Source organism: Anopheles marshallii, chromosome 2 (genome assembly GCF_943734725.1).
Source record: "Anopheles marshallii chromosome 2, idAnoMarsDA_429_01, whole genome shotgun sequence".
In the NCBI taxonomy this organism is placed as follows: domain Eukaryota; kingdom Metazoa; phylum Arthropoda; class Insecta; order Diptera; family Culicidae; genus Anopheles; species Anopheles marshallii.
Genome location: NC_071326.1, coordinates 57,396,559 through 57,531,834, shown reverse-complemented (window position 1 = coordinate 57,531,834; position 135,276 = coordinate 57,396,559). Strand labels below are relative to the sequence as shown.

General features: G+C 39.3%; 9 protein-coding genes and 1 pseudogene across 9 annotated transcripts in view; 6 read left to right on the top strand and 4 right to left on the bottom strand.

Annotated features, from left to right (window-relative positions):
• LOC128708490 (uncharacterized) overlaps positions 1 to 2,569 on the bottom strand; it is a 7,220-nt gene extending 4,651 nt beyond the window's left edge. Inside the window, exons 1-5 of the mRNA XM_053803469.1 lie at positions 2,359 to 2,569; positions 1,845 to 1,972; positions 1,638 to 1,775; positions 1,389 to 1,570; positions 1 to 33 (exon numbers count right to left, since the gene is read on the bottom strand). The exon at positions 1 to 33 is cut by the window's left edge and continues 294 nt beyond it. Coding sequence (XP_053659444.1) covers positions 1 to 33; positions 1,389 to 1,570; positions 1,638 to 1,775; positions 1,845 to 1,972; positions 2,359 to 2,569 — 692 coding nt within the window. The remainder of the gene's footprint in view (positions 34 to 1,388; positions 1,571 to 1,637; positions 1,776 to 1,844; positions 1,973 to 2,358) is intronic.
• Positions 2,570 to 3,684: 1,115 nt separating this feature from the next.
• On the top strand, positions 3,685 to 7,144 carry LOC128719284 (lon protease homolog, mitochondrial). The gene is made up of 8 exons (XM_053812909.1): positions 3,685 to 4,065; positions 4,142 to 4,406; positions 4,499 to 4,820; positions 4,897 to 5,026; positions 5,093 to 5,397; positions 5,474 to 5,896; positions 5,981 to 6,168; positions 6,255 to 7,144. Exons 1-8 carry the CDS (start codon positions 3,685 to 3,687, stop codon positions 7,142 to 7,144), a joined length of 2,904 nt encoding a protein of 967 aa, XP_053668884.1.
• Positions 7,145 to 7,305: 161 nt separating this feature from the next.
• Positions 7,306 to 8,261, bottom strand: LOC128706711 (39S ribosomal protein L2, mitochondrial). The gene is made up of 2 exons (XM_053801653.1): positions 7,787 to 8,261; positions 7,306 to 7,724 (listed from the first exon to the last, which is right to left on the bottom strand). Exons 1-2 carry the CDS (start codon positions 8,259 to 8,261, stop codon positions 7,306 to 7,308), a joined length of 894 nt encoding a protein of 297 aa, XP_053657628.1.
• Positions 8,262 to 8,650: 389 nt separating this feature from the next.
• On the top strand, positions 8,651 to 9,476 carry LOC128718218 (gamma-glutamylcyclotransferase-like). The gene is made up of 4 exons (XM_053811884.1): positions 8,651 to 8,655; positions 8,722 to 8,756; positions 8,837 to 8,976; positions 9,036 to 9,476. The coding sequence occupies exons 1-4, from the start codon at positions 8,651 to 8,653 to the stop codon at positions 9,474 to 9,476; spliced, it is 621 nt and encodes a 206-aa protein (XP_053667859.1).
• Positions 9,477 to 13,643: 4,167 nt separating this feature from the next.
• On the top strand, positions 13,644 to 84,803 carry LOC128718217 (uncharacterized; annotated as a pseudogene).
• An 11,040-nt stretch (positions 84,804 to 95,843) lies between these two features.
• LOC128709597 (rab11 family-interacting protein 4B-like) lies at positions 95,844 to 100,248 on the top strand. Its single transcript, XM_053804603.1, has 6 exons — positions 95,844 to 96,560; positions 96,921 to 97,055; positions 98,097 to 98,383; positions 98,471 to 98,765; positions 99,096 to 99,134; positions 100,129 to 100,248. The coding sequence occupies exons 1-6, from the start codon at positions 95,844 to 95,846 to the stop codon at positions 100,246 to 100,248; spliced, it is 1,593 nt and encodes a 530-aa protein (XP_053660578.1).
• A 2,128-nt stretch (positions 100,249 to 102,376) lies between these two features.
• Positions 102,377 to 103,635, top strand: LOC128718216 (chymotrypsin-2-like). The gene is made up of 4 exons (XM_053811883.1): positions 102,377 to 102,515; positions 102,573 to 103,018; positions 103,100 to 103,264; positions 103,339 to 103,635. Exons 1-4 carry the CDS (start codon positions 102,377 to 102,379, stop codon positions 103,633 to 103,635), a joined length of 1,047 nt encoding a protein of 348 aa, XP_053667858.1.
• Positions 103,636 to 103,731: 96 nt separating this feature from the next.
• LOC128708002 (fas-binding factor 1-like) lies at positions 103,732 to 106,903 on the bottom strand. Its single transcript, XM_053802958.1, has 2 exons — positions 104,804 to 106,903; positions 103,732 to 104,742 (listed from the first exon to the last, which is right to left on the bottom strand). Exons 1-2 carry the CDS (start codon positions 106,901 to 106,903, stop codon positions 103,732 to 103,734), a joined length of 3,111 nt encoding a protein of 1,036 aa, XP_053658933.1.
• A 536-nt stretch (positions 106,904 to 107,439) lies between these two features.
• On the top strand, positions 107,440 to 108,211 carry LOC128708166 (cytochrome c oxidase assembly protein COX11, mitochondrial). Its single transcript, XM_053803127.1, has 2 exons — positions 107,440 to 107,826; positions 107,891 to 108,211. The coding sequence occupies exons 1-2, from the start codon at positions 107,440 to 107,442 to the stop codon at positions 108,209 to 108,211; spliced, it is 708 nt and encodes a 235-aa protein (XP_053659102.1).
• Positions 108,212 to 122,802: 14,591 nt separating this feature from the next.
• Positions 122,803 to 124,857, bottom strand: LOC128719382 (frizzled-2). Its single transcript, XM_053813007.1, has one exon. It carries the CDS (start codon positions 124,855 to 124,857, stop codon positions 122,803 to 122,805), a length of 2,055 nt encoding a protein of 684 aa, XP_053668982.1.
• Positions 124,858 to 135,276: the final 10,419 nt, after the last annotated feature.

Sequence of the window (135,276 nt, the reverse complement as noted above, 5' to 3'; positions counted from 1 at the left end):
AGCTTGGGAACATTACTGTAAGATTTCGCGCTCCTAAAAATTTGAAACCCAATGTTAAATTCGCCGCCACTGATGTTTGTAATCATATTAATTAAAGTAAAACATAGTTTTTGAATTTTAGTTGCCAAGGATTATTACAGAGCTGTTACAGAAGTCTCAATTTAAAAACCGCGAAATCCGCGCCAAAACGTAAGCAACTTTAGAATTAGCGAATAAAGGTATTGACAATGAAAATTGTTGCTCATTGTTTAAGAGTTATTTGATCAAAAAAGAGATAAAAAATTGAGCTTAAAAAGAGATAAAAAATTGAGCTAAAAAATTTAAAATAAGTGCATACTTAGAAGTTAGAGGAAGCTTGATAGTGTCGACCCGGTTAATGTTAAAGTATCTTGGGTTTTTTTAGAGTTTAAATTCGTTTCATCCTAGTTCTTTTACGTATTTATGAACCACACTACCAACAAATTCCACATGTGCCAGAGCTAGAAGTTGGTCTGATTTGTTGGTATGATACTGTCAACCGTATTGAAAAAATTCAGTGCAAGACTTTTGTGTGAGTGACAGAGACAGAATGTCATGTTCATGTTGGCGATGAAAATAGTTTGGCAAATGAAGAGTCTGCTGCCCGAGATTCGTTCAGGAAACGACAGGTAGCTTCCCGATAGAACTTTCGCTGCACGCTCTCGAGCCTGTCTATGGCGGTGAAGGTGTAAAGAGTCCCGACGATGTAGAGCGAACCCAACAACAAAACAAGGATTCAGGCATTGGGGATTACGGACCTCGGAAACTTATCTAGTGATAAAACCTGTGTCTTATTTGATTTTTTAACAAAAAAATCATGAAACCAGGAAAAAATTACGATTTTAAACGACACTTTTTTTATTTCCGCAAAATCCGTGCTAATGAAAAGAAAAAAGGCGTGAAATCCGCACGAAACGCAAAATCCGCGCCAGCTGTAACAGCCCTGTTTTTTTATAATATATGTACATTGAAAAAGAATTTTTTTTTTGTAGCAGGACATATCAAAAATTGTATATGCTATAGATGGCGTATTTGACGGAAAACTCCTTTCTAGCGACTCCACAATAAGCCAACGAAATCTCTAGCAGAACTAATATATAATATTTGAAAATATAATTAGACATTTCTTCTCGATTGGGATTTATGAACGCAATGTTCGAAAGAAAAGCGAATTTGAAAAAAAAATTAACATATTCTGAATTTTCTATTAACATATTGGCCAACTAAGGCTAACTAACTTCGGAAACTAACTACGATAACTCTAATACAAATTAATGAAAATTAATTTTGTTGAAAACATTGCCACAGCATAGTTCTGTACATCACATTCAACAAAGAGTTCGATAATTTGTTAAATTCGAAAATCTTACCTTATCGTTTCTTCTTCTGGTGTTCCTCCAACAGGTTCTTTTGCAAACGTAAAATTATCCATCGTGAGATCGTCGTGCAAGGATGACACAATATCATTACGGGTCCGTAACTTCTTGCCATTGGGTGTAATGTAATACACTTCGCCCTTATCCTTGCTGCCTTCCATGTTGGCTCGATACACCTAAAAGTTATTCATCATTAACGTTTTATTTAGCATCGAATGAACCATTCATTCATTGCACGCTTACCAGTTCTCGCTTCCAGCCATATTTAAAAGGTACCTTATAGATATCATCTTGCGTGTTTATTGGTACATTTACTTTTCTTTTCACCAAACTTTTGTTACTTTCACCAAGAGCTGTTCCGCTCACCTCGTCCATATCTTCCTGAAAGGTTCCAAACACATAAAAAAAATAATATCCGGTATGTTCAAATACTTTTCTGTGCATTGTTACCTGTTTTATACTGTTTTGCAAATCGGCTTCATCCTCGGCAAGTTTACTGTTTTTTGCCAGCTTTTTCTCCGCAGCTGTCAAAATCGCCTCATACATACTCTCCAGAGGTCGCGGAGAATTTATTGTACCTGTTAACGATAGTGTGATAAATATATGCGTTAGAAAAGAGTGTTTTCATATACACTAAAAAAGGTTTTCCTTTTTATCGATTCAATGCAGTTAACAGAATGCATAGAATTTATGAACTGATTTGCCAATTCCAAGCATTGCAAGCATTTCTCAGCAAACTAAGCTTTCATAGGCCTTAAAGTGGTAGCAGTAATAAAACCTTAAAACCCCATTGCAAATACATGTTCTGCGAGTATCGTCAAGCAGTAGCATAAAATCTTTTTCCAATACATTCCAAGATTGAATGATATGAATATGGAAAAGCATGACTACTGTTTGCCAGCAAATTCTTATATCTTCGTGGGATACTTTGGGAAAAAGTGAAAAAATTACAACAATCAATTACCGTTTTCACTGTTTGCGGCGTCCTCCTCGAAACCAGCAAAATCGTCCTCATCACTTTCACACATTAGCTCACTGTATCTGCGTTTAACGCTAACATTCGGTCGCACATCCATGCTACCACCGTCTTCCTCTTCCTCTTCATCCGGCTCCCGTTGGTGATGTTGATGTTGCAACATTCCACCGGCGAGGGTCTCACGTTGTTGATTAGCCATATTTCCTTCTCTCCACAAACTGCTTCGTACGTCTAACAATCCCTACCTACCCTTTAAATGTTTAAAGCGTCCGAATGTTTCACCTCCGAAATCTGGCCAATATTGTGATAATCACACAACTTAGTGAAATATGCTCACGAAACTGACTAGTTTAATAGAGCACGATTGAGTCTATGGTGCTAAAACACATTACTGCGAATGTAACTCTCAGATTGGTTGCTTATACCCCTTAAAGTCACACGAATGCAAACATAAACGAAACATTTGCGATTAACAGCGAAAACACTTTTATAATCGTTTCATAGCCGTGTTGAAGCTTGTTGCACTGATACACAAACAATGATTGGCGCTAAAAATTCGAGAAGTGACGCGTGGGCTTGCCCAAATCTCAAACACTTTTGGCTCGGGTGGTTTGTTTCCCTTTCAAGCCCAAACGCAACACCCGCTGATGCAAAAAAGTGAGGTTAACTTTTTCGATTCTGATAACTTTTTCGCAAAATCAGTAGCACCAAACAAACGTTTGCATCCCGAAATTCCTTTCACACAATTGATTTCAACATGATAAACAGTCACCCCCTGCGTGGGTAAAGAATCAGAATATAATTCTACCAGGAAAAAGATAGAATCTTTCGATTTAAAGTCCCAAATTGTATCGCGTATCTTTTGGTTGCACACGAGATGTTTGCAAAGTTCAACTGTCAATCTCGCTTACGACGCGATTTTTGACAGCAAAATGTTGTGAAGCACAGTGGGCGTTTGGTTCCGAAATTTGACATGGTTATGACAGCTTACGCCTCTGATTTTGGGTAGAACATATGCTTTGTATTGTAAAAGTATTGTAAAAATATTTGAACACATAAAATAAGAATAGATTTCTAGTCTTATCAAAGGATTGTGAAAACATGTTCACCGGCATTTGTTTTGGACGCCGCCGATGAAAGTTGTCAAACGTACGTTGGTTTTTCATCAAAGCGATCTGTCACGTTTTTCCAGTACATTCCCGTTGCCGCGGTATTTACAAGAATTGGCTCTGATATTTCTGATGTAATACCGATTGATTGTGGTTGCAAAACAACGCCTTTGGTTTTCTGGAACGCAACATTTATTCAGTAACTATGATGCAGTTACTTCGATCCCCATTTCAGACCTCTATCAAACAATTGGCGCGAATAGTACGGCCGGCAACTGGTGCAGTCGGTAATATCGAACATAGAACATTTTGTGCAACCATGTTTACTTCTCGTGCCGCTCTGATACGGTTCAGTACCAGTGGAAGAAGTACTGTTTCCGCACCTCAGAGCTGGATTGTAGCTTCCAGAAAATACTGCAGCAAAAATGATTCTAGTTCCGAAGATCCCGCGGAACCTCCCGCAGAATCGGCGAATTATACAAATCAGCTTCCCGCAACTGTCGCGATACCTGAAGTTTGGCCACATCTGCCCGTTATAGCGACGAAACGAAATCCTGTTTTTCCACGGTTCATGAAAATTCTCGAGGTACGATGAAAGGGAAAAGCACGAGCAAATGTGTGTACAGCAGCCATGATAATTAAATATTTGCAATTTATCGTAGGTGACAAATCCAATGTTGATTGATCTCGTACGTAGGAAAGTGAAGTTGAACCAACCGTACGTTGGTATTTTTCTGAAAAGGGACGATGATAACCCGAATGAAGTAATGGAAACTAAGAAGGAAGTGTATGACATTGGAACATTCGCTCAAATCCAGGAAATGCAAGACCTTGGGGACCGTTTGCGGCTGGTGGTAACAGCACATCGAAGGATAAAAATTATTGGTCAACTGTACGAGGATCTTGATGCACCTGCCATTAGTAAGGGTAAGTATCGTAATGCGTTTTACACGAGGAGACTGAAGTCGTTGATCGTGATCGGCTGTTTTTCATCCTCTCACGTTGGCAATACGTATCAGAAATGACAATAAAATATCCGTACTTTAACACGCAAATCGCCGTCTCGGTAGACGAACCGGATGCGGAAAAGCGTCGGCGAAAGCACAAACTACGAAATAAACAAATGCGCAATGCCAACAACGACCACACGACTGATGGAACTTTACTAGAGGAAGCTCCAAAGCGTCGATTGCTTAAAGAAGGTGAACAGCAACCGCTGCTTATGGTGGAGGTGGAGAATGTGAAACACGAGAACTTCAAAAATACGGAAGAAGTTAAGGCACTTACTCAGGAAGTGATAAAAACTATTCGAGATATCATTACCATGAATCCGTTGTATCGGTAAGGAAAAGTAAAAATTAAATGTAGATTTGGTACGATTCAGGAGTAATAACGCAGCAACATTTTCATCATATAGCGAAAGTCTACAGCAAATGCTACACCAAAACCAACGAGTCGTTGACAACCCAGTATATCTGTGTGATTTGGGCGCTTCTTTATCAGCTGCCGAGCCAGCTGAATTACAAGAGATATTAGAAGAGCTGGACGTAAGCTTCAATTTACCTGTGAACCATCTTGGCAATCGCGCTCACTATGCAATTTCTGATTTGTAGATACCTAAGCGATTAATGCTTTCCTTGTCGCTGTTGAAGAAAGAACTTGAACTTTCGAAGCTGCAGGCAAAGATTGGGCGGGAAGTGGAGGAGAAGGTGAAACAACAACACCGTAAGTACATACTGCAAGAACAGTTGAAAGTCATTAAGAAAGAGCTGGGAATCGAAAAAGATGATAAGGACGCTATTGGAGAAAAATATCGAGAGCGCATCAAAGATAAAGTGGTTCCGAAAGCTGTTGCGGATGTAATCGAGGAGGAACTTACCAAATTGAACTTCTTGGAAAGCCATAGTTCCGAGTTTAAGTACGTTTTAACCTTTACGAAGATTTTGCAATTATCAAACAACATAATGTTTAACTTGCATTCATCTTTTAATTAGTGTGACACGAAACTATTTGGATTGGCTAACCACACTTCCATGGGGTTTGACGAGCGAAGAAAACTTGGACATTGATCAAGCCTGTAAAATATTAGACGAAGATCATTATGGAATGGATGACATCAAAAAGCGCATTTTGGAGTTTATAGCTGTTAGTCAACTGAAAGGTACGACACAGGGCAAAATCTTATGTTTCCACGGACCACCTGGCGTGGGCAAAACGAGCATAGCACGCTCGATCGCGAAAGCGCTTAACAGAGAATACTTCCGGTTCAGTGTGGGCGGAATGACGGATGTGGCGGAAATCAAGGGTCATCGGCGAACGTACGTTGGTGCAATGCCAGGCAAGTTGATACAGTGTTTGAAAAAGACGAAGACTGAAAATCCACTTGTTTTAATCGACGAAGTTGATAAGATTGGAAGGTAATGTAAAAGTTGGAAGGAGATTTGTAAATGACACTAGTTCAAATTAACATTATTGGTTTTAATTTTTTGTTATTCTTACAGAGGCTATCAAGGCGATCCAAGTTCTGCGCTATTGGAGTTGCTGGATCCTGAGCAGAATGTAAATTTTCTTGATCATTATCTTGATGTGTCCGTGGATCTGTCAAAAGTTTTATTCATCTGCACAGCCAATGTGATCGATACAATTCCCGAACCGTTACGCGATCGTATGGAAATGATCGACATGTCGGGTAAGTTGAGTTGGATGCCATTTAATATTTGATGATAGGAAAGATTAGGAATAAAGGAGTATAATTGTTTTGTATTACCTTCATAGGCTACGTGGCGGAAGAGAAAGTGGCAATTGCCAAACAGTACCTCATTCCTCAAGCCAAACGCGACAGCGGAGTTGAAGATAAACACATAGCGATAACAGACGATGCATTGAATGTATTAATCAAAAGCTACTGTCGCGAGTCAGGTGTACGTAATTTACAGAAGCAAATCGAAAAAATTGTACGGAAAGTGGCATTTAAGGTCGTGCGGAAAGAGGCTGAATTCATGGAGGTTTCAGGTTCGAATCTCAGCGATTTGCTAGGCAAACCGATTTTCACCCATGACCGAATGTACGAAACAACTCCACCCGGTGTGGTGATGGGTCTTGCGTGGACAGCAATGGGCGGTTCAGCATTATATATTGAAACAGCAAAGCGTAAATTAATGGAAGCGTTGGATGATGGGAATATAAAACAGTCTCCGGGTGATGGATCGTTGGAACTTACCGGTCATCTGGGTGATGTGATGAAGGAATCCGCTCGGATATCGCTTACTGTGGCACGGAACTTTATAAAACAATCGGATCCTTCTAATAACTTCTTGGAATCCAGCCACATACACCTTCACGTCCCTGAAGGTGCAACACCGAAGGATGGACCTAGCGCGGGAGTGACGATCGTTAGTGCATTGCTTTCACTGGCCAAGGGTCAACCAATTCGGCAGAATGTAGCAATGACCGGGGAAGTTTCCCTGATGGGAAAAGTGTTACCTGTCGGAGGAATCAAAGAGAAAACGATAGCAGCTAAGCGTAGCGGTGTTAGCTGCATCATTTTGCCGGAAGAAAACAAGAAAGACTTCACTGACTTGCCCAGCTTCATTACGGAAGGATTAGAAGTACATTATGCTAGAACCTACGCAGATGTTTACCGTATTGTGTTCCCTGAGGTTTAGAGTTAGCGCTTCATTGTTAAAGTGTTACGGACAAGTGGTAGTTTATTGAATGCGAATAAGATAAATCATTAAACCAATGATAAACCAAAACACGTTGTTTTACGCTACGGGTTTTTTTGATTGATAATGTTTGCACATATGTACTATAGTAACAATGTTGTTCACAGTGTTATAGTTAACTTAAGGGGTTCCGCGGGCTTTGCCGCTGGAGGAGAAATAACTCGCATCGGAGGTAAACGACGTACTTTTCGACCGTGTCGGCCGTCTTTGCGTTGCCACAGACCCGAACGCGGTCGGTTGCCCAATTCTCGATTTTTCTGGGCGGATCCAATCGGTGTTTTGCTGTGCGCGATATTGGAAACGCGTCCTACCGTAGCCATGCATGTTTGCTGAAAGGCAAACTCTTGTTTCGAAGGAAGCTGTACAACGACCAGCTCACCGAATTTACGTAGAATCGTTCCATACGAACCGGCTGCATGAATCAGATGACAATATTGTCCCGGATACTTCTCGAGGCAATGGACTTGGGTGCCTACTTGTAGAGCACCTAATGGATAGGCATCTCCTTCATTGGCGCGAACTGCAGACGAAACCATGATTAGTAATTGTTGAAACTAACGTAAACTTGTTAGTTTTGCTTACCAGGTATTCGAGGGATGAAGCGTGAGGTTTTTAATAAATCTCCGGCCTTCATATTCTCTGTCGCGAGAATATATTTCATCTCATTTCCAACTGCTACTAGTGCCACCTTTGCGGTACGACAACCATCGTCAAACACATTGATGACTTTTTCAATCTGAGGTGGTCCTTCGCTGGGTCCATCTCGGACCCACTTTATCCAGTGATATTTGTGCTTGATACCACCACCGATACCTTTAGCTACTAGGCGTCCTGTTGCTGGATCTCTACCGGCTAGGTTCGTGACGCGCAGTGGTTCAATCGTGTACTCCTCGGGATAGTGAACGATACGCCGGTACGATTTTCCTCCGCCCGGTTTCGGTTTGTTCAATAATGTTTCCAAACTTTCCAGCGATATGGGACGAACAGTTGTGTAACGGATGTCTTTGGTCATAGACGAGAGCGATAATCGGTTAAATAATCTAGCCAATGTGACCATTATTATGAGTTTGGTCTGCCGCTGCTGAATAAATATTTTATTTACGCAACTATCGCTTTGACAGCGGCCTCACACATGCCGTTTGACAGCGCAATGAGAATCAAAACAAATTTATGGCAAAAGGGTGTACATAATTTCAAACTGTCTTGAAAGTATTTCAATCTGGTTAAAATGGGAAAATTAGGGGAATAGAACAACATTAAATTGTAGTTTGACCGTAGCATGGATTTTCCATTAGCTCGAATCAGCACTATCACAATTGAACATCACTTTAAACGATTAAAATTAGCAAATATTCTACTTGCAAAGTGTAAAACCCAGTAGCCAAGCTCAACTCAAGTGACCACCCATTATTTTGAAGATTTCGCGAGTATCAACAAATCGCAAAAATGAAGTAGGCAATATTTAGCTCGCATGTTTGGTTACTCATAAATAACGAGAAAAGTGTTTGTTATTCCAGGTCCAGCAAGTATATTTACACGGCAACAATTGCTGGTAAGCGAGTAGAAATTTGTTTTTTCACCTCCCTTTTAAAAATATCAAATCTACCCGGTAATGTGATTGTTCTGCTCTAGGGTTCTTATCTCTTTGTTTGGTTAACATGACCATGGCCACCGGAACGTTCTATTACTTTGCTTATGGTAGTAATTTACTTGCGAAAAGAATTCACATTCAGAACCCAAGTGCAGTACGAAAAGGTTTCGGATATCTGAAGGTGATGTTGGTGATTTTGCCGCATTTTCAAATTTAATCATTGTTATTGTTTTATTTTAGGATTATAGCTTGGACTTTTTCCATTACGCTGCTAGATGGCGAGGAGCTCCGGCAACAATAGTTGAAGAGGAAGGAAAAAAGGTGTGGGGGGCCATATGGGAAATAGATAATAGCAATTTAGCTGATTTAGATCGCCAGGAGGGTGTTCATAACAGCGTGTACAAAGCTTTAGCGCTTCCCGTTGAGTTGCCTAGCGGTACAACAATTAACTGTCGCGTTTATCAGTTAGTTCGAAACCCATGTTGCTTAGCACCAGATGCGGAAGATAGACCCTACGAAAGGCAGCCTTCAAAAACATACATGAATATTATCATTAACGGAGCGAAGGAAACGGGGCTTCCAGATGATTACGTTATGTTGTTAAAGAAAATTAAACATAATGGAAATACTGGCGACCCGCAGCTTTCTTTAGAATTAGAAAAACCCATAGAAGATATGTGAGTAATAAATATGGTTATTTTAAAGCTTTATTTTAAACAGTGTTAAGTTTGATTTTCAGTTTCTTATCTGCTTTTTTACTTTATCCTTTGTATTTCCAATCTATTTAGATTCAGTACGTTATTAATATGCATTTATATAATAAGAACTGATTGAAGGTTGCAATGGATTATTAAATGTAGTTGCTGGGAGGGGCCTCGAAGACCCCCTCCCTTCCCCCGGTTACTAATTTAAGGAATTTGGTCATGCAACCCCGCCCCCCCCCTTCACTCCTGTAAACTTTTTTTAATTAAGGGCCCCAACTATCATTCCGCTCAGGGTCTCCAAGCAGATAAATCCGCCACTGCATAAATCCCATAATCGAAGCCTCAGAAAATGAAATTTGTCGAAGACCTGTCATACGTCGGTCACTGGAAAAGCACTTTGCAGGAGCTTCAGAAGTTCAAGTTATCCTAGAGATTCGTTACTTTGTCAAAGTGTTTTTATTCTTCTAGTAATAAAGTTGAAAAGTAAAAAATCCGGAGGTCCATCGTAATAACAAACGACAAAAGCTAGATGGAGACCTGAGACCTTCTGATGCTTGGGCTCAAATCAGGACAAATGGTGTACAATATTTCGTAACTTTGATGGGGATTGCCTCAACAGTAATATTAAATTGCGGGAACCTCGATGAGGCCAATATTATGTACAGGAAAAAGGCAGTGCTAAGGAAAGAAGCTATCCTGTCAGTGTCTAAATCTTGCTTGGAAATAGTGATCCCTTGTATGGGGATTATGATCCCTAGCGATCCGGGATCACCATTGTATGGAAATAGTGATCCCTTGTATGGGGATTGTGATCCCTTTCGATCATCGTTATATGGGAAAAGTGATCCCTTGTATGGGGATTGTGATCCCTATCAATCTGGGATCATCGATGTTTTTAAGCATTATCATGAGAGTGAAATTTATTTCATTGTATTAGTAATTGTAGTTTTGTTTGTTCTGATCGCGCGCGATGTTAGTTGTACGAGTTCCCCAATGAGACTGTCCCAACTCGCTTGCGCTTCTCGCTTTAGGCTGCTTCGCGGCGATCGATCGCCAGATCTCGCATCGATCCTACACAGCCCAATTCGCGCTAATTGTTTACCTCGTGTCTGTCGTGTACCTTTCTTTTTTTTTCGCGGAAACATACTCCCCCCGGGTGAATTCTTGCTATAGAATTCGCAACCTATTTTTTTTTAACAAGATGGGGTTTCTATCGGTAATACACAGATTTTTGAAATGACTCGCTTGTATTGCCCGTCTTTAGTTTTGACTGTTACGACTCTAATATTTTGATATGGTCCTATAAATATTTCGATTATTCTACCATAGGACCATTTCTGAGGGGGCAAACCTTCTTCTTTAATTAATACCAGAGTACCAATGGCGATATTATTTTTCTTACTCGCCCACTTAGTTCTCGGTTGCAGACCGGATAGGTAATCGGTGGACCATCTTTTCCATAACCTTCTAACATATTCCTGTACTTCTTGCCATTGATTGAGCTTATTCAATGGTACGTTTTCGAAAGATGGTTCAGCCAATGCTGATAAAGGACGATGTATTAGGAAATGTCCGGGTGTTATAACTTCCAAATCGGCTGGATCACTGGATTGCTGGGTTAACGGACGCGAATTCATGCAGGCCTCCACTTGCGTTAACATGGTTACCAGTTGATCTATCGTCAAGATAGCATTTCCGATGGTTGGCTTCAAATGAGTTTTCAGTGACTTTACAGCCGCTTCCCACAAACCACCAAAATTTGGAGAGCGAGGAGGGATGAACTTGAACTCAATCCCTTCAGAGGCACTGTTTGTGATGATTTCGTTTTTCCATTTTTGGTTGTAGAATTGCTTTTCTAGAGATGCTATTTCTTTTGATACTCCGATGAAGTTTTTTGCATTGTCGCACTGAATAGTTGTCGGCTTTCCTCTTCGGGCGAAGAACCTTCTCAGCGCCTCTATGAAGGCTTCGGTTGTTAAGTCTCCTACCATTTCAAGATGCACTGCTTTCACCGCCATACAGATTAAGACTGCTACATACCCTTTGATTGGTTGAGCCTTCCGTTGTGGGTGTTTGTACATGATAGGTCCACAAAAATCGACACCACTGTGTACGAACGGCAAGCAGGGTGGTACGCGCTCGATAGGTAGGTCTCCCATGATTTGTTCTTGGATGGTAGGTAGACAGCGAAAACAGCGAATACAGGAATGTACCGTTTTCCGCGCTAAATTACGAACCTTGATCGGCCAAAATCTTTCACGGATACTGGAAACAAGTAATTGTGGCCCAGCATGTAGCATTTTGGAATGGTAGTGCCTCGCCACTAAGTCACTGAATGGATGATTCGCTGGTAGGATCAGCGGATGTCTTCGGTCTAGAGGTATCTTGGCTTGTCGTAATCGTCCACCAACTCTGATAATACCGTTAATCAAGATTGGGGATAAGGAGTTCAGTTTGGATCCCGATGATACTTCTCCGTTTTTTATCAGCTGCTTATATTTCCTGCTGAATCTTTTTGCCATCTTTTTGCTCCAGCCATGTTTGTTGATACCGACGCGATAGCGTGACATGTTGGCCTTGCTTCGAGGACTTCCGTTGAAAATGCTTCTTCTAGGTTAGCAGGTTGCTGCGGCCACTGTACTGATGGTTGCTTTCACCAGTCCGGTCCTCGCCACCAGATTTCAGATGAGATTAGCTGGTCAGCACTTAACCCTCGAGAAATTAGATCAGCTGGATTTTCACAACCAGGAACATGGTTCCAGCTGGCGGATTTCGTTACGTGCTGAATTTCGGAAACCCGATTTGCGACGAAGGTTTTTCACTTCGAAGGAGGACTTGCTAACCAATGAAGCACAATGGTTGAATCTGACCAGAAGAACGTTGACTGCAGATGAATAATGCTCAATGATTCTCTAGTTTTTTGATACAGATGTGTTAACAGAAGAGCTGCTGATAACTCTGTGGCGAGACTATTACGCAATCTCGCATGCAAGCTAGGGTGAGAAACAAACGCCGCAGCATAAAGCGCATAAGTTCGGATATCCCTATTCGGTTATCCTAAATGTTAACCAATGTTAACCTGAACGCTTTAGGCGCAATAAAACGCTCTCTACCATTGTAACCGCGAATCCAACCGGACGTGTTAAGTATTCTTCTACAAATCCGAACATAGGTAAATTCTTATCCTATAACTGGTGACCCCGAACGCGAAAACTCGATAAGTTTAAGTTTCGACTGCAAAAATTACAATCGTGTAATTTTTCGTCGCGTAGTTTTACATCCGTGTAAAATCGTGTAATTCACCGTTGCGTAATTCATTTCTGCACAAATCGCAAACCTCTCGCGTCGCGTGTACCACGTGTTTTATTAACCCACTTAGTGAACGCGAGTGTTAAACCTTCGACACGATGACGGATCCCGAACCAGGAAAGATGATTAAGCTGGAAAACGCGGGAACCAAAAACCAAAACGCAGAAACAAAATCAGTGGCAAAAATCCGTTTCCCCGATTTCGATCCCGAGGAGGTGGAAACGTGGTTCGTGTGCTTAGAAGCGGCATTCTGTGTGAATAGTGTGATTTCGGACAAGCACAAATTTAGCGCGGTGATAGTAGCACTCAACACCCGCGCAAAATTTTTCCAACACGCAATATCCATATGTAACAAGTCGACCTTGGCTAATCGATATGCTACCATAAAAAAATCGGTCATTGACTTTTATCTGCCGTCGGAAAACCAACGCCTCACAAGCTTACTCTCCGGCGTCGCGCTAGGCGATCGGAAGCCGAGTGTGCTTCTTTCCGAGATGCGCAGAATGGGAGGAGAAGGCTGCTCCGATAGTGTCCTGTGCAACATTTGGCTACGCGCTTTACCGACCACCGTCCGTCCTATCATCGCCGCTATGCCATCAGCATCGCTTGACGACCAGGCCAACGTGGCCGATAAGATACTAGAAGCACCCACCAATGCCATTTGTACCGTAAACGAAACCGATGCACCTGCAACCGCCTGCAGTTTAGAGGCTCGTATCGATGCACTCTCTCGTCGCCTAGACGAAGTTCTATCAGCTCGATCAGCTGATCGATACCCGTATTCGAACGCACACAGAGATCCCCGATCCAGACAGCGCCTTCCGCCTAGACAACCATGGGGCCAACGACCTTTTAGTGCCACGCGGTCACGAACACCATCACGAGCCCCACGCCGCTGGATCTGTTGGTTCCACTATCACCCTGGAAACAAGGCAGAGAAGTGTGAGAAGGAACATTCTGACGATCCACATACTAAATGTATTTTTTTCGGCAAGCATCTCCCGGTTTACTCCCGAAAAAATAGTGCGTTTCTCTCTCCGCGCGCGTGAAACTCTCATCGGCTCTGCCGAACCCGTTAGCACCAGCTACAACGCATCCTCTCGGCAACCCGCAAGCAGCACCAACTCTTCTTCTCACGTCAACATAACGTTAAACACATCCAACACCAGCATCAAGCTGAACCCCAGTAAGGCTGAAATCATCGAGCGAATTTATGTGAACGACAGCAGAACCAACAACAGATTCCTGATCGACTCCGGCGCTGAGATATCGGTCATACCACCGTCTTACAAGGACAGAATGAACCCGACGCCAGCTAGAAAACTCTTCGCAGCGACTGGAAGCACAATCGGTACGTACGGCACTAAGAACCTCACTTTAGATATCGGTCTTAACCAAACATTTATGTGGCCTTTCACCATAGCAGACGTAGAATCTCACATTATCGGAGCTGATTTTTTAAAGCACTTTGATCTGCTAGTAGACGTGTTAAGTATTTTTCTTCAAATCCGAACATAGGTAAATTCTTATCCTATAACTCCAACTTAGGCAAGCTTAGTTGTTTCTGGTGCTTGGAGTTGCCTATAGGTGCTACTCTGGATTTTGCTACAAGTAATTGTACGCTCGCATCGTGCTCGGTAACGGCTCTCAGATAAATACAAGCCCCGTAGGCTCGTTCTGATGCATCGCAAAATACATGTAGTTCGATGTGTTTAGGTTGAGTTATCGGTATAACCCATCTAGATATTGTTATCTGTTTTAGTGTTGATAGACTGTTTTGAAACTCTATCCATTGTTGTGTAAGCGATTCGGTCAATACTTCGTCTCACTCAGTTTTCAATTTCCACAAATCTTGTAGAAATAGTTTCGCTATCAGGACAACCGGACCGACAAATCCTAATGGGTCGAACAGTTTGGAAGCGTCGGATACTGCAATTCTTTTTGTGATTACTGGATCTTGGTGCCATTTAGGAACATCAAAATGGAAACTGTCTGTGATTATATTCCATTTCAAACCTAAGGTTTTAATAGATTGGGATGTTGCATCAAGATTGAAGACTGTTCGATCATTTCGTAGCTGCGAGGGAATCTGTTCCAATATCTCTGAAGAATTAGAAGACCACTTTCTTAAGTTGAAGCCCGCCGTTTGTAGTAAGTTGATCAGTTCTTTGCAGATTTGTTGGCCCTTTTTAATGCAGTTTGTCCCCGACAGCATGTCGTCCATATAAAAATCACTGGCAAGAATTTTCGCTGCATCAGGATGAAATACCTTTCCTTCGTCGGCTAGTTGTTTCAAACAGCGAGTTGCTAAATACGGCGCTGACGATGTTCCGTACGTCACTGTTCTCAATTGAAAGATACGTATCTTTTCGTTCGGTTTGACTTGCCAGAGAATTTTCTGTAGTGGTTGATCTTTCTCGTCAATCAGAATCTGGCGAAACATCTTCTCGATATCCGCGGTGAAGACATATCGATCAGTTCGGAACCGTAGTATTATGCTCATAAGGTCGTCTTGTATTACTGGACCTATCATCAGTACGTTGTCCAATGATACTCCAGAATCTGATGGGCAGGAAGCATCGAATACAACTCTCAGTTTTGTGGTGGAGCTTTCTGGTCGCAATACTCCATGATGGGGTAGATAATAAGCTTTTTCGTGTGGCTTATCATTGGTTGTAACTTCTTTCATATGTTCTAAATGCAGGTATTCATTTAGAAATGCTCTGTATGCAAGGTTCAATTCGTAGTTGTTATCCAGTCGTCGTTTCTACCGATTTTTTATGGAAGTATCCAAAAGTGGACAACGTTATGGATGCGTTTAAGTCGCTGATTGATTCATCAGCAAAACTCAACGACGTTGATAAATTGACGTATCTGTTATCATGTCTTTCTAACGAACCTAAACGAGTGATAGAGGTAATCGACGTTACAGCAGCTAATTACAAAGTAGCCTGGGAGCTATTATGTAATCGTTATGAGAATAAATATCGCATAGTGAAGTCCTACATCGATGCTATCTTTGCTATTCGCCCCATAAGAAAGGAGTGTCCCAAGGGCTTAGCAAATCTGATCGACGAATTTGAGCGTAATCTCAAAATGCTGCAGAAGCTTGGAGAAAAAACGGAAAATTGGAGTACAGTGATGGTTTTTCGGTTGACGTCGCGGTTAGATCCTGTTACTCTACGAAACTGGGAAAACCATAAGAGATCAACAGAAGTGCCCAAATATGAGGATTTAATCCAGTTTTTGCGTAGCCATTGCCACATGTTAGAATCAATATCGACTGTGAATCCACGAGTAAGCGAAGCATCATCATCAGGTTCACAACACAATGCGAAAACAAATAAGATCCCATCCTCTGTTTCAATTGTTTAACGGCAAATCACTCTTATCGTAACTGTTCATCTGGAAACTGTCGTGTATGTGGAAGAAAACACCATACGATGCTTCACGAGGCCAACCCAAGTGCGGCAATAGGAAGTGAAAGTTTCATTCACTCCATCCAGACATCAGACCGCAGAATCTGCAAAACCTACCAGTAATGCTGTGCTAACGACAGACAGTACTAGTACCGGTCCTACTGTGCTACTACAAACAGCATTAGTGAAGATTGTGTTGCCAAACGGACAGGAACATACGGCTCGTGCGTTGTTAGATTCCGGAGCGCAAATAAATATTGTCACCGAATCATTAGTGCAACGATTGAAACTACCGCTTACGAAACAACAGTATGGTATCGGCGGGATCGGAAAATCTACTATAGTTTCTGATCACTCAGCGAATCTGGCCATCCGTTCCAGAAATAGTGATTTTAACGAGAAGTTCCAGTTCTGTGTGCTTAAACAGCTAACCCGAAATATGCCGGCATACAACATTGATTCTTCTGGTTGGCAGTGGATTAAAAAGTTTGAATTAGCTGATCCTGGTTCAACGAATCATCATCAATTGACTTACTCATCGGGGCTGCACATTATGCAGATATTTTACTGGATGGTTTTATAAAACCAGGTCCTGGTAAAATATTATTACAGAAGAAAGTATGTGGATGGACTCTCTGCGGCAAGTTACTACAGGGCTCAGCAGCCAAGCAGCAAGGTGTGAAAAATAGCGACTACTCGATCGTAACATATCTGTCGAGTATTGAACGAGTGGAAAAACAACTTACAAGATTTTGGAATCTTGAAACCTGCCAGACAAAAAGTGTTTTGTCTGTGGAAGAATCTGAATGCGAGAAGCATTTCTCAGAAACTGCAAAAAGAGATTCAACAGGGCGCTTCGTTCTACGGTTACCTGTGAAAACCGACAAGTTATCTCAACTTGGAAGCTCGTATTTAACTGCACAAAAACGATTATTCCAAATGAAACGACGACTGGATAACAACTACGAATTGAACCTTGCATACAGAGCATTTCTAAATGAATACCTGCATTTAGAACATATGAAGGAAGTTACAACCAATGTAACGTCGATTACCTCTATCACTCGTTTAGGTTAGTTAGAAAGACATGATAACAGATACGTCAATTTATCAACGTCGTTGAGTTTTGCTGATGAATCAATCAGCGACTTAAACGCATCCCTAAACGTTGTCCACTTTTGGATACTTCCATCAAAAATCGGTAGCTTTATTTCTGAAAGCTTTACTCGCGACGTCCGCAACGTCCGCACTAGTCCCGCATTTTGTAAGACCGTTGTCTGTTGTTGCTCCATCCGCAATAAGCACTGCGATTAGTGTTCGAACTACAATCCATCACAAACCGTTAGCAATAGATATTGTGATACCCACTCAAACTTCACTCTCTCCCCATATCGTTAGCTATAGATATTGGGATCAGCACCACTACCACAGTACCGTCAGCACTAGATACTGTGATCCGGTTCGAAGGACCAAATGTTTTTAAGCATTATCATGAGAGTGAAATTTATTTCATTGTATTAGTAATTGTAGTTTTGTTTGTTCTGATCGCGCGCGATGTTAGTTGTACGAGTTCAGCAATGAGACTGTACCAACTCGCTTGCGCTTCTCTCTTTAGGCTCTTCGTGGCGATCTATCGCCAGGTCTCGCATCGATCCTACACAGCCCAATTCGCGCTAATTGTTTACCTCGTGTCTGTCGTGTACCTTCCTTTTTTTTTTCGCGGAAACAATCGTTGCATGGAAATAGCTCTCCCCCCGCCAAAGAGACCATTTTGGCGACAAACATGGTTTATGATGATCAAAAGGGTTTGCGAAAAAACCTTCGTAGAAAAATGTAAACACCCAGGAAATCTTGGGCATCCAAAAAACGTTTAATAATACAAGTCGATTGGCCATACCTAAAGAATGGTAAAGGATAGAGAAACTGGAATGGCTTAATAACGTTATCAGGAATTCTTATAATAAGATGTCGGAAGTAATGACCGACCAAGAAGAATGATGTGCATGTGAACAGTGGCGGATGTAATGGTGGATGTAGTAGGCGATCGCCTAGGTGCCTCGCCGTGAGGAGGGCTCCAAAGAAATATATAGATAGAGCATATGAATATATAGATAGAGCATATAAGTTGCGATATTAAAAGACCCCAACGTCGACACTCATGCTCTGCATTCTAGGGGGTGCTCTTACATTCGACTATGACCCCTCCCGCTCGCTCAACTCATTTAAAGTAAATCAGCTTTGGGGTCCAATCCAGCGGCACTTTCCATCTCGCCTCTTTAGAGGGCCCCAAAGCCTCCTCCCACCGGTCAACGATATCTTAAATTAGCTCGTGAACACCTCCCATCCTCCCCAACCCGGTCAACCATTTTAACATAAGGGTCCCCAACTAATATTCCGCTTGGGCCTTCAATAATGTGAATAACTGTGTTGTACGAAAACGCAGAATATCACAGGAGTTGACCATAATTTCAGGTACGGCCGGGAAGGTATTTTCATTTCATTCCCCGTATTATATTTGGCAACTGCCGTCCGGGGGAGAAGAGGCTCCTCTGTGGCAACTTTTGGGCATCTTCTTACTTACAATGAGGGTAATCGGTGTACCGTAGTTATACACCTTACCTTTTTATCAGATTTGACGTGCTATTCATCAATTTTCCAAGAATATTTCCAGAGATTTCCTGTACATTGGTTTGCGTTTTCAAACACTTATTTGCGGATTTCAGCAGTCCCGTTGTACAATGTCAGTTTTTTATACGATAGGATTTTTACCAAATCTTAATACAAACAAATAAAGATCAATGAAAACCAAAGAAATGGTACACCTCGACCTCTGCAGTTGTTGATCATAACATGGCGATCCTGCCTGCTCGAATTGTTACTAAGAACCGTGTTTAATAAAGTGTAACGTCTGTGGGTACAGTGAATAAAATCACCCAAATACAAACCAATTACGGAACGGATAAGCTGAAATAATCGTATTGAGCATCAAAGCCGCGTTGCACGATACGTAGCGATATCAAACATCACCATGCTAGAACCATACCATACGCCATCCAAATCGAGCATCACAATGTTCATTGGGTAACGCCAGAAAAATAGTACACACCAGAATTCATTGCGGTGCTCGTTAATCGAAATCAGCACCTGTGCACTGATCCTGAAACAACCGCACTAGCGCTATGGAACCGCCATGGCACCAAACGACGTGAGGTCAGGGCATTGAACTCCGCCATTGCATCGATCGGCAGAACACGTAGCATCACCACACCATGATCCACAAACGTATATCACGAAAATCAGCAACACTAATATTATTAGTCGAGAGCACCATTGTGCCGAACAGCAAAACCCAGCATCCAAGAACATCACTGAGCTGAGCTACAGATACCAGCATTCGCGAACATCATTGCGTCGAGCGATAAACCCTGCATCCCAGAGCATCATCACGCCGAGCAACTGAACGCTTAACATCTAGTGATGATCATGATCTAGTGATCATGAAGCACCGCCGCGTTAAAGGAGAGCGCTATCCACACCAGCACAACAAGAGACGCCATTACGCTGCTTAAACCGCGTAGACTCGGTTGCAGACACCTAACTGTAGAGTTCTATTATGGTTACAATTTCAATGCCTTATGACGTGGGCCTCTTTATTGCACTTCGCGTCAACGATTAGCACTCAACTGCCCATCCATCTGAGCTAGTTCGCTAACTTCCCCCCGAGAGAGAGTAGAGAGTAACGTAGAGTCGGGTTGTAATTCTTATCGTTTAGATTGCATAGATCAATACTCTACACTAACCTCTACGGAACTTAAGGTACGTGAAAACCCCATTAGTAAGACTCTGTCAACATATAAAGTAAAATGATCTTTAGCAATTGAATTCTATTTGAGTGGTATCTGAATAACTATTATATTTTTCTACTTCCTTTACCTTTTACCTTGTACTGGCTCATACTCTTATATTGTTGGGACCACCCTGTGCTGGGATAAAACTCAAGACGGCAAGCACTCCCTTTTGACATTCGGCGTCAAAGGCAGAGTCGCTAAACTCTCTCTGCTCCCGACCGGCGTGAAGAACGGACGTATTCAATGTCCTGTAATTGTTCGTTAATTTTTAATGTGTAATTATTGTTAACGTATTGTTAATTTTAGCAAATAAAAAAACCACCTTATATTAACAACACAAAAGTGGCGACTGATTAAAGGAAGCACTTCTCAACAACGTTTTACGCCAGAAACAGTGACCGAGTTTTACCAGCTTTACGTGCTACATTGTGCTAAATGGAGAACGGGCTGTCAAAAGACACGGTGGAGTGGAACGATTACTTCGAACACAGTAGAATAATTACTTCGATATGTGATCTTCTTCATTTCCAAAGCGCAATTGATTACAATTTGTTTGAGTCCCGTTTATATACCTTATTGAATACCAGTCACCGGTGTCAAACTTCAGAAGTGTCAAACCTAATGTTCTAAACGTTGCATATGCTTAACACGGGCAACCATCGCTGGGCGGCCATAGTGAACAACAACAGAACGGCGTCCCCAATGCAGAAAGTAACTGGATTCAGGAGATTTTTCGGCAGCAGCAGATATCCTTACACCAGCAGCAAGAAGCATTTTTGCACCAGCAAGAGCAGTTTATGGTCAAAGTGCTTGCGACTTTGAACGTGCGGCAGCAAACAGGATCGGAGCAAATCATTGATGCGTTGGCGAATCACGTAAAGGAGTTTCGTTATAATCCGGATGATCGTGTGCTATTTGCCGGATGCTTTACTCGCTACGGCAGTTTGTTCGTAGAGAACGCGAAGCAACTGGACGAAGCCGCTCGTGTGCGACTGTTGTTGCGGAAGCTTGGGATCGTGGAACACGAGAGATACGTTTCACACATACTGCCATCGAAACCGAGTGATTTTGGTTTTGCGTCGACTGTTTACAAGCTGAAAAAAGCTGTTTGGTTCACCGAGCTCTGAGATGGAAAGGCGTTATAAATGCCTCAACCTAGTGAAAACGAAGCTGGAGGATTTCGTAGCATACTCGTGTCGTGTAAATAAGGCTGTAGTTGAATCGGAGCTTGGCGGTATATCAGAAGAGGAGCTGAAATGTACTTGGGCGGACTGAAGGAGGAATGTTATGCTGATGTGCGTACTCGACTGTTAAGCCGATTGGAGGACAAACGAGTGACTAACCTTAGTCAAATGACTGACGAATGTAAGAGATTGGTCAGTATTAAACACGATACGGCAATGATAAGCGATCAGGACAAAACAGTAAGTGTTGTACGTGGTGAACAGAGTCGTAAAGCATATTCCAGAGCACATAAGAACACCGGGCAAGAAAAGAAAACCGATTCACCGCTTAAGTGTTGGCTGTGTGGCGAAGGGCATCATGCCAGGAAATATCCGCACAATAGCCATAGATGCCGTCAATGTCGTCAGTACGGGCATCTGGACGGATTTTGTAGTTTCGCGCTTAGATGGTCCAACGGTCGGAGGCAGAAGAGCATCAGAACTGTTTGGGTGAACAGGATATCTGATTTTAAACGCGGACAAGTGAAGGTTATGTTAAACGGGATGCATACTCAGATGATGATTGATTCGGGTGCCGACATAACCATAATATCCGAAAAGCATTGGCTGCAGATGGGAAAACCTGCATTGACACAACCTGTGGTAAAAGCCAAAACAGCATCCGGAGATCCTATTGGGCACAGAGGATTGGGAGACACATATTGGGCGAGTTCCAGTGTATGCTAAGCATAGGGCAGCAGTGTAAGCCGAGCCTGGTTCGCGTAGTGAAAGGCGATTTAATGCTGTTAGGTGCGATTGTAATGGACGTTTTTGGTTTGTGGGATGTGCCGGTATCATCAATTTGCAGACGAATAGAAATCGGCGATGTGAGCAGTGCGGATCTTTGCCATTCTCATCCCAAGTTATTTGCTGATAGACTCGGGCGATGTGTGTAAACGCAGGTGCAACTCTAGCTGAAGGATAAAGCTATTCCTGTGTTCCGGCCCAAGCGACCAGTTGCATACGCAATGTTACAGACTGTAAATGATGAGCTTCAACGTTTAGAGGAAAGAGGAATAATCGCACATGTGGAGCATTCGGAGTGGGCAGCTCCCATCGTGATCGTACGAAAAGCGAACGGAAGTATAAGGATCAGTGGTGACTATTCCACAGGCCTTAACAATGCGCTGATGGCTCATCAATATCCGTTACCTCTTCCAGAAGATATATTTGCTAGCTTGAGCAACTGTACGGTATTCAGCCAGCTTTACCTCTCTGATGCATTTCTTCAAGTAGAGGTGGATGAAAAGTGTCGCGAACTATTAACTGTGAATAACCATCGCGGGTTATTCAAATATAACCGATTACCACCAGGTGTAAAAGCTGCGCCGGGAGCGTTCCAGCAATTGATGGACACAATGGTGGCTGGTTTGGTTGGAGTAGCGGTCTACCTAGACGATATTGTTGAAGGAGAAAAGGATATGGCAGATCATGACAAGATCACGACAAGAAGATCTTCATGCAGTGTTAGAGAAAATTCATGAGTACGGGTTCACTCTGCGAGCAGAGAAATGCAGTTTACGCAAGCCCCAGATTAAATATTTGGGTCATTTGCTTGACGGTAAAGGATTGCGTCCAGACTCGGAGAAGATCAATGCCATTATCAAGCTGCAACCACCAACTGCCGTCTCGGGAGTGCGGTTATTTCTCGGGGCGCTAAATTATTATGGGGAATTTGTTCAGAATATGCGGATGTTACGGCAGCCTCTGGATGAGCTGCTGAAGGAAGAAAGAGTGTTTAAATGGACTCCGTAGTGCCAGCATGCTTTTGAGCAATTTAAGAAGATTTTGTCCGATTTTTAAGATTTTTTGATTTAAGAAGAAGAGATCCGCGGCTCGACATCATAGTTTCAGCGGAAGCTTAATCGATAGGCATCGGTGCTACCATAACATAAGATGCCAGATGGGAAGCTGAAAGTAGTCCAACATGCATCTCGAGCGCTCACTGCAACGGAGCAGCGTTACAGTCAACCTGATCGAGAAGGGCTAGCGATTGTTTTTGCCGTTACAAAGTTCCATCGAATGTTATTTGGGCGACATTTCCTGCTACAAACAGACCATCAGCCATTACTACGCATCTTTGGATCTAAGAAAGGAATACCAACATATACAGCTAATCGGTTACAACGTTTCGCTCTAACGGTGTTGCTCTATGATTTCAAAATCGAGTATGTCCAAACCGATAAGTTTGGAAATGATCATGATCATGTTGTGCTTTCTCGTTTAATGGATCGTCATGAGAAGCCAGAACAGGACTTTGTGATTGCAAGCATCGAACTGGACAACGATGTAGGAACTTTAATGAAAAATGCAGCGAGGATATTGCCGCTTGCATTTGAGGACGTAGTGCGCGAGTCGCGTAAAGATCCTGTACTTCGAGTTGTGATTAATTACGTCCAGAATGGATGGCCAAGGAAATTAGACGGTCGTGAGTTTAAATTCTTCCACGCGAGACGTGAATCTCTTTCAACAATCGAGGATTGCATTATCTTCGGAGACCGGTTAATTATTCCAGCGTCTCAGCGACAACATGTGCTAGAAATGATGCACCAAGGTCATCCTGGTATTGAGCGGATGAAAGGAATTGCTCGTAGCTATGTGTATTGGCCAAACATAGATTCTGATATAGAGGAAATGGTTAAGTGCTGTAAATCGTGCGTTTCTGCGGTTAAGTCTCCAGCACACAGTTTACCATCACCTTGGCAGAAAACTGCAAACTGCACCATGGCAACGGATACATATTGATTTTGCTGGGCCAATTGAAGACGTTTATTTTCTCCTTGTGATTGATTCACATTCCAAATGGCCAGAAATTGTATCCACTTCACAGATATCTGCTTCTGCGACTGTCGGTATTCTGAGAGGATTGTGTGCAAGATATGGAATGCCTAATACAATAGTAAGCGACAACGGAAGGCAGTTTACGAGCGCAGTAGTTGCTGACTTCTGCAATAGTAATGGAATAGAGCATATGAAGACTGCCCCTTATTATCCCCAATCGAATGGCCAAGCGGAACGATTTGTGGATTCTTTTAAAAGAGCACTAAAGAAGATTAAGGTGGGGGAGGTGTTATTGCATGAGGCATTGGATACATTCCTTTTATCATATAGAAGTACAAGCAATTAGAAGGAATGCGGACACCAGCAGAAGTCATGTTCGGTCGCAGAACCCGCACTTGCTTAGAGTTGCTGCGCCCACCTGTATGTCACAAAATCGATGATGGACCGTCCCGAACCAGAGTATTCAACAATGGTGAATCCGTTTACGCGAAGAAGTATCACTACAATAATTGGAGTTGGGTCCCTGCTGTTATTCAGAAGCGGATTGGGAAGGTTATGTATCAAATGGAGAATACAGCTGGTCTTATATCGCGATCACACATTAACCAGCTGAGTCCACGGCTGATCGCTAAGGATGATCATGTTACACATGATGTTCAGCCGGATCCTGTACAGTCTTCGATGGCTTTAGACATCTTGTTGGATGAATGTCAATCTGATGCTACTGTAATTCCTCCTATGGAATCTCCACCACCTGTGATCCCGATGACATCACAGTCGCCTTCATCATCAGCATCATCCCCTTTGTCCTGTTCATCGTCATCGCCATCATCATCTTCATCGTCAGCGTCATCGTCATCATCATCGTCATCGTCATTGTCATCCCCGTCTTCTTCATCCTACTTATCATTGTGCACGTCATCATCGCCATCTTCGAAAATGTGTAGTGGGACACGTGCATCGGTAACGTCCCCAGGCTTTGAGACAGCGGATAGTGGATCATCATCGCCGGTACAACCTCTACGCAGATCTTCACGTGTTCGAAGACCTCCGCAGTAGATGGAGTGGACAAACCTACTAGTACCCTTGCAATTAAAATTAATACGAACACAGCTGCTAGTAATCCTTCAAATAAAACCACTACAAACGAAACCGTTATAAGAGCAACCTGCAGCGAACTTTTAACAATGACAGCCAAGTTGGATATAAATATTGCACTAAAACTGGTTAAACCATTTGATGGTTCGAATACACTGTTAAATGTATACAGTCTTTTCCCGAGTTACGCGACACGCGAGTTACGCGAATTTGAGATACGCAAATCCCAAAAAATTGACAATTCGTGTAATTTTGTATGTGGAATTGAAGTTTGTATTTGTCAAATTTCAATTTTTTTCCAAAAATACGTTACATTTTGATATTAAAAACATTAATTTTGGCAAAAATTTACGCTAATTGTCGAAATAAACGTAGAAATATTAACTACTAATGTGCATCGTAACGTGAAAAGAAGAAATCGATCACTGAATACTAACTATAAACGATATTCTGAAGGGAATCTGAGTTACGCGAATTTCACTGGCACGCATTATTCGCGTAACTCGGGAAACTGTACATTGAAAATATAGAATTTCTTTTGGACTAGACTGAAAATGTGTCAGAAGCGGACATCATTAAAGTTATGAAAACAACATGAAAATATAAAACGTTGAAAACAAAAATGAAAATAAAACGTTATGAAAATGAACTACCGAATAATCCAAACAGATAAGAAAATTTTGAGTTGCGGTAGAAGAATATTTTACTTTACCGTTTGCTATAAAAAATAACTGAAAATGTCATAGCCGACACCTGATCAAGATTACCATTATCTGATCTGAAAGCCATGAATGAGCAGGAAGAAATACTAATTGCTATAAGATCCAAAACTGCTAGCAAGGATGCTTACCAAAACGATAGTAATTCAGCAGTATCATCATCATCTTCGCTATACAAATCGTAGTTGGTAGTAACGTTACGCAGTAACGTTTTCATGGTAACGATATTTCGCACACTCTTGAATCATTTTCTATGTGGTGCATTTACTATTTCACATTTTTGTAGCAAAACTTCCCCTTTCAATGCTTTCTATGATCCCACTTTCCCTTTCAATGTCTACTATGATCCCAGCACTACCAATGCAGTTTTCGATAAGTACTGTTGTTTTCTCATTGGAAGTTATTTTTTATGTATCCAAACTTTGTACCACAGCCGATCTCAACGTTTCTCAACAGTTTTCAACCGGTATTTTAAAGAGATTTTCGAAATGAATTTCCTTTCACTCGGTGATATAGTGGAAGCGATGCAAAATTCAGTAACAACTACGAATAATATATTCTGATATATTTGATTGAGTTATTTAGCACAGATTTTCACGAGTTACCACAGGTCGTTTTCATCTGAGTTTATATTGAATTATAAACAATATAAAAAATGTATCATTATCGAGGTACCGGGTGTCTGGAGACGTAGAATTTTGTAGAGCCAAGAGCCAAACCAATGGTCAATATGCCATCAAATGCAAACAACATATGTAATATCACCATAAACTTCAGGAAACGTCTTTAGAATGGAAGGTTCAGTTAAATCATAGGTAAATGGGGTATCCCACCATTTTTGACAGTTTCCCAAGGTTTTTTGATTGCGTCCCAGCTAGTTTTGAATCCGTCACGAAATTTTTTAACTATATCCCATCAATTTATGAATGCGAATGAGAACGATTTTTTGTCCCGTATATGTGGAAGGACCATAAAAGAGCCGCTACAATGATGAGCTTTATGAGCTCATTTTTGAATTCTACATCCTTTAAAACACCTAGTGTTTGAATCTGTAAGGAGTCCTTGTCGGGTAGCGACTTACAGACACTCATACACGTTCCCCGGTGTATTTATATATCTTTGCTAGTATTTTTGGTTCCTCCTTCCTCCCTCTTGCGGTTTGGTTAGTTCGGCGTGTCCATCAACCACTCTCGTACCCCTTTTCTCCTTCCTTCTTCCCAGGATGGTCCCGATTGGCCCAGTAGCCCAGTAGCCAAGCCCGATTGGCTTCCACCATCATCTTATTCATTGTACTTCACCGGATGTTTCAGGATTGCAATTGGAGAATTATTAGCGTCGATGTTTGGATTTTTTACGGGACGAGACGATTTTTAGCAATGCTAATTATTATTTTTTAGCCGGTAGTCTGTGTTGCAGCAATCCATTACAAGCTGAGCAAAACCTCAAGAGATATAGGCCTACTAATTCTGGTTTTTTTTAACTGTATTTACCCGTAACCTGGACATTTGTTCCTGGATTGGTTCCAACAGGGGGTATAATGTGACGCAAGATTGTTACAGGTTAAGTATAATTTGAAGTACTCATGTTAAAATAATACGTTGCATATGGGCATCACAGTCCAGGTGGGAATTGAAAGCAAAAAGGACGTGTCGTATATTTTTATGATATATGTCATTCGAGATAATCGATCGGTTCAAGACTGATCAACTGCAATGGCCAAATTCTTAAAATATGACGCTAGACGTAACAGACCAGACGAATGGCTATATTAGACTAAGAAATGAACGAAGACCCCAAGGCTCAAGGTGTGTTAAAACAAATCACTACAACAACAGCTATATGTGATTTGAATAGTGTTTCGCCAAACAGTTTTTTATATATGAGAGCCAAGGCCGGGCCGACATTTTTAAAACTTATTAAACTAATTAAAGTTAGATTAACACCGTTCCCTATTGCAAAAACCCTCTTTTCCAATATCAAGGAGTTTGCGTAAACATTGTAGTTCTGTTGCGTAGCCCTGCAACCGGGCCGATTAGCTAGTCTAAAGTAAATGTATAGTTATGACCAGACGGAATCACGCAGTGTGGTCCTGCGTTACACCTGTGTTACATACCGATACTATCACTACTATCACCGACAGCTTTACATCTGCATCCAATCGGCAGATCGGTTAGATGTCAAATCGGCATCAGCATCCAAACGACACACACGCGTTTCGTTTCCAATAAACTGCTGTGGTTCCATACTCATAACTGGCGCAACCGTTCGAGCCTTTCCTAAGTGTGTTTAAGTATTCCATGTGATAAGTGCAGTGACCTGTGATTTATTCTTTATATCATTATATATTTTTATATTTTTGTGGTATCATCCAGTGTTTACTATCTCTCGACCCGTGGACGATTTGCGGTGATATACAGGTAAACTAAAACAACTTAGAGGATTTCAATCCGGAGAATAGGCATCGTACCTACTCCCACTGTGGTAAGCATTGTTGTAAGGCCCTTTCCGAAAGCGAAAGCATTATCTTTTGTGGTAAAATGGAACCGGCCGATCTCCAAACGATTATGGCAAATTTTTCTGCGATGGAGCAGCATGAACGCGCTCCAGTTGCAAAATGGCGAATTATTTAGACCGCTAGAGCAACAAAAGATGTTTTCCCCCGGACCTTCGGGTGATCATCAAAACGATCTTTACAAAGTTCCTGACCCTTTGAAATGTATTCCATCGTTCTGTGGAAGTAAAACTCATTTGGCATGGATTGTCACTGTTAAAAAAACACTAAGCATGTATCAGCCTATTGTCTCTGCCGCAGTTTACGCTATGTATGAACAGGTAGTAATAAATACAGTGAAAGGTAAAGCTAGAGATAGCTTTTTCGTAAACGGTAATCCTACATCGTTGGATGAGGTTATCGCAGTATTAGCTTCGTTGGCCAGCGTACCTTGAAAGACCGCTAGATGTTGATGCACGGTAACAGAATGAACGAAAATGAATTGGGCGATCGCTACGTACAACGATTCCATCCATTCTGAAACGAAACTCACGCCAAATGAATTGTTTCGCGGCCTTAGATGTGATCAACCGATACCATCAAATCTCGACGAGCGCATACAACTGAATAAGAAAATGTATTCAGGGGTCCATCACAAAATGAAAGAAGAAAAAGAAAAGAGGATTATCAAGTTGAATGAAGCTCGAGATGAACCTAGATAAGAAAACGGAATTCAAAATTTATAATGAATATCATAGTCTTAAGAATTGAGTTATAAAGTTTTAAGAAAAAATAAAAAAAATATATAAACCACGAGCTGAATTGCATAGATAACCACTCAGAAGACATCAAACCCCGACATGCTGGACTAGCTGCATACGTTGCAATCCCAAAGTGCCGAGGACGACGCGTTTGATGTCCCTCCGAGAAGTTATCTATCTTATGTTCTATCTTATGTACGGACGGCAGGCAAATATTCCGCGGTTTTTACCGCTACTGGAAATACATCTATTTTATTTAAAAGTTGGCCTCGAATATATTCATCATTCATCATCATTAGCATTAGTAGCACCATAGCATTAGTAAGACCCTAGGCTTTGTAGGATCATTGTGTATGATGTGGTACGAAAGGAGCCGCAAGATATTTGAACAGACGGAGACCAGATCAGGAACGTTTGTAGCCCATTAGATTGTAGATCAACATTATGTGACTAGTAACTTAACAAGTGCAAACCGAATACCGTAGAGCGTCAATTACCCGGGACCTGATTAACCGGTCGGCGGATTATCCGTGAGATAAAAATTGACATCTAGTAGAATAGTTTGATTTTTAACCGTTTAGTTATAAACCGTTTAACCGTTTTTAACCATTTAATGGGAAACAAAGGACCCGATAAAACTAGTTCGTAATCAAGAGGTCCGAAGAAAGATAACAGCAGTTATAAATTGTGTATAATTCAAAAAGAAAAAAGGGCATCAAGTCAACTCGGCTCAACTCTCGAACTCGCCTATATGTAATAGCTTGACTGATTGGGCATTCACTTCATTGTACACGCAATACCATATCCAATTTTAACGTTTAAGTTAAGTTTTGTGTTTCACTATCAATTTTCTCATTTATACTTATCGTTTGCGCGATTCCGTAAGTAGTGATCGCAATATCTTATTCTTCTCGGCGTAACGACATACTATGTGCAGATAGGGCTATTGCGATTTATCTCAATGAGATTTTTCTCAATGGTAGCCAGTCTTCAACTGACAGGACCGGTCAAAAATCTCATCCGGACCAATCCTCCGTACCTGCGTCCGGTTAAATGAAACCAAAGAAAACCAGATTTGGCAGGCACTTCCTACCGTCTTGAGCTGTTTTGCCGATAAAGAAGAAGATTTGATGAAAAGTCTTTGTTTATTTTAACGGTTTTTCGTTGTTATCGCAACATCGCAACGTTTATAGTACATGAACTTTTAATTATTATTATTATTTTTTTTTTTCGATACAACGGCCTGGCCGTATCGACTTATTTTACCACGTAGCCGGATAGTCAGTCCTTGCTACGGGGGATTGGCCCGGATGGAATTTTGGTCCAGTCCGTTCGTGTGAAGACCGGCGCCGCTACCATCATGCCACCGGGCCGCCCCTTTAATTATTATTATTATTTATTATTATTGTTCAATGGACGTATGTCTAATTGAACATTGATTACAAACATTTTACATTTTATGTTTACATTAACAATATTAAATAAATATTATCCTATCCGATTCGTCCACGTAAGTAACCCGTTAGTTCATCATCGAATACACATTGAGAAAAATTTCACTGAGATAATTGAGAAAAATTTCACTGAGATAAATCGCACCAGGTCTAATTGCACGATCATACCTCTCATTTTTTGCTTACTAGACTTATTTTACCAAGTAGCCGGATAGTCAATCCTAGCTACGAGAGAAAGATCCCAATGGAATTTTGCCTCGGTCTTGTCATGTCACCAACACATCAACGGACCGCCATATCTGTAGCTTTAGAATGAGAATATTTCGTTTTAGATGAAGTAAAAAACCCACTATTGCCATAATTGGTTCAGTGCTTCCCACAGGACGCCACCTATTGTATGCTGACGATGCAAAGCTGTTTCTTCCTATCCACAACCATGCAGACCAGTTGCTTCTCCAGGAGGCATTGAGTATGTCCCAGTCTTGGTGCTTCACGATCGGCCTTAAGCTCTGCGTCGATAAGTGTGCGGTCATAACGTTTGCCAGAACACGCAACCCATTACTCTTCCAGTACACCATTAGCGAATCCGTTCTTGAGCGCAAAAATTGTGTCAGAGACCTAGGAGTGCTCCTTGACGATAAGTTGAGCTTCAATGACCAGCTTGAACATACAGCTGCTAAGGGTAACCAGCTAATTGACCTGCTCAAAAAACTTGCGCGCGATTTCAACGATCCGGTCTCTGCTAAGATGATATACTGTACGCTTGTTCGATCTGTAGTAGAATATGCATCTGTGGTGTGGTGGCCTACAGCCGCGAGTCCCATGGCGCGTCTAGAGTCTATTCAGCGTAAATTCACGCGGTTTGCACTTCGTCCCTGGAACGTCCAAGTGGATTATGATGGACGCTGCGCATTACTTGGCCTGGAGTCGCTAAAACAGCGGAACTGTAATGCGCAGAGATTATTTGTTGCTGGGCTGCTTGACTATCGAATTGACTCGCCGACGCTGCTCTCCAGACTAAATCTATACGTCCCGGCTAGAAGGCTCCGTGCTAGGATGTTACTTGACGTAGAGGAAAGTAATAGCCGTTTCGGCTCCTCTGTTCCGTTTTTAATTATGTGCCTTGAATTTAATGCTGTTTGTGATCGTTACGAACCTGGCATGTCGCGTTATACGTTTTTAAACTGTATTCGTGCTGTGCGGTTAACTTTCTGTTAATTTGTTTTCTGTTGGCTATATTGTAAAACTAATCCTAAAAATGCTTCAAAAGGGGTCACATGAGACCCATTGAACTTAAAAAATAAATAACAAATAACAAATAGCCATAATTGGGTCGTTGGTGTATTTAACGGTCGGTTATTACGGTTGTGATATATGTAACGGTTCTCTATAACGTCTATACTGTATAACCTTCTTTCTACATGTTGGTCAACTTATTTTTTGTTCATTACATATAACCCCATAGCTCCATTTCAGTTAGTTAATTAAGTCAAGCAGTTCTATTCTAATCGTTAAATGTATTATTGTACAATTCAGTTCTTAATTATTTAATACCTAATTCCTTTATTGCTTTTTGGAAATTAAATTCTACAAATGTTCCAGAAAGGAGCAAAAGTCAGTATAAATCATAACTGAATAGCGAAAATAGATTTTGTGCCTTAGAAATTATCTACTGTACTTTTCATAGACGAAGAATCCGCACAACAAAAAAAAAGTTTCACATATGTAGTTTATTGCTAAGGAATAGTATTGATTTACTATTTTGGGGAAATACTAATCTTCAATTTAACAATGGAGCTAAAGGTTATTGTTTAATGAAAATTAAAATTGTGCTTGTAGTCGATACGGCCTGGTCGTTCTAACGAAAAAAAACTTTAAATTCTTCGTTATGTAAACAACATATCTGCGATTAAAATGAACTATACGAACAGACGTACGCATTCAATTCTAAATTAAATTTTAAACTTTGATATTAAATTTTGAAGAATACCTTGAGCTATGCGATATATGGCGAGATAACCTTGGATAACCTGCAATTATTCAGGTATTAGTGAAAACCCTGTAAGTAAGTGTCTGGTGCACAATATCTCATATGAAGTAAATGGCAGTTAGCTAAATGTTAACCATATTTTGAGGCAATATCTGAAGTTAGAAATAATGTTAAACGAACTAGCATTCAAAAATAATCTCCGAAAAAAGGAGTTCAGGAAGATATTATACCGGATATTGTTAGACCCATCGTATTGAACAGGTTAGAGAAACAATTTGGAAGAACAAAACAAGTGTATCAACATTTGTTCAAAGAAGTGATGAAGGTGTAGGATGATAATTGGGAGAAGATTCGTAGGCTAACCGCGTAACTTTTAATTTAATAATTAGGTTGCAAGAAGTGCATGATTCAAATATTAGTGCTAGCACGTCAGATATATTTGTACTACGGTACCTGATATAAATTAGTCTAATTCGTAAAATCAAGCGGATTACACGCTATCGTTAGTTAGTAGTTACCGAGACACTCAATTTTTCAGACGTGCTGGAAGACATAATTATCAACTTCAAAGCAGCGAAAGAAAGTGCTCGTTAACAGGCCATTGGAAAAAATATATTTTATATTATTATACGCTTAACTCAGCTAGTGTACCAATGAAGCGTTTTTGAAGTTCATTACGTTCATGCTTTCCCCACGTTGCTTGGCAGGAGAAAGTTATTAAATAGGGGAATCTGGAATGTTACGGGGAAATAAGGGGAAACTGAATGAACATCCGACCCAGGGCTGATTCCGAATGAATATATTTCCAGTCGGAATCCGAAGAATTTGTTAGCACGAACTGGAGACATGAAAGAGTAGAACGGTAAAATTTGTGGATACTACGCTAAATCTTCTGATGTGATGCGTTAAATGCTGCTTGACCTAGAAACAGAACGATTGTGTACAGTTTTTATTGATCACGCGGTATGCCACGCGGATTATTTTAGCTTAACTTTCGATTGGTTTTCGACAGTGTATTCGTTAATGCCCCAAAGGGATATCTAGTTGACACAACTTTATGTCACAACTTTGGCTGCTATCAATACGGCGGTATTCGACTTGCATTTGAACTGTGTACCAATATTTAAAGCAATAGCCGACAAAGCAACGACTGTGCTCGCCCATTCGTTGGACTAACTTTTATGGCAGTGACACTATCAGAGCTCAGGCAGAGCTGAAAATTATCGCACTGTTGAATGTGAATCAAGTCATGCTGGTTCGGTGCATCAGTTTAACGTTCGCCTTCAGTATGAAAGCAGAACTTCCGTTAATGAATGGTATGAGCAGGCCGAATAAATGGGTGGGTATGAGTGGGTCGACGCACCAAGTTAAAACAAACCCAATGACAAAGAGAAGCGTACTCGAATATTAAGTAATTACCAAGTTTAATAGAGATGTTGGCGGTTGTAAAACTAGTGCACGATAGAGTAGGAAAAACTATTTAAGTGAGAAAAAAATAACGTAACTTCCGTCATGGCCATGGTCAAAGCTAGTACTAATGCTGACTTCAGGTTGGAGAAGTACAATTTACTGATGTTAAAATATTATATTATTTCATTATTCTTATGTGAGATTTTTTTGTGAGACAAATTACGATAGTCGCTTTATAATTCAGACTGTCATATATTCTGCATTGCAATTTGTGATTTAATTCGGACACACTGTAATTTGTAATATTTTACGCCATTTTGTTGGGTATATTCAGATACGCCTGCTTAAGTAGTAAACTGAAAACAAACATATGTTGTAGAACCCGTATCGCATATAAAAGAGAGCTAGTTAAAAATAAAATCCTTCAACAAAATCCAGCCACTCAGCGAAGGAAGTCCACTAAGCACAACGTTTAAAGTGCCAGTGGTTACGGCCTTTGCGGCACGCATAATGCCCTACACAAATCCCACACGCGAAGAAATAAACCCAAACGAAGCTACGTGCGAAATATGACCCAACTCCAAGGACCTGTCACCCTTTGCTTTTGCCACCCAGGCGCGCCCTTTTGCTCTGCCATCTTTTGCGAGGTGAAGGATTTGATTCGCATTGCTAGATCGCACTACTGCGGTGCATTTCATCCACCTGAGTACAACCCTCGCAAGGGTAACCAGGAGCATAGCATTTCCATTGCCTACTTGAACCAACCTGGAGAGCGACACGAATCGGGAGCGAAACGATGAATCGTTTGTTTTGCCGCGGTAAAACATCATTATCCCACATCAGACCGGGGCTTAAAATAAACATAAAATATGCAAATCCCGCTTCCTGCAGCCCAGCTTCAAAGATTGCCACCCGTACAGACCGGTATGGAATCTCCACGAAGAGTACACGTTACTTTTCGTCCAACATACACACAAATCTCGGTTGTCAAGATATTTCTTGAAGGTGGAACAACGTACGAATAAAAAACCGGTGTACGAGAAAGTAGGCGATCGTATTGCTGTGCTGTTCATCAGTGAGATGGTTTGTATTTGAGCTTTTCATTACATGGTGGTTACGCGCGCTTTCTCCACAAAGTGTGGGTACGAGCGAATTACCAGCGATAGCAAAGTTTAATCTGAGGTTCTGGAGAACTTTTCAAATTGTTGTTGTGACCGCGGCTCTAACCAGCGGCAACACAAGCACAACTTTTAGCCCTGCTCAAATCCTTCGTGATGTCGGATCCTTTCAAAATACCAGGAATGGCGTCTGGTGAATGTGCGGTTTACACAAATAATACAAACCCACAAAACACACGCTCGCACGTGCGTATGAAGGTACATTTTAATACCGTGCCAAACGTGAAGTGGTGTAGTGTGGAGGATCGCTGTAAGGATTTAACCGGTGGTCAATCTTGGCACTTCACAGGTGTTCAGCGCTTGTACTGCTGAAGGGAATACTCCATGGCTAGAGCCTGGATTATCAGCATCCATAATTTCCCTTTGACACCACTTGAAACTTGAGCTGCGAACTACTTGCTGCTGGCAAATTTGCTGGTCAGTTGTAAATAAGCAAATACAATACGAGCATTGTCGTGCTTATCACGTGTCGAGCTGTTTCCATTGTTGTTTTATATTTTACTGTAAAAATTTGTTCGGGCATGGTAGCAGTTAGTATGAGTTTGAATTTAATTGTTTTCTGATAGATTATGCTGGGTGATTAGGTTATCTTCGTTTAAGAATATGTATAGTTTTCCGTATAAAGATTTCTTTATGCATAATTTTCGAAAAAGACTGTGATTTACTGATTTTTTTCTCAGGAAAAAAATCTATATAGTGTTTACTTTTTCATTCAAATTAATAACACAAACAATTAAACTTTTGTACTGATAGAACAATAATTATGATGATTAATGATGATGAAGATTGAATTATGTACTTTAAGCATTCTATTCGATTTTCTAGAAGCAGACAGTTTGATTGCATGTTAATGATAGTAATTTGTTTTATACATATATAACTACCAAGCCGTATTGGTTGAGACAATAATTGTTATAAAAACATAATTAATCCTTTATATTCCTTCGAGCATACTCCACAACCAAGAAGCCACAACCGCAGAAAGTCGGGTTATACAAACCACTTTAGTGGTTGACACAGAAAGAATTGTTGTTATGAAATGCTTACGCCACGTAAAACAATAGCGTGGTAATAAAAATCTAATACTTTAACGCCAATAAAACAGACTTTGAAGATTAGTGAAGACGCTGACAGCGTCTACGATAATTGAATTTTCCAAGACCATTTTCTTGTGGGAAATATAAAAACCACCTGATAACACGGCTTGATGGTGAGCAAACTGGGACAAAAGGAAAGCTACGTCGACAGCAGCAAAAGGAAGCTCGCAAACAGTCGTCTTACCCACTAAAGACCGAACATTGACAGACATTACTTTTCGGTAATGGAGCAAGCGATAACCGTAATGCGACAGTAGCTCATCAGAAACACGGGTGTGCCCTGATCCGTCGTTTTGGGACGTTTTTTGAGTTGAAAATGTTGACCTACTGCAAGGAAAGGGAACGATGATGGAGGCGGGAGTGTTACGTGTTGGTAAAAATTTGTTCTTCACATTTAGGTCATATCTCTCATTCAACACATGATTCCAATATAGCAACAGCATTGACCGTGTCTCGTTGAGGAATGATTTGCCACGTTGTCACATTTTCCTCCTTCTGTCTGGCTGCGATCCATTGTTCACAATAGACGAAACTTTTCCATTGTGCTGAATAGATGAAAGTGTTCATAATTGAGTTTTCAGTTTAGAAATTAGGTTTTGATAACGGCTTTGTTTGGGAGCGTACGATGCATATTACTGTTCAAAGACTCATGCGATGAAATATATTTATCTAGCTGAAACTACACAACACATATGTTAAACTTACACAAACATAATATGTGATTAGAACAGTATTGCTAACAATACTGTTCACAACAAACAATCACATTTTTAAGTCGCAACTCATTTAAATTTATTAATATAACACAAATTTGAACAGATTAGTAAATGATTGAGTGCCGTTTGAAAAATGCATTATGTACCGTTTGATATTCTTTGTTTCCTAATGAAACTAATTTCTATTAGTTATTTTCACATATTTTTTTTAGTGATTAAACATAAAACAGTGTATGCATTCTTTGCAAATGTGTACGAAATGCGAAATTTAAAAAGTTTATATATAACTAAAATAAATAACCTTCATTTGCTGTTGTTGATATGTCACATTCACATGTCTAAATTCACATATGTCATATGTCATGAATATGAAATATTTTATTTAAAAAACAATTGACCTATGCATCTTTACTGTTGTTGAAGTATTTCTTTGATTCCATACGAAAGGTTTGTTACAGTTTCGTAACACTGCATTCAAGCCATTATAAAATCGACAGTATCTGGATGGCAGATGAGCTGTTTGCAAATCAGCCGTAAGATGAATATTTATGATTGATACAGCCTACCAGAAACGACTCATACAACAACTTATATTGAGAAATTGTTTTCAATTTAAAACAATGTATAGAGTGGCAAGATATTCCTTTTAGCTTCAACTTCTAGTTTATGCGCAAAAACAAAAGTTATTATGATCATTTTGTTTGGAAAAAAAATATGAAAAAAGATAGAAAATGATACGTGTTAAGCGATATTATCTTGAAAGCATCCAACAATGTATCAAAGCACATATAATTTTGATGTATGCATCAAAGCACATTTGATTCATATCAAATAATTGTCCATAAAGGCATGCAAACGTCGTATAAATTCTATTTTGTCTGTCTATTAGTTTGAGTTTTTGAACAACTTTACATCTAACACACTTGACTAGCATGAACGTGTGTATGTTGGGTTTCCAGGGTTGGTTAGGCAATTCCACTGTGAAGACAATACATTTTTTCAAGAAACAGTATAACTGTAGCAAAGTCACGTGTGTCATTTTTTTGTGCCATCTATTCATCTTCATTGTGCCTGATGTCTAGCAGGGAAAAAGCATTGGTTTGTTTTCTACGTATGAACCACCTGGAGAACTTCATTTGACCTAAATGAAGCCTTCGAGCGTGTTTGCAACGACCACAAGCATCCATGAAGATAGTTGAAGCTCTTTACACTGCTTTTCTGCAGCCGGTTCAGCGTGGCCAGCATTAATACCGACTAGTGTTGTTTTTCTCGCAGGTGTATTTTTTGCTTTTTGCTGGTTAGGTTGCGAACGGATGGAAACCGGAAAATTATGTGTACGGTTTTGTAACACGACCACTACATTTCGTTGTTATCCATAGGTGAGCTTTGACAATGAAAATGGCTGGCGAGGCAGGATGGTGTAAAATTTCTGGCTGTTTGTTGAATTGAAACATGCTTTGCAATACGATGCGCATTACCATGTTAGTTGGGAATGGATGGGAAGGCAGAAACATTTCTGATCTAGACGTAGCATGAAAACAACTTAAACTTTCTTGTTATAAAAGGGTGAAACCTGAACATATTCGAGTCAAAAAACTATTAGTATTATCTTAGTAACAGCTGTAAAGCCTTAACAAGTTTGATTATACATATATATCAATGTTTAATTACATGTGTTTGCCTTTGTAAATGTAATGAAAGAGTAAAAAAAAAACATTTACATTTTGATTATATATTACAAAAATGTTTATTTACATTTGTTTGTTGTTATAAATGTAATAAAAATTAAAAAAAAAAAACATTTGTTTACATACTGAACATCATTTTATCCATACAAAAGCCTTTACTTTAGATTACTTAGTCTTAGACAATGCTCGCAATACTAAAGGCAAAAGGTTTTAGTCGCGTATTACACCGTACTGTACTATAGAAAAAGTTTAACAAAACAGACAGTTTACAGAACTGTAGAAACAGTTTAAAAGTTGAATTTTCAGGAAGACGACTATCAAGGAATGTTTATGTACTCAGGTTTTACCACTTTTTATACATACGGGGTTTCGATACATATAATGGATATAATGCATATAATGGACAGCTGTGTTGCAAACCTGCCCTGTATGTATGCAAGATTCCATGATATGATTGCAAACTTCCTCATCGCGATTGCAATGTTCCACTATCTGTTAGAAGCATTTTCCCAAGTGATTGAAAAGCTCCATTATATGAATCGAAACCCTGTAAACAATTGTTTGGAGTAATACCAGTGTTACATAATACAATATAACAATCCAAGTTGTATTACTTCAATGAAGTGTTACTAGAAGAATTAATTATCATAAAAGGATCATTTTCTAGTTAGTTTTTATGAGCCATCATGCGCCTCCATTGTAATTTTGAAAATACATAATGAGGATAGAGCACTTGAACGAAGTGGTTGAACAATTAACAGTGTTTACATGCGTAAAAGAATCAATTCAATCAATTAACTAAAAAAAATTGAACTAGAAAACTAAATACATGAAACGAGTGCCTACAATTCACATATTTCAAGTTGTAGACTGCTGTTGCTGTAAACATTATGCTTCTTTAATTTGCCAACCATTGGTTTGGTTCAATAAACCGTGGAAGGAAGAAAGGCAAAAGAAACAGTCTTTAAAAACACTCGTTCCCGCAATGCGTGTACTTGAAAAGGCATAAGTTCTTTCTACCTCAGGTTCAGAAATATCTGCCAACACAGACATACTCTGATTTGTCTTGATAATTGAGCTCACGAGAAACAAAAAGTATAAATTTACACGAATCGTTCTGCACACGTGTGCGCACTGTTAGACGGTTTGAACTGTGAAGAAGAAAAACAAGCTAACCGAACCAACAGAAGCAAGTGGCAAAAATGAGACAGTAATGCTATCAAGATTTGAAAAGTTTCTCAAAAAGCACGGTGAACAATTAGCATGTAGGAAAAGTTTCTCGTACGAATGTGTGCCATAGCGCGTTGCGCAAACAGAACGTACAACCACAATCTGGCCGCAAACGTTAGTGCTGCGATTGACAATGTTGGCTTTACTATGGTGTGGAAATAAATACGCAACACTCGCTACGTTGATTTGTACACGCCAAAGTCTTGCAAGAAAAATGACACTTCTTACATTATTTCAATATCGATAAACTGTCGCAATGACTCGACGGTTATAAACGTTGTGAAGTGCCTTGATCGGAGCGCAGAGAATTGCGTTTGATATGTGTTTCTTTCATGAATTTGAAGTAAAGTACAAAAGGTCTGATTAAATGCAGAAGTCTGATAATATACAACTTACGTAAATAACAACAGTAAAGTTATTTTTGTTAACTTTCTTTTTTTTTTATTCAAGAAGAATGGAACAATTGATTATAACTAAAGATACTTAATGTAAGATACAATTCACATTCGTTTAAAGGTATTTACTTCTCCAAACAGGTTTAAATGCTATTTAGCACTAGCACGTATTTGAAGGAAACATTATAAAAAAGTTTTCAAACCGGCTTTGATTTAGCAAACGTATTCACTTACCCAAAGTTTTTATCGTTTGCTGATCGAGATCGATACACAATCAATGCGCAGCAAGTATTTCATATAAACCTTTTTGGTGAAATAAAAATAAAGATCTAAACCCATCTTTTATTGTGCCATTCATTTGATTCGGCTGTGGGTTTGTTGTTGTCGTTATTGTTGCGCTCCTTCACTGTTCCGTAAATAAAATCTGTTTTATCTTACCGTATCGTATCGTTGTCGATTATTTCGACCACCACCTTCCAGCGGACGGCACGTACTAGCCATAACCATGGCAAAGGCACTATCATATGAGTAATGTGCTCTTCATGTTACGGTTATGGTTATGCTTCCGCAACGTTAGGGCCATAGTGGTGTACTGCTGTACCACTACTTCATATGAAACGAAACGCACCACATCTGTTCATTTCGGGCTAACCTTACTGCTGGGATTTAGTTGGCCAGTTCGGGAGGTTATTTAGATATGTTCTAACATACTTTTTCCACACTGTGTGTAGTGTGCTTCATTTCTCATCTCGTTGCTTTCTGCCGCTTCCAACGCATGAGCACTTTCGCTGTGTGCTTTCAATTTCGCAAGAGAATGGTATCTGCCTGGACCTTTTTCCACCAAGATACTACAATGCGCGTGCAGTTATAGACACATTAATGTGTCTCGGGTTCCCGAATGCTGCTGTGGGATAAAATACAACACACCGGTATGGAGCACATTCCATCTACACCGTTTTTTGCGTTGCCCCGTACTGAGTGGACTATTGATGAAGCAAACAACAGAAAACAGAACAAAAACCATAAAAATAAATGCAAAACATCTCGAGCGTTCCAGTGCAAAGCAAATCCTCTTGTGAATTTCACAAAGGCGAAGCGATTTCGTGAAGCTTTTAAAAAGATTAGTACCACGGTGCGGAATTCTGCTGTATGAATTATGATTTTTTGGGCTAAAACAAACTGAGTATCACAGTTTCTTATCCGTCTGTAACATTTCGAAATTTCCATTAAGAAGTCATTCCTAATGGTTTGGTAAAGCGAGTCATGCTAGAACAATGGTCTTGTGATTAAACTTGAAGTGTTTGTATCGTGTGACCTGTTAGCGTTTAAAATGTTGTCTCCGGTATTGTTTTAATAAAAAAAAAAAAAAAACAAAACACCGTGCTAGGCATAAAGAGATCGTATTGATCAGTATAAAAACTTTTGTTTGTATAACAGCTAAAGCAAATACAAAAAGGCACACATTTTCTCACCCATATCACGAAAATCTCAAAGCTGCACGTACATTTCCATTATTTGCTCACAGTGGCGTAAGAAAAACGGAACGGAACAGAAAACAGATTTGCATGTAATCGCACAAGCAGCAAAAAATCTAAATTGAAAAAAAAATCATGCTGAATAATGATAAATAGAAGACACAGTGCTGCCATTCTAACGGCGCCCGGTACGATAAACCGAATTTAAACGTGGTCCAGCAAACGTCAGCGCTCAAAAGAATTCACAACCGACATTGAATATGGCAATCACGTCACATTGGGTCAATTTTCTGCTATTAAACTACTGTCCAACCAACCAGTGTGCATGGTCGGACGGTCGGTTGGTATGATTTGCCCAAAGTTAAGGTTGGTTCCAGAAAGAACCGACAATATACGGCTACAATACTCTGACGGGCAGCAGTGTAGCGTATAGGCCGAAGAAGAAAACACGGAAATAAAAGGACTGGGGTGTCCTTGCATTGTTGGGTCGTGCTTCTTTATCTTGTTTTGCCATTTCAATCTGACCACTGTTTGACCTACCGATGTGGAAAATGCGCCCGCTGGTGTTGGATGATATAAAATAATTGAATCAATAAGACATGCCAATGGAATCTTCGATGAACGGCATGGGTAAATATGAAAATGCGCACCGAAAGGGCAGATATGATCGGGCTCCAAATTAATGGATTAAATTAAATTTGTTTCCTAAAACCCCGGGACAGCACGAAACAAATCGGGTGCTTCATTACGTTTTTTCATCGAATTTTTCCAGCCTAATTTCAGACCATTCGAACCGTAGGTTTCACACTTCTTTTTTGATGTCTTTCATTTTTATTATAGACATGCTTAAAATATCATTTAGAGGTTATCAAATGAATTAGTTTTAAACTGCATACAAGTTGAAGAAAATTCCAAAACAGAAAAAAATCTTTGCTATATCTCTTCCGGAATATGTCATATTTGATAAACAGACCCAGCAAATTATTCTACATTTGCTGGGATTAACATTAACATAACATTAAAAATCCTCCCGGGATTGAATTGTGGCCCTTTGGACGGCGGTCACCAAACATTTGCTGTCAAAGGAAATTACGAATTTGCCCCTCAGCACACACAATATGCACATCAGCAAGGAAATAAGCGAATGACATCAAAATTTCATGAGTTCATCTTTCTTTTTTTTGTGCCATTTTTGTATTGGCACTAGGGAGCGTTTGCAGTTGGGTGGGTAGTAGTACTTAAATAAAAAATGTCATTACTCTTCCCGGGGGTGCTTTTTTCGCGAACGAGTTCATCACACGGTACACGACGCTGGCTACGTGTGCGATAAAAACTTCCTACAAACGGTAGCCATGTCGCTGATGTGAAACTCTCGGACTCCCGGCACAGTGCCCATCCGTCAGTCCATCGTTGATCATACTTGTCAGGTTTAGCTCACCGTACTGCTGAACGCGGAAGCTATGTGGGCGTTCCTGTGGTCCATTTTGTGCTGCTTTTTGACATCGTGTTTCATTAATACATCACCCCCAATAAACGTCAATATAATCCATTTGACGCTCATGACGGGTGGTGAAGCATCAGTAATTAGTCAAACTTTTGGGTGTTTGATTTCTGCGATGAATTATACATGAGCTATGCGCGAACAGCGTGGGCAAAGGTGTGCTCCGTACGGTCACGCGTGTGATCCGCGTTCTGGGGCGGTCAATTTTGGGGGAATGGTGATAATTATATCAATTTTCGCATCCCATCTCATCTTGCGAGATTGATAATGATTTGGATGAAAGCTTTCCTGTTGTTGTTGCGTAGTTGACTGTCGGGGTGGGTGTAGTATACAGAAAAGTATATTAGTTTCATAATACTAAATGGTATGTCATTTCATTTGATTAGTTCAAGAAATTAAAGATATCAATACACGTATTTAGTGTGGCCAATTCGATACATCGGCTGTATTGTTTTGTCTCAACCGATCCGTCGTAGCGAGACCGATCATTATGTGCCGCATATTTAATGCTGTTTTTGCGAATGATTCCGATTGTGACATGTCACATTTCTCGGTTTTAATAGTGTTCGTGCTGAGGGGTCTATGATATATTAATTCAAAAAGAAAATAAAACTTTTATACGTAAAACAACTTCAAAGTCCTCGAAAGATTTGTAGAATTCAACATTTAAATATGAAAATATAACTCATATTGTAACAACACAAGTTTGGTCTTACATCCTACGAGGTATCTCGGTATTCTTTGTTGATATAGAAAACTCAATTAGTTCTGAATTCCGTTGAGACTTTTAAATTGGCCTGTCATTTAAAAGCTTAGAAACATCGTCTAGCAGTGTCAGCTATGAACGACACTAACGGAACTATTGCCAGTCGAGAAAAGTAATTTTCGTTACTTGACAGCAACTAGGGAAATATCGTAGCTAGTACCAAATGTCGCGTTGGAATTTGCAAAACAGTAAAGTTTGTTCCTGTTTTTCCTGCTATGCCTTCCAGTGTTACTGTGTACTGGGTTGGTAGTACCCGATCCCTGCTAAAAGTAAATGGTTATCATACATTTATAAATAGTTTAAAATTGAGTTTGCCAAGCTTTTAAAGCGCATAAGTAAATGGTGCAAGTGTAGCTACAGCGTAGCCAGTGACGCGTATCATGCTAGTGTTTCCCTCCAGGGAAAGCAAAACTCTGTGACTGAACCACTTTCCGGCTAGGTTTCGCTGGTGCAGGGAATGTGAGTAGCATTAGAAGGTTAAGTGGTCATAAAAGTACCCATTGTTGTCGGGTACGACCAGAAAAACAGCCTTCGATACCAATATATACACAATTGCGGTGACACTTGGCCCGTTACGAAGGAAGATAAACTTTTCGATGCCGAGACGAAGGTTTTGGAAGCAACTGACACCCATTTTGGTAGCATTGGTTCGCTTTAGAAGTCCTTTACAGTGTGGTGCGGTCTTCACCCGTGCTGGCATACTTGTTGCTGGCAGGGTTTGAACTAGGGTGGTTTCGAGTGATTGCGTGCGTTGAGGAAAAGTGCATATGATAGTTCATTTGTGTGACGATGAGCTGAAGGTACAAAGTTTCTATTCTGTATAAAATTCAATTAATCTACCAAAGCGTTAAACGAAACTCGAAACTTGTTCTACTGCAGTGTAGAGGCGTTTTGCTGTATTTTTGTTTTGTTTTCGAAGCTTCTGGCGATCGTTCGACACTTTCTGGGCAAGACGGATGTTACCGGTGAGGTTCGATTGTCTTCTGCACACGTAAGTTCAACAACTTATTATTCAGGCGTAATTAACTTTTATCGAAACAATCGAGGGGTAGTAAAGTTGTAGCATAAATTGTCGTCTGTGTGCAAACGCGTGACTATGCTTGAGAGTAATCTTGTAGTAAATTCTATCCAAGTAGAACTTTAGCTATATTGCTTGTGGCTTATAGAATTACACATCTGCATACCAGACAAATGTAACGAAATTCTTCCACTTTTCTCTTCCTAGGTCATTATGGTACGCACAGGACACAGGAAATTATTGAAATCGTTGACCAAATCAACAAAACAATCGAAATATCAATGTTTGTGTTTTTTTAAATTTTTACTGCTCAAACTTTACTACTTCTATTTTTACCACTACATTACTTTCTTAATTCGTTAACCGCGATAAATGGCGTTAAGAATAGACGGGGCGTCAATGGTCCCAGTTATTATTTTGTGAAGGAATAAACACTGTGCCGTCATTCTTCTGTGGTGTAATGATAATGATGATAATAAAGTCCGAATAATAAATATCTAGTCCGATAGGAGGGGTAGGAAGCATGATTTGACCATGGTAACCTTAACAATGTATCTTTTTTTTAAATAGAAAAAATGTTCATCAAATCAATAATTCATTCGAAATATACCAACACAACCAAGCATGCCCGGGACAAGGCAAATTGAAAGGAGAAAATGCCTTGCACCACTTGTAATACTAAGTGTATTCAAGCGGTGATGATAATACGACAAATGCGTATGATTTACATTATTTGCATTCAAAGTTCTGGGTACAATAAAAGAGGAAAAAAATGCCAACACTATTAGCAAAAAAGTAAGAATAGTTGTCTCGAAGCCAAATTTGCGCAGACAAACAGTGCCACCATCTTCGAAAGAAGCGTTTCATAACAGGGAAAATCATCGAAATTGAAAAGTGAATAGATTTTAATGTATTATTTGTTTGATATAGAGGATTATTATTAAAGTCATGTATTATAATTATTTATTGGTAATTTATTAATTAACTATTTTTTTATTATTTATAAAGAAAAGAAACTCGTTTATTGGCACAGCTCGTTTTCATGACAAAATAACACAAAATGCACATGGTATGTAACAGGAATATGATTATTATAAAACTTCCTAAATGTATGGAATAGCTTCTCCTTTTCCTTAAAAATCGTTATGAGTTTGATCCCAAAATTATGTGCAGCTTCGAACAACAATCAGCAACAACAATAACAAGAGATACTATTGTCCGTGTGGTTGGTGAAATACGATTTTCCACACTCTTTTGTCTATATCGTAGGCTTGATATTTTTTGGTGTGATTTTTTAAAGTGTATAGTAGAAAGCTTTACGGTGCCAATTCTAATAATATGATCAGCATAGCGGAGCCTGGTGAGTTCGATAATGAGTTCAATGCACTTACGCGAGACGCGAGTTCAACTTACAACACTAAGCTATGCAACGGTGTAATTGTCGTTATACACATGGAGACACGCGAATGTAGACTTCTTTTACTATGACCTTAGAAATGTCATCTTATTTCTTAAATCCGTTCCATTCAATTACCCGTAATCCTACTTTGTTTTCCTATTTCCTCGGCAATGCAATGCACCAAGGTGCTTTTCTGCTCGTTCTCTGATTCTGGACTATTCATCAACAATTTGGTCCCCCTCAGCAAGGATTAACAACGAGTATGTCGTACAGGTTCCACATGCTTCAGGTTACTTTTCGCCAATACACTGATGAACTTCCGTCTGGCCTATCCGATTACGATTCCAGATGCCATGCTTTGGGACAACATTTATTTACAACTATAGGATATATATTTTACGACTGTGGAAGTTTGCCGATAGTTAACTCAATCATCTATCATTGCAGACCTTCTCTTACATTCTATAGGAGCTCCCTCCGTACACTATTCCGTCTTTCAAACATTCCTTCATTACGCATTGTAACGGTGTGTAGACATGTGTAGACAATTGTATTATAGGCGTAAATTATAGATATGACATTTATGTCAAGTTACAGTAAAATAATTATTGCTAGAAATGTTTTTTGTTTGTATTTGTTAGTCTAATACTGTTTAATAGAGAAGATCGCAATTGATAATTGTATAGTGAAATAGGATAGAATTGGGTAGGTTATATAAAGATTATTAGCAACATAGAATAGTAAACATAGGAAAATTATGGACACACAATGTTATGTACAATGTAATCATAGCATAGCTAGAATTAGATAGGAAGAATTTTAGTATAAACAGCGGTTAGGCTATTAATGGAGACACCGTTAAATTGTATCTTTCAAAGGGGAAACTCTGCTAATCTGTAAACCAAAATATAAAATCTATTTTGCAGCATCTTTGCTGGTCGTAGTAATCCTTTGTTACGTGTTTTTGCAGCTGTTAAATTCTCCGTGTCATTTGTTTAATGTCCACTTCTCTCAGTCTCTGTACCGTAATCGTTTGTAACGTATTACTTTTCTTTGTTAAAGTTGCCTATTCTTTGGTACATGGTTAATTACTAAGCGTATTTCAAAAACCTTAGTTTTGTTTCGGAATTCTCTTAGATAGTTTCCAACTACCTGTTCTACGAATGGGGCAAGTCAATGTCAAATGTTTAAAGTATATTGAGTAGTATAGCGCTGTCGTAGAAAGTTGTACGAAAGTTATCAAAATATTATTTGAACGAATTACGTTTTAGCTCAGTTGTGCAGTACATATTTTTTGGAAACTGTGTTAGTAAAATTAAAATCAGATTGAACGTTAAAATGATGACCACTATGTGAATCCTGGCATGAGGGAACATAGTCTCGTTATAAGAAATTCTTAACGATATGGCATATTAATTCGCAGTTTGCTCGCATTGAGCTGCGTATGACATTTTGGATAGCAGCAACGATAATTTCCTATCTCATCCTACACACACAGAACCAGCAAACAAACAGCTTTGGTAGCACATTCGCATTAACATTCCTGCTGTTCTTTAGCACAAACTTTACGCAGCAGGTGTTTCAATCACTTTACATTACCGCCCAACATTAAACCGCCCAACACCACCATCAGTAGAAAACGTCTCAATATGGTAACGGTGCTGTGTGTATTCCTTGCGGCCGATTCACGAAGATGGTACCATTTCTCTTTCGTTTTTATTACGTCACCGCACCTTCGTACCATTGCTCCGGCGCTATTCAAAGCGAGCGTTCGGTCGTGCTAAATAAACATGAATGTGTCACCGTTATTGATATTGATGGGCAAACTGTAATGTGTGCGGTGGTTGCACGTATCTCCACAATAGCACGGAATCATAGTAGAAGCTTCAGCTTCGGAAGCTTTTACGCTAAACAAATCACATCAGCATTACAGGAGATCCCGTTGTCATTCGCAACCGTCCAGTAAAGGAGATATTCAATTTCGCATCCACAATCGTACGTATATCAATGTGACAGATTGCAGGCGCGTTCTGTGAAAAAAGATTTGCTGAATTTAGTCCAAATAAAAATGAACTGCGCGGCAAGCATTTATTTTCGCAGGTGAGATATTCGTTTCGTTGAAGTTCATATGTGTATGTTTATATAATCTGCACAATATTTCTTTAATCGCTGTCAGTATATATGACCATATGGCAAACTATGTGAACTAAAAAGAATAAGTGCCGATTTTAGCATTAGATAACATATTAAATCTAAAAGCTATTCCAACGATTGGATTCTTTTCAATGATTCAACTTTTTGATTCAACGAAATTTTCAACTATTTCAATGATTGGATATGTTTCAAGAAATATTCTTTTTTTAGAACGAAAATTTTATCATTTCAATTTTCTTCAATTTTAATCAAAACCGATGATTCAACCATTTGTACACGTGGGAACACTATATTCGCAAATTACACCAATAAATCAATCAACGGAAAATTTGATCGAATATTCCGTTCAATCGAAACCCATTGCCAATACATCTTTTATCGGTTTTTGTCAACGAATTCTATCGCCCAGTAAAAGCGTTTTAAATTTTGCAATGCTTACGTATGCTAGTTGCTCGTTGAAACAAGGACTCATGAATTGATAATTTTGCAAAATATTTTGATTCATGATTTTCCGTTTAAACCTTTCATCGGCTTTGGAATGTGTATGGTTTGCAGGATTGAAAGAAAATATCAGGTACTGACACCCGGCTGCTGAATCTGATATTCCAATTACGAATTAAAAATATCGCACTTGCGTAGATTAATGGGTTAAATTTTGCATTCTGTTTTTATTACCAATGCATGTGGGGAGAACGATAAATAAAAAATGATTATAATGTACGGAGATTTTATACGCTATAGACAGTTATTTCTATTGAAAATAGTACGTTGAACACTAACGCTTTGAATGAATGGATAAATGAACAAAAACAGCATGTGAAAATGCATTTCGAAATTCAACCTATCAATCGCAATAACCCCCAAAACTCGTATCATTTAGTGTACTGTGTCATCTCCTTCTACATACAAAACATTTTGTGTGTGTATGTGTAATTGCTCTGCAACATGAAGTAGGAATTTGTTGAATAAATCATTAATTGTAGCGAGGTTGTTAGATATTTTTAATTTCTTTCAAACATTTTGACCAACAAAGTTAATATTTAAACCGAGTTACTTACTTACTTATCTTACAGGACTAACTAACAGGAACTCACTTACTTACAGGAGTCTGAACCGCTCGCGGTCGATCGCCTTCGTCTGCCAATCCATTATCCCGGCCTTTCTGGCGGACGCATCAACGCCTTCTCAGTTTGGGACTACCACGCCTCTGCTGTCCATGTGGACGGCCTAAAATGACTTTACGGGCTGGGTCGACCAGTGTCATTCTCATGCCGTGACCAGCCCACCAGAATCTGGCGAGGCTAATGCGCTGTGCGACAGTAGGTTCGCCTTACAGCTCATAGAGCTCGTCATTGTATCGGCTCCTCCATTGTCCTTCCACACATACGGGGCCAAAGATCCTTCTGAGCATCTTCCGCTCAAACGCGGCTACGAGGGTTTCGTCAGTTTTGGACAAAGTCCATGTCTAATTTCCATTCTCTCAAAAAGTCCATGTCCATTGAAACCGAAAATGAAGTGTTTCTGATGTATCCGAAAGTGTATGTAAATAACTTTCGAGTGATAGATATTCTGACATCTTTGCTTCACTGTTTTATGAAACACAATACACACTCAAAACGCTGCTGTTTGCCTTGTACAAAACAGCACCATTTTACGACAGTACAGTATAATAGAATTAGCAAAACAGCTTGGTTGTTCTTCATGAATAACAAGCATGATTCAATTGCTGTAGAATATTCATATTATTATAGGATTATAAATAAACTACAAAAGTAACAGTGGTATTAAACTCGTACTGTTCTTCACATGAATCTCATTGGTTTTGGTTATACACATTGTAACTATTGTAAGATTATTAAAACATACTTCCATTCTTAGCCTACGGTTTACACAACTGACTGAATATACTACGAATCATATTTATACAAGCCTGCTTCGCATGCATCCAGTTCGCATATTTTCTAACACGAACTATAATGGAACAGAGCGAAGAATAGAAGAAAGTTATTCAATGTAAGAACAAGTGCGTCAAGAATATTGATGTTGACAAGGCGCCAAACGTATTTGTCGTAATTAAAGACAAAATTTTAAAAGCATTCATCCGTAAAAGGTTGAGAAGAATGGTTGCCAAAAAAGTTGCCATTTGAAATACGACCCCGGAGAGACACAGCCAACGGATGTTAGAATGGTAGCCAATGTGTCCAAGTCTTCTGGTAATAGCCAAGGAAACTACCAAAAAGTCACTCATGTGAGCGAACCCCCCAAAGCCGGAAATGTGAATGTCGCCAGAGGTCGTTTACCATTTTATACTTTTTGTTAGTTTTATAGTCGAAATTACGCGCAGTTGGTTTTTCATGCTAACAGACTGCCTAGGAGGATTTTAGAATGCAGCGTACTTATTATATCCAAACGGGTCCATGATGTGATAATATTTGATTGTTTTGTATAAACGTTACACGCAAAAGAAGAAGAATCTTGTGAATGTGTAAAATCTTGTGCAAAATTGTATACAAGTTTCTTAAAATATTGTAACGGTTCGTTAAAGTAGATTCCGCGCCTGTAAAACAATATATTGCAATATGGAAAAATATGATATAACCTCATCAATATAAATAGTTGAAAGATATATTTAAAGAGTTTTTATCAGAAAGTCTACCTTTCTGATTTCCTCGTAAAAATAATCATTTTCAATATCCGCTACGTTGTGAACTCGTGTTTCTTGAGAAGGTATACTATCTGCTAGAACTATGTGTTTCAGAAGATCCTTTCCTCGACCGCACAAAGCGAAAAAGGAACAGGACGTGAACAATTCAATTAGCTCCATTCCGACCTTGATTTCCTCGGGGTGTTTGATCGTAAGACGAGTACGTGCTTCGTTCGTAACAGCGTTTCGATTATGAATCTGACTTGTTGGATATTGGCTAGATGGAAACTGCACGAGCTGAATGAAGCACCTGGGATCGAGGTGAATTTCGTTGCATCCTATGAGACACTAACGGTATGACTGAAAATGGATACCAATAATATGTACAACATCAATTGGTTAACAATAGTATAAGCCTGCCACCAAGCATAGATAGTGGTTGATAATTTCAATTTAGCAGACGTTAACCTAGCTTTAGATTTCAATCGTAATCAATTTATCAATATATTATTACGGAATCCATCAACATAAAGTTTGTAACAACATAAGGTATCTTTGCAGAGATTCTAGGGATTTTATTCCTCGATCATTCGTTGCTTTAGTATCAGATGGAGAACCTATCTTCCAGTTGGTTTTCGTAATTGATATAGATAAATATTTGTTACGAAATAGATGATAGTGCATATCTTATTTGCGAATTTAATTTTTCTATATGTCTATAAAATGTTGTCTTAATGCTTTGTTGTATCTAAGTAAAATGTTTAAATGACATTTTTGATTTTCTTTATTTAAATCAGGTTACGTTGAAGTCAATCTTCAATATTTATTATTTAACTATGCGTTATTCTTATTTTTTTTTAAATGCGTCTGGTGTAACAGAAAAAAAATGGATCTGGATTTTTAGGGACAAGAATTTAACAATTTAAGAGAACATTTGCAAATCATTAAAAGAAGACCTCATATACACATATACAAAAAATAATATTGTAGAACACTCTGCATGGCTTTCAGCATATCCTTGTTCATGATACTTTATATCCAAAAGTATTCTTCTGAAAGGAAATAGCTCCAGATCGAGCAATTGAAAAGAAACCTTTAAATGCTGCTAAGGTTGGCTAAAGTACTTCACCTGATTTCCTGATCACCTTTTTCCTTCCAATCTTGAGCGGAAGTTCCGGTTACAAGGGTCAAAACATAAAAAGGACAGACATTCTTTTTTTTGTGGAGAAATCAAGCCAAACATTTTGCCCTGCTCATTAGCTTGGTCATTATTTACACCGGATTCACCAGGCACGGTTAAAGTCTGAGGGTGTTGAGCATGATGTTGATCAAGGACATGCAAATGTTTTTGTCTTATTTTCCTGAATGCTAAAATTGGCATTCTATGGATAAATAATTATATAAATAATGAAATTGAACTACAAAGCAGACATAACTTTCAACAGGTACTGCAGATGATTAATAATATAACTCTTTTGTGGAAAGATTCGATAGTTTGAACTATGCAAAAATGTTAAAAACATCTAAAAATAAGAGTGATTAATGATTATGAATCTTAAATAGTGAAAATAAAAAATTATGTTTTTCACAATAATACGCTTGTAATAAATGTAATTAATTTTCTTAATGTTGTATTTTGCAATTAATATTAAACTAAACTATGAAAAAATTTAAAACTAAACATTCAGAAAAAGAAAGAGATGACAATCACTAGAAAAACGAAAAATCTGAAAGTTGTCGAATTCATAAAGTGTAGATCAAGAAAAAGCCAAAAAATCCCAAAATGGGCGTTTACAAAGTGGACTGCACCATTATGCTGTAGGTTAGAGTAGGTTATGTACTAAAGGGATGAAACCTTATTTCTCTGATTTTGGCTTTTGGCTTTTGTGTGACACCAACAATATAGATAAATTCGATCCTCTTCCTTTTGTCGAAGTAAGAGGTGGGTCTTATTGTTGTGTCCGTAGGCTTCTGAAAATTATTGCTTTATTCTTCAATAGTATGAGCAAGAATGAACCTATCTTGCTCGTGGTCCCACTTTTATACATGATTGTACCAACGCTTACTTTGATATCCAACACTTATCAGTATCATCATATGAGTATTTAAATTTAATGAACCGTTGTGTCAATGACCAAATTTATACCTTTATATCTACGACCTGCAAGGGGAGCACAACTTCTCCATTTCAAAACTGTAATAACATCGATTGCGATAGTTACTTTCATAACTTCATTGCCTTTGTTTGGTCATTTTAATAATATTTTCTCATTTTTAAAAACTGTAGTACTGAGAAAAGTAAGTTAGCAAAGTTCGAAGATAGAATCAGTTGGTTGCTGATACATACATCCTGTTGTTGCTGCAAGTCATTATTTCATCGGGTTTAAATTCATCCGGTCGTAGAGTATACGTTTAACCCTTTGGCCGTTATGAAAATTTAAGCACTAGCTTCTAAAATTATTTACAATTTATTTGGGGGCCTTAAACTTATTTATATCCTGAAAAATAATCCTGTACAATTCACCCAAATCATGGAAAATCGGTTTCCTGGTTTGACCCAGTCTAATAAATCAACTATCACAGTTTACTCCCCACACTACAGTGCATGTCCCTACATAAGTGCCGATAGCTTGAGCTGTGCCCGGTTTGCGGTAAAAAGGCAAACATTTGCTATTGAAATTGCGGCTCATACAGCAATTTTCTACAGCAAAATTTCTACGCCCATTTTTATGCAACCAACAACACGAACGTGTACTAAAAATTAATCAAGAATCGAAAAGAGGAAGACTGCTGACTTGATTTTAGAACTGGTTTGTGTCTCAGCTTACATACATTCACTTGCACAGTGAACTATTTTTACGTGCGGTCGCGCTCTATTCCTCACTACCTGAAAACTGTTTTTTACATGAGATCGCGTTGTACTTCTCACTATTTGACAGTTGCCGTTGAAAACATTTAATGTGTGTACTGTTTGGTCCTACCTACGGGGTTTTTAAAAGATACCATATTGCAAACGACTATGTCAACAATCGCAATACATAAACGTTTAGATCTGCACTCTAGTACCAAACCCAAGTATGATTGCCAACGTTCCTTTCATTTCAATGAAATTATTAATTAATTTGAATGAAGTTATTTCATTTTTTAAATTGCATCTCTGTTTATCTGTTGAAGCAAACAATCAAATCATACTCATTTTATCAAATGCGTTTTATGGTAGGCTTACATGAAGTTGAAATATACAAAAAAAGTAAATTTCCTCTTGAAATTTCACAAGCAATGTAAATTCCCTCTGGAGACTTATTTGTGCCGCATAAGAACATTATCATTATAAATAGTTTGTTAGCTGGGTGCAGCAGCGTTGCCAGCGAAAACTGTCAAAAACTCGTATGCTGTATGGGAATTTTCGCCCGTTTGGGATCGCAACCCAGCACAATGGGAACTTAAATCTGCACATGGCTAAAATGTATACCCGGATAAACGAAACTCGTGATTATATTTTCTATTTACTTTCAGCGAGCATCGCGCGTTTTGCGGTGTTGCTTTCACGCTCAACCTCGTCGACGGAAGTGTTGGACGGAAAGTGCAGAGAGAAACGCGTTTCGTTCTGAAGTAGCCAAGGTAGAATGTCTTTACAATTGGTTTTGGTAAAAGCAACGGTATTTGTGCTGCACCTCGAATCGCAATGACACAATGCACAGGTGTCACACACATGCATACCCTCGGAAACAGAAGGCGTATAAAGTGCATTCTGTGGAGTGTGAGTGGTGGAAAATGGAAGCAGAGAAAAAAGCTCGAGTGCATTGAAGTGTTGCTGTGTTACAGTTTGTTTCCGAACCATGCGAAGTAGATATTTTGCGTGTGGCTCTTGTGACGACATTGAATGTTCGATCTGAATGCCTTAAATAGTGCGATCCGTTTTGGTAAGAAATGGTGGCCATCGATTGAGCAAGAAGCCAAACTTGGCTGGGTGTTTTACCTCGTATTACTATTTCCCAGTGGAAATGATCATTGTTTTCGATGCCGCGGAAGCGGAAGCAGCAGCTCTATTGAGAAGGTGCTATTTTTTTTCATTTCAGCAGTGCTAAAATGTTGTTTGTCGTGTAACCTGTCTCTTTTAAACAAAAAGTTTGTGTATTCGTTCAACAGTGAATAGTTTTGTTTATTTGTACCGTACGACGAGTGTCTTTTAAGAGAAACGTCTTAGCAAGTAGTGTTTTTTTTTTTATTTAATATTTTATAAGTCATACCTCCAAAAACCGTAATGCTAGAAAGAAGCAGTTGCGTCAACACCGGGAACGAAAAATAGAAAGTGAGCAAGCATTCACGTTGCAACAAGGTGGGATCGGTGCGCGTTGGATAAATCTCGAGGATATCTCTCCGCGGCTGCACAATTTAAAGCTCATCCAAACCGTCGAAAGGCAAAAGTCATCACCGAGCGAGAAGTAGCATTCGCAACGCAAACACACGTCGCAGCCAAAGCAGACCAGCAACAAAAAGCCTCACGATCACATCACATCATAGCAGCAGAGGGTGAACCCAAGCTCACCTTTGAAATTCCTGCTCATCGCGTGTTCATCGCCGACCCACCTGAACAGAACCCTCCCTGCACACACAACCTGCTTCGCCTGGAATTCGTCTGCAAAGTAACTTCGACGCACATATCTTCGGTCTCTTCATTCAAGGTAGGCTTCTCTGGCGGTACACCGCCTTGTGGCGAAACAAGTTTTTCTTCTGGCCCGTTTTCCACCGTACCCACCACTCGGCCCCGTTCTCGAATCCTCATCCAACGTGTGCCGTTTTGTTCACACTCGTCCGTCTTACTGGCTGGCGAATGGTCTCAAGCTCTTTCATTCGCTCGTGCACGGTTGTTTCTCCCGACCGGATGGTTCCAGTCCCCGTTCATTCCACTTTTATGACCGGCCGAGCAGCAGCCGTAGCTTGCATTTACCTTATATTTTCGTACCACCAGCTTCTTCTATGTGCCTGATGGACGACGGCGTCTTCGGACCCTTCTCAATAGTCACGGACCCGTCACTTCTCGAGGCGGGGGAAACCCCAAAAGCAACCGTACACACCATTGTACGATTGCTTTGACCGCCATGGTGAACCGGTTTTGGAGTCGCATCCACCAACGGTTGTGGCAAAGTAGTCGAAGGCGCAGGAGGCTGTGTGTTATTTTTTGCTCGCTCAAATGTGAATCTGGTGTAAAATGAACCTAATCGTTTCGTCATGTAACCCGAGGGATGGACGATATGCTGCTGTGCCCGCCAAGATCTGGCTTTCTTAGTAATATGTAGTTGTTGATTTTCTGCGGTAAGCTACAAATCGTACGATCGCATTTTCAGCCGGATCACCCAGTTGCGATATAACAGTAAATGACAGAGCCGGTGGTGTTGAAGCATGCAAATAGCACACGCACATTTCCCCTCTGCATTGAACAGGGTGTACTGCCGAAACGACTTAGGAAAGTATTGCTTACGGTGATGAGTTTTCGATTGAGAGCGGAGATTCGATTGTGCAATAGTAACGGTGGATGGATGTTAAAGGAATGTAAAACAATCTTACCGAACAAAATTAAATAATTTTATTTAAAGAAATCCACACTGTATACATCTTTGAAAATGAGGAAAATGCGAAGGGCTTGGTTCGTAAGCAATCCACAAAGAACTTGGTCTAATCCGAGAGCACACTAGTACCATCTCTTGAGGGTTAGAGTGGATCATTGATCTCAAAACGTTTTTGAACGAGTTTCAAGAGCAATATCGATGGAGAATAGAATTTTCTTTGTTTTCTATTTTTGTTGATCGATAGATCCTAGTAGATGAGGCTAGATGAGTAACATCTTGAGCAAACATAAACACTACAGCTTCATCTGTTGAGATATCTGCCAAAAACAAGCAGGAATAAGGCAAACAAAACAGAAATGTATTAAATGCGCGGTACATTCAGAAGAAAGCAGGCGCTTTGTGCTTTAGAAACAGTAAATAATGATGTGCGACGGCGCATGTGTATTCTACTCCATCCAGAAGAATACAATTGGAGAAATTGTTTCAACATGGGTAGGTTTACATGTAGTGTCGCTGTGCAAAATATTTGTTTGTCTCTTATTGTGCTGAAAGCGAAATACGTTCTTTCGTTTTCGATGCAATACACATTTTTAGTTCCGGTGATGATACATTGAACTGTACGTCCTGCATTTACACTGGTATCTGGTGTTCTATTTTTCGAAAATGTGGAAATGGGAACAGACACTTCAATTCAGGGATGATTCGTAGCGATTAGGTACGGTTTTTCATTCGCATAGACCGCTTGACCCGATGCATACCCCGTATCCATCCCGTCGATGGATGTGGAAGACCAGTGAATTATTGAACCTTCCAAAATTGAGAAAAGCATGGTCAAAATACAAATTTAGGGAGAAAACAGATTCCGGTAGCAAGTGGTTGTAATATATTTGAAATCCATTAAAAATGCCCATCATTACACACATGCGAGATCAAATTGGTTATAATGATAAGCATCCGTGTGCAATTGGCCCGGAGTTGGAAGTAATAATGTAAACGAATGTGAAAGACGGTTTGCTATCAAAAGATCGTATTTCTGCCACTACTTCTAGCAGCTGTGCTAGTATTGGTTCTGGTTATTGCAAAGTAACCCATCTATCTCATCAGGTGGGCTTGTAAAGTGTTTCGCTGCGCAAGTTACATGAATCATTCGAATGAGTGGTCAAGAAAAGAATGAAAAGAACAGAAGGGTGGACTTTAGTTTTAAAATATATGTGAGAAAATCATCGATATGTGGAGGTAATCGGACGTGTGCGGGAGGATGTTAGCCATCGATCGCCGTGTGCATGCATTAGCACGTTTCGTTCCATTCACCATCAAGTAGCAAATGGTGGTGGGCTCTGCCTCGTACATACACATTGTTTCGTTTCATGCGTACTGTTTCGTTGGAACTGGTGTGTTCTTTTTGGAGGAAACCTTGCCTTGAAGGTTTTGTGTTTGTCTTTTGCTTGTAGGCTATGGTAGTATGTTTTATGTACGGACGGTTGATTAAACAGTTGTGTGTGTTTGTGTACGGTTGGATATGGTTACCGGAAAACAACGATGTTTTATTACATACCGGTAAGCCATTTGGAATGGAATAAAAATAGGACGAATGGGTGGCAATATTATCATGTGACGGTGCATGTGCGAGAAAATTCTGTCACAAAATGAGATTTGTCATAGTTTAAACAGTTTCTCTTTTTGTAAATACCCTCTTTGTAAGGTGACATGAACATGAAAAAATATTGAATAAATGAAAATCGTTTCCAAAACATCATAAATCGAGTTGGATAATATGGTAAACAAATTGCATTAACACATTTGCTGTTTAACCATTATATTATACACTTCTGGATTTCACATTGAGTGATTTCACGTTTAACAATTATCATTTATCTTAAGTATTACCTTTTTTCATTTTAATTTAAACCGTATGTATCTTATGTTTATCAACAAATAGTAAATATCTACAGGGATGCTTCTCTCAGTGAAACAATGTGACTGAAGTGGTTCTTTCACTTCAACACTATGTTTGCGGGACGCGCCAATTTGAAGGATTTCATACTTTGAAGCGAAACACGTAAAAACCGTAGCATTTTTTCTAGGATTTTTTAAATCGTAAGCTTCTACTTTTTCGTAAACTTCTACGTAATTTAAATTTACTTGTGGTATACCTTGGTACTATGCAACCCGTCAAATTGATGGGTCGTGGTTATATAAACAATAACTGTGATTTGCCTTTTGTGTAACATTTTTTTTACACTCTATGCCAATAATAAATTCTAAGTAAGAAAAATTCTAAGACGTCTCTGGAGATTATTTGTAAGAGATATAAAGCGAATTATGTAGCCAGCGATTTCACAAACCAACAAAATAGCTAAGCAAATTATGTTCGAGAAAACTTCGAAACTCAAACAGTTCAGCAGTCCAAATGTTTTTATCGAAGAGACATTTGGTCCATGTGTGGATGCAAAAATAACAGCAATCGCTAGCAATTTTTCTAGAGAAAACAAAACAAATTGACGTTTAAAGAAATTACGTATTTTCATCCACCCGACTATTTGGCGGGTGCTTGTAGAGATAAGCATTTGAGAAACACTCGTAAACGTAGTGTTAAACACGGTGATTTCGACGATACCGACTGTCTTGTTGTAAGGAGACCCAAAGCATTGAAAGACAATGGGACAGATCGCGATAAAGTACTAACAGTTATTGAAATTGGACGAATGAAATGGAGAATAATATCGAAACCATCTAATAATTTTACCTCAAACACTGTACGATAGTCAGTGATTCTATAACATGACAATTGTTTTCAAACCAGTGTATACCAGTGTATATGAAGCTGGTACCCTTTTTGCTCGCCATTTTTCAGTACCAACTCTCGAGTATTTCAGTTTCAGAAAATCACCTATTCCGTTCGATGGCATATGATCTGAGTGACCAACAGTTAGAGTAATACGAGAGATCGAAAAATGGTTTGATGGTTTGGGTTGCTTCAATGGACGGTTAAAAGCCATTAATAGCGAGGAGGTGAATATATTTTCCAAAAATGGACAAAATTTAAAAAAAACTATTTGCGCACCTTATACGTACTGGACAAACATTCAGTTTGATGATAATATTTCAAAAGTATGTTGCAACACTTGAAACAATGAAATGTTTATTTCACTAGGCCCTAATGTACACTCCTTGGTGAGTACGGAATCTCACGAAAGCAGCGTATTGTACCAGTTCCCTTTCTTTCTGTTGCAAAGCACTGTCTCTAAAAGCACAAACAAGACATGTGCCATGTAACGAAACACGTCGTCTTTCTTGGTCGTTACGTATTTGCGGCATTTGTCGAGTATGTTTATTGAAAAATCACGTACTATCGCATGTGTGTACTTTGGCCATTTATAACAGCACTGTCACATCGTCTCTTAATAATCCACACTTAATATGTCCACGCTCTTAATCAATCCAAATTTAATAATTAAATTAAATGATGAGTGCTGCACCATTTGGGCAAAACTGGAAACATGCGTAATTGTACAGAGTATAGGAAATACTTGTTTTAGTAATCGCCTCAAAAGTTTAAAAATCCTACTCGGAAAAGACCGAAATTCGTTGAGAAAACTCATACAAGGGCCCTTGTTCGGCTGAAAGTTTGTGCTAGAACAATTACCAATTAGTTGGGTTTGAAAATCGAAACGAAGGCTAGAAAGGAGGAGGTTCACTTCCTTTAGAGGTACATTGTAGACATGGTGGTAGATTTTTTTAAACAGGAATAATGACAAACTTCCTGTCTGCGAGACAGAAAAGGGTTTTCTTTAGGTAGGTACACTGAAGGCTACGAAGGGCGTGCTTGTTTTGCTCAAGCATCATGCGTGCGGTGTATGTGGTGATGTATGGTGAAGTGTTAAGATAACCGCTCAAAGATACTAAATGTAAGTGGTAAATTATTCTCAAGAGGTCTCTGTCCGTGTGTACCTTTTACATTGTCTCGGCCAGAGTGGAATTCATTATTTTGTGAAATTTTAAAATCATGAAAAACACGCTTTAAACCATTTTTAAACCTCTCCCAGTTAAAAATGCTTTTGGTATTTATTTTTTGCACTGTTTAAATTTTCTCATGGCAAATTAAACAGTAATGCTACTAGACTGTAATAAGATTTATATTCATTTTGAAGTGATTATTTGTGTGACTTTTGTGCCGCTGTATATATAGGTCATTTGGGAAAACGATTGTTATTTTTTCATACATCTTACATTCATTTACCCGTCCTCAGTCGTTAAGCTGAAGATAATCAGCTGTTTGAGCACTGTGCGTTTCCGTGGTATGAGTTTCTATGAACCGAACTCCACTGAAACGTGTCATGTGACCCGGTTGGCAGAAAAGTAAGGCGAACGTTTTTTATTGGGTTTATACTTTTCAACAACTACGGACGTTTCTTCGCTTTCGTAATGTCTTTCAGTTCTGTTTTGTCTAAATGTTGTTTATTTACTGTCCAGGCATCAACTACTACAAAACCTACTTTTTGCTGTAATATATGTGTTATTCGTGTCACTATTGTTTTACGTTGATCTAAATTATTCTTTGTAGGGAAAGTATTCTAACAAATATACCATAATTTATTTTTTATTTGTTATAATTTTACACTTTACATTAAGCATCAATCCATTTGACAATGTTAGTTTGAACTTTTTCTGATAAATGTATAAGCCTCTTTCACAAATTCAACTTTACTTTCTCCAATTTCCGGTCCATAACGTCAGATGACTGGCAGATGACATATTGCATACCTAAGAAAATCCAAATGTAGCATAAGTAGTTCGGTTTAATTGTGAATGTTAAACTGCAACTTCCCTGTGAAAATAGAAGCAAAATATGACAACACGTGCAAGTGATGGCAAGAGATTGTGGATATTATACCGATCGGGCAGCAAGGGAGAAATGCTTCGTGATGAATTTTTCATGATCATCCATAGACTGCACTTGACTTTCGGCACAGCTTTCGTACAGCTTTTGTTTGCAAATGGTGTTCGATAAAGCAAAATGATCACTTGCGTGGATGTGCTCTGATTGTGATGTGCGGTGGAGTAGTGTGAAACTATAGTGACTATTACAGGTGCTTTTCAGGTTTCCTTTATCGCTGATATCGCTGTTCGAAACAGGAGATTCGGGAAGGCTATTGTTTAGTTTTGTGCTCAATCAATCTTTTGAGAAGAGGTATTCATATGAATCTTTAGTGAGGAATCATTCGATGAATCGACTCTCAAAAGAGTCATGAATCCTTTGAGCAGTGGCGGATCATGCCCCTTGGAGAGGCCCAAAGCGGAATGATAGTTGGGCTAATGTATGCGTATTTCTTTCGCCCTTAAATGATCGCTCTATTGGACCATATCCATTTTACTGTATCTGAAATAAAACGGCCTTACATGGACTTTTATGACGTGGTCGTTCCGGAGTCGGCGGAGTGGCCAGTTCATCAGAAAAAAATCTTAAGCTCATCTATAAACTAAAACGGCAGTTCGTTTTCCATTCTCGGTTGATTGTCGAGTAAATATTCTTTTGTATAATGTTTACCAGCTATGGGTTCCGTGCGGTTTTCGTAAAAAGAAGTACTAAAAATAGTAAACGATGCGATCTTGCTTTAGGAAAAAGTTTCAAACAAACAAACCACCTGAGGCGTGAAGGTGTTAATGATGTGCAACGATTTTCTTTTGCAGATGCATCAATGAATGATGGTATGTTTTATCGAACTCTTTAACTCTGTGATATACGGATGTATGGTACTGTATTTGTACTATTGGTAATTGCACCAATGGCAGTGCAATCAGGGATGGGAATTAATATGGATGCCTTATTTTAAGATCAAATCGGGTTTATAGCAAGCAGAAATATAGTTTCACGTGACTCTGCAGACACTTGCTAGGTGCCGTTCATTGCTTGAAAATGACTTAGCATGTTACCGAGCAGTAAAAATCGAATTGCAAGTCGGTTGTGTTGTGCCGACGATGTAGTGACTCGCGCATCACTAGTCACCGGTCCTGAGGTTGGTTTTCTTTGTGGGGGTTAGATGTATCGGTTAAGATATCGCGTAACGCTTCGGCATCATAATTATGCAACTGAATAGTTAGCGAAAGCGCGGAAAATAGCTTGCGATTTTAGACATCGACTCCAATTCCCGTGTACTGCTGCAACCAAAGGCGGAAAGCGGTCGCTACCATCAAGCCTTGTGTGATCCCCAACTAGGTTACTCAGCTGGCTTTAATAGTTAGGTGCTGCTGTTGTATTTAAGCGCTACGGCTCCTCTAGGGCATGTGTGGGATGTCGATTAGCGCACTACCAGCGAATCGATTTTCCCACGGAACTTTTTTGAAGTTTGGGTCTTGAAGAACTTACATTCGTTATTTCACTCGTTACTTTTACATGTAAGTCTTGTTTTTTTTGCAGTAATGTGAAATTAGCAACGTCTTTCAACGTGATGTTATGCGTTTCTGTGCATAGGTTCATATTTCCTCGAGGATGTCTTTACATCCGCTGGGTTTTAAGTTATGGCAGCTGTTGGAGTTGAATTACCGTTTGGGACCGGATACTTTAAACGCCTGCCTAAATGGAGTGCAGCACATTTTCGATAGAAAGGAACAGGATGCATGTGCATTCATCTTCATCATTGCTGAACATGTTCATCCACCATGGGCTGTGCAGAGGACGAGACGGGTCATGCGTTGGTAAAACACATGTCGCTACGGTTCAGTTGGTGAAGGATCGTATAAGAGATCGACCAATAGGAAACTGGGACAGATGGATCTTACCCTACAGCGGTGCGCAGGATGATCATGACACTTCGCACCGGCATATCGCACAAGGGAAGAAACGGAAATAAAGATAATCGTGTTAATTTTACCCTCAGGGATTGTGAAGGCAGTACACGCCTATGTGTGGATTTTGTTCTAGGGTAACATTGGTGAGCGATGGGGACTAACAGATGGACTTCTTTGAAAGCATACGTAGCTGCACGATTGTAACAACATGTTCCACTATGGTGATAAATGAGCATTAGTATTGCGGAACATCATTGATGGACACGTATGAACTAAGTTTAAAGTGTTGAAATCTATAATACATCTTTTATTACTTAAAGTAGAGACTATAATTTTGAAAGATGCTACAATTCGCTCTGAAGGAAAAAAAACTATACGGCAGTAAACAATTATGTTTCCAAGAGCGGTGTTACACGGAGGTATGGGTCGATGTTTTAGCACACTCTGATTTATAAACAGTGCAAAACATAGACCATAAATATTTCTTCTGGCGTAGATTAAAAATATCGATTCTGTTAAACATATACAGCCGGTGCGAAACCTGTATGCGAACGCAATCATCCAGCCAGAAAACTTAAGTGTGAAATTAAAAATAGCGTCTAATGTTCCTTTGCAACAGTGCATCACGGGACTGTGAAAGTAAACAACGTTTTTAGTGATCTCTAGGACCGGCTTACGTTTTCAAACGATTTTTGTTGGTTTCGGTCTATTCGGCATAGGCAGGCGCAAAGAGCGTTTATCCTTGGATACATTCGTATTTTGTCGTATAATTTTTCATACAACTGTGTTTGTTAAGCAAAGGTCAGTAAAGTGGCGACTGTCTCCAAATTTGAAGACAAGATGACAGCTTCTACGATCATTTCTATGAGAACAACCATCGGAAAGCAACGCACAAACCCGTATTGTGTGTATGTGTGTGTTGATATTCTACAGTTATTTTTACTAGTGATGTTTCGAAATAAAAGCTGTCACGACGAGCGCAGGTTGTTCGGACTAAGTTATGCTTTTGTTTTTCCCATATATTACCTGGAAGACAGGCTTTGAAAAGTAAAAATCAAAACAAAATTATGCTCACGGCTGATTTACGTAAAAATACAACGCTCTATGTATGTGTTTGCAATCCAACGGACGATCAGCGTCCAATCCGGAGCTATTTTTATGCCGGTCTAATCCGGAAACGATGTCGGCGCAGGTCAATCCCGTGTCCCTGTAGCCAGTGGTAGTCGGCATGCCGGGGTGCCCTAGGTGTGGTATTAAATTAGAGTGATTCTGATCGGGTTGAAACTGCACGCTCGGATTGGCATGCGATTCAACGATTGGCTTGGATGGGACAATAGTAACCCCCCCCCCCGCCCCCCTCCCCTCCCCTCCCCGATCAGATGATCGGGGGGAAAATAGAGAAAGTGAAGCAATGATCTGTAACAAATTTCATGGTTCAATCGGTTTGGACTTTGCTTCAAGCCTCAAACGGTGGCTACTGTTTATCCGAACAGCCAACCCGAACAGATAGATACAGCGGGATAGATATTATAGAAATGCATCCGGCAAGCTTAGTTTATTGGGAGATACAACTTCTTTTACGGGAGTGTTGTATCGTTTCTTCCACCCTTGGGTCGTTGTTTGGTGTGTTGAATCATAGATCGATCGTGAGAGATTGATTTAAACGTTGTTATATTTCTGCTTGTGGATTGTGGTTAGGAATGGAACTTAATTCTGTCACAATATTTTCACGCTGTGTTGTTCTGGTGTACATATGTGCTTTTGATAATTTACGAGCATTTCATTATATTTATAATAGCGGCGCCAGCTTTAAAATGCAATTGAATACTCAATGGACTATGCAGTTACGTCGTTTTATTTGTGTATGAAATGTCTTTTTCTTCTTCTTTGGTCATTCATTTCTATCGTGGGTTTTGAAGCTACTGTTACGCTTCTTTACTATTTCTTGTAAATGTAACATATTTACCCATGCTACTCCTGTGTACGGAGATTTGAACCCAACACAGGTCGGTTTTAAGATTCACAGCCTCCATTTGAAAATGTGAATTAATGTCTTGTTTGAAAAAAAAAAAAACTACGAAGCTGTATTAGCAAAAATCTACATGATTTTTAGCCTCTGTTTACAAAGTTATACATCAATTATAAGACACAAGTAAATATTAGATAGGCTAAAAAAAATAATCAATACCTGTCTGGGTTGAGAATAAAAGGAGTCCAATCATTACCACACGTTGGAATAAAGTATCAAAAAATCAATAGTCATGTGCTTGGAAGAGTTCTTCAGCCACAGGGGTGATTTTTCCTACAATCACTTTTCCAAGGCACACCATCGCTAACATGGTCAGACAACATGGCCGTGGAATGTTCGTGTTGGAAAAGTGTGAACTCTAAAGCTAGAGGGACCGTTTTGTCTACAGACTGATTTGATTCCGGCCGGAGAAGGAACAACGGAGAAAAGAAGCAATTTTACATGTTTGCTGCCATGTTTTGCTCGGTTGTGCCCATCACATGCACGAAAACATTAGTTGTAGTAGGTCAAGGTGTAATGACCTCTTTGGAATGATGCACGAAGAAAGCTGTTCGAAATGTGTTCGTAGTACTGCCAATGGAAATATCATTTCGACACATTCGCTTCGAATGGCTCTTGCGCTGCTGTGACATTAAGCTTTATTATATGGATTTCAAAAATTAATTCGATCAAGCAGCAGCATGGTATAGATGCAAATTTGGTCATGGATTCGCTGCTACCAATACATGCGGCAGTCATGTTGTGTCCTTGGTTAAAGTAGCATGATGCTGATGGCGAATTCCATCCATAAAGTTTTGAGCAGTGTAGAAAGAATATAGTTGGCCTCCGTTATTGGTCGGATTGGTCGATCGGTGTTCATAAAGCTGTATGTAACTCTATAGCTGATGAAGGTTTCCAATGCCAAACGTTATTAACCTGTGTGATTATTCTTATGATTCTTAATAGGATGATAGGCTGCGGTGTGTAATAACCTGAAGCTTTTCGTTTCATTCGTTTCGTTTCATTCATCAAAGTTTTATGTTGAGGTAGCATTTTTAACACTTCAGTGAAGAAGTTAACAAGCAACCCCATGTGCATGTTACTAGCTTTGGTTGAGAGTTTTAGGAGTCGTACAATGTCTATAGAATCGAATCATTGAACGCAAAGGAACGGAAGTAAAAAAAATCAATTTCTCTACACATGATTCGGATAATTGCGCGCGTGTCTGTTTTTCCACGCGTTCTGGTAAGTTACACACACCCAGACGCTGTCGATAGAATGTTGAACGGTGCACATTTTGAAACCCTTTATTTCTTTTTCCATGTTGCATCGGTGGATGAGCATTCGTTTTGAGAAAATAGAATAAACCACCACAATTTTGATTATGAAAAAAACGTCGACTTCTGTCTTGTATGCTCGTATGCAGTAGGAGCATTTCAAAGGGAGTGAACGTTCGTTATGTGAATATGTATGCTTTCTAGCAATAATTAGTCATGGTACTGGCATAAATCTGTTCGTTCATATTCACCCACGTTTGCTTATGTTCTCTGGGAAGTAATGTTATTTGTTACAGAATCAGTTCAGGTGCAAATGGGTACCGTTTGTTTTTAAATAACACGCCAGGTGGTCGTTATTGTTGCTGATATACGGCAGCATAGTGTGAAATATCTTTCTGGTAGTTCAGCTGCTCAGACAAAATTTTTGATGTTATTTCAGAGTGTGTAATTTAGACACATTTTTCAAAATTTTCTTAGTAATCATTTGAATATATGACATCATTGTATTTGTAATAATTACCAAATATTTTAAAATAGCGATGTTGCTATAAAGACAATCGGGCAGATTTTATTTTCTTTTTTTATTCCAGATGAACGGTCAAGGCCCTATTGGTAAGCCTTGGACATATGTAGATATAATTTTCCTGTAAAGGGTAATCTCAAGTATGGTAGTAGAGCCATAGGCTATAAATATACAACGAATGAAGAATATGTCATGCAAAACTATTGATAGAGAACCATACAAAAGTATCTCTGGACAAATTGTAAGCACTTTTGTAGATTAAGCCACGTTAGAGCTTTATGAAAGCTTAAATGAGCTTAAATGAATTATTTTTAGGAATCGTGAAGAAAAAGAGACTGGAAATGAAATAATAAGACATGGTATGTAACATAATTCTTTTTTTAAACTGAGCTGTTGTAATGATTGTAATGTATTATCGTCATGTAATAGTTACTTTTTCAACAAAAAGGGGTGTATTAAATTGAAAAGGGGCGGATACAAAGATAACATCGTCTGTTTTGTTCTACATATGACAAACATGCATCTGTTTTAAACCATAAAGATTGTGAAACATGCTGAAGCTGAATACTGTCAATTGGAATATCAGAAAACATGTTTCGTTGATTCATGACACTATTCCGTCTAAAGATGTTGAAAATGGAAAAAATGTAATATTTTCTACCCATACTTACTAATTGCTTTTAGCTGTGTTCAGCATAACTCGTTTATAATAAATGATTCTCTTTGTTTCAGATTATTAACTCGGGATGATGGCTCCTTCTCCTTCAAAAAGTTCGAAAACACAACATCCATCTTTCTTAATAACTGCAGACTCGGTAGATACAAGTCCAGTTCCTTCGAGCCCGCCAAGTACAGGTAAATTTAAACAATTTTGATATAACAGATTTCACAGTTTCTTTAGACAAAATCGGTTTGAATTCAACAGTTATAATCTTATATAGAGAGCAATTTAACTATTTTAAAATAAAAACTTACCTCTGAAGGTTTGTTTATTTTCTTTTAGCTATAAACATTTGCTATAGGTATTTATCGTAATTGTGTACGAATTTCGTGCATCTCGCGAACACTGTATTTGTTGAATTGAATATATCCGATTTCCTCTGGCATTGTGTCCATCGTGACCGATATTGGTTTGTTATTATTTTCACTTTCCATAAATTAGCGGTGGTCTTTTTCATCGGAGGCAAAACATAGACTGTATTGCTTAAATGGAGGCAATGAAATATATGAGTGCGCCAAACAGAGAACACATGGGTGGGGTGTTTGCATATGCTCTGTTTTTATTTTCCCACTATTTTTCGTGAAATTTCTTTACTTTGCTTTTCCTTTTCGTTCCAAGCGCATGCTATCGGCACAATGAAAGAGAGAGTTTGTGGCAAAAGTAAGTTATCACTTTTCTGTGATGATGGATTTTGCCTCTGGATGTAACCGTGCTACTGTGCTTTTCTGAAGATATGCACACATGTCAATGCCATGCTGTCATCTATGAAACACTTTCTACTGTACGTCTTGAGCATGTTTTCGATATTCAGTGCGTATGAAACTTGAGTATGTTTATGTGAAACAACTGGCGATGAACAGTTGTCCATCGTTCAAAGTTACGTGCGATGGAATGCTTTCTAATTTGTACGATATGTGGAGTCGTGGGTATCCATAGTTCACACAGAAATTACGATGATAGCAAATCTAGCTGAGTTAGTTGGAACGAGCGTTATGTAATGGTTTTGATACATCTATTATTCGATTATTTAACTTCGATTGGTTTGATTGCAAGACAGTTTCAAACCCTAATTGGGCTGAAAGTCGAAGTTATGTTTGTATCACACCATAAATTATTAATTTTGTTAATAAATGCTACAGATAATCAAGTTCATTCTAATAATGGAACCATATTTTCTTTCTTTCGTCTGCAGATGCGCCAAAATCTCAATGTTCCTCTTTATCTGATGGTGAATCGTTTGAATGCTATGGTGATAACGACATTTCCATCTCAGAAGCTGGTGGTGTTGATCTGGAATTGGCACCACATTTAAACTCTACAACGGTTGCGTAAGTAACTTTGTAACACTCTGTGTTTGCATGGTAAAAGTGTAGTACAACAAGAATTAACATTGGCATGTTGCGTTCTTTCGTTTTATGTATCTGTCTGGTGGTAACAGTGAAAGCAATGGTAATTCGAGCAATCCTACTAATTCCGGAATTACCAGACATTCGTGGAGCCGTACCAGCCTGCGTGGTGCACCTAAAAGGTTCGTTTATAGATGAAAGTATTAAAGTCAATTGGATAGCAAATCACAAATATGATATGTGTCTAAAGAGTGTCTATCCGAGAATAAAATACTAACAGAATAATGAAGCGAAAGGTTGATGCATTTACAATAGTTATAAAAAATGTAAATAGAATATCCAGACTTTTACCGTTGATATAGGTAGCGTATCCCAAGAAAATATTTGGGTGAAAGTTGGCGCATTTGAGGAAAATTTGGTGGGGAAAATTATGTTACCCGACATCTCGTTAAACGATAAACGTATAAGCGATACACGATTATACTTTTCAAATATAACAAAATTAATCTTCATTTTAGGCTGTCGAAATCATGGTCAACATGGTGCGATAAAAATAATAATACTGTAATGATTTAAAACAGTTAATCATCCAATGATTGTAAAAAAGCAACAGAAAAATATGTTCCTTCATGTAAAACAGAGAAAAAAAGAATAAGTTGCACTGATGTTCCCATAGGGCCGCCGGTGGTGTTTTTGCTAGCGTCGATGGTCTCCACACGACAGAACCGGTCCAAAAATCCATCCGAACCAATCTGCCGTACACAGGACTGACTGACCCGCTTACGGGTAAATTAAATCAAAAGAAAGCTTCGGAAGTTGGGCTGGCCCGAACTGAATAATAAAGCTTATTCATAATTGTGCAGCCCTGAAAGTTATTTATCACAGTTCATAGTAAAATACACAGATCTCAATGTTAATACAAATAAGACACTAAGACAAACAAAAAACAATTATAAAAAAGCAATACCTCATATGTATAAAACAGGTCATCACGATATTTTCCTTTTCGTTTACTTCCAAACATTAAGCATTGTTTAATTATGTAGTTAACGCAAAGTAAGAAGGGTTGAAAGCATGCCTATGCAATACAAAAACTAAAGCTCAAACAACGAACTCAATACACTGCAATGCGAGCAAGATAAAGTAAACAATTATGATAGTTTAGATAACAGTTTAATTTGGTAGGAAGATTCGTGGCATCATTATTTCAAACGCAAACGTACTAAGGTATCCAACGATCAATACATATTGCCACATTCTTCTCAGAATACTTATACATTTCTAGGACAACATTAATGAATAGAAAACCCAATTTTACTTCCGGTTATATAACAATGCTCTAAAAACCTTATTCTATAATATTTGCATATAATTTGCGTTTACAAAATTTCGATTCCGATTGCAAAGAATACGTGACATTACTAGCAGATATTTAAAAACAATTGATTTCGATAGGACAAATAATGCACTAATGATACGAATGATCTTGGAGCATTACATAAGGTAATGGAACGGTTAGAACTGTTATTTGTGTTGATAATATTGTAAAACTACGAAGTAGTTATTGAATACTTTGGTATAGATAATATTTGCATAAACATACCCAGTGACGCACTGTTTTATGTTGATAAAATTTATAATGTTTTGTTGCTTTGTTTTAATGCCAAAGATGCAGTATTTTAAAGATGAATTTAATTATTCATGTGTACTTAAATTAATTTAATGGAAAATAATGTATTAATATATCTATTGCAGCTCTTTGGTTTTTTCGCATAATGTTTTTTTTCGTATCTTTATTAATGTGTCAAGGTAATAAGACATAATCCAAAAACAAAGTCAAGTTTTTATTATAAAATTTATGCGAAAACTCACATTCTGTTTCTTAATGGCCACAATGAGCAGAAAATTTCTCCATTAAGTTCTAAATCATTAGTAGACTACCTGTAAAAATAAATTTTTCAATCATGCTGTGTTAAATGCATAAATAGTTAAATACATAAAAAAAATCATTATTAATGTGTCAAGGTAATAGGACATAATCCAAAAACAACGTCAAGTTTTTATTATCAAATTTATGCGAAAACTCACATTATGTTTCTTAATGGCCACCATGAGCAGAAAATTTCTCCATTAAGTTCTAAATCATCAGTAGACTACCTGTAAGGATGGATTTTTCAATCATGCTGTGTTAAATGGGTTTAAAGTTACATAATTTACATAAATCATTGCTGATCGACCTACCAGGAACTTAAAAAACACCCCATTCTGTGGACGTTTAGATAAAATTTCGAAAAAAGGAAAATCTAGCGTCTAGATAACATGATATAAACAATTTAGTAAATAGCGTAGAGTTTTGATTTAATCTAATATGAAACGTAATCGTACATTACATGTACAACGTACATTAATTTAGGAATGTTAGACTATTGGGTCTATTCTTCTAGGACAGGGGTCTCCAAACTAAGGCCCGTGGGCGCATGCGCCCTTCGAGAGCCACCAGTGCCGCCGGCGACGTTAATGCTGTTGTTACCATTTTAAAAATTTGTCAAATTAAAAACAGACTAATCAAATCAAATATTAATTGCTGTAATAGTCAATTACATCAAATGCTAAAAATTATGAAAAAACATCTCGAGCGCAACATCTATGTAAATTACCCATAAGATAATGCGTAAGTGGCCCCACGCTATCGTAGTTTCAACCAATGCGGCCCGCGGACTGAAAAGTTTGAAGACCCTTGTTCTAGAAGATGGAGGAATGCAGAACATCTGTAGGCTCATATTCAAATAGGATGATGGAAAATAATGTTATGCGCTTTTATTCAACAGTTACAATAGTTAAAATGATGTTCATATTTGTTTGTTTCATGTAGAGATTTTTAGAGGCTTTTTGAAGGATAAAGTTGAACGTTGAAGTTTTGTTTTCCTAATTTCATTGTGAAAAAAAAGAGAGATGTAAAAAATAATCGAGATTATTATAAAACTTATTGCTATTTTTTATTTTTTATACTTATCTTTCAGTCACAACGACAATCTACCTAACAGACGGTGGGGATCAATGAGACAGTAAGTATACCTCAATCTTTGTGGATAATTTGTTCGGAAATTTGTCGAGTTACATCTGAACATGAAAAAAGCATTACTTTTCAGTGTTCCACATTGGTTCATGTAACAACTACCGAAGACTCCATCGATGAAAAAACATGTCCTAATTCCTGGTAAACTCTATGCAATGAATGTAACATTTTTCTGTTCGTATCTTTGAGCATTGTGGCTGTTAGTGCATTTAATTGAAAAAAAATCGATGCGTGTAATGCGAGAAAGTGGAGATGGAGAATGCTGTAGCGTTTTTGTTACAAGAATTGTCACACAGCAGTGTGAATGTGTCATAGATGAAAAGAAAGTATTATGATAGAAAGTATGGTTGTATGAAAAAGGCGGAAAAGTTATTACTATGTAATCCAGGAACGTGTTATTTGTTCAGTTTCAAACATATCCCGAGTACATTACAATATTATTATACGTATTGTACTTTTACATATATTTTTTAATTTCCATTCTTCAATTATAGCGTATTACCCACCAATCCACCGTGGTAGAATTTCCCATGTATTTGTTCGACTATTGGTGGTGATTTTACAGCTGGTTATCATACATAACTATATACATACATAACGTTGAGATTTGTACATTAATTAGATGAATGTATTCAGCACGCGAGCGACACGTTTCTATCTACCTGTTTTCCTTTCCCGACAAATGCTGTTTCGCTTATACAACGGAAAGTTTGTTTTTTGTCGCTGACTTGGGGATGTTTAATTTTTTATGGATCCCTTAGGAATGTTATGTCTATGTTCCTTGAAAAATCTTCCATTGTCCCTAGCTGATTGCGTTTGAACAGCTATTTTGATTGTGCATAGGCCAAATAGCTATGATTCTTGTCAATAATTACACAAATGCATGTGATGAAATCGAAGCATTACAATTAATGTTTTCGAAACACTCAGTTTGCGGTACCGAATGCTGACATTATTTGTTGTGGAATAAACAAAATCATGGTTGGCTATCTTTGGTGACATAAAATCGCCACGCGTAAAACTTGTAAAATAGGAACGAAAAAAATATTTGAAGAAAATCAACAAAACATAAATCCATTTGCCTGCCTGCTGCACACGCATGTAATGTTGAAACGTATCACATAGACAGCCACACCGCGGAGGCTTTACTGCGATATCCAATAAAGCGCTATTCCACGTCTATGTTGTCACAGGCAAGCAAAAATAACATAACGTACTAGTGTTAGTTGGAGCCGTTAGCGAGCCCCATCGGCGGTTGTGCTGTGGTGTCATGCATTTGCCTGCCAGCCTACCGTTCAGCACAATCAAACAAAAGTTGTCAGTTGTAGTCGTACTGTTGAATCGCTGGCAAGGTAGAGACAAAGCGGTAAACGAAATCCAAACTGCACGAGCAGTAGTACCGCAAATCATATTTGCGTGCACACCTTACATTGTGGACCCAGCCGATCGAGGTGGAGGGATCGGTCGAAAACATTTTTGCTCTCGTGACGAACAGCTTTCCCTGTGCGCGTTCGATGATATCATCCGGAGTGCAAAAGCCCACAGTGAATGTGAATTTGTTCTGTTAGTCTCGATTTAGTCGCGAAGGAGATTTTGGAATTGCGACACTGTTGAACCATTCTGAATATAAGCAAAAGTGTAACATTGAACCGGCTTGAAGATAATGTTTCAACCCTCGTACAATCAACTGAAACTAAGTGCTTCCAGGTGACGAAGCAAGATTTAAGTTGCTTCTGAAATGTGCAGTCCTGTGCAACTAGACTGCGAGTTGTATTTTGAACGTCAATTTGTGCACGAGCACTGCCATTCGTGCGGTGTGGCGCTTGGGGAGTTTTAGTGTATAGTGTCACATGTTTGCTACGTAGTGTGCGTGTTGTAATGCAAGTGTTTGTTAATCAGCTGATAACAAAAAGATTGCTGCCGTGCGTACGAGAGTGAAAATCTTGTATCCATGTGTAGATCGTCATCAATGAATTAGCTATCACCAAATATGAGCATACTCTATTAGTTATTGTGATTTAAATCGATAAATGAAGAAGTGTGATTCTGAATCGGTAACGTGAATTTGCTAGTATTTTGCTACCTTTGCGCGACATAACAGTTAATTGAAATTCTCGTTCCCGTAACCGTCCCGCGTTACGCTACCAGTCGTCCCGCAAACACCATGGATAACCTCTATAAATTGATGGTGTATAACAATGCTAGAAAGTTTGTATTAACCCACGCCCCCGTGGTTTGACCGCGTGCGGTGTTGTTGAATTCTATCTGGACGTTACGCATCCATAGGTTTACTTTGTTGTTGGGTGATACATGTAGGCTTGTGGACGTGCACTAAGGGATTAGGAGAGCGGGTTGTGTAAAAGTCGGTTATGCATATGTTATTGTTTCGTCTCATTTATGTTGCCAGCACAATCGGGTCTCTAGGTAGCTCTATCCCTATCTAATCTGCTTAGTTGGGCTTTTAGTTGGAAGGCTTGGTGCTGCTTAGTACGGTGTTAGTATGGTTCGGCATAATAGTGATTTTGATGTACGTGTAGCGACGATGGATACTGAGATGCTTTAGGAATACCTTGAAGCAGCATAAAAAAGCCAACAGCGAATTCACCCGGCAATTTGTTTGTATGTTTTGTTTCGATGTTGAATAAAAAGGGCATCTTTTGAATCGTTGGTTAATAGGTTTAGTACATAGTACATTTAATCTCCCAGATTTACGGTACCTAATATACGTGGACTCGCAAATTTGAAATATTCGATTCCACATATTAATTTACTGGACCTAGTTGAAGCTAAAAAGAAAAGAAAAAACCGATCATTCATCATTCTTTGCAACAATTCGCAGAACGTGCAAGTAGGGCAGCCTTTTTAATATATTTTAAACAACAGGTCTCGACAACGCGTAAGTTCGAGATATGAAGAATATCCACTGTTCGTGTTATAGTGTATGGACTGCCCTTTTTTTAACTACAAGAATATATCAATTATAAGCAGGTGTGCAAATCAATTGAACCTGTGGATCAACACAGATTTTGCATTGGTACGAATGCCAGGAAACTGCATCAGTTGATGAACTAGGTTCTACAATGTGTAGTAAAACACAATAATATTGTTTTAAAATCAGTGTTCGATGTTAAATTCCTTTTGTAATGTAACATTTGTTTATTGCTTCTTAGGTATATGGCGCATATCATACATTTTTATGAAATGAAAACAGGCGAGAGTCCGCATCTAATCGTAACTGATGTCGGTATTATTGAAAACATTGATGAATAAAATCGAAATTCTATTTTATAATTGATCCATGAATATTTCCGCACTATGATTTTATACAATTTTTTATTCGGAAACTCCAGATCGTACAATTGCGTCATATCATTAGACACGTTAAATCATACATTGTTATCAGCTTCAGGTTTATATTAATTATTTTATAGCCTCTCTGTTGCTTTCATGGGCGGTTTTCGAAGGGTATCAGCAGATGAAATATGAACGATATCAACAATCTGAATGCTTTGCATTCCATAAGTTCTATAAATTTGATAAGCTTGATATCATTTAGGAAAAAAATAAAAAAACAGAACAGATTTTTAACGCTTTAACGAGAGAACTAACTGGATCAAGCAAATTGCAATAAGATCTACTAATGGTTAGTTATTTGTTTACTAAAACATACCTCTTTATACTATTTTCATTTCAGCAGTTCTGGCAAACGACAGCTGGGATCCAATGCCTTAGCAAAGTAAGTTTTAAGATGAAAGTATGAATGTAGTTGTTATAATTATACATATGTCTGTTATGTGTTATGTTACGTGCAATGTTATGTGCAACGGAGAAAAGTATGTTCCGATGGAATGTTTTTCTAAATTTCTAACTTTCTCACTGTCCCAAATTGGCTTGAACTGTAATGATTCTTATAAAGAGCTAGCTATACGGAGCTCATCATGTCTGAATAAGACTACCCTTTCGACCTTGCTAGGAGAATGTATTAACGTATGATTCATCCTTTTTTTAACAAAGGCTTCATTTTAGTTTTTTCATAATTTGATGTTGTAGACAGTCTTCAACAAAGAGCTATTTGTCCAATCAAAACAATAAGAGTTGTTGAAATGTAGCCAAAAGAACGTATGTGAGTGGTAAACAGGTACCGTATAATTCGCTACTCGCTACTTAAAATTGCTGACACTTTTTAAACCTCATTTAATGGTGGCCATTGTTTAAGAAAAGTTCAAATGTTGCCATTAGGCTGAACTACCATTTTTTAAATCTAAGCTGTCTCACAATTTTAATTTGGATTAGAACCGGTTTATTTATTCCATTGCCCAATTTGTTGCTAACATAATGAAACATCCACTTTAATTCTATTGGACATATATTAGCGGAAACATAATTTACTGAAGTTGAAAAATGATCGATGATCGACCAAAAGTGTAGTGTAGAGCTTTTTGCACCTTAGAATTGCTATAATGATAATTAAATGAAAGAAAAAGCTCACTCACCGTGTGCTTTATAGCTAGCTTAATGCTTTGAGTGCGCATGTAGCTTTATAGCGTATGGTGGTATAATGTTGACTCACATTTATTGCAACTCTAGTCATCTTTATAGATCGTCGAGCTTTAACTCGTCCGGTAGGAGTTCTAACTGTGATACGGCCGAAGACATGTACAGCGATGTCAGTTTGGAGGACGTGCAAGACATAAACCATAAGGTATGTATGATTTTTTAAATTAGTTAACTTATATTATTGATGTAGTAATTATGTTTATTACGTACTGGAAGCCATGCTTTAAACTATTGGCATAATGATTGAACAATAAAAAAGATATGAATGAAGAAAATGTTCCATATAGCCTTTTCTTGGTTCGAATGAATTATTTTTGTAAATATATTACACTTAAAATACTAAAAATGATGAATCATACTGAACTGAGGGATAATACATAATTTATCGGAAGATGACTGTACCATACCAATTTGAATATAAAACAGTGAGAAGATGATTTTTTAAAATAATTAATGTATTGTTACCAGTATATAAAGAATGATCAATGACATGTATGATTTATATATAACATACATAGATTTTAGTGCAAATATACCACAGAAAAATTGATTGATTTCAGTAATTAATTATGCTTACGTTATATCAATTTGAAATTGAGATACTGAGATATTATCGGTATGATCGGTAGTGAACCGCAAAATACAAAACAAGAAATTAAAGATTAGTGCATGAAAGAACAAGTGGGACATTGGACGACATAACGCTGACGTTTTCTTTTGCTTGCCTGTGTGCATAATTGTTCACAATGTAACGGATGAATTAAATGAAACAGAAAATTTATTTCTTCGTCGTTTCTTGTTGTTCTCCAGTAGCGAGCATTTGTAGATTAAATCATTCAAGGAGAAAATAGTTTAAATAAGATGTAATACTTATCATTCTCTATTTGATGTGAATAACATCCAAAATAATAATCCCAAAGTGCAAACCCTGATCATAGCACTATCATTGAAGCGATGAGATCCCAGAATAAGACTCAACAAAATATAGATCAGAAGTATCCGAAATATTAATATTTCAAATATGCCTGTCTGATTGATAATACATCGTCCTTGGGTTTATGTGATTCAATTGATGTTTATTAAACGTTATATATTATGTGGAAATCGTAATGTTAAGCATATCCGTGATAATCTTATAGGTATGCTATTTTGTATTTCTATTTGTTTGTACAATTGTATTTTCTAAGCATTCATGATCACTCTTCTTGGTCATTGTGCATACGTAAATTAATGTGGAGCAAATGCGATAAAAATTATACTTAATAATATTGTTCTTAGTTTTTATTTATAAAATCCGGGTAGGCACAGTGGTGTATTTTTTAGCGTCGTCCTTCAAACGTTAGGACTAATCCAAAACCCCATTCGGTTCAATTCCCCGGTCTGACCAATCCCGATAGACTGTCCAGCTACGGGTAAAGAAAGTAAAAAAAAAAGCCAGAAATGGCAGGCATAGACCTTTTAAATAGAATACAAAATAGGAAAAATGTAAAACAATGGATTATTTTGAAAGCTAAACCGAATTCAGTCGTTTTTTTTCGTCGGTCGTGTATTTTTATCATTCGTTGCTCTAACATAAGAGGTGAAAAATGAAATATCGTTTGTGAGTGATATTGTGACACTTGAAAAAGGTATTGGAAGAAAAAGAAACAATGAATGGAAAATTGACCCTGTTTTCTTAAACATGGGCTGTAACCAGGCAGCATTTGTACAGCGGTTGCTAACAATGGTCTATTAAGATTTAGCAGATGTAGTTGGGTGAGAAAATAGCTCAATTCAGGGAATGACTGTCAATACGCATGCGAGTTCCGATGAAATCTAGTTTTTCACTGAATATACATGATATTCGACGGGAAGGAAATGGTGCAAATACGCCTTTGATGGAAGATTAAGATGACGATAGTTCTCCGATGTTTTGCTCCGTTTGTTTTGAATCTTAATCTTAATGTGCGATACAGATGCAAATTGGTACTATAACTTAATATCATGCCACACATTAAACTGCAAATAAAGAAGAATTCAACGCATCTTCCGCTGAGGTCAATGTCAAATGAATGGTTAGAAAATACTTTCCCGTACAAATGTATGATTTGTGGTGTTTGGCCCTTCCCTTTTATTACCAACACACATTTCTGGGAATGTTAAAGTGGTGATATCATTCTGCCTCCAAGAAGTTGCAGCAGTATGCGTTTAAGTGCGAAAAGTGATCTATTTTTAGTGCAGTCTGCTTACGTAAGCATGGTATTGCCGGGAGATGATTTGTTCGCTGGTTTGCTCAAGGTCTTGAATAGCTATTTAAGAAATATGTTTTGCATTTGACATAAAATGGGATAGTGATTCTCATGGTTGCAAAATTCACCCTGCAGGTTAGAGATGTTTCAGTGAACAAAGTGTAACATCCAGAGATATAATCTAGACGTAGTGGTTTAAATTTAGACTATTGCTCTCGAATTTAAGCACCAGCTGAGTTGCTCAGTTGGTGAGTTGATCGTTCTCGATGGCATTGGCAATTGACGGTCAATGCAAAAATGAAGTAAATATTTAGGTTAAGTTGAACTTAGCATGGTTGGATTGAACAAAAAGGTTTGATTTGTAGTGTAACGCGTGAATGTATAGGCGGACAATAAGGAAAAGCGTCATCGTAGAATGAAAATGAGATAAATTGAGATGAATGAAAGACATTAAAATTAGCAGGTCTCGTTGATGCTGTTGTCTAGAAGAGAAACATATTTCAGTTTGTGCTAATGGGAGGAGATTTGGCCTAAATGGTATATTTATGCGCCAAACAAAAAGCTCACATTCGTATTACCTGCCCTGTGTTAGGCATTATGGGAAGAAATTTTGCGTTGAGAAATTTCCAAGACAAACGGTCGATTTCGTCGCTGATCGTCGCTATTCGTGGACGAGGAATGACATTTTAAAGTTGTTCAAATTAAATCGCTCGGTTTTGAGAGTCGAGCTTTTCATCCTTCTAGGTGGTCTTTTGCGGGTGGAAGTAAAATTAATTCGTTTCAACGCCTAATTCCACGATGAGCTATGAACAATCTTGTCACGGTAATTGCAAACATTTGATATCATTTTCGCAAGTTGATTCCGGTTAGATAGTTTGTTAAATGTAGGTAACCTTTTCAAAGAGGCAAGTAAAATGACGATAGTAAATTGTAAAGAAGATGCTGGTTGTGTTAGATAATTCATAGCTCTTTCGTAGAACATTTGGAACATCTGGCGGTCATTGAGTGTACTTCTTTTGCATTTTTTGACCATTTGGGGTCCGTTATGTATGAATAAAGAAAAGCGACAGCAACGAATAAACAGATTAGTTAAAAGCTACTGTTTAGCCGAACAGTAAACCAACAATAGTTAATTTCAGTTTAAAAGCAAAGAATTCCTGTTTTCTGATAGAAGACATTTCAACTTATTTGATTGTATATTAAAGAAAATTGTCAATAGTACATGAAACATTACACCAACAAAATATTCTTTCAGTCTTTTTCTTGGTATTATCAATGTTAGAACGACTCAACAACAATTTGTGGTTTGGAGGATAAACTGTGAGTCATTTCACAATTTTTTGACTCGTGATTTTAATCAAGAATAAAAACAAAATTTTGCGAAACGATGCAAAAAAGTAAAGAGAGCACCATGTGTTTTTCACAACCTACATGGTGCAAGCGAAAAGACAAAAGATTTGTTTGTATTCGGCCGTTCAACTCTTGAACATGATTTAAAAATAATTAGGAAAATAATTCCAATACTAGAAACAATAATTTCAAGTGAAATAATACTTGTACTCCGAGAGAATTTAGTTCATATGTTACGATGTTGTGATATGAGATACAAAATGTTTCATTTTTTTGTACATGGGTTGTAATAAAACACAACAATAAACTTACATTCGTACGTTACATTCGTACTCTATAAAAAAAGATTGCTAAAGCAAGTTGTCCATTGGTGTTGCGCCTCCTGCTAATCCTCAAGGGGCAATTCAACATCAAATTTGAATAGCAGGTCTCCTACAGCTTGGGAATAAACGTATATGAATGCTGTTGAGTAAAGTAATGTCAGCGGTTGAGAATGTATTGTGCTGTTTTGAAGACGTATGTGTCATTGCAGCTGTTTTTCTGGTTGGATGTGAAGCTGTTTAACTGGTGCTTGGAAGATGATTACCCACGCGTAGAATGAAAATGGTGTCTCGTAGTTGTTGTCGCTCGGACGACATGACCTGCGTCATGACACAATTGTCTTAAATGTTGAGCAATATGCTGGTGCACACGCCGTTCGGCGAATGATATGAATCGGTGATGAGATCATCCAACGAAATGGTGCTATTAATTTACTTGTACTTGCGGAATAAAAACGTAACTTGTTCTAAATTGATAATACTTTGTAGTGATCTTTGACATTTATGCTGTGGAAAATTGAAATTGTCATCAATTAGTTTTTAGGCAAATTGCCTAATGAATAGCATATGATTTTCAACAGTTGTTGGCCGCGCATAAATATGATCTGTAACATGGGTTGTGATTTAGAAGAACACTTCCACTCTTAGTTAAATCGTTCTTCATTCTAACATGTTGGAACCTTTGGACGACATTGCAAACGTATTCCGAATTAAATTTTCTTGTTTATTTCAATATAATTTGATTCGGAACCGTTTTAAAATCTGTTCACATAACGAACGTTCCAAACTTACTATGAAATCCCGTCTAGATTCCAACAGCTACAAACTATGGTGGTGTTGGATGCTTAGTACGCCTCTATAGGACCGCAAATTCGACAAACTTCCCAATAGAGACAACAAACTGGTCAATCATACATAACATAAATTAGCGTTAAATTGAATGTTCCAACGCAGCTTTATCCTTTAGCTTAATTATTTATTTTTCAAAAGGCGTAGTTTGCTCGTAAAAATGTAAACTACTAACCTACGCGCCATATTTCGATCATGGTAGTTGCATATCTCTGCATCTGTGCATCAAACATGCAGACTACTATGCCTGTGATGGTTTTCTGCTGTGTGAAGTGCTTTGTCAACGAACCGAAAGTAGCTAAATTTAGCCGAACTACCAAACACCGTCGATAGTGTTGTTGAAATCGCTTAAATATTGTTCACGTTAAGAGGTGAACAGCTGATGCATCGCGATGTGTTTGATTTGTCGTAAAAGATTACCATCACCTTGTGTTTCGTTGTTTTCACAGAGAGCGAAGATAGAACTCTCGAGCAGTTGAGGATGAATAACAAGAAACTTGTTGGAGTGATATGTAAATTTTGAATTAGTATGGTTGAATAAGAAATTAATTGCGAGAAGTGACAAATTGAAGGTCATATTTGGGGTTTATTTGGGGGTTTGGGGTTTTTTGGGGTCAAATTGTGGACTATTGAAAAAGTGTAAATTTATATCAGGAATCACGATATCTTTTTCATTCCTAAATTTCATTGATTAAAAGGCTTGTGCTGTTCAATGTCTTAAGTTTTGTTTTCATCAGCATTTGAGATATTTGAGAGAGAATTTCCCCAAATATGCGCTCAATTTTTGTTTTTCAAAAGGTCGATGCTGGTGGGAGAGTTTTATATGCGTAGCGCGCTTGCTTTTGACTAGCCTGTGTGAATCATGAAACCAAGGTAGGTAGGGAAAGAGAAAATCTCGGAGCGGTAGAGCGAAAAAGAGAGCTCGAAGAGCGCGCAGAGAACCGCGAAATGGGTAGCTCTCGATCGCGGTCTCCATTGTTTTGATCGCAGCCAAACGCGTCAGTTGCTCGCGAAACGTCCGCACCGTGCATTGGTCGTTGGTGCGTTGATTTCGTTTAGGAGTTAATGTACTTTGCAACTGTTTTTCCTCATTTATCTGTGCTCCGTACCTTCGAAACCTTGTTTGCAAACCAAAAATCAACTATCTTGGCCGAGAGATCCGTTATCGCGCATTGGGGTGCGTATGAATGCACTTGGGGTTTTATGTGTGTGTTTCTGGTTTGGTGTGTGAACGTACGTATCAACACGAGTGGGGCATTAGTTCAGAAAAAAATCTTTCGTGATCATCGACGGCAAGCATATTCGCGTTTCATTCGTGTGCGGCTGCGTTCGTGCATTATTTACCACAATTATTTCGGTATGGCGTTGGGTTGTGTTATTAAAACATTTTTACGGATCTTTTTCACTACCTAGCTACTCGCGATCTTCATGAGCTTTCGCACACACACCGTCCGTTACCGTTTGCAAGTGAGAAAAAGGATGATGTATTCGGTTTCGAAGCCTTAATTATGGCACTTTTCTTTTTCGCCACCATTCCACAATCGCACCCCAAAACCACCACCCCGAGCAGAGCGATTGTCTTTTTGATGTGTGCGCGTGTTTTACAATGAATAGTGTGATTTACTTTCCTTTCGAAATACTTTCTTCGACGTTAGTGGTGATTTTTCGTTATTGTTTTTTTTTTGTTCGTGTGTGAGCTCCATTTGATGATCATTTTAGCGTTTTTAGTGTGTTTGTGTGTACAATGTGAGAGTGTGTGGGGCTATGGGAAAGATAAGAAAGTGATAACATATATGCCACGGCGGCATAAAATAAAATGTGTTTTTATATGGTTACAAAAGCGTTGAAATAGCAGCTGATAGTGTTGTGAACGGTGAGACATCACCTTTTTGGTATATGTATACTCGAGCGCTCTGAAACGAGGGCGCAAGGGGGTTCGAAGAGGCGTAGAGTCTCCTTAACGTCCTCTGGCGTCCTCTAACACGTAGTTTATTGGTGATAGGAGAATTTGTGCGGTGACCGGATCGACTCGCACGGGCTCCGAACATAGGTTTACCGTAAGCTCGCTACAATAGTGATAAGGTCGCACGATGACACACTTACCTTCTGAAGTTTGGATCTCCCGTGGCAAGTTAAGAGGGGTTTTGAAATCATGAAACTGGTTCCGGTTCACGCTTTGCCTTGAGTTGTGCATCACGATTGAAGAGCGAACAATACAGCTGTAACAGTGTCTGTTGTTTGACTGATTCTGTGAGAGACGCGGAAATGGACATAGCATGGAAAAGCGTCCCTCGAGCGAAACACGATCAGGATGAGCTGAATTATTATTCGTCTTTAGAAGAAAAATAACTGCCTAAAAAGAAACGTCGATCCATTTGGTGTTGAGAATGTCATGAACCTTCGCGTCGGTTATATGTATGGTAGATTAAAGAGCAATTCGACGAGGAATTTTTCTTTGAGTGTCAAGAGCAAAACATTGCTCGATGTTGGACCCAACGTAAAGTATGGGAATGAATAATAGAAATGTGCTGGGAACTTAAAGGTCGACATACGTACCTTGGAGAGTGGAAAATTGAAAATCGTAAAAGCCATGGGAAAACGCTGACGCTCCAGATATTGACAGAAGTGCATTTGGGTTGCATTATTGCCTCTGAGGACGCTTTCTACCAATCGGGTTGGTTATTCGTCGAGAAAACCTGTAAAGTAGTCTAGTACCCGCGAGCAAGGGTTGGAATTGGAATCTTCCTACATAAACAATTGCCGAACGAAAGGGAGTACCAGTATTGTGGTGATGTTGTCGTCCCTAATTGGTGCTGGTAATGGTTATTTTACTGGTTTCTCAATTCTCATACTCCAGTTGAAACATGTGGCCTTGCCCGAGTTGTTCACCCTACAATGTAACGCTACTAGTGGTGGCCCTCGTTAGAAAACAGTTGTGGCTAGTTTTATCAAGCGTAATGGCACGAATACTGTTGGACTGATTGCGTGTAAGAACGTACTTCTGTTGATTCTTTGAATTGTTATATTTTTGTTGCCTCCGTCCAGAAGTATGCAGTGGTGAAGGTTTGCCTCATTTGTATCCATGGGTGCTTGAAGAAACGGGAACTTTACGGTTATGGAAGCAACAGATCCACCACCAATCATGTGGTCGTTTCCCATATAGTTTACTCGCTTATGTGGAGTGGAAGCGTTGCTACCGGTCATGGATGATTGCCTAAGTAGTGGGGTACGCAGATTCTAGAAACAACAACACAGAACCATGGCTGTGGCTGATGGTCGTCAATCGAGCATGAAAGAATTCGTTTCGTTCGAGTGGACCGTAGTAAAAGAGATTGGACTAAAGAACGGCTGAAAAAAAAACAATAGGAAAAGTCACTAGGAAGATATTTGCCATTGAAACATTTCATAAGACGAAGCTTCTTGTATAGCAGGGGCGATTTGGGTGAAGACAAAATGTTATCACCATACCGCGCACACCAAATGGCGAACGATAATCTTATCAGCGTTACTCTGCGTGTTATTTCCGCAACGACACTATGTAATATTTGTGATGAAGGTCATTCCTGGAAAAGGAATGAATTTGCTCACGCATAACAAAACGTTTACCGGTGTTTGGGTAGGGATTTTGGTTGACCCAACAGTTCACAGCACATGCGAAGAATCATAGCTGAAAGTAAGTGGCTTCCCCTCCCAATATAGAAGCCAACCATATGAGCGTGTACCCACTTCCGTTCCGTTCCGTTCGTAATTACCCGTGTCCATAATCGCGATGTGCCGTGTTTTGGCCTAGCGTGGAATGATGATACGTCGTTCCACGGTTTCACATCAGTGCTAATTTCAACTCACTTACGTCATGCGTAACCAGTGTTAATACTAATACTAGCGCTTTGCAGTCATTGCTTACTGTTAACGAAAAATGTGTGAATGTTGCAGCCATTCTTGTTAGTGGTTAAGCTATTCATAAGTGAACAAATTCTGACAAAAGGAAATTTTATGTTTTATCTAGCTTTGTTTTGCATTTAAAAAACCCCAAAGCTGAGAGTTAACTTAAATATACAAAGCATACAAAGAATGTTGCCAAAATGTGAATTCTTGAGGCTTACAGAGAACGAGAAATAGGAGACGACATTTATAGTCATGGTCGGTTCACTACACCATTACGTTGAAAAAAAAAAGTCAAAATTTCATTTCGTTGGCTGGAGATAAAGTAGGAAATAAACAATGGTGTAGAAGACAACATTTGCATTGAACGACTCCAACCAAAGCAACGCTTAAATTTACTTCAATTTAAGGCAGGCACATTCTTCGTTTTCTTTGCACAGGTAGGAATAATTGTGTAAAGCAGAAGAATACGTTAGTACAAATATGGCTTAGGCACCTACCTAGTGCTTCATATACTGCATCAACTTACGATATTGTCTTTTATCAAGATGGGCCAAGTTGCCGGTTTGCTGACCAGGGAACTGTCGTCCATTTGCGAGCAAATATGGTTGGTTTGTTATGCTCAGTTGATTATGCACATACATACATGCATTTTGCAGATGTGTGATCGTCGAAGCTGACTCGACCTAGCGACTATCTGAAGAAAGATTACATTTAGGTTTATGTTTACAGTTGTACGTGTACGTGGGCACTATGCGAACATCTGCGTGACGAACTAGGTTGTCAAGTCCCTGCGAGTATTTCAGGCACTTAAACATCATACGGCACATATTACTTTATGATACTGGATTGATGTAATTGCTGAGGGTTTATTAACACTAAATTGACCTAATCAGCAATTGTGATTGGTCAGCGTTAAATCGTTAAATAATTTAGCAAAGTTGCAAAGTTGTAAAGATCTATTCTCCACGCATTTTATACGGTTGTTTCAATGATATTCTCTGGTCTCACACATCCGCAATGCCCTTATCCAATAATTTGGGCGGTATTAAGAGAGCCAACGAATCTTAAGCTTGAAAGCAATTTCCTTCCATTCCGTTGGCTGACCCATTTCCTTAGCACACACCAAATCAGTAGTTCGGGGTTTCTGGTGCGGCAACTGCCAACCCGCGTAACTAGACCATGGCAAAGGTGTGTTAAACATGCGGTAAAACAATTGCATCGCTAATCGCTACAGGCATTACCAGATTGATGGTGGTAGCATGAAAAAAGCTCCAAAACATCCGATAAAACATACGCTGTATACCACCGCGGCACGTGTGACGCAGTTAATGAATAGGATACGCCTTGCTGGTGCGATAAAAATACGCTCCTGTGCCAAGGGCCGTGGGTATTTGGAGTGTGGTGCTTATTCGTTGCTTTTTTCTCTACTACAAATATCTGTAATCTTAAGTCAGAGCAGTTGTGCAGTAGTGTAAAGTGCTGTCAGCGGACTATAACTCGCTTGCGCAATCTCGTGGGCGAATTTACACCAGTTAAGCACCGCTATTCTTCGATCCAATTCTGATCAAACCTGAGCAAGATGTTTTTTTTTTTGTTATTTTCTCTGCTTGATTGCCAGACTTTCTGCTCTAGTTGAAATTCTAACATGAGTTTCCATATCGAGCTGTCTGCCTTTCTAGATGCTGGGAAACCCCCACTACAGATTCTACCGCTATATTGAACACACGAGTCTATTAGCCCTGCATCGCTCCTCACGCACATGTTAAGTTTGTTCAAATTGGCCTTCAACGTTTCACTTGCACTAATTTAGCTCAATTAGCTCCTGAATTGGTAGCTTCTGACGTAGAGCAAGAGCTTAACTTGTGCGTGGAACATTCCATGTATCGTGACTTTGGGTTTATTAGTCGGTAGCTGTCGTTCTTTTACTAACTAAGGGCACAATAACTGACATTTTATTACATAAGCCAACCCAACCTAAACATCTTAAAGTTAGAAAAATGTGTAATAATAATTAAACGCTTCATCCGGAAGTAAATCGATCGCAAAAGCAGTAAGTGATCTGACAAAGCAAAGTACAAGAGAAAATGCCCATCGCGGCAGTCGATTAAATAACCAACCTTTCTACTGCATTGTAGCCGTATTGAAATTCAAATTGCTGTACTCAATCGATCCTTCCTTTCCTGCTTGGGAACAATCGTTTGGTGTCAATTTGCACGCCTTTCCTTTCGTGCGCGGGTATTTTGGAGTGCTAAAAAGACATTCCATTGATTGGTATTTAGTGTGCTGGCAAAATACAATTCTTTGCCATTGGTGCGGATTGCAAATGAGAACGGCGGAAAAGGGGAGGATGGAATCATTGCTACGCGCAGTCGTTGTAATGAAATGATTTACCACTGGTTGAAATCCGAGCTTGGAAAGATCCGGCAGATTGATTCGGCGAATTGTAACCTGCGCCGTAAGTCTACACCACATCACCTCTGCTGACACGAATCGCTCATGCAGAGCACTAATTGAGGTGTAAAGCGAAAATCGTCCGAAATTGAAGTGTTTCCGCGTGCGGTTTTTCTTCGATGAGGATATTCACGGTCTCGCACCGGTGGCCGGTTTTGGGGGTTTTATGAAGTGGAAAGTTTGGAAATCAGGTGATTCAGTTCAAATTAGGGCAGTAATAGGAAGAGGGCAAAATGTCTGCTCCATATGGTTTGATTGAATTTGGTCTACAAATTATGAAGGTCGTTTGGCTGCTAGACGAGGGCCTGCAATATCATCGCTGTTGTTGCAAATTCTATGCAAGCTAAGACTAATGGACTGCTGTATTGATATTGCTGTAACGACCTACTAGGTCAGGTCCTGATGATTTTTGGCATACTAGACTTATTTTACCAAGTACCATAATAGTCAGTCCTCGCTACTACTGGAGGGTTTGGATGGGATTTTTTTTGGGAACTTTTCATCAAGTGTTTTGATATCTGTAATTCGTTTACACTCCCATCACCATGATCATCACCATATGCAGTGTTGCAGGGTTTCAAATAAACAGTATACAGTATGATTAAAACATATCTTGCTTACATTTTCCATACCTTTTCCCAATGGTATGTTTCTTTTCCGGATAACACCTTTCAAGTCTTCGATTAGGTAATGGTCAGCTCAGATCAAATAGGATTAGTAGCTTATTTCCCAAAGGCGGCGACTAGCTCAAGGGTGAACATTTAACATGGGACAGCGCAACACTTTGATGTTATGCCGGATTCGTGGCGAACGAGAAAACATGGCTGGAACAGAGCAATCTAAATCTTCCTGTAGCGGTATCGAGCGCTGCTTTACTTTTGGTAACACATTGTGCAGCGATCAATCACACTTCAGGGTAGTGTTATGCAATGCTTTTCTTCTCTTTGCACCACTGTCGACGATCGAGACATGTTCGCTGTAATGTAAAGAGTTTTAATGGTGCATTGGGTTAGTGTAACAAACAACACAGAACGGCCAAAGTACAGTACCTGAGACAGTGGTACGGAAGTGTCACACCTTTCGACTCGAAACATAAGACATTAGGTAATATCTCCTCAGTACCTCAAATCAAGCAGTTTATGCGAACATGGTTTGTTTCGCTAGAGTGGAGGATCTATCCTTGATTGCAGTATTATATGCATGGGTTCAACGACGAAAGATGAATTGGATATTATAGCAGTAGAGCAGCTGATGTTTCGCTCATGAATGTCATCATTTGTCTTCTCGATTTAGCTTTGTTCGCAAGGCTGTGAGACCATTGTGTTCCACCGACTCATGATGCTTGCCTACAAAATATTCAAATATTTAGGGAGATTTGTTTTGTTTTCTCTATTTTTATATTTTTTATACTCTATTTTCTTCTCTATTTTTTATTTATTTCTACAACGTATGTTCGTGAACACTGAATGGAGAATATTTTTGCTAGAAGTATTTCATTAAAGTGTGGTTTTTATTTACATTACGTTGTCATATCTACCATATTTTGAAAGCATAAGCGTGCGACCGTTTTTTAGAAGACAGCAACTGGATGCAAATTTAGTGTATTTCACTATTGTTGAAAAAACATCATAGTTAGGTAAATATGTCTCACGACCTCAACGGAAGTTGAACATCTGCTGTCATTGCCATCCCGAAACCGTCTCAAACGCGACATAGGATTCGCTGGTGTCACAATTCGCGGGGAACGTTTGAAACGCTTGTTATGTTTGCTACACTACTGATTCGTGTAGCCATTGAAAAAAATGGACTGTTTTTTTAATTCTGGTCGTCAGTGCTATTTATGTGCGCTGTTTGATGTGCGGTAGGAGACTGTTTTATTTACTTTTATGGGAGCAGCTAAGCTTTGCACTAAATATGCGATGTTGTTGCATAAAGGCAACGTTGCTGCAGGGAAGTATTCAGTAGATGGGCGTATAAATTGTCGTCCGAATCGTTGATTGTGGGACGGATGTTGCATTAATCGCACCCGAAAGCATTTTGAAATCAGATGCATAGTGATAGGGCGTGCATTTCTCAACCATAGATGGTGGCGGGTATTTCGATGTGAAATATCTCAAATTCTTTCGTCTTATTTAAGTGCGCAGCTGTCCCGTGTGAGGGTTCTCAAAATAAGGGATTTAATTTTAGTTCCGGTTTTATTCCGGTCTATTGCGGTCTATAGTATCTTGAATCAGATAGTAGTATATGCATTTGACTTCCCAGGTGATACGTATATTATTTAATTTGTGTTGCATGTATGTGCGAGCGCAATAACAGTATGTATTGGAATTTTCCTTGCTAAACGATAAAATTTTATAATTTTTTTTGCAAATATATACCAATGACATAATTTTAATTCAATTTCTGAAAGTTTTCTAGTGGTTTGATCATGCAAATGTAATAACAGTTAACAATCATTCTCATATTTATTCTATAGCAAATGCAAGATAATCGAACTTTAGTATAGTATTGGATGTTTCTTATTGCTTAGAAAGAATTTGTGTATTTTTGAGTAAATAGTAGTTTGTATAATAGTAGCAAGCTAGGCAAGCTTTTCTCTACATATCTTGTGTTGCTGTATACTAGCACAATCATGTATTACCGACAAACGCCTACAATTTCCGGGGCATTCAAAAGACCAGTTTAAAATCACACCAGCGCGGGGGCAACGAAGTAATAACAATTCGCATGGTAGACGATCGCGTTGGTAGCAAGCGTGTACCAGTTGGTCATATGTCTTCTATCTTTGCATCTCCTGCATGCCAAGCATAGCACGACGGTATATTTTACTTTTTCTATTTTCGAGCAGGAAATTTTCCTTTCGTTTATCGCTGTACCGTTCGCTTCCAGTGATGGATGTGTTGGAGGAAACAACGGTCGCACTGTTCGTGTTCGTGCCGTTGGGATGGTGTGCTTCGTGCAAATATATTGAAGGAGGTTGCACCAGGGCAATTGCACCGTGTGCTGCACCATTTGCATAACAAACTTTGCGTAAGCTCCAATTCAATTGACCTCCGGGAAAAAAGTATACTGTGGGCTGTACTATGCCAGGCATTAAACAGTGTCGATAATTCGTTGATGGAGTGTTTTGCATAAAGGTATAAAACGATGTAATTCTCACTTTCGAACAAAGTGTGCTGCTTATACTGTGTGCATTTTTTCCTAGGCTTTCTCTTTAATAAACTCTGTATGCATTTTTGTAAATAGTGACAGATTTTGATGGATTTCTAAATTAGAAAAGATTATTATGTTAATAATGTTTACGGAACTTCATTAGCTTCACTAGTCTTTGTTTAATAGTTATGTTGCACTGCATGTGATCATTACATTGATCCCGTAGAATACCGCAGAAGAGAATGCAAATAGAAATAAAATTGATGAACTTGTGTACTTGAATGGCTGCGTTATGAATTATGATCATGCAAAACATTGGTTGTAATGGTGTGTATTGGTAGCGACATCGATCTTCACACGACAGGACCGGTCCAAAATCCCATCCGAAGCAATTCTGCGTACGTAAGACTATCCGACTACGGGTAAAGTCAAAGAAAGCCAGAAATGACAGGCTTACACCTCTTGAGGTACGATAAAGAAGATCTTACGATAAAGAAGAAGAAAAACCATTGATTGAAGGTTCAATCGTTGAATTTTTAAAATTATTTATTAATAATTTAAAACTCTTTCAAAATTGATGATAACCACCGACACCACAAATAGCGCTTCACAAGCGGGAATTATTGTTTTAATAGATTTGACATTGATCGTGGTGACGTGTTCGTGACTCGTGGTGACGTGGTGAATTTCATCAATGTACTAGTTTTCATGTTTGGCTATCAAAAGGCATGAGTTTCAGTTGGACAGAATCTGTACGGTGAATGTGTTAAGACTTTCGTTAAAACAGTTTCTTTCCCAAGGGCCGATGACCAGTAGAAAAGGAACGGGAATGGTAGACGTATGTTGATACACGATGCAACCCTCCACTCACCAACATCGTTTGCAAGACATTTAATTTTCTTGCAAAACGGTTGCTTAATTTGCCTTGGACTTCGTCGCCGTCGTGTTTACTATTTTTTTGTTGGATTTCAACAGAAAACAAAACATCCAGGAAAGACGATAGAAAAATCTTACGACACGTGCCGCCAAGCCTGTTGTTTTAATTGAAGTGATGTATGGACCCTGTTTAAGTTTCAGTGGTCGAAGGAATGTAAAGCGTTGTGGTTGTTTATTTTGTTGTTGTTTGGAATTTGAAGTTATTCGACTTAGACTGTGTTCCCTGTAAGGCAACACGAATGGCTAGCACGTTAGGTACCTCTGGTGAGAGTCAAGTCGCAGTCAATTCGAATTTAGATTGACAAAAGCTATTGGTTCCGTATATTATTGATGGTTGGATCGAGGATCAGTTTAGACTTTGGTACGAGATTGTTAAAGCAAAATAATCGTAAAGCAAAGAAGGTAACTTTATTGAGTTCGTCCAACCGACCTGCATGATGTAATGCAATGATCAATAGTGATCGCAGAGATGTGGGTACTTTCAAGGGTAGCAGTAGTGAGGTTAGTCGTGGGGTCATTGTTTTTCGATCCAGTTTTCATCCAGTGCGATCTCAAAAAAAAAGAGAACTAGCGTGAATGGATTTTGGGTTTAGCTTAACGTGCTCTAAACCATGACGAAAAGCAGAAGGAATAGGGGGAACTAACGAATGTACGATCGAAAAGAGATTTATTATTCATGAAACACAGTCCATTCGAATGGTGGCCATCCTTGGGCGCATGCTGTTACTGAAGGTGAAGGGTACTGAAGGTGGGACCTTCGCTGCATGTACCACAATTCGTAGCCCGTACTCACACGGAATCGGTGAATGCAATGGTTTGTTTAACGGAAATTGAACAACAGTACTTGAACGAGTTGAAAACCGCGCAACGGGTCGACGGTACAAAGCCAAGAGCGCCTTCAGCTCGAAAAGCGATTGGCAGTGGGCAAAGCTAAAGATTCCGACATCTAATATTAGATCTGGGCAGATGCAACATGTTTGATGAATGCTACAATTAAGCATCAAGCGAAAGCAGAAAAACTGAATGGTGCAGCATGGCGTTCAGCAAAAGTAACTCGTGTAATAATTCGATAAATATTTGTGGAATGATTATCAACAAGTAGATTGAGCGTAGAAAACTAAAACTTTAATAATCAAAAGAAGATTATGAGATTCGATTAAAGAGTATTTGGCGAAGGAAAATGAAATGCAACGTAATTCTCCCATTAAATGAACATGGAATATTACAATATAGATTCCGTTGCAAATTGTACAAAAAATTATAAACTCAATTCTTTAATAAATAATTTGCATTGTTATTAAGAAATACTAAATTAATAATTTTCGACATGTTTTGCAAGCTTGAAAATCAGAAACGATTTCACTCGCTTGAATGTTTTAAACGAAAAATGTTTGCATAACATAAATATTGGTTCTGCAATCTCATCAGATGCGCGACCTAATCCATCCGAAATTAATGATGAGGTTTGTTTTTTCCTACATCAATCAAGAAACGCAATGAAAATGGGATGATTTTCTGGTGATTGAAAAGTTGGGAACTTCACCTCCATAGTAGGTGCCTCATTCAAAAATAAGTAGATGAAAGATTTTTGAAATAAGAATGTCTACTTATACTACCGTTGGAAAAGTTGGGGTATCCAAAAGCCACACATCCGGTTGTATCCGGATCAAAAACAAGGTACGATCGTTATTCGTTCACCGGGCGTGTAGTAACGACTCCTACCAAAGATAGAAGCATAAGCGACCAACCATTTGTTATCCAACAGTAGTACAATGCTTGTCTTTCCTGCATGGCTGTAGCCAATTCCACGGACCGAGTGGTAAATTGATTTTCCATTCAAAAAAAAAACACCGAGGGAGGACGTCGTAGAAGCTAGCTTTGTAACTCGGCAAGGGTTTTTATGCGTCTACCATTCCCCATTTGGTGGCTTAGTTCGGCGATTATGGTAACTGTTTATGCGAACGGAACGAATAAACCATTTCATGGTACAGTTGGGTCTGCGCGGTAGATTCTACTGTCAAGGCAATGTTTAGTTTCTCAGTAGTTTACTGCTGTCCTTTGACGATAGTATTAGTGGAAATTTTTCATCAGACTCGAAAATCTAGAGTTAGGTAACCTTTAGAATATTTTAAAAATTATAATATTATTCTTAGTTAAATGCTAAGAAACGGGATGTATTGTTTTCGACTTTACCACTCGTTGTAACTTTTTTTCAAATTCACAACAAATGTATGTAGAACAAAGTGTTGTAGGAGGAAAAATATAATGTCATCAACATTAGAAGTGCAAAAGACATATTTAGTTTGCTGTCATGTCAAAAGTGGTTCAATGGTTGAAATTTCATTAGTTTCTTTGCCAATGGAACGGGGAATGGTCGGCTTCGATATAATGAACACAATTAAAATGAACGAAACAGTAATTGAACATAGATCGAAAATTCATCATTAAGAAATGTATGAGGTACCCACCGCTGTCGTAAAATAATCGAACAATGCTATTGCCATAGACAATTAATTTATGCCTATGAACCGGTGCGGGTGCTGAAATATTTATGAACGGTTCAGATCACTGCAAAAGTTGTAAAAGATTATCAAACGTGTTTACGTCATCAATGCATGTACGAAGTTTTGCCGAAAAATTGATTCGACTTTTTATTCACATTCATAAATATTATTTCGTTTTTATGTGGTCGTGAGCTATTTCCTATGAATACGTCTTTTTCGTGTTATTTCATGCATCGAATCAAAAGCATGACTTATATTAGTAATTCATAAATGACACCAAATTTGAGTAAAATATGTGCATTTAACACCACCGGGCACAACATGTGTAATCGGCGTGGTTTGAAAAATCGGAAGGTCTACATGAAGCAGATCTGAAAGTTCGTTAACCCAGTTTCTGCGTGTGCATTGGAGAGCGACGGATGTCAAGTGAATGTTGATTTATCACCAAAATTGCTTCCGATATAGTGAAACGAATCATGGAAGTAGACGAAGAAACTAAGCAACTAGACAGCAGACAATGCATGATAGAGTGTGTGTTTGTAAATCTTTTTCGAACAGTTCATTTTATGTCCGCTTTGGGAGCGAATAAAAGTTAAGGCGGTTCGTTAATTTTATTATTGTGTGTGCGCGTGTGTTTTATATGCCTTCGCTTTTCGTCAAGAAGAGATCATTGTACTATGTACTATGTACAATTTAACTTATTTACTGTGGAACGTGCTTAACTTTTTGAATATGAAATCTGTTCTAATAGGTTTATGAATCGAAAATTTATACCATATCGAACAATATTAATAATTGGTAATGCATTTCATTTTACAACACTATTAGCTGGTTTAAAAAGAATATAACGTAGTAACGTTAATAACGTATAATAACGTTATTATCGTTCAACAGATCATCCAGTGTGTAAAAGTGCAAATGATTAAAAATAATTCATTATCGTAGTGCAAGTAGTGAACGGTTTGATACGGTGAAGGCACACGAAGCCTTTAGCTGTGACTGTACTGTGTAAATAATGACCGATCGCTGCCGGCCCAATGAATTGGCACCGACTTAGTGACAAACTTTCTCCGCTAAAAATGATGACAACCACGAAGAAAGTCGACTACTTGTCGACGACACCAACATCGACTACGACGCCCTCGTCCACCAGCCAACCGGACAGTCTGGATCTAGACTACGATATGTGGCAGGGTCAGTTTGAGTTCGTTGGTCCCACCGTTGTTGTGCCAATCAACGCTGTGAACGGTAGCAGCAGCAGCATCATCGGTACCACGTCGCTCGACAAGCAGTCGCGGACGTCCTCATCTAGTCTAGAAGATTTACGCTTAAACGGGTACATCCCACCCGATCAGCCGGTGCTGATCGACGAGGAAACGTTCCTCAGCCTGCATCCAAATGACTTCCCTTCGTCCGGACCTCAGTCGGGATTTTTCCTGGACGATTACGGTAACCCAAACCAAAATGGAAATGCGCACGAGACGTACCAGCTGAACAACAATAGCATTACAGCGAATGGTAATGTGAGTGGCGGCATACTCAATATCAAAATGCTCAACAACAAAACGAACAACCTCATCAGCTCAAGTACGATCGAGGAGAAGAACGCCAAAAACAACCTAATCAACAATAATCTAAAGCTGATCAATGACAATCCGGAGCTGGGCAATAAGTACATTTTAAAATCGAGCAACAGTAGCAGTAAAATGAGCGATCTAATTAAGACCGACTTATGTGATAATTTAAACGAACAAGTAAGTAGCATTATCCAACAGCAACATCAGGGCCTAGGTTTGAATATTTGTGAAGGAGAAAGGAAAAACAAAACTATACGACCAAAGTAAAATTGTTGTGATATTTTTGGCAAGCATGTCCGTCGAATACACCGTCCGTTGGACGTCCTGCAATTATTACTGTTGCGAATATTTTTAAAATTGCTATTCTCAGAAATTAGGTAAAGGTCCACAACCTTAGGTAGTTGTATCTATGGGTTTGCGTAGATCCATCGGAGAATGATTCATCATATTTTATATATTTAAAAGTATTGTTGTATTCGTTCAATTTGCTGCGCACTATTAACGATATTTGTTTTTTTTTTTTATATAACATTACAGCTGGAAATACTACAACGGCAAGTCACCAACCTGGCAGATACCCAGAGCAATGTCGACGACCGTACGAGTAGAACCAAAACGGAATATGCCGTTCTTCAGGCTCGTTATCACATGCTGGAAGAACAGTTGAGAGAGGTAAGATATAACATTGGTGTGCAATTGGATTATTTCATAAAAGATTGTTATCTAAACATCAACGCAAGAGATATTTTATAATTGACGTCTTATATAATTAGGATCATAGATGCATAATGTACCTTTTTAGAGAAAAATCCTACTTTCAAATGTTCAAGCATATTGTTCCGGTTACCTTTTCTTTAAAAACAAAGGTGTGTAAAAGGAGAAATGTTGTTTACACAATACTTCGATGATTGCTTAATTGGAAATGTTTGGCAGCGATATGCTATTTTAATTAAAATTCAAAGAAAATGTAAACGAACATAAAATAATGTATGTGTTAGAGGAAATGACGTAGAGCTCGTAGATGCACGTAGAGCAACCACCACACACGAAATAAAGAAGTGGTCGTAATGGTAGAAAATGGTTAACCTGCCCATCAGGGAAAATTAAATAAAGGTATAGATTAGCAATTCACCGTCTCAAACCTTCACGCTGATGGTGGCATGGTCGATGGACGATACTATCGCTGTTAGGCTTACTAATAATAAAAGATCGTTAAAGAAAAGGGGCATAATGAAATTGAATATTCATATTCAGTTGTGTGAGATTTACTTGTCGTATGCAATGCGCGATAGCACAATATACTTGGGTTGTGGTTACGTGTATTATGGCAGTAATTTGTGTTCATGTTGCTAAAGTTCATTGACATAGGATAATATGTTTTTTTTTTACATTAAACATTGCTTCATACTACCCAGTTGTAACAACATACATTGAATGAGAGTCAAATTTTGATGATTTTTTATTTCCATTATGTTTCTTTTTTGTTGTTGTTGAAATTGTTCTGGTGAATGGAATGGTGACGAGAACCACTCACTACAACGCATTTGTGCATTTGATTCGTTTGCGCTTTTGTCGCATGAATGATCATGCCGATCGGGCGGAAGCGGATGGCCCCACCCAAGGGTGCTTCCACTCATCCGGTGGTGGCATTGGCCATTAGCAATCGCATTGTAAAACTGTTTTCATTTATAAACCGTTCATTCGTTATTGCAGACTGAGTTACGAGCGGAAGAACGATTGGCCGAAGAACAAAAGCGTCACCGGGAGCTATTGGCCCGTGTCGAGCGAGAGGCAAAGCTGCAGAATGAAAACTGCCAGATCCGGATACGTACAATGGAGATGGAAGTAACCGGGTTGCGCGAGGAGATACAGCGATTACGTTTGCAAAGTGACAAACAGGCGGCCGATCTGCATGCGACCGAAGAGAAGCTGGAGAAAGCCCGCGACTCGCTGATGATCTCCCAGCAAGATCTCGTTGAGGCGAGAGCGGAAGAAAAGAAGTAAGTGTGTTAGCAACTGATAAACAGCCAAGGTTGTTTTGGTGTTGTGAGTATAGAATAACTTTATTTTTTCACTTCACTTCGTAGACATCGAGCAGATAAGCAGGCGGCCGAGGAACTGATGGTAGAGCTGGGCAAAGAGTGTGAACGGCTTCGTACTGAACGTGGGCCCGCGCTGCCCACGACTTCGCCAGAGTCTCTTAGACTGGAGGAACTGCATCAGGAAATGGACGAATTGCGCCAGAAAAATAAGTCACTGGAAGAAGCGAACGAAGAACTTCAGGCTATGATGCTGACGCGCAGTATCGAAGAAGGGCGAAATCTTCTGAACGGCACATCGAATAGTTTGGCCCAAGAGCTAGAAGCCATGAGCCAGAATCAGGTAATTATTCATTCCGCGCCATCATACGTTCAAGTCGTATTGTCGTACAGGAAAGAAAAAGTTTGCTTTTCTACGTCAAGGATGGTTAGGGTATCTTGTTTTTGTTACCTTATGTTCAATCACATTACATCTCGACCCTTATCACTAGAGCTTAAATTAGTTTAGATATCACTGCATCATGGTTGGGTAGGGGTTTCGTCGAGCCCGTTATCCTACTTGGCCCGAAACCGAATAACCGTTTGTTTTACGTCGCCGGTCCTCACCGTTTACTTGTTTGTTGAATTCCATTTTGTCACGCTTCTGTATCTTCTTCTTTTTGCCCCTTCACAGGATACCGTTGATTCAACCACTTTAGCGTCATTAACACAGGTTAGTTTGACGGTAAAAATGGCGTACTTTTTCTTTTTTTTCTTGTTCACCTGCTCCCTATAAATTTTCGCAATCTATGGGAATCTTTAATTCGTGTTTATCAAATCGGCACCTCGTTTCCTTGTCTCTATCTTATCGGATTGTTTCATTTTCTATTCACTAACATTGGTTTTGCGTGTGGATGTGGTATTACTGTATGCAGACATGTCATTCTTTCGATTCATTAATAACATTCAATGATGTTCTGGAATAGCGTTGGTCATTAAAAGTGAAATATGTTGATTTTGTTCGCGTTTTTCATACTACAACAGTATTAACGCATTAACGTTCAAGATTATGATATTCGGTGGATAGAAAGATATTGTATGAGTTGAATTAATTAATTGGAAGATTGCAAATATTTAACAATAATAGCATACTTAATGGCGATGGCCACATAAACATATAGCGACATAAATGCAATGTAAATGTTATCGATAAGATTAATACAAAAATGTATAAAACTGCAAGATGTATTTAGGAGCGTATGTGGAGATGAAATAATATTAACTATTAACTTGTTTTTCGAATAGTAGTCAATTATGAGTATAATCGAAGGATTTGCTTTTTCTTATATTGAGTTAATGTAAATATAGTGATTGATCTCAATGACAGTAATCATTTTGATCTAATGTACTAAAAGGCAAAATGTAGTAATGTTTGATATTTTTTTACTATATCAACTGTGTAATTAATAACCGTTCACACTATTGGCATAAGTGGTGAAACTATAACAATAGCAACACTACATGAACTATTATCGAACTGACGCTCTTCCCATTGCTGTCTATTGGTTTTCAATGTTATCTGGTTGCAAACTAATCTGTGTTAAGTGTGCTCCAAATTCGTTCTTTTACGTTTTATGCTGGTGTTGGTTCTAAATCGGTCTCACCATAAGGCTGTATATAAGCTTACTCATTTGGTAATGACAATGCGTTTTTGTACTTCTTTACAGCTGCAGGTGGCATTTCAGGAAAAGGAAGATGAAAACCGACGACTGAAGCATTACATCGACACGATGCTGTTAAACGTGGTGGAAAACTATCCGCAGTTGCTAGAAGTGAAAGCCGCTTGAACTGGATTTATGATGGTTCTGTTGAGTAGTTGGTTCCCTTATTGTAAAGTACATTCGCTTTTTACAATCAACCGAACGCATTACGTCACATATACACACAGTGTAGAACATGAGCGTTTGTCAAAAGGCACAGAGGAGGTAGAAGTCAGGGTAGAGAGAACGATCAAGTTTAGTAACGTCGAGGGAGGAAAAAAAATTGAGCAATATAATGTTTTTATACAACTGACTACATTTAGAAATTACACACATACACACACAAATTGATCGCCGTAGCTTGTTAGTTTATAATTTCTTAGGCATTGCTAAACTAACGAAAGGAAGGAGTACATAATTCTTTAGTTCGAATGTAAAGAAATAATCGCAGTTTATTTATCATAAAAAAAATGTTGTATCACGATAACACTACTGGTACACATTGGTATTATTCGACAAAAAGTACGTCCCTCCATTATGGTTGCTCCATTAGTATATGAGTAACGGGTAGTAGTCTCCAAGTCCCTAGTATAAAGTTGCGCATCATAAATCGCCTTGCATTAATCTGAGCAGCTTTGTATTAAGCACTAATCAGAATCGTGATAATTCAACGGTAGCCTTCGAATACAAATTATATTTCGGATCCTTTTCATGTTGGTGATGATTGATGAGTGTTGTAAACTATTGTTATACGTACAGCAGGGTGGGTCGTAAACGAGTGGCCAAGAAGAATGGTTAAAAGATTTGAAAGAAGCTATGCTTAAATCAGTTGAATGTTGGCTAATTATCAGAAAGCCGTGTAAAGCCGTGTTTTTAATTAATCCTACAAAATGTTGGTTCAGCTATGCAAAGTGTCTCGGTTGCGTTTATGTTACGACAGCTCGTTTACAGTTACAGTGAAAAAGGATTCATGGATAGAAAGGCTCGAAAAAAGTATGACAGTTTTTGATAAAATTATTTTAAGTAGTATCCCAATAACTGTGCGTTGATGTACACATATTATAGATAACAACCGCGTTAGAAAAGAAAAAGTTCAGTTGAAACACACATTATCAACACATATTTGGAAGGTACTATTTACAGAGAATAACTAATGGCGACTATTTCGTGAGTAGGTTGTTGTTATTGCGATGCAAAAGTTGCTCCGCGGTGTGATTTGTGAAGTAAATTTTATCATTCGTGACGGTTGGAGTGTAGAATGATAGGAAGCAAAGAGAAAGAGAAGAAGGGAAAAGTTGGCATATCCACAGAGCAATTGCTAAAGTTAAGACAAATGACTGGTAAGAAAGTTGAAAAAGCGTTTTCGAAACGATGTGTGCAAGACATTAGGGGGCGATCTACAAGCACTCTTTTTTAAAAGCATGGATGCCAAAATAGCGTTCTACTGAAACAAAACCCAACTGTATTATTAAACGGAAACAGAAATAAAAATACTTACAACATACATGGAAACAAATGATTCGCTATGAGTTTGAACGCCTCCACTGTATTCAGTGGCGGATCTAACGGTAGGCGGAGCAGTTAATAGGCAAAACTGTATGAGTTGTGTCATAAACGGGAACGAAAAGCGTCGCTTTAACCCTCTCCGAATGCTAGAGGGGCCCCAAAGGGGGCATTCAGAAGAGGCCTCTGGAGAAAGAAGCATAAAACCCTCCCCGGTCAACAGTTATTAAATATGTTCAGGAACACCCAGGCCTTAGTGAGACAGTTCTGGAGTCCCATCCAACCACGCTTTTTGCTTCTTCTCATTTGAGGGGCCTCGAAGCTACACCGCCACCCAACCTTCCCCTCCCGGTCAGTAATTTCATTTCAATTTCATCATTACCACCCCCAAGTTATTTCTTCTATTTGCGTACGAACACCCACCCCCCCCAACCAACAAATGTTTTTTTTTTTTTTTTTTTTATTGGAGCCCGGGACCCGGGCGCACCACTGACTGTATTGAGAATGCTACCACGTTACTGTGACATTCACATTAGAAGATGATTCGTTTCAAGGTGTGTTTCTGTGTGTGCTTTTGATAAAAATTGAGTGTCAGCTAATTGATCAATTGATAATGATGATGTTACCGTTACTCAAACAACCGGTATGATATGTTACCAAATGTTTTGTCGATGTAAATCGGTCACGCTTATCATGTGATGTTTTAGTTGGAATGCAAATGTCGATAATATTTTATGATTTGATGACATCGTTATATATGAAAGCTTTTATCATTAGCGAATTGTCTACCGTCAGAATGGGACGCTCGGTAAGAGTGCTCCTGCGTGCGACGTTACTCTGCATTTATATAGGTAATGAAGTATAGAGGTAACAAAACGCCGTTTTTTTTAAATCTACTTTGCTTACAGCATCTTTGGAAGCTCATCGCTACGAAAGGATGGCTTCGGGAACGGACGTCGAACAGTGGGAAGTGCCGTATCAAGTTTCTTTTAGGTTGATTGAAGCGGATCGTCATTTAGGTAGTGGTGCCATCCTTAACGTTCGATATATCATAACGCAAGCCTCGTTCATATGGAAACTCCTCCGTACCTATCCGGAGCAATCGCTATCCGCATTGGCGCGGATTCGTTTAGGACAAGTGGAACTTAAGTCTAAAGCGGATGATCAATTCCGTTCCATCTATTCGTACACATATCACCCTTCTTTCGATTTCGAAGCTGCTCGTAACGATATAGCCCTGGTGCGCACAGTCGAGTATATAGAATTTAATAGATTCGTACAGCCAATTGAACTTCGGAAAGGTTCCATTCCGGAAGGCAGTGCAGTGATGTACACGGATTGGGGTGCAGAAAGGGTAACAAATGCGTTACACAACGTAGCGACATTTAAATTCTCTTAAATACACTTTATAATTTATTTATTATTATTATTTTAGGATACTGCTACCCAGGATGACTACAAGGAAAAGCTTCAAAAAGTAGACGCTCGTGCAATATCGAATGATCAATGCAAAGAGCTACTAAGTCCTTGGGATTTACAGGATTTGGTGTACGACACCCGGGTGTGCATCTACACGAACGGAACGGGAAGCATCTGCACGGTGTTGTAGAACCACTATGTGCTTGCAACAAACAATAGTAAAATAATTTCTTTTTTCAATCCTTTCATTATCAGGGTAATGTCGGAGGCCCACTTGTGATTATGGAGGTTGGACAACCACAGCTCGTAGGGGTTATGTCTTACGTGTACAGAGCATGTAACTCTTACGCTCCCGGAGGATTCGAACGGCTTTGGAATCACTACGAATGGGTCACTAAAACGGTTACCATTGACTACAGTTATGTGAATTTCGGTGAAATGTGTCGAGTAGCAAGGAACGTAGCAGCCCAACTATTGTTTCAGAACAAAGAAACTGTGCGACAGCGAAGAGCCTTGAAAAATTCCCAGTCTGAAAATGACACGAAGCTGTAGTTTAGAAAGATATATTTGCTGTAGAATGGGTATATGTATATTTCTAATACACTCTTGTATATTGAATATACACAGAAGCATATTTCTAATACACTCTTACGATGGAACGACGTTTGTGGCGCTACGCTCTTGTCCCTCGTCCGATTGTAGCTGTGGAAAAAGAGCGTCAAAGTTCAGTAAAGCCAAATTATGATCAATTTCTCGATGTCTTCTTTGGTTGTCCGTCAACTCCAAATCGTTGCACTGCTCTACTTGATTACGTTCGAGGAAAAGCTTCATTTGGTGATCAACGTCACTATCAAAAAAATGTTCCAACTTCAGACCCGTGCAACGGTTTTGCATTTCGGCAAAATTAGCCTCCAGTTTCAAATCGTCAGCCACGGAATCCGTATTGGTTGTGAGCAGGTCACCAATTTCCTGTGACTTATCACCGATCTTGCATAGACTGCAACGTGTCTGAAGCAGCTTCCGTCTAGCAGCCTGAAGCTCCAACCGTTCCTTGCTAAACTCGATTTTTTCCTTTGCTAGGCGATCTTCCCGCTCGGACACTTCGCGAAACTGTCGCTGTATCAATTCTATCTTCAGCTGTATGTTTTGCTCCGACTTGCGAAGACTACGGTATACCGTTTCTGCATGTCGCTCCCTTTGTGAAGCTCTATCGATGGCGGCTTCTAGTTCGTCTTTGGCTTCACGTAGTTTGCTTTCGCGTGTCTGAATCTCACGGCGTTTCGTTTCGAGCTGACGCTGTAGGTTGAGATAACGTTCTTTCTCTGTGTCGGCGTGGCGAGCTGCTTCCTCAGCCACCTTCAGGGCGGCTTCCACTTCAGCACGGGATGTACCGGAACCAAATGCAGAACCTGTGCCGGGTGTCAGTTGGGCCATGGTTTCTAACTTGGCTTTCTCCTGCAACAGTATTTGCCGTTCTTGTGTCACTTTATCCATCAGGCGAGCGTGATCTTCTAGCTGTGTTTGCTTAAGTTCCGCGATTCGACTTTCCTCGCGTTCGTGTCGATCGCGAAAGAACTGCTTTTCTTTGTCCATAATTTGCTTTTCTGCTTCCAACTTGATACACTTTTGCTGATATTCCCATCGCTCTTCCGACGATATCTGCAAGGTTGCATTGTGATAAAAATGGGTCCATATTATTAAAAAGAAAAAAAAATCTAACCTTTGTCATCTCGGTAACTTTGCCCTCAAGCATTTCCACCAAGTTCAGCAGACGAACGTTCTCTTCAGCAGCGGCATGCCGCGTGTGCTCGAGCTGCTTTTGCTGATCTTCGAGTTGCTTTTCGCGTTGCTTCAGCAGGCGCTCTCTTTCCTTGTGTGAAAATTCTATTTGATCCTGCAGTGTATCTCTCAACTGTTGCAGATCTCCTGATGCATTCTCTAGATAGCTGGAAGCACTTTTGAGCGTGTTCAGATAGGATTGATTATCCTGCACGACTGAAAACTCAAGTATTTTTGATTCACGTATGGTAGCGATCATTTCGCGATGATCCTGTCGCAATTGTTCAAGATTTTCTTCGTATCCTTGCTTCAGTTGTTCGATCAGTTTGCGGTGCTGTTCTTCCATGGATTGCACCTTCGCTTCGTAATCTTTAACGAGCTTTTGCTGTCCTTGTTCGATGAAGCTAATTTTGGCCTGATAAAACTCTTCCAACTGCTTATTGTCGTGCTTCAGCCTTGCCTCCATGATGCGGAGACTGTCTTCCAGGAAGGTCATTTGTTTTTTGTAGCTTGTTTCGAGTATAGAAAGTTCTTGCTCATGGTTCACCGAAAGGTTGGAAATCATATCTTCCAATCGAAGCTTTTCCATTTCGAGCCGTTTTACATCGGTTTGGAGTTCTACCTTTTCGATCGGATTTTTATCTGAAGCATGTTGGGGCTCATTTTCGAAGTGTTCTTCCGTTTCTATGCTCCCCAGGAAGGGGTTAACGGGCATAGCTGGTTGGCTCATAATGAGTTGAATGTTCGCATTTATTCGTTGCTGCTGCTTCGCAAGGACATCTTCCAATGCAGTGTGACGTTGCATTTGTTTCCGAAGCAGTTCGTTAAACTGCGCTTCCTGCCTTTTGAGAATAGCGTGTTGTTTCTGCTGCATATCGACTAATGCATGTTCTTGGGAAATCATTTGACTTGCCACAGACAATTGGAACTCTTGCTGTTGCATTGTCGCAATTGCACCTTGTGCTTCCGCCTCCACAAACTGGATGGTGTTAGTGATTGTTGCAGGGTCGGGTATCAGCGGTTTGGGTTGAATAATAGGTTGGGAAAGAACAACGGTCGTTTTAGTAGGAGAAGGTAACTTATCTGGCTTTGGGAGGACGGATACTTCCGGAGAAACATCTTGCTGTTGAGGAACTGAAGCAATTGGTACCTTCGATGCTATGGAATCACGTTGCTTGGTTAGAGCAGTCATTGGGATGGGATCCATTTCCTTCACTGCTGTGTCATCGTTTAGACCTAACCAATCAGCGCCTCCTTTCTTTGGTTGCTTTGTTTCAGAACGAGGAAGTTTTTCTTCCGTGGTGGACCCAAACAGTCCCAAAGGATCGTTCAGCATAGAGACGGAAGATTTCCGGCGTCCACTTCTCTTTGGCATTGCACCGGAACTCGGTATATTATTGCTGCTAGGTGCGTAGCTTCCCGTAACTGTACTTTCGAGTGGTGGGTTGTCTGAAGTTTCCGTTGTTTGACGAGAAAAAGCTTTACCAGTATTGGGCGGTTCTTCTAGCGTCGTGGTAAGGCTTTGTCTGGGTTTGGCAATAACACTTTTTGGCGGTATTTCTTTAGTTGATGCCGTTAACGTACCACCGAGAATGTCGTCAAGAATGCTGGACTTTGATCTGGGCTTTTTAGGATCGAAACCCAGGTCTGCCAACAGGTCACTATCATCGAATGAAATTTCCTTCTTCTGTGGAGTAGCGGGTTTGTTAGATGCAGTGGAGCCAACGGGCTTATTAGCCAAGGTGTCCGGTTTCCTTCCCTGAACGCTGGTTAAGCTCGATGGTTGGTGGGTAGCCGATGTGGAAGGTTTCGTGTAATCTAATGATGCCGGTTGCACTTTTTCGGACGCTGTTCCGGTTTGTTCCACAGTTTTGGCAATCGAAGTAACCTTTGTTGGATCGGTTTTAATACCGAACAAGTCCTCCATTTTACCGGGTTTGGTAGATTGAGACGGTTTTTTTGATGTTTCATTTCCAAACAAGCTATCATTACTACCATCACTTAGCAATCCTTCCAGAGGATCATCTAGATCGAAATTCATTGTTACTATACACTGATGAGAACTGATAAAAATCGTATCAGATAAATGCTGCTATACGGCTGGTTTAGAATAACAAACAGTTTGTTGAACAACATCTGTTGCCATAGCAACGGCTTGTAGTTGGACAGCATTGTTGTGTTGGGTGCGAACACAAGATTACATAAAAAAATAATTTGCTTATTTCCACGTATTAAATATAGCCTTTTAATGCACAATAAAACGTAAATTTATAATTTTGTTCTGAACTACGTCATGTTACAAGACTACGCCATGCAACAGAACGAATTCAAATGAAAATAAAACCTCTACTGTGCAGCGAACTCATTTCACTAGGCACACACATTTTGACGTCTGTGGGACTTGCGGCGAAAAGCGAAATCAGCTGTGAAATGACATAACAACATAAAACATCAACAAAGGTTGGCTTCCGAAAAAGTGCAGATCGGTAACGGAAAATGTTATAAAACATGCAAGTGGAATAAAACTAGGGAGCAAACACTAGTACAAATATTGTGGGGCAATAGTTTCGAATTGAAATGTTGACAGACATTGTGCGCACTGCCTGTAGGTCATCAATTACAAATTCTTTTACCAAAGCTGGTCGCTCTTCGCTAAAAGGAGCACCGGTACGATGGTTCACCGGGAAAGGTGTCGATTCAGAACGAAAGTTTAGAATACGATCTACAGTGTATTATGTGGCAGCTGCTGGTGTTTTGACCGTCGGTCTAAGCTATGCAGCCGTTCCGTTGTATCGTATGTTTTGCCAAGCGTACAGCTATGGAGGCACCACAAGTCAGGGGCACGATGGTGAGAAGGTTGAGACCATGCAAAAAGTGAAGGATAGAGTGTTAAAGATAAAGTTTAATGCCGATATAGGTGCATCGATGCGGTGGAATTTCAAACCACAACAAACCGAGATTAAGGTATGATCGAAAAAAGTGGAATGATGGCTAAAATATTATTGATACAATTATCATGCTATTTTAGGTCGTTCCCGGTGAAACGGCGCTAGCATTCTATTCGGCAAAAAATCCCACCGACCATCCCGTTGTTGGAATTAGTACGTACAACGTGATTCCGTTTGAAGCCGGAGCGTATTTCAATAAAATACAGTGCTTTTGCTTCGAGGAACAGCAGCTCAATCCGCACGAGGAGGTAGACTTGCCGGTATTCTTCTATATCGATCCGGAATTTATCGAGGACCCTAAGATGGAACTCGTAGATTCAATAACGTTATCGTACACTTTCTTTGAATCGAAAGATGGTGTTAACATACAGATGCCGGTGTATGCAAAAAAAAATGGTTAAAGAATGATTCTTTAAATTTTTAAACGATAAAGGTAGGATTTTTTTTCATCCTTGAAGTGTTCATTGATGACATAGCTTTACTCGGGTGTTTTTTTTTTGTGTTTATGCCATGTCCTGCTCCTATGAACCGTACTTTCTCGCGTGTAAAACCATAATCAGTTTTCGATATAGCACAATTCTCGTTTTAGAAGGAGATGTTATCGTTGGCATAGTAAAGTATATTTGCAAAGCATTTTGGATAATAATTGAAGAGAAATTTTTGAAAATCCATATCCTTGTTGAATTCATTGTCGTATAATTGACGATAGACAGGACATTGGTGAAGGTTTTACAAATTTAATTTAGTCAAGTTGATCATGTGTGACTCTGTTCTAATCCTTATTAAACAGGCCTTTCAGAAAGTGTATCAAGTAACGGTTTATTCAAATGAGACTTAAACCGGTTTTCAAATCATAATATTTCTCAAATTTTGACTTGAACCATGGATGAAGCGGCATAAGGCCAACAAGGTTTTATTTATATTTTACAGTTGTTTGCCATTTGGGTTTTGGCTCTAACCTAAAGCTCTAACGGTTAAAGAAAAAACTAGCACAATGTAAGAGTGTATAAATAGAAATTTTTTGTTAGGATTGGATTTTATTTAATTGAACGTAGCCAGATTGTTGTTATTGTTTAATAATGACGCCAGCCACATCAAATTTAAAATAAGTAAAGAGCGGAATTAAGTAATTAAAAGGAAGAAATAGTCAATAATCGTAATAATCAATCGATTTGAAAGTTTAAAGTTTTAGGTTTTTTAAAGTGAAGTTTTAAAAAATGAAGGAAATAATGGACCTGAACACACAAAAAAGGCACGAAATGCATGAAAACCATGGCTTTGAAATACTGAAAAATATATTAGGAAAATCTGCACTTTACGTTAACCGTTCTTCGTTGTGTCTTGTCTTTTAACCATTATGATAATTGTTCTATAAAGGCAAACATTAACAAGCTGACGATTTCCAAGTAGTTACGCGTAGTTGAGCACTAGATGTTCTGCGGAGTAACTGATTGCGGATGAACTAAGAAGAATTCCCAAACTAAGAAAGTTGGGACTGAGCGATCTCGTAGCCCAATTGTCGACAATGAACGGTTCGCAAGCTCCGTGGAAAATGATCCATCCCATGCTTCTTTTTGTGATTTCATCATTGCTATGTTGATAGTTACTAATTAAATGGACGAATGGAATGAATGGAATTCGTGATGCTTCAAATGGTTGAGAATGGACAACTCGTGAAAATGCTCGATGATGATAAAAAACACATTAAGAACTTGAAAGTCCAAATGTTCGGATTGGGCAATGGAGGAATGGAATAGCGGCCGAAGAACCGCGTTTTATCCGTTACGGCATCTAACAGTTACCAGTTATAATGTATGTTTCAGGAAAACTCGTCAAAATTCGATTAAAGTGCTATAAAATTGTTGATACTGCTCTTAGTACGCTAGCAAAAATAAAAACGAAGTACCAAAACAAAAATCAAAGTAAACGAGCAACAGGAAGAAACGCACTAACGTATTGCGCAATATTTAAGGATATTGAAATTTTCAAAACGAAACTTTACACACTATTTTGTTCACATTTTGTTTTTGTACATTGAATGATTTCCCAAGCTTGGTTACCGCGAAATCAAAACTAGGGCACTAAAATGGCAACAGATGTTATAGAACAACAACGTGCTTCATTTCTCGCATTCGGGAACTGTTCAAATTAACGAAAACTTTTTGAGTTGTCCAAAAAACTTCGACCAATGCGGACAGATTGTTTTAGCAATCAAGTAATAAAAATCGCAAAAAATAATTGCGTTTTATTACGATACGATATAATACTTATATATAGTAACCTAAAATTACTGGTTTGTTATTCATTCCTAATTTACACATAGATGTTTGTTCTAGTGATTCAGCGTATCAATAATGTGAACGAATATTTTTTATTCAAAGAGCACAAGAACTCCACCCACATTTGGGTGACGCGGGCCTCTGGCAGAACGTGTTAACCACCGCCAAAGCTTAGTGCCAAAACTGTCGTAGTAGATGGTCGCTGTTGCAGTTGCGTTGCTGTGATAGCTGCGGTGGTGCCCTTTAATTAACATCTAATTAATCGCTCCACATATCAAAGCCAGAACAGGCGGTGTTTGTACTTGTGATTGCTTCGCCATGCTGTTTTGTTGTTGCTGTTAATGTTCTTTAATAAATAGTCATACACGTAATATGGGGACAAAAACACTTTAAAAACAGGCATCATATGAATGTGGAGAATGTTGGAAAAACACAAACACAACCCCCCTTCAGAGTATACTAATGCAGAGGTCGTGCGGAATCAACGGAGAGATGGTGTGTAAAATGAGGAAAGTACAAAATGTTTTTGTAATTTGTATTTTTTTCCGGTAACCATATTCGAGTATTTAATACTAAGAGCATTATGCGCTAGGGAGATGAGATTGGCACCTTGCATGTGGAAGCGTTTAGCATGCCATGGCCATAGTACAACCGTAGCACATTCGCAGCGTTCATAATATGTTGGAGGTTAATTTTTAGCGACACCTAGGAACAAGTGAAAATGTCGACAAACAAACAAAAAAGGGAAGGAAACACACATGCACACTATTTATTCCGGCACAGAATGACGAAGAGTGAAAGTGTGGAAAATTGTACTCATTTTTTATTCTGGTTTCGTGTTAATGTACTACCGGCACCAACACATCCCCGGACGATCCTTCTCATTTGCATGCGTTTCAATTTTTGTCATCGTTTATGATCGCGCTGGTTGGAAAAACGAAACCTATTTCCGTCACTGCCTGCAAGTTTGGAGCCAGACAGCAAAGCAGGGAAACAAGCTCTGCAGAGAGTTGATGGAGAAAACAACCCACCACCCAGGCGTAGCTTTTCAGCAAAAAAAAGATGTCCTTTAATGCTGGAACGAGGCACGCGGGTCCGAAAGGGTGTAACTTTCATCTACCGGCAGCAAAAGACACCCTGGTGGGCAAATTTCTACAGTACAAATTCGAAAAAATAATCACCCTTGTCGTTTTGACGGGAGAACAAAATGGCAAGTGCGCTATAGTAGTTAAAGCAAAGCGGGTTTACGTACGGCTATGGATGTGGTGTACGTTTTTATGCAGCAGGTGTCATGGTGTCGCGTAAAGAAATCCTATCACCGTGATGAGCTCAGCGATAGCAGTGATGATGGATTTTAATTTCACGCCGGTAAAGGATTTATTAAAAGGGATCAATTAAATGCCATTTTGAAGAGGGTTTGTTTTTAAATCGTCAATACTTCATGCAGAATAACATCCCGTAACAGTTGTTTTGCTTTAAGTAATAGGTGAAATCATGGGTTTTAAGGAGAATGAACAAATATTGATTCCATTGTTCTCAAATATTGATCATTGTGATATTTTTTAATTTACGATTGTGAGATATGTTTAATCCCAATCAAATTTAGTGATAAAGTTGGTATATTTGGAAAAGAGATGTTAATAAAATATATTTTAGTTTATTTCCTAAACGGAAACTTCAAAGAAACTTTCGTATTTAGGTCTACACTTGTGTGGGCCCTGAATTGGTAAAACAAATATAGGGCCCCCTTTGATTGCTTGGATTGTATAAAAATAGTTGTTGTGATATACACTTGCGAACACGGGCTACTGCCGGCACTGGACTCACAGACAGGTTTTCCGTGTTTCGTAAAAGTTTACGGCACCGGCACTGGAATGGATTGGATTTTACTCCAGATTTGAACATTTAGTAAAGCATAATTTAAAATTACAGGTGCAATGGAAATTTCAGATGGAAATTGAATAAAATCTGTTAACAAAAATTTTCGCAATAACGCCATTTTTTATATTTTAGGGAAAAACGCTGAGAGAAGTCGCTCAAACGACTATCTAACTAGCTAAGAATCTAAGGATATAAGAAGCTTGTACTTCTTATGAGGAACTAATAGTTTATGGCATAATTATGATACAATAACTATGCTGTCCATCAATCGATTGTATTCAAACATCTCTTTATTAGCGAAGCACAATGTTTGGCCTGGTGGTTTATTGGTAACTGCTTCATACGACAGGGCCGGTCTACAATCCTATCTGGATTATCCGGCTACGTGGTCAAATAAATCTAGTATACCAGAAATGACAGACACATGACCTATAAAAGAAGAATGTTAAAAAAATAAGAATGAACGTATAACATAGATCTGCAACACTAGAAGTATCCCACAAGGTAGAATTTTATTTTTTTCGACGGTTCGAATGGCGTTCAGTAAGGAGCATCCTTATGCTCTATGCAAGAACACACCAGATAATCTACATTGTCGAGTGCGAGGGTTCAACAGCTACCGTTGTCCTATATGTAGGCAGTAGTACATCAGATAATCAGATAGGGGCGGGCCAGTTTCATGATGGTAGCGGTGCCGATCTTCACACGAACGGACCGGAACAAAATCCCATCCGACCCAATCTCTCGTACACGGGACTTGACTATCCCGCTACGGATAAATATAGTCACAGAAAACCAGATATGGCTGGCCTAGACCTCTTGAGATTGTTGCGCCGATAAAGAAGAAGTACATCAGATGTATGCTAAAATTGATGCAATGATCTTTTGTTAAATGATGAGCAATCAATGTAAAAAGGAGTGTTGTTGAATATCATCTCTAGTTGTTTGAAAGGGCTCTATTTTCGGTACTGTAATGTATTTTTTGTGAAAGAAATTGTAGCTAAAGTTGTTTAAATGTGGAACTTTTTCAATACTGTTCCAGACAGCACTCAGAGGAACATACCCAAATAACGCTTAGAGGAATACGCCAATATTAATTAGCTTTGAAATGTCCAATCCCTAGACTACTCTAACAAAATTTGCATTGTTTGAAGGTTACTATTATCCAGAAATCATGCAGATCTGGCAGTGAATTTGCCTGCTAATGTGAGCTAGTAGTTTTAGTTTACTAGTAACTTGATGATACATGGGCAAAGTCAATCTACTATTTTGAAGATGGGTTGTTCGGGGCCAAACGCAAACGCCGTATTAAAAAAAAGTGAACATAATACGCCTTTTTTTGAGTTGTCTGCAATTAGTTGTTTTGCATCAGGAAAAAAAGAAAAGCGTGAAAGGGTAAGTAGTGAAAGGAGTTATCTATTACTTTTACATAATAAATTTACCTTCATTAACAGCATTGAACTCGTTACAGTATTTGGACGCTTTGCATACACCAATCGTCCAATGGATTAAGAAGCTGTGCCGTTATAAACAGAATAGATGCGGCCAACCAAAAACTAACCTTCTATCAGTAGCAATCGACGTTCATATCGTCACATTCCGCCTGTAGCTCTGTCACGTTCTTTAGATGGTATGTTCCCGAAATGCAGCAAAAAAGGGTATGAAAAAACGCTGACAACTGTGCAAAGCCATACAACTTGAATAATGATACCATTCCAATCGGTACGACTAGAGAGATGAAAGGGGATAAAGAAAACTCCTGGCGCATCGGTACGCGCATCAAGTAGAAAAAGTGTATGCGGTCTATGCAGCGGACCGAATTTCAACGACATCATAAAACGAGGCAGCAATGGGTAGCAGATTCGTGGAGATAAATTTCCACTAATGACGATCATCATGGAGTCAATAGGACAACGATTTGACGGAGCCGCAAATAGGTTTACGCGGTAACGCTAATTTTTCTTCAAGGGTGAAACGTTTATTTCAAAATCCATCTGCTATTCTCGCCTTGTGTTCCCGTTTGTTGCTCTTGTGGAATGAATGGAATGAAACGATGCGCCACGTTTATGTCAGATTAGGCGTTGGAAATTGACAGAGCTGGGAAAAATTATTAGCACGGTCCGGATGATAGAGGTACGGTAGCAGCTGAGAAAGGAAGATCAATTTATGTGTCTCAAACTTTGCGTATTTCTGTTCTTCAGTGTGAAAGGGCATCCATCTTACAGTAAATTGTCACTACGAAGGAGGTAATATAAAATTACGCTTCATATACAAATGGTGTAGTAACAGCAACTAATTGTTCGTAATTATGGAAAGACAAAAACAATGTAATATACAGGAACTTACGTGTGGAGTAAAATGCTTTTCAGTCGCTATCCAGATCTGGCTGAAAGCAGACGTGATTGTTGATCATCTAGTAAAGATAGACCGCACATAAAAACTAATCATGGTGCACAATAACCTACGGTCTCACCATCAGGGTTGTGGGCAGAGGTTGACATAAAGCCAAAAGGCCCAAAATCACTTTGGCAAACACATACACGGACGTGTCAGACGATAAGGCCTGTCGATCTGTCCGCTCAGAAAACGGTTACGCATTACTAAGTGACTATGAAGACGATATTCGGAAGTTCCAGAACAATGCCCAGAAAAAAAAGATAGAAAACACACACAAACATCAAGGTAAGTGTTTTCAGAAAAAACAGACCAATGCGACAGGTAATTCAGGCTTTTTCAATGCGGAGGAAATAATTCCAATCGTAGGAGTAGGATTATAAAGTGCATAGACTCGATAGAATAGCGGGACCAAAGGGCGGTGTTTTGATATTAATTGAGCAAAATCTTAGTCATCAGCTGTCTAAAATCTCAAACTAGCCTACAATAGAAGCCATACGAGTGAAAATATTTTACGAATAAGGAACCTTCAATTTAGTAGCAGGTTATTATCCTGATAAAAACACTAACTTTACTTTTTTTATACGGGATATCCGGAAAATCACGTCATGTAAGGAAAGCTATTTCAACTGTGGCGATTTTGATGCTCGTCACAAGCATTGGAATTGTCTTTCGAATAATTCAGCAGGAAAACTTCTTTTTGAAGAATCTCAAAAAGGACAACTATCAGTGTATTACCCTGACAATCCATCATATATACCTGCTGATTCCAAACGTAACCCAGCTACGCTAGATTTAACACTGACAAATAATCTTAGAGCCTTCAGTCAACTAAAAACGATCACTTCCCTCACGTCCGATTACTTGCCGAGTTTTTATTCAGCCTAATTAGAACAACTATATATATATAGTTCCAGATAAACGCATCCCAGATTACAGGAAAGCAGACTGGAAAACTTTCAAACCCCTTATTAACAACTCTTTGGAATCAAACACCACCCATTTAAATGACATAAAAACAAAAGTACAAATCGACGATATGCTCCACAAATTCACCAAAATCATTTGAATAGCACAAAATCAAACCATCCCAAAAGTCATTCCTGGCAAATATAACATTGTAATTCCGGACTACATAATTTGGCTTATAAAAATAAGAAATAAATATAGGAAAAAAATGGCAAAGACACAGGCTTAATTCACACTATAGGAATACTTATCTCTATCTGAAAAACTAAATTGAATCAAATCTAACAGATGTGCGTAACTCAGCATGGACTAACACGTTGGCCAGTATTAACACGCAACATAATAATAGCAACCGACTTTACAATTTATTTAAAATTATTAAAAACAAACAGAATAGCACCCCCACTTTTATCATAGGAAACCAACATTTACTTACTGCAGTTGAAAAAAGTAATGCCCTAAAAGAGCATTTTCTAAATGCTCACACCCTAACATACCATAAAATAAGTCCATTAGAAAAGCAAATTAGAATCACTATCAAGAAATATTTTTCATCATATCAAACATCATCATATTTTATCATATCATATTAAAACCCTGATACAAATTATAAGAAATCTTAAAAATGCAAAATCCTCTGGAATCGACAATATAAATTACAAGATAATTAAACAGCTTTCAATGAAGGTGTTAATTCATATTAATCTAATTTATAACGCGTGCCTCAAACTTAGTTATTTTCCTACTCAATGGAAAACTTACAAAATAATAGCCAGGGAACTACAGACCTATATCGCTCTTAAGTTGCTTAAGAAAATTACTATTCAGCTACGTATTCATACAGATGAAAACCATATAATTCCAGAATTTCAATTTGGTTTTCAACCCGTTAAGTTAACTACCCATTAGATACACAGACTTAAAAACTTTGTTCTTGACAACCGAGCTAAAAAAAATCTACTGGTTTAGTATTACTGGACAACGCAAAAAGCGTTTGATTCTATGTTGCACAATGGATTACTGTTCAAATTAATCAAGTATAAATTCCCAAGCTTCATCATAAAAATAAATCCGATCATTTCTTTCCAGGAAAAATATGGTGTACATAGGGCAAACCAAGTCAGATACTTACGAACTTCCGGCTGGAGTTCTGCAGGGCAGCATACTTTTCCGGACCTTCTCAATATTTATGTGTCGGATATTCCCACATCAACAAATTGCACTAATTGTTGCTATGCAGAGGATTTTGCGATTACAATAGCTGCCAAAAACCCGAAATGTATTCTTAGTTCACTAAACAAAGCACTTAAAGTGTACGAAAAATTTTGCAATACTTGGAAACTAAAAACAAACTGTTATAAATCCGAAGCAGTGTACTTCACAAGAAACACAAGCTTTCGCAGATTACCTCAAAAAGAGCTGAAATTTAACGAATATATTAAATATAGAATAACGTATATATATAGACAATATTCAATGGAAAGAGGAGAGGAGAGCACAGGAGGAAAGGAGAGGATTAAATACCTAGGGGTTCATGTAGAAAAACATATGACCTTCAGAAACCACATCGAAAACGTAAAAGGTAAAGCAGAAAAAATGATAAAAACACTTTACCCTTTTTCTTAAGAGAAAATCCAAATTAAGTTTAAATAACAAACTATTGATTTTCAAAGTATACTTTCTGCCGATCCATACATACATCCATACATCTCCAGCGTGGAGTAGTTGTGCATCGACGCATAAAAAAATGACAAGTTATGCAAAACAAGATATTAAAGATGGTTTTAAATGTCCCACCGTGGTTCAGAACCGATGAACTACATAAAATAGTTAATATAATGAAAATGAATGGTTTCTTACAAAAATTAAACACATCTTATAAGAGAAGATGGTATGGAAGCTCTTGTAGATTAGTTCAACAGTTAGTGGAATAATTTCAACAACCTTCTTCTTTCATTACCCTTCGTTAGGTTAGGAATATAGATAATATGTTATAATATTAGTCGCATTCCCCTTTCCTTTACTTTCTTTACATTTAGCTTAGGTTAGTTAGGTCACATAAGTTAGGTTAGAGTCATCTATTTTTGTCGTGGGTTCTGTTTTTATTTTCCTGCACAAGATTACTTTCCTTCCTGTACAGATCATCAACACCAGAAAACACTATACCATAATATTTAAAAATCAATGTGGAATGCTGTAGGCGAACCCGTTAAATTATTGTTATTATTGTAAATTACAAGAATTGTTCATTCCCAAATTACTACTACAGTAAAATGCTTTTAAAACAGTTCACAAATCTCTATAGACAGAATAGAAGTGGAAAAATGTTTCGACTTTATGAGCGATTTACACAATTTAGGTTTTTTTGTAACGATCTGGCGAAAATGGACAACATTGTGCTAACGCTTGCAATGATGACTCGAAGAAGGACAATCACGCATGGAATGCATGGGAGCAAATTGTCAACGAGACCTTGATAGAAAATGCATTGAAAACAAGCTCGCTACTTTATCTCGCATTGTGTTTGTATTGTATAGTGATGTTTTTCAGATAGACTTGTGTTCCATTGTAATGATCATGAGTTCCACCTTATATCCCAACACAGGTTTGAGAGCGACGAAATTATCTTTAAGATATTGAAACTCTATTAACCAAGTACATAAAAAAAATTCGTCGATAAGTGGTGGCATCAAGAAACTTTCTACGGCACGCGTCGAATTCTATACACCAACAATTATACTCCCTTATACTAATTCTCCAGTGTCCGTTAAAGAGGTCTGCCCAATACCATTGATTGGGTAATAGTTTACCAGTTTTCGGGACTGTTCCTTGCATATGGCCAGGTCCACAGACACCAATATCCTATTAGGGACGTACTTTCCGCGACAGGAGAACGTCCTGAGAACCGACCTTGCTAGACTCCACAAAAAACGTCTTGACATAAGTCGTTTATTGAGTCGTTGATAGTTATCGAATAGCTTTTTTCTGTTTCGTCTGTGATCTGAGATGTTTGCGTCGCAGTTATCTTATTAATCATTTGAACTTGTCAAAGCTTATGCTATTCAAGTTGAAATCTCCACTGGCAACCTTACTTCTGTTACTCTTAATGTTCTCAGTTTCTTATTTCGTGAGCTGGAAATCGGAGGGGGGAGGGTTTCGGTGTGGTAGTGTTCCAATTTCTCCAGATACCTCTTGTACTCTTCGGGGCCTTTTTTAGGCCCTTCTCAGACTTTTATCTGGCATAATCCATATGCGCTTTCCTAAACGGCTTTTTTCGGGGTCTCCACACGGTGAGACCCTAAGCGACCGCCTACTCCGCCCATAGTTATATATATAAAGCCGTATCTGTATAAAAGTCAACTACCATAGAGTTGTTTGGTGTTGTCCAGTAGTTCTAGTGTGAAATATAGCATTCATGCACATTTTAAGGCATGCAATTATCCGCAAACGTTTTTGTTTAAATGCCATCCAAAATTAGCCTATTTATTAAATGTTACTTTTTTCAATAAGGACGGCCAGGCCGTATTGCTGAAATGTTACTTTTATTTTTCAGCCATACGCATCATCATCATCACACATGGATCATGCAAGGTAGTAAACGGTACTAAAACATCGCATGTACAAACAAATTAATTTTACACAAAAAAAATATGATTACATATTTTACATACACTGTCATCACTCTTTCACACTCTCATAACTTACGCTTTAAATGATTTAACCCCAATGCGTATTCGATAATGTTGACAGGCCATCGGCTTGCAATCGACCTTTTCAGCAGAAGTAATTTCATTGCGCACTAGTTAGTGAAATTCTTTCTTCTTCGAATCACTTCGCTTCTTCACTGCAATAAGTACAAAAGACAATGTTTTTTTAATTATTTTAATAATTTATTAAACAATTAAAAATATGCTTTCGTTTCCACTGTATAAGACGTTTTCTTCTTACTATAGTAGAGTTTTACTGCGTTTTTCAGTGTATTTTTTTGTTGTTTTGTTTGTGTGCACTTCCGCGTACGTTATATATATATTTCTACCAGCCTACAAAAAAGGTTGTATTCTTTACGTTACGGAGGCTGGGTTTCTATCGCTAGTATTTATAAGTTTCCTGCACGTGCGTACACAGGGAGCGGAAAATAATCCTACCACACACACATATACAATTTTTATTTTGTGTTTTGATTTATGACTATCTGCTTCCTGGGCAGCGAGGTTCCCCGGGTGTCCTTGCTTGATCTTTGATTGGACAGTTTATGCTGTCACCTAACATCCTATCTCCGAAACCAAACGAAGCTGAACCATGGCTAAGATTTTTAGCTTGAAGCATTACATCGTAATAAAAGAAAACAATAAAAAAGAAATGTTTGGTTTCGGTGACGGTTGTGCTTTCCTCTATGCAACGCAATAAATGAACAATATTCGTATACAGTCTATGTATCTGTTAAAACCAGATAATTTTAAAACGTTTTCTTTATTTGTAAAATTCATGTTCCTTTCCTTTCCTTCCACCTGCAACATTATCCTTCTGTTGAACCTTTATGCGCAAAACAAGATCCATTGGATACTATCGCCACTTCGTTTCGAGCCGTACGTCCCTCTTTCGACATTGTGCATGATCATTAAAATTCTTTTAATTTTCGCTCGCTACTAACCTATCAGCAGGATACTTTAGATCGGAACGAGATATATTTGTAGTCGAAGGGATAACATAAATGTGGGAGCTTCAGTTGCCTTTGGTGTTCAATGATCTACTGCACACAGTTTGCACTGCGCTACATAAATAGAGCTTGGGTATGCTTTATAAAAAAAAAACAAATGGCTCGAAAGCTAGCAAACGAATGTTTCCGCCTTAATGAGTAGGACAGTTCCGAATAGTGTTGTAATTGCTTTTTTGCCGAGATTTCATTTTTGATAGCTTTTGTGATTTTCAGGAAAGCAATTATTGCGGAATATCCGTACTTTTTGACATGGCCATGTGTTATTATCTATCTGTTTCCAGCACAATGGTTTAACTGTCTGTTTAAAGTTAGCGTGTTCCTTATTGTTCTGTTTTCATTTCTTTTAGTTTACGCACCTAAATATCTATTTATCGTACTGTACAAAAGCAATTCCACCATGCTCCAGGGGGTACTAGAACACCTGGATCAAGAGGATCGGTTATCCTATGCCGCACCTATCCAAGGGTGACAAATAAATTACATAACATTTACAGTTGATTTTTAGTTTGTTCATTTCTTGGATGATCCGATTCCATATCCCACTATCTGTCGGTGTTTGGTGACATTACATTTTGGGATTGCGGTGACAACAATTTGAAACGGATGCATCGAACTGATCTAAAAATGCATACAAATGTATCTGCTATTGTATTACGTTGATATGTACAGTTCATCCTTCTGCCCGTGGTTTACATCGATTGCTCATCGATTGCCATCACGGGAGGATGAGATTCGGTGCTTACTCTATTGTTAAGCCATATATTAAACAAAGCCGATACAACATGCGTTTCATTTGTTCACCTAATTAAAAAAAAAAAAAAGATATGCCAAAACCATCGACAGGTTTGCTACTTCCAATTCGAACCTAAGGCAACAAACAATAATAAAAATGAAACAAATCTAGGAAATTAAAAAAAAATGCATGACGCATCTCCAAACCCCAAAGTAAATCCCCAATGGAAGATGAATCGAAGGAAGCTTAACGTTAACCTAACCTTATACATTAACCGTCACTTGCAACCCGTTCCATGGCGCGAACAGGGTATCGCACTTGTGACATTTATATGGCAATCTGAGAGAAACATGAACTGGACGAAGTATGACTTGGCAAACAGATGTGAAGAAAGTTAAAACAAGAGTCAACGGAAGCGTTACAAACGAAAGAAACAAACGTTAACAAAACCGTATCGTGCGAAAGTAGCCCGTTGTGCAACATATGCACAACGCGATAAATTCACACGCGAAAGGCAGGAAATTCGAAGCGACTACAAGTTATATGGTCTCTAACGAAATGCAATTAATGCATTTTGACGAAGCTGCACTAACTCTATCAAACACAGATACAGAATGAATGACATTAATTTGCAAATATGTATGTACGTTTGGACAGCACACTGCTATTGCTATCGGAAAGGGGGCAGGGATTAGTAATTTCCAATTCACGTTCGTTGGTTTATGCCCAATAGCGCTTTAAATTAACTCTAATTACGTATAAAAGTTTCATTGAAATGCACCATTTTTGAAATAGGGGTTGCTTCGAGTGCTTCGCTGTGGTAGAAGCACTATACTACAGAGGATTATGCAAAGCTGTCGTTCTAGGTTGAAGTTGTTTAAGGTGTACAGATTCGAAAGCAACATAATGTTGGTGGCAGTGACATTTGAATGTCGATCTTCGTTGGAAAACTCTCATGTTCATTATACAATTTTAAAAATATTTTTTTTGCTTCGTTTTTTGCCTGCATGAATAGGAATGAATGGGTATTGTCACTTGCGTTTCCTTCTTTCCTGTGCGGTTATTGTTCATTCCTTCATTTTCGATAGCTGGTAATCGCTGTCGATTTGGCGGACAATTTATCACGCTCGACATTGAACCGACGAAATGGTTATTTAGTGCTTTCATTCCCGTGCTGTTTCGATTCGTTCCGTTCCTTTGCTTACGTTTGTGGGTTCTTTAGCTCTATGTATAAAATATAACTTACAAACATCCACAACTCCATACTCCATCTCCACGAACAATGTATCTATTACCATCTCTAAAAACACTATTCCACTACTAACCACATCATCGACTAGAAAGAGAGCCGCTAACTTGAAACTGTCCTTATACTAATGTTTGTCTGTCGGATAAGTTATTCGCAGGGAGCTTTAATTCATATTCATATATGTATGTGGGCGCATGATTACGGGTAAGGTAGATAGAGCATAATGATAGCTTATGGTGTGATCAGTGGTAGCAGCATTTTAGTCTGGTTCGCACCACCACGTACACCTGTTACAAGTCTGTCCACGCGTCAGCACATAGTAGAAGTAGTATCGATTTGAGTTGAGTTAGTTTTAATACTATTAAGAATTGCTTTCACGCTTCGCTTCACATTCGGTCAATTTCATTCCCAACGCATGCTATCACCTGCCGGACAATGGACGAAAACGCACTGCTCTGCTGTACAAAACTCGCACACCAATTGTGTGTAATGGCTATATATGGCTCGAGAGAAAGAATTCGTCCTCCAGAAGCAAATCGCCGAGTGGGAAGTGTTGCGCACCGAACGGGTATTCACAGTTCACTTAGATTACTGGGTGGTATTCTTCGAGTTGCCGTATCTGGTCGTACGGTCAACTATATCGGACCATAGTCGCTGAGTGCTTGCCCTGGTTGCGGACCGGGAAGCGTTACAACGACTGAGACGGCGCGCGGATCAACGACCGATCCGGATCCGGCTGTTAAGGTAGATGCGCCGCCTATATCTCCAGGTCATACGTGACTAAGCGGTGCCTGCTTGAGAACGTGATGGTGCAGGTGGTGGTGGCTGGTGGAAGCCACACTGCCAACGGTTTGTGTGTATGGTGTAGCCAGTAGTGAGGCTGCCGCCGATCCTGGCACACCGATGCCGGACGTAGCGTACGGTTGGGGTAGTGGAGGTCGCGGCTTAATCAGCACCTGTCCCGCACCAGTTGGGTCAGGCGAACCGAACAGTCTTCTCCAGAGCCGCCGCCACGAATCAACTGTTTTCCCGGACCAAATCCAAACGCCAGACGTAATGCCGACGGCTAACGCCATGAAGTACTTCAACATGAGCACCGAGTAGAGCGGTTTCTGTCGAAGGCCAGGTGCCACCTTGCACGGACACGTTAGTCCGGTCATCCAGTCCTCGAAATAGGACGCCTCGTACAGATGGCAACCGATGACGATTGTTGCCGGCACAGTGTACAGCACACTGAAGATTCCTATCCGAATCATCAGTTTCTCTAGTTTGTCTGCCTTGGAACCGGCACCGATACCACCCTGTTGCTTGATTACGGATCTAATGCGGAACAGCGATACAAATCCGGCCATCAAGAAGGTGGTTCCGACTACCAGATACATAAACAACGGAGCCAGCACGAAGTTCTTCAGATTCTCGACGGAGGTGTTGCCGACGTAGCAAATTCCTGCCACAGGATCCCCGTCAACGGCGGGTCGCAGTAAAACCGACACAGTCTGCACGGTCGGAATGAGCCACGCGGCCAAATGGAAATACTGCGAATGTTTCGAAATCGCTTCATTGCCCCATTTCAACCCGGCCGCCAAGAACCACGTGAACGATAGGATCACCCACCATATCGACGACGCCATGCCGAAGAAGTAAATCATAATGAAAATCATAGTGCAGGAACTCTGGCCTGTCGAAGGATATTTGATCGATTTCCCATCGCATGCAATTTCGTCGTGGCCGAGAAAGATGCGCGTCAGATAGCCACAGGAAACGATGAAGTAGCACGCGGACAGGAAAACGATCGGTCTCTCAGGGTATTTGAACCTTTCGGTGTCGATGAGGAAGGTGGTCAGTGTCATTAGGGTGCTTATGCCGCAGAGGCCGGACCACAGCGCTATCCAAATGCCGGCGAAGTCCTTTTCCTCCTGGGTGAAGAACGCTCCCCGGCACGGGATCGCGCAGTTTTGCACGTCGCCGACCCTTTTTACACTTTGGTTGCTGCTTAGGCTGCCGTGATGGTGCAGTAGTGTTGTGGTGCTTTCCCTCCCCAGGGGGACCAGTGGCTCCCGGCACCGGCACATGCACTCTTTTGTTCTTTCCCCTGGGGGATTTTGGCAGTTTTTTGAATTCTTGCCCTTGCATTTGTTGTTTTGCTGGTTGCCACCACCGCTGTTTTGGCCACCACTACCTCCGTGGGATTTACGCGTCGGTTTGTTCGAATGTCCCGATCCACCACTACCGCCGGCGGATGTACCTCCGGTACCACGATCTCCGTGCTCTTCCTCATTCGGCATTTCCATGCACAAATTATCACTATCCCCCGAAACAGGTAGATTTTCACAGGCCATTCGCTCTGGCCAGTTGAAGCTGTATGACTCCATAATCGGTGCACAGCCGGCTCTCGCCCGTTCACACACGCTGCGACACACCGGTAACGGTTTGTGGTAGTCCTCGATGCAGATCGGGGTGTACATCGAACAAAGGAAGAATTTCAAATCCGGTGAACATTTGATTTCTACCAGTGGCCAAAATTGATGCACCTCTAGTCCAGCTTCCTCCTGCGTTTCGTGGTTCATCTCGTTCGGGAACGAGGTTAGATTGTATCCGATACCGCGGCACATTGGGATTGTGATTTCTTCGCAACGTGAATTGGGGTCTTTCGGTACAGCTGGCACGTGCGGCATTGGGCTAACGCCGGAGTGATAGCTACCATCGACCCTTCCGCTGATCAGCAACAACAGCATCGGCAGTACGCAAGTGAAGCAGCGTACGCTGGTGTGTTGCAATGCACTTCGCATTGTTTGCCATCTGTGTTTACTTCGTGCTTGTGCCATCGTGTCTGTATGGTTGTCAAACGTGGTACGTTGGTGTTCGTCTGATTGGGATTTTACTCGGTGGCGCTTTATCGCCTCGTTACGATAATGTAGCCTCTGGTGCACTTCGCTAGTGCCTTTACACTCAATTACTCGATAAGCTGATTAAATCCCTTTGGCAGGTTGCTTCGAGTCCCTAGTACATGTGGTTTTCACGGTTAGATTGTCCACATCGTGCCGAACATCTCCAAGCGGTTTATGTGCAGCGGGTATGTTGAATAATTGCATTCGGACGATGTTTTATAATGCTCCTACGACATCGTCTAAAACTATGAACTCTGTGGATGAAACGAAAACAAAAGACACCGTTTATTGGTGGGGAAATATTTGTTTTACAAAAATCATAAAAGCTATAAAAATATTAATCATGATAAAGATATTAACATTTAAAACAAAAGAATGTAAAATAAATTAGTTAATTAATTAATAGTTTAATGTTTCCCATATTTAGCCTTACGCTCATTAAACGCTGTTTTGAAGTTATATGGTTTACAATTGAGTAAGATTCTTCGTAATGTTAAACTTGAACATAGCGCTGGAACTACTTCCAAAAAGTGTTCCATTTTTGGTCCATTGACCGGCGACTGGCGAATATTACTTGGGTGCCGTTTTACAATGCACGAAACGCATCGTTGCACGATGTGTCAGTGTTTCCTTTCCCCCTTTGGGGATACGTACGTACTGAATAAATACATAAAAGGAACAGATATGCGAAATGATGTCGAGTTCTGTTCGGATCGAATACTGTCTGTGCGTACGCATTCTAGAAAGCCATACTTGTCCTCGTGTCAAAGCATGAGCATAAATGAAAGAGCCGACGGTCCCTCAGGAACCGATCAAGAACGGACTGTTTCGATTAAATCGAACGATGGGTAAATGTCTAAATGATGTGGTCTTTCCCGTACCAAAACAAAATGATGCAGACGAGGTGTTTGATTTGGGAGTCAATTTATGTTTCGACGAATGGGGAATCTGAAAGCAGCGTACTGTCCTTGTCATTAAGGATGTGTGCTTGTGCTCTGAGATGCATATTCTTGGAAAACTCTTTCTACGGCTTCTTTGGGAGCTGTAGGACAAAGAGCGAGTATGAGGAGCAGCCGACCGCTTAGGGTGAAGTGTTTGGAAGGTGTTAAAATTATTACACAAGCTGGTTTCGTCTTTCGCTAAGCCGTCCAGATACGCCCAGAAGGTGTTGGGGACACTTGCGCAGATTGTCCCGCACCAAAGTGGACCAAACCACTGGCGCGATTTTTTTGTCCTGGAAAACGCCGGGCGTTAAGTTACCAGTGGTGTATCAGATTTCTGCCACCCAGTGTGTGGTTAGACAAACAGTTTTCTTTGCTGCCTTCGTTGCTTGAGCTTGATAAAGTCGATGGGGTAGAGGTGCATTTGATAGGTGTTGTAGCATAGCCTTACGCTGTCGTGTAGGTAAAGGTGGACACTTTGCGTTTCTTATCCCATGTTTTCGCGTCATTCCGTCAGTTTGTTGCAAAGCAATACCCCGCACCTTTCACGATGGTAATCTAATCGTGTGGAAGACTGTTCAGCAACATATGGGCAGAACAAATGTCAAGCGTGCCGGGTTTCAAGACAGTGATCGCCAGTGATGGTTGCAAAAAATAATGTTTGATTGAATTCACACTTATGTTGTCGATTGGGCGCCCGCCGAATCTGTTGGTTGGAATGTTCTCAATCACTTTATTATCACTTGCATGAATGCTACACAAAGGTATATGATAAGCTGTTCCCTATGCATGCGTGAAGATTATGATGGGCATAACGTTGAATGCGTGGCATATGCGTTAAATGGTACACGTGCAGTAACAGATTGCAAATAATGCAAAATTTTCAACCGTTGTACTGCTTGTAAAAGTTTTCTATTTTCTCCTCTTTACGTCGATGTTGTTATGTGTCCACAGAGGTCGAGTTGAGTTACGGAGCAACAGGAAGTGATCAATAACGACCTATTCGCAACATCTCTCGACAGGGCGTGTCTATCATTAGTCTCGTATTCAGGTGTATTTGCCGTAGCATATGTCATCCGGTCGTGCATGCGAAGGAAGAGGAATGACACGGGCGGCACAACCATTTCACTGCACGTTGGAGTTTGGCTGTGCTGCTGTCTACGGTAACTCGCTTAATGTTTCATCGAGTCGGTGTGTCTGCACCGGTAGCAGACACGGTTTAGAAAGACGAAGAGCATTAAATTTTATTATCTGTAAACTATTTTTATCGAACTCGTGGTGCACGGGTATCCGACGTTGTTTGTCTTTTAGCGTTCTTGCCCGCTGCACTTGCTCGGGAGAGACTACCCTGCACTCGTATGCAATGCATATTGATGACACGCAGCATTTGGAAGGTCGGCGTGAAGGAACAACAAACCAGTAGAGGAGGTTGTCAAAATCAAACCAGACACCGAAAGACTGCCCAGCTGAAGATGATGTTCGAATGTTGTTGTATCGACTGCAACCAGGCGGATGCGATATGCGTACCAGTAGTAAGAGTAATGCATGAGTCTATGTTTAAGCCTCGAACTCCGCGCTCCACGATGAAGTAAACATGAACGCAAACAAACAACTGCATCTGGAAGCTCCTTGCATTGGGAGTAGCGCAGCAGACCGCGTACACCGCACATAGTGCAATGGAACAAATGTACACAATGTTATGTTGGATTATGCGAGATGCTGCTAGTCGGTGCTGGTATGATTTCAGTTTTCAATATTGATTTTCATATATTTCTTCGACAAACATCTACCATCCCTACACTGCACGGTGCTTTTATCACCGTTATCACGATGCACATAAGTAAATAAAAAAAATCAATTGAATATATTTAGTGGCTTGTTTCACTTTTGTACCTAAAATAGAACCTAATAAGCTCTGATTGAATTATCCACTAACATTGAATTACCATTAATCTCTTTTTGATTTTCCACAGGACATATTTCTGTTCAGTGACCGGTTCGCTCTGGTCAATTACTTTGTTTGGTCCAATTTTCCTCGAAAAACGAAAATATCTACCGTTAATTGCATTTTAATTACCAAATAAACCTCCAACCGGCTGAACCGGCCAGAAGAAGTGCTGCGGATGGGCCCGGAAAGTAACGCAATACGGGCACATTAAAAAGTTGGAAACAGCCGGAAAACGAGCATCGCAGCATAGGGACATCCGTTTGCGTTTACATTATGCTGAAACCGCCGTGAACAGAATCGAATTAGTTTACGTACGTACGTACGAGCGGCGAGTGCATTCGGGCCGTTACTGGATGGCCCGGCAACGAAGCGAAAATGAACGGGTCACATGATGAACTAACTGAGCTGACTTGTACTAGTATGTATCGATTGACACGGGGGTGGATTGTTTACACGTAGTGTAATAGGTACGGAACGGTGTTTACGGAACACAGTCTTCCCAAAACCTCAAGTTAATGATTTTAGGGGGAAAAGTCTAGCAAATTATCTAAACTTGATATTCGTCGAAATCACAAAATCAAATTTTCTATGATGTTTTAAGCAGCAGAAATTAACGTACATATGAGCGTCAACAAAACAGTCTCTCGAATTGCTCACATTGGCGAAGAACAGAGTGGATGCTGTTTGGATGAAGCATGATCACCCTATCTTTAACGCAGTTTCACGCGTATGACCTCAAGCCAGCGTGCAATCGCGCTCAGCAACGCAACACCCTTAGCGCAGCAGGTCAACGCAATACGCTTGTTGTTATTCAAATTTATCGTTTCCCAACGCCCGGGAACCAGATCTTGTTCCACTGACAACCTGTTTATAAAGAAAAATGTTGAATATCTCTCGACGTGGTAGGGTTCACGCTTGCAAGTCTTGTGTGTGCGTCGGCCTGGTTCATACGTTGGCGATTACGGAGGAGCCTGTAGTAGACCCCATCGGTTGGTGTTGTTGATTATTTTTTTCTTTCACAACCACATTCCCTTGCATTCCACCACTTTCTGATTTTCCAAGGTACGTACCAGTAATTTATGGGACAGTTTTGTACAAAATGAGGAAAGGGACAAAGAATGAATGAGAAAGTAGAACAACAACAAAAAGACACGAGACGCACTCCAATCCGCACTTTCCTGAGCACCGTGCATAAATCTCCAACATCAACAACACTCGGATAGTGCCGTTCGATCGTGTGTCGATTATTTGCATTTTAATTTATAAGTTTATGAATTTATGCCTGGCTATGGGTAACCCACATAGACGCACAGAACAATTCATCCACCTCGTTGCGTTTCAATACACAACTGCACGCTGAAACGCTGTACAGTTACGGGTCATGGCGTCATTGCTCGATCATCCTCCAAGCGGTACTGTCTCGGTAATGGCACTTAAATCGTGGGTATCAGAACCGTAAGGCCGGAGCCACGTTGGCAACGAGAATATGTCATGTGTTTATATTTATTTTCCAATCAATTACTTAAGCGAGCTCTGTGGGCTGGGGCTTCATCGATTCAATTCCATCGATCGTGGTTGGTTGGCGTGGGCAATTTGGTATTTTGCATCTCCCGGCTGTAACCCGTAGAGCGATTGGGGTGCACTTGACGATGTTCGATTAATTTAAGCTGTGTGGACCAATTACACGCGAACCGGCAGGGGCGAGTGTGTGTAAATAAATGTGAACAAAGCATCGTGCAAAAAGTTGCATCTGTAGCGAAAGCTTTGTCCCACTGCGTTTCCCGGCGGTTCCTCAAGATCATCACACTTTCTCGTATGAAGTCAAGCGTCTGTTTTGAAAGCATGATGGTGTCCAATAAATATTTTGACAGCAATCTGAGCAATTGTTTCGCGATGACCTTCTACGAACAAGTCGCCTCCATGGTCGTGTAAAATACAAACACACGCACACGAAAAACAATCTACGATGTTTTCTATGGCCACTGTAACTGCTATCGGTATTGAGCAATTGGAATTTAGCAATTTTAATCAAGTCGAATCAATTGACTTTCAATCGAGCGACCACGATTGGTGGTTCTTCTAGTTCCTATGAGGCCATTTTTTGGTGCGGCATTGCGATGGTAAAATGAACGCAAAAATATCATCTCAGTAAGACACCAAATAGCATCTCACATCCGCATCGTACGGTTTGGTAAAGGTAGCACTTTTCCTTGCCGAAGCGATTTGTCTGTAGGATGTTGAATATGCGAAGTTGATAAACTGTATTGCATGAAACCGTCCTATCGATATTCAGATCGTATACTATCATGCCCAACGTGCAAAATATGCGCATAGACATTTTCCGCTCACTTATCGTTGAATCTTCAAACAGCTTTAGGGCTGTGATGCTACAGCAACCGCCACGCTAGGTGAGTATACTGAATGTACCGGATAAAAGGAATATATAAAATCGACAAAGACACGCGTAAGGAAATACGATTACCAATCGTTCTCGATGTGTCAGTTAGTTAGCATACACATATGGCCCAAACACAGCTTTTCTGCCACCTACGACGATTAAATCGATTGTAAAGTAATAGATATATACCAGCTTCCCGCCTTGTACAACATCCATATCCTACATCCGCTATATAGGCAACAGAACGACTAAGCGCTTTACTATATGGTAGTTCGGAACAAACTAGGGTCATAAATGTATTTTCTACAAATAGATTAGATTCGATTATCACATTGAATTTGGCTTGGAACTATTGGAAATCCAGATGATGTTACACGGTTACAATTATAGTTTTAATTGTTTTGGCAGAAACACGTAACGCATTGGCTGAATATTTTTGTTTTAATTTATAACTGAAGCCTTCTTTTAAACAATAGTTGTATCTTTACTATTATGTTAGAAAATCTAACAAAAGGTAATCTACATCTTCATGAATGTTTTTAAGTTGGATAGTTTGTAGAGTTTAACTTAAGAAAGTAATTAGATAATAACTGGTTTTTCCTGCATTGAATACACAGACTATACATGGGCCCATGGTGGTCTGTTTGTCATGCGGTTCAATATTGACGCACTCACAATTGGGGAAAAAATTGAGTAAATCAGAAAAAATGAGCAAATCAAAAATATAGCACAACTCTTCTAAATGATGCCGAACCCCGTGGTATATAGCTTTGTAGGCATAAAATACATGATGTTATGTTCATGATTAAAAAAGGTAAACTCTGGTTTCACGCTCATTTTCGGAGGACAACGTCACCTTAAAGTGACATTATTTTTTTCACGCCTCCATGGACAATTCCAAACACCTTTCGAGGTGCAAATTTTTACGTTTCGTTGTTGATGGACCTGCGGTAGGTCGAACGGTTGGACGAATTTAAATGCCATAAGAGATAGGCTACTCGATGATGGACGGGTAACGAATGCAACATTCACTTCATACACATTTGTTGATATGATTTTAAAATAATTTAGCAAATGTGGTTTTATATTGTGTATTCTGTAATAGCCATAAATACGCCTAAATACCCACACGAATGCATTCGTTCGTGTGTCAGCTACTGACGACAAACCACCAGACAAAATACACAAAGATTTTCAATGCTTTACCCTAGATTGGTATCGACACTAGCGCTGGTGCGGCTTCCACTGTTTAAATATGTATTCTCAGCTCGACATTCCTAGTCGTTCTGTTTATTTTACTTCTCCAACATGTTCAATATTTTCTACCGCATAGATTCGCTTTTTACCAGTCCACTGGATGTGATGCATGCGACTGTATGGTGTTTTGTTGGTTTTTTCCTGTGTAAGTTGTAGTCTAATTTTTTCTCGCTTAATGCATCACACCGTCAGACCGTCATTCGACTGGCGTACCCAGACGCTAGCGGTCTAGTCAGACAAACAACACCGATCGACGCACAACACACGGTTGTGTACGGTTGGCTCCCCGCGAAGGAAAACTTTGGTACCGCTCAGGATAGAAAATAAGAACAGACCATGGCCGCGAGACGATCGGTGCGATGATTGACATAGCGTGAAAATATTGAACGTAGCGTTTTTCGTGCCTGTAGGTTTGTTCGTGTACGGGCGAAGAGCGAAAAAATAATTTTGCCACTTTTCTTAACCACGCACAAGCGACTCAAGAAGGCGGAAAGCGGATGACAAGAAATTAGTACCAGACGTAGCGAAATTATTCGCACCCAGAAAGGAGGGGGTTTCGTTGCGTCTAGGAATGACACGCAGCGACGGTAAAAGCGAAAAATGCTCCAACTTAACGACAGATGGTAATTAATAATAATTTCTGACTTTTCAACGCCAATTTCGCGTGGCTACTGGATAAAATTGGCTGTTGTTTGAAAGTAGTTCACAGATGCCATATCCTGTGTGAAAAAGGGTTTCAAAGATGACGTTGGAATAATTTTAATAGCACGATAAGCTGTGTATGTTTTTTTTTGTACAAGCTGCACTTAGCTTCATCAAACTTTGCTTGGTGCGTTCTGCAAAATGTCGATCAAGTTGCAAGCTATTTGACTTTCCTAATGCAAAGAAAACAGGCTCATATTGCACAAACCAGCCCAGAAGTAGTGCAAATCCTGTGCATAAATCACTCATCGATTGTGAAACACATAGCTGTTTACTGAGGGATACGCTTATGGGCAAACATTGACATTGTGTCCGATGTACGTACGTTCTTGTTTGTCGACACTGATATAGCTTTCTTAAGTGCGCGCTTTTGTTTGCTTTAAAGAAGCTGTTCAGCGAAGACGCGATTGATAGGCCCCCAGGGCGACTAGCCAGTTATAAGCGCATGATAAGCGAAATCCATAGTTGCACTTTACGATCAAGATGTGCATGCTAATATGCCACTAAACACCACTTTTTTGCACTGCAATGATCGTTCATTGACGCACGAGACGCGGGGCGGGTCTGAATCACTCATATCAGCGTTAGGGTTGACAGTGGCAAACAACAATTTGCATTTGTCTCCGATGCACTCCTCAAATGCGGTCATTCAATGGGAATAAATGGAAAGAAAACCGTACTACAAACAGGCAAATAATGTAAGAAACTGCACAGATGGAAGCTACCTTACTCGGTACGCGCGATGGAACGGTAGTGCTTCGAGGTGGTTCAGGAAAATAAATAAAAGTGAAAATTGTTTGTGGAACTGCTAGATAAACACTATTAAAATCTTAATTTTCTCTACGACAATCAATAACAAACAACGGGCTCGGTATCAGTGCAACACTACACGCGTGCCGGTTACTCGCAGCAGGAACTCCGGCATCTTCCGTTTTGGTGTTTGGCGACGTCTGTCACCGGAAATCGAAGACTTCATGCAGCGGATGTGAAACACTAGGGGCCCTGTTCGAAAGCTAAGCGTGAACGGTGATGCCGCTCTGTCTAATCTATTTCCAAAATGGAATAACATGATTGGAGCTCCCGCTTTTGCAGGAAATCGAATGCTGTCAGCCAGCATGGCGTTTGGTAAACATCTCATCATCATTCCTAAGCGTTTTGTACATCACACACACTCGCACGCTGCAGGAAAAATTACATAAATGTTGAAAGAAAATTCACATCATGCTTAAAGTAAGTGATCATATAGTGGGACGGTATGAGATTAGACGAATGTATGATGTATGATTGACACTATAGATTACATTGTGACGTTTTAAAAACTTTATAATAAACTTAAAATTTGAAATACGAAAAGTGAAGTATATCTCAAATTTATCATAGTTGATGTACTTCAATGTTAACAATGCCAGTACAATGTTAACTGTCATTTTCGTTTCGAATGCAAATAACATCCAAGAGTACCCTCATCTGGGTGTCATGTGTCCTGTTTGTAATTGCTTTCCAGTCCGTGTATTTTTCCAACCCATATGGTACGATTCCGGAACATAGCCCTCGATTAATGGATCGATGGAATTATTTCTTATGACTTTGTCATATTGACTTAGACTAATGGCTATCACAGGGCGATGTTGTCAGCTCCAGCTCATGGTGCCTATGGTTATTATCGAAATACAGAGGTTGGTACTGAAATTTCCGAAACATTTTAGTGTGACCTATTCTGAGGCGTGGGGGTGGTGATTAAATACAAAATCAAGTTATGTTTCGCTCGCCACAATCGTAAAAATTATATGATTTTTTAAAATATAACTCAAGAATGTGGCGGGCAGCAATGGTTTAAATAATTACTATCGTTAATCGTACAAGTTGGAAGAATCGTTAGTGTCAGGAGATGTTCATGGCCATCATAAATCCTTCTGAAAGAAGAGCAACGTATCGTGTAAATGTCATTTATGTCTGGAAGAGGGTATCGCGTCGGCGACGTAAGCAAAAGTACCTCCATTGTTATTGGGTTTTGATAGATATGTTATGTTACCATAGGCACTTTTAGTCGTAAAATTATGCATTTATGTGTAAAATCGCGAGATAAAATTTCATGTTATACGCTCACATATTCTTCTCGAAACTCGAAGCCATTTAAAGGTGGATCACATATTTTTTATGTAGTATGTACTTTTATACAAATCGAAGACCACAAAGCAGGGAATAAAATAAAATGTCTCAGTGATTTTTTGAAAATATCTTCTTTGTAAACGCATACGCTTTACGTATAGTGCAAACTAACGACATTCGAGAATGATTCTCACAAAGTGCAAGAGAAAACACCTTTACAGTGTCTTCGAATGTTACATTACAAGTCTCGAAATAAAAACCGCGATGGTTAATTTATTCTAACATGATTTGATTTCATCCGCATCTATCCCGCTTTCCTGCCCTACTGATAGTGTCGCGATTCGATGACGAACGAACATTTCATTCCTACCATTTATTCCCCGTTTTTGGCGTCATTCGCCACAACAAGGTTCTAGGAAAATTCCCTGAGCGGTGCAAAAGAAAACAAACCTTCAGGGTTTCAAACCGGAGCAAGCAAAATAAATAAATTTTAATTATTTATGACAATTTATTTATACACGCACTCGGCTCCCGTGTGCGTTGCCTTTGCCAATCGGTGTTCTCTTTCGCTTTTTCATATTTTCTTTAGCTTATTTAGTTGCAAACGTTGCGAGTACATGCATTCCCGCCAGGTCTGTGGTTTTTCCTATTGCAAAGCCTTACACAATGATCAACCATGTTGCCATGGCACACGATGAAACGTTTGTTACCATCATAAGCAGACACGCGAAGGCTGCGATACTTGTTGGTCTTGTCCTACAAACATCTTAAACTCGACCATTTTTGTTCATCATGCGCTCCGGTTAAGTTGATATTTTGCATTTTTAATATTCCGCTTACTCAGGCAATGATGTGTGGAGGTTGTCTTTCCCTTTATCGAATGACAAAAAAGTGAATTGTACCAGTGTAAAAAAAGAAGCATGAAACCAGAAATGGAAAGAGCTGCACGACCAGAAACGAGAAGAACCAGAAGTTGTCCGGTATCATCTTGTGCATGACGA

Excerpts from the sequence above, each read along its gene's own strand:
- LOC128719284 (XM_053812909.1), top strand. The coding sequence starts at position 3,685 with ATGATGCAGTTACTTCGATCCCCATTTCAGACCTCTATCAAACAATTG. Across the intron at positions 4,066-4,141 it reads GGTTCATGAAAATTCTCGAG|GTGACAAATCCAATGTTGAT; the intron begins GTACGATGAAAG and ends AATTTATCGTAG. Across the intron at positions 5,897-5,980 it reads GAAGTTGATAAGATTGGAAG|AGGCTATCAAGGCGATCCAA; the intron begins GTAATGTAAAAG and ends TTATTCTTACAG.
- LOC128706711 (XM_053801653.1), bottom strand. The coding sequence starts at position 8,261 with ATGGTCACATTGGCTAGATTATTTAACCGATTATCGCTCTCGTCTATG. Across the intron at positions 7,725-7,786 it reads CTTCATCCCTCGAATACCTG|TTCGCGCCAATGAAGGAGAT; the intron begins GTAAGCAAAACT and ends TTTCGTCTGCAG.
- LOC128718218 (XM_053811884.1), top strand. Across the intron at positions 8,757-8,836 it reads TTACACGGCAACAATTGCTG|GGTTCTTATCTCTTTGTTTG; the intron begins GTAAGCGAGTAG and ends GTTCTGCTCTAG. Across the intron at positions 8,977-9,035 it reads AAGGTTTCGGATATCTGAAG|GATTATAGCTTGGACTTTTT; the intron begins GTGATGTTGGTG and ends GTTTTATTTTAG.
- LOC128709597 (XM_053804603.1), top strand. The coding sequence starts at position 95,844 with ATGAATTGGCACCGACTTAGTGACAAACTTTCTCCGCTAAAAATGATG. Across the intron at positions 98,766-99,095 it reads AAGCCATGAGCCAGAATCAG|GATACCGTTGATTCAACCAC; the intron begins GTAATTATTCAT and ends GCCCCTTCACAG. Across the intron at positions 99,135-100,128 it reads CTTTAGCGTCATTAACACAG|CTGCAGGTGGCATTTCAGGA; the intron begins GTTAGTTTGACG and ends ACTTCTTTACAG.
- LOC128718216 (XM_053811883.1), top strand. The coding sequence starts at position 102,377 with ATGCAAATGTCGATAATATTTTATGATTTGATGACATCGTTATATATG. Across the intron at positions 102,516-102,572 it reads GTTACTCTGCATTTATATAG|CATCTTTGGAAGCTCATCGC; the intron begins GTAATGAAGTAT and ends CTTTGCTTACAG. Across the intron at positions 103,265-103,338 it reads GAACGGGAAGCATCTGCACG|GGTAATGTCGGAGGCCCACT; the intron begins GTGTTGTAGAAC and ends TTTCATTATCAG.
- LOC128708002 (XM_053802958.1), bottom strand. The coding sequence starts at position 106,903 with ATGAATTTCGATCTAGATGATCCTCTGGAAGGATTGCTAAGTGATGGT. Across the intron at positions 104,743-104,803 it reads AAGTTACCGAGATGACAAAG|ATATCGTCGGAAGAGCGATG; the intron begins GTTAGATTTTTT and ends GCAACCTTGCAG.
- LOC128708166 (XM_053803127.1), top strand. The coding sequence starts at position 107,440 with ATGTTGACAGACATTGTGCGCACTGCCTGTAGGTCATCAATTACAAAT. Across the intron at positions 107,827-107,890 it reads CACAACAAACCGAGATTAAG|GTCGTTCCCGGTGAAACGGC; the intron begins GTATGATCGAAA and ends ATGCTATTTTAG.
- LOC128719382 (XM_053813007.1), bottom strand. The coding sequence starts at position 124,857 with ATGGCACAAGCACGAAGTAAACACAGATGGCAAACAATGCGAAGTGCA.